The sequence below is a fragment of the Pristiophorus japonicus genome, chromosome 1 (assembly GCF_044704955.1).
Source record: "Pristiophorus japonicus isolate sPriJap1 chromosome 1, sPriJap1.hap1, whole genome shotgun sequence".
Lineage (NCBI taxonomy): Eukaryota > Metazoa > Chordata > Chondrichthyes > Pristiophoridae > Pristiophorus > Pristiophorus japonicus.
In genome coordinates this window covers 456,201,415-456,323,310 of record NC_091977.1, presented here as the reverse complement: position 1 = coordinate 456,323,310, position 121,896 = coordinate 456,201,415, and the positions used below count along the sequence as shown (strand labels likewise).

The following is a 121,896-nucleotide window of genomic DNA, read 5'->3' as shown; positions in this document are numbered from 1 at the left end:
GCTAAATGGGTGATATGCTAATAAGATACGCCTGTTTGAAAGTCTGATTTTAGTGTAATTTTGGTCCTAATTACTGATTAGGATTGTATGAACTTGCCTGGGGGTGCTAAAACAAACACCTGCAAGTTTAGCATTCATTCACTGATTAGATGCAATTTTCATGGAGCAATATATGTGGGCTCTACGCACCCACTTCCACTGAAGATGTGGAGTGTGCTGGCTAACACACAGTGGCAGGTTTTAGGATGGCTTAGGGACCGAGTGAGATGTTCTCAGACGCGGCGCTGGAGGTCCTGGTGGAGGAGGATGTCCTGTACCCACAAGGAGTCCATCGCGCCCTCTTGTCCTCATCCCATTTGTCTTGCAGTTCCCCTCCCCACCACACCCCAAGATGCTGATGACTAAGCACTCATTTTTCTTGGTGTCTAATAAGGTAGTGTAGCACAGCACTCAGTTTTTAGGTAAAGTCCTCAGAAAATTTGTGGAATAAATGTTGAGTATTGGTGAAGTCTTGACAAAGTGTCCCAGAAAGTCTCCCGGTGCATTTCAAAAGTCCTCTTCAAACCTCCAGCAGCAAGTGAACAGTAAAAGGCAAAATACCTTTAAGTAGCCCTCACAATCCTCAGCTTGTTTACTCCCAATCAGCAGGGCACGAGCGCAATAGGTTAAGCTCTAACCACCAAAATGGCGTGCAGCTTCATTAATGAGCGCTAGCAGGCAAATTAAGTGGCAATCAGCCTTAACAATCCTCCGGGTTGCTGTTCCTGGTGCAAGCTGCAACTTCTTTACCAAGATGGCACCTTGCACTAAACGACATTTCAGCATAAGACCCCATCTTGGCCATCATTGCTGCTCTTTAGTGTCCGAAGGAGCCATCGAAAGTCACTGCCTTCTCGTAAGTGTGGTGAATGCAAAGAAGAACTGGAAGTTTTTCCCCCAGTCTTTCCAAAGTTGTTACAAATAGTTACCTTTCTCCCAGCATCCCATCTCTTACACCCCCCTAAAAACTGCATTAGTTGATATTCATTTTTATATGTTTTGTGACATTTCAGTACATAATTAAATGATTACTCTTTGACAGCTTGGAGCACAAAACTGACAATTATAATCAGAATATGTTTTTGCTATGAAACGCAATGTATTTTTGCAAAGTATTAAAAAAAAATCTTGAGAGAGTGTGGCCCAAAGCATCAGTTAAATGTTTGAAAATGAGATGTAAATAAAGATTTTGACACAACAGTAGCAATCATAATGTAATTGGATTATTTTTCCAGCTAATACTAGCCACATACAGACGAATGGAATAAAAGATAACTACTCGACATTTCATCTCAAACAAAGTGTGACACTTTCATAGTTTCTTTATTACAGAAAGTGCTACAGATAGTTCTTAAATTCTCTGACATTTTTTCTGAAACAACTAATAACTTCGCTTTCCCTTGTTAATTTTTAATCTTTGATAATTTTGGCTAAATCTTTAAACCTCTGAATACAATGTACTGCATGGTGCTATATTAAAAGCACACTATATAAATCATTTTAAATTCAATGTGCAACTGATGCTTATACTGAATACATGTATTGGCCAAAATTGGAAAAAAATTTAATTGTAAGGACAACATAGAACACTACAAAGATATGCTAAGCATAATAACTGGAAAAAAAAGTTTAATCAGAAATAATCTTCTACAGATCTTAACAAAAGAAAAAGATCATCGTTGTATGATCCATTTTGAATATTTTCAAAATAACTAAGCATGGTATAAAGTAAACTGAAACATTTAGCAATAAAGTTTAGAGCTGAAGCATATTCCTGGGGGGAGGGAGTGGTGCAGAGTGCCCAGATGAGTAATTCAATAGAAAGCTATTTGCATGTAATGTGGAGTGCCAAGTTTCAAGAGAAAAATGATTTAATTTTCTTTCTCCTCCCTCCTTTGCACAGCAAACCACTTCAGGTCTGAGCACACACTGTGCTCTAGTAGATGTAGATTACTGGTGTACCCTAGATCAACTCCATTCAGTGACCTAGTCAGAGGTATTGGCTCAGTTCCATAGGAACTAACAGCACATCTGTATCTCATCCAATTGGCCACTCTTCATGTACAAGATCTTAAAAATATTAGTGTTGGTGAACTAATCCAACTATCAGAGCTGGGTTACTGTCAGCTTCACAAGAGTATCTACCCATGCTTCTCGCAGTCAAAAGTAGGAACTATAACTGATTGTTTGCTCTCTAACTTGGGAATGCTGAGGCCGAGAGAGAGACCAACTAATTTGGCTGGTCCGCACAACTAGTGCAATAACATGCAGCTGAAAAATATAAAGTTACTCACTCAGCTAGTATTAACATTTCCCAATTCAAAAACTTTGAGATTACTTTTGCGTAAAGCAATGGAATCACATGCCATCAGACACCGATAACTTAGGTCATCAAAGCGGATTAATAGAGCAATTCATTGTGGAAAGAGACCCCATATGGCAAGCCTTTAAATGGAAAAGATTTCTTTACGTTGCACAGAAGGAGAAAGAAGAACTTTGTTCACTTTTTTCTTAAAAAAAAATAGATTAACCATATGCAGCTGTTTGACAAATACATTTACAAGGGCCTAACAAGTGCAATGGCACTTAGACACAAATGCAAGGTTAAAAGACTATTATTGCCCTTTGACTAGAAATCCAGAAAGTCAAGTGTTTCATCGTTTGGAGGTTTTTGCTCATTTAGAGGTTTTTGCTCATTTGGAGGTTTTTGCTCATTTGGAGGTTTTTGCTCATTTGGAGGACATATTTTACGCGTGTTGAAGTAGCACACCACTTGTTGAGGCACTTCAGCCAATACACTTTGTGCAAGAGCTTCTTTGGCGGCCTGTGGAAAAATAATAGCACGACATAAGTGCAAGTTGCTGTTTGAAGATAATGCTATAGTGCTGGTAGCACAGGATAGCTGTGCAGTTACAATTCCTTCGATAGAAGCTGTAATGGTCTTAACTAAAGTTAGATAAGGATGAATGTCAAGACTGTAGAACTACCAGAAGTGGGTGCAGAACACTTTGTGGAGCTAATCCCACTTACCTGCTCGCTATTCAGACCTTTCAGTCCTCTCTTAAGCATCTATCTATTACCTTTTGAAAGTACTAATGGACGTGACTTTAACAACTGTTTGTGACAGAGAATTCCATATTTTAAAGAAAGACTTGCATTTATATCGCACCTTTCACAACCTCAGAACGTCCCAAAGCGCTTTACAGCCAATGAAAGCGCCGTCACTGTTGTAATGTAGGAAACGCAGCAGCCAATTTGCGCTAAAGCAAGCTCCCACAAACAGCATGACCAGATAATCTGTTTTTAGTAATGTAAATTGAGGGATAAATATTGACCAGGACACCGGGGATAACTCCCCTGCTCTTCTTCAAAATAGTGTCACGGGATCTTTTACGTCCACCTGAGAGAGCAGACAGGTTTAACATCGAATCTGAAAAATGGCACCTTAGACAGTGCAGTACTTCCTCAGTACTGCCCTGGAGCGTCAGTCTAAATTTTTGTGCTCAAGTTTCTGGAATGGGACTTGAACCCGCAACCTTCAAACTCAAGGGGAGAGTGCTACCCACTGAGCCACGGCTGCTAAACATTCACTTTGTAAATATTCTTTTTCTTGATATTTCCTTTAATTCTTTTGGTGATTATCTTAAATTTGTACCTTTAAAAAAAAATGGTCTTGTGAACTAGCGGAAATAACAATTTATTTTTAACCCTATCACAACCTTTCATAATCTTGAAGACATCAAGCCACCCCTTAACCTTTACTCTGTATAAGCCAAAAACCTCAACTATGAGGCTCACCACAACTGTAATCCCGTATCCCAGTGAGTCTACACTGTACCTTTAAGACCACAACAGTTTATAATTTATATCAATGACCTAGGTTCAGAAACCCAATGCCACATTTACAGATAATACCAAATTAGGAGACATTGAAATTGGAGGAGACAGCCCAAAAATTACAGAATTAGTTGGAAAATATGTAGGTGTGCAGATGATAGATCAAATTTAATGTGTACGAGTGTAAAGTACTGCACATAGCAAGAAAAAAATGCATAAGATATGCACTCTATGTTCAAATAGTTATGGTTGAAAAAGACCTGGGAGTCTTAGGGCCAATATGCCCAACCAATACAGACAGTAAAAGAAAAGAAAAACATGGGTTTATATAGTGTCTTTCATGACCTTACGACATCCCAAATCGCTTTACAACCAATGAAGTACTTTTGAAGTGTAGTTGCTATTGTGAGTAAGAAACATAGAAAATAGGTGCAGGAGTAGGCCATTCGGCCCTTCGAGCCTACACCACCATTTAATAAGATCATGGCTGATCATTCCCTCAGTACCCCTTTCCTGCTTTCTCTCCATACCACTTGATCCCTTTAGCCGTAAGGGCCATATCGAACTCCCTCTTGAATATATCCAATGAACTGGCATCAACGACTCTCTGCAGCAGGGAATTCCACAGGTTAACAACTCTGAGTGAAGAAGTTTCTCCTTCTCTCAGTCCTAAATGGCCTACCCCTTATCCTAAGACTGTGTCCCCTGGTTCTGGACTTCCCCAACAACGGGAACATTCTTCCCGCATCTAACTTGTCCAGTCCCGTCAGAATCTTATATGTTTCTATGAGATCCCCTCTCATCCTTCTAAATTCCAGTGTATAAAGGTCCAGTTGATCCAGTCTCTCCTCATATGTCAGTCCAGCCATCCCGGGAATCAGTCTGGTGAACCTTCGCTGCACTCCCTCAATAGCAAGAACGTCCTTCCTCAGATTAGGAGATCAAAACTGAACACAATATTCCAGGTGAGGCCTCACCAAGACCCTGTACAACTGCAGTAAGACCTCCCTGCTCCTATACTCAAAATCCCCTAGCTATGAAGGCCAACATACCATTTGCCTTCTTCACCGCCTGCTGTACCTGCACGCCAACTTTCAATGACTGATGAACCATGACACCCAGGTCTCGTTTCACCTCCTCTTTTCCAAATGTGCCGCCATTCAGATAATATTCTGCCTTCGTGTTTTTGCCCCCAAAGTGGATAACCTCACATTTATCCACATTATACTGGATCTGCCATGCATTTGCCCACTCACCAAACCTATCCAAGTCACCCTGCAGCCTCTTAGCATCCTCCTCACAGCTCACACCACCATCCAGTTTAGTGTCAACTGCAAACTTGGAGATATTACACTCAATTCCTTCATCCAAATCATTAATGTATATTGTAAAGAGCTGGGGTCCCAGCACTGAGCCCTGCGGCACGCCATAGTCACTGTCTGCCATTCTGAAAAGGACCCGTTTATCCCGACTCTCTGCTTCCTGCCTGCCAACCAGTTCTCTATCCACGTCAGTACATTACCCCCAATACCATGTGTTTTTGATTTTTCAAACCAATCTCTTGTGTGGGACCTTATCAAAAGCCTTTTGAAAGTCCAAATACACCACATCCACTAGTTCTCCCTTGTCCATTCTACTAGTTACATCCTCAAAAAATTCCAGAAGATTTGTCAAGCAAGATTTCCCTTTCATAAAGCCATGCTGACTTGGACCGATCCGGTCACTGCTTTCCTGATGCACTGCTATTTCATCCTTAATAATTGATTCCAACATTTTCCCCGCTACTGATGTCAGGCTAACTGGTCTATAATTACCCGTTTTCTCTCCCTCCCTTTTTAAAGTGGTGTTGCATTAGCTACCCTCCAGTCCATAGGAACTGATCCAGGGTTGATAGACTGTTGGAAAATGATCACCAATGCATCCACTATTTCTAGGGCCACTTCCTTAATTACTCTGGGATGCAGACTATCAGGCCCTGGGGCTTTATCGGCCTTCAATCCCATCAATTTCCCTAACACAATTTCCCGCCTAATAAGGATATCCTTCAGTTCATCCTTCTTACTAGACCCTCGGTCCTCTGGTACTTCCAGAAGGTTATTTGTGTCTTCCTTCGTGAAGACAGAACCAAAGTATTTGTTCAGTTGGTCTGCCATTTCTTTGTTCCCCATTATAAATTCACCTGAATCCGACTGCAAGGGACCTATGTTTGTCTTTACTAATCTTTTTCTCTTCACATATCTATAAAAGCTTTTGCAGTCAGTTTTTATGTTCCTGGCAAGCTTCTTCTCGTACTCTATTTTCCCCCTCTTAATTAAACCCTTTGTCCTCCTCTGCTGAATTCTGAATTTCTCCCAGTCCTCAGGTTTGCTGCTTTTTCTGGCCAATTTATATGCCTCTTCCTTGAATTTAACACTATCCGTAATTTTCCTTGTTAGCCACGGTTGAGCCACCTTCCCCATTTTACTTTTACACAGACAGGGATGTACAATTGTTGAAGTTCATCCATGTGATCTTTAAATGTTTGCCATTGCCTATCCACCGTCAAACCTTTAAGTATCATTTGCCAGTCAATTCTGGCCAATTCACACCCCATATCATCGAAGTTACCTTTCCTTAAGTTCAGGACCCTAGTTTCTGAATTAACTGTGTCACTCTCCATCTTAATAAAGAACAAGATTGCTAATTAGTCCTTTCTCATTACACATCATCCAGTTTAGGATGGCCCGCTCTCTAGTTGGTTCCTCGACATATTGGTCCAGAAAACCATCCTTAATACACTTCAGGAACTCCTGCTCCACCACACTGCTACCAGTTTGGTTAGCCCAATCAATATGTAGATTAAAGTCACCCATGATAACTGCAGTACCTTTATTGCACGCATCCCTAATTTCTTGTTTGATGCTGCCCCCAACCTTACTATTACCGTTTGATGGTCTGTACACAACTCCCACTAGCGTTTTATGCCCTTTAGTATTCCGCGGCTCCATCCATACTGATTCCACATCATCAAAGCTAATGTCCTTCCTTACTATTGCATTAATTTAACCAGCAATGCCACCCCGCCTCCTTTTCCTTTCTGTCTATCCTTCCTAAATGTTGAATACCCCTGGATGTTGAGTTCCCAGCCTTGATCACCGTGGAGCAATGTCTTCGTAATGCCAATTACATCATAACCGTTAACTGCTATCTGCGCAGTTAATTCGTCCATCTTATTCCGAATACTCGTCGCATTGAGACAGAGCCTTCAGGCTTGTCTTTCTAACACACTTTGCCCCTTCAAAATTTTGCTGTAATGTGGCCCTTTTTGCCTTCGGTTTCTCTGCCCTCCACTTTTACTTTTCTTCTTTCTATCTTTTGCTTCTGCCCCCATTCTACTTCCCTCTGTCTCCCTGCATAGGTTCCCATCCCCCTGCCATATTAGTTTAACTCCTCCCCAACAGCACTAGCAAACACTCCCTCTAGGACATTGGTTCCGGTCCTGCCCAGGTGCAGACCATCCGGTTTGTACTGGTCCCACCTCCCCCAGAACCGGTTCCAATGTCCCAGGAATTTGAATCCCTCCCTTCTACACCACTGCTCAAGCCACGTATTCATCTGAGCTATCCTGCGATTCCTACTCTGACTAACACGTGGCACTGATAGCAATCCTGAGATTACTACTTTGGAGGTCCTACTTTTTAAATTTAGCTCCTAGCTTCCTAAATTCATCTTGTAGGACCTCATCCTGTTTTTTTACCTATATTGTTGGTACCTATCTGCACCACGACAACTGGCTGTTTACCCTCCTTTTTGAAAATGTCCTGCACCCGCTCAGAGACATCCTTGACCCTTGCACCAGGGAGGCAACATACCATCCTGGAGTCTCGGTTGCGGCCGCAGAAATGTCTATCTATTCCCCTTTTACAATAGAATCCCCTACCACTATAGCTCTCCCACTCTTTTTCCTGCCCTCCTGTGCAGCAGAACGACCTACGGTGCCATGAACTTGTCGTCTGCTGCTCTCCCCTGATGAGTCATCCCACTCAACCGTACCCAAAGCGTTGTATCTGTTTTGCAGGAGATGACTGCAGGGCACCCCTGCACTACCTTCCTTGTACTGCTCTTCCTATTGGTTACCCATTCCCTGTCTGGTTGTGTATCCTTTTCCTGCAGTGAGACCAACTCACTAAACATGCTATTCATGTCATTCTCTCAGCTTCTAGGATGCTCCAGAGTAAATCCACCCGCAGCTCCAGTGCAGCAATGCGGTCTGTCAGGAGCTGCAGGCGGATGCACTTCCCGCACATGTAGTAGTCAGGGATACTGGAAGCGTCCCTGACTCCCCACATATTACAGGAGCATAACACGTGTCCGAGCTCTCCTGCCATGGTTTAACCACCAGATTAACTTAATTTAACAACAATGCGTCGAGACACTGTAGATAATTTATATACAGTAAACAAAAGTGATATAAATTACCAGATCATCTGTTTTATATTTTGGTTGAAGGATAAATATTGGCAAGGACAATGGGAGAACTCCTCTGCTCTTTTGCAAAATAGTGCTGTGGGTATTTTATGTCCACCTGAGAAGGCAGATGGCACCTCGGTTGAACGTCTCGTCCAAAAGACGGCACCTCTAATAGTGCCTAATACTCTCAGTACTTAACCGCCAATTGAATGTTCTATTCTACTATTTTGATTATCTTATTCAAGATAGAGGAAATCATGATCAAACTACATAGTGCTCTGGCCAGATTACATCTTAAGTGCCATTTTACAGTGACTAGCATCAAGAAACATTCACGTGTTGGAGGCAGTCCAGAAAAGTGCCAGGAAACTGATCACATGTGAAAAAGATCGGGAAGACTGAAGAAATTTAAAAGGAGGCATCTGAATGGTGATCTTAGAGCTAAATAAGATAGTAACCTTTCTGGAAAAAAGAAAATCTGGAAAAATTACCTCAAGTTATATTTCAAGAGCAGGACAAGGTTCAAACTAGTAAAAAAAAAAAAAATTTAGGACTGATATTAGGAGGCTTCCCATACTGAGTGAGATCAAATGGAATGGATTCCAAAATAGAGTAGGCGGCCATTTTTTGGCTCATCATGCCAGTGGTAGTTATCCAATTATTCCGTGTCCTTTGCTCGTTCAAACTAATACGAGAGAGGTAGGGTGCAGATAAGGGTAAATTTATAAGTATGAAGAGTAAAGTCAAGCCTGTAGCGATTTGGGTAAAATCATCAGGTTGTGTCAGGAAGGTGCAGAGTTTATTAACGGTATTAGTGACGATGGCACTATATCAGAATGAACAAAGCATTTGCAACAAAATGGATGAATGAATGGCACAAATAGAGATAAACGGGTTTGATCTAGTAGCCATTACTCAGAAATGGTTGCAGGGTGACAAGGTTGGGATCTAATTATTCCAGGGTACCTGTACTTAACTTTTAGAAAAGATAGGCAAAATAGAAAAGGAGGTGCGGTAACCCTGGTAATGAAGGATCTTAGCCCAGAAAATCAAGATGTCAAATCAGTATGGATGGATCCAAGAAATAAAGAGCAGAAAACACTGGTGGGAGTGGACAGAGTATAAATAAAAAAATTATTGGAGCATGTAACAAAGGTAATCTGATAATCATGGGGAACTTCAATATTCATATATACTGAGCAAACCAAATTGGCAAAAGTAGCTTGGAGGATGAGGTCTTGGAACACGAGACAGTTTTCTAGAAAAAGTAAAGTCAAGGAACCAACTAGGGAACAGGCTATTTTAGATCTAGTATTGTGTATGGAGACAGGGTTAATTAGAAATCTTATGGTAAAGGGTACTCTGGGGAAGAGAGAGATAGAATTTCATATTAAGTGAGAGAGTGATGTGGTTGAGTCCGAAACTAAGGTCTTAAATTTAAACAAGCCAATTATGGAGATATGAGGGGTGAGTTGGCAGAGGTGAACTGGGTAATTAGAGTAAAAGATATGATGGTAGATATGCAATGGCAAACATTTAAATATATAATTCATAATTCTCAAGGAATATACATTCCCTTAAGGAATTAAAACTCCACTGGAAAAGTGGTACAGCCATGGCTAACTAGAGAAGTTAAGGATAGTATTAGATTAGATAAAAGAAGCTTTATAATGTTGTCAAAAAATAGTAAGCCTGAGGATTAGGAGGGTGTTAAAAATCAGCAAAGGATGACCAAGTGATTGATTAAAAAGAGAAAATAGAAAGAGTAAACTAGCAGGAAATATAAAAACAGATTGTAAGAGGGAAAAGGAAGAGATTAGTTAAAGTAAAAGTGGTTCCCTAAGAGGCAGAGACCGGAAAAATTATAATGGAAATAAGGAAATGGTAGAGACATTAAATAAATAGTGTCTGTCTTCATAGTACGATCGTAAACAACATATTGGAAATTGTTGCGAACTAAGGGTCTAGCAAAAAAGAGGAACTTAAAGCAACTAATATTAGTAACAAACAAAACGATTAAAAGCAGACAAATTCCCTGGACCTGATGGCCTACATTGCAAGGTTTTAAAAGAGGTGGCTACCGAGATAGTGGGTGCATTGGTTTGGATCTTTCAGAATTCCCTAGATTTTAAAACAGTCCCCATGGATTGGAAAGTAGCAAATGTAACTCCACTGTTCAAGAAAGGAGAAAGAAAACTATAGGCCAGACATCAGTAGTAGGGAAAGTGCTAGAATTTATTATTAAGGAAATCATAACTTGGAAAATCACTGTGATTAAGCAGAGTCAACATGGTTTTATGAAAAGGAAAATATTGTTTGCCAAATTTATTCCAGTTTGTTTGGGTGCAACAAGCAGGGTACATAAGGGGGAACCCGTAGATGTAGTAATTTTGGATTTTCAAAAGGCATTCGATAAGGTGCCACAGAGGAGATTGTTACACAAGATTAGGACTCATGGGACTGGGGGTAATATACGAACATACGAAAAATGATTGTCAGGTAAAGACTATCTGGTCCATCAAGCCTGTCCCATAAAATTGTGATACCTCGTGTATCACAACATATACACTCCACCCAAAACCATGTGATTTCCTCGGAGAGGCAAAAAAAAATTAAAAACCCAGGCCAATTTGGGGAAAAAAAATCTGGGAAATTCCTCTCCGACCAATCTAATGTATTAGCATGGATTGAGGATTTATTTAACAGACAGAAACCAGAGTGTTTAAAAACCGCCCACGAGTATCAGTGAAGATGGGCGATAGGTAAGTACGTTTGCAAGAAAAAAGGTAATTGATTGGTCTTTTACTATTTATTTTCAAAATCTGTTGGGGTAATTTAATTTAAAATAGTGTATTAGGAATGTTTTTTGGATTTTGTGTTAGGTTTTTTGAAAAATTATTTTTTTTTGGTGTTAGGCCCAACCTGCAGCCTCGGTGTAAATTTTTATAGATTTTTAAAATTTTTCACCCATTTTCTTTAGGCACCGCCCAATCTAGCCAAAAATGCACTTTCCCACCCAGATTGAGGGTGCAAGGCCCATATTTTTCACTGGGTGGATTTTTTTTTTTCTTTTTTCAGGAAGTTTTCGCCGGCAATAATCTTCCCAGCCTTAATGGTTTTTTGGGCGGCAATTGGGCACTGGCAGGCTTTGAGAAAATTCTAGCCCTCAGGATAAGGTGTTGGTCATTTAGGACCGAGATGAGGAGAACCTTCTTCATTTAGAAGGTTGTGAATCTTTGGAATTCCCTACCTGAGGGCTGTAGAAACTCAGTTGGAGTATATTTCAAGACTGACAGCGATAGGTTTTTGGGCACTGGGGCAAGAAAGTGGAGTCGATATCGAAGTTCAGCATGAAGCGCAAAGGGTCGTATGCCTAATTCTGATGTTCATATCCCTGCTTTGTGTCTCTTAGCCAATTTTGTATCCACACTGCCACTGTATGGGATTTAATTTTGCAAACAAGTCTATGACATGGTACTTTGTCAAAGGCCTTTTGAAAGTCCACAACATCAACTACACTATCCTCATAAATCCTCTCCGTTACTTCAATCAAGCTAGTCGTTCATCGTGATTAGTCTTTAATGAATCCATGCTGACTTTCATTTATTATCCCATACTTTTCCCAAATGCCAATTCATTTTGTCCCAGATTGTCTGAAAGTTTCCCACCACAGACATTAAGCTGACTGGCCTGCAGTTGTCAGGTTTATCCCCCTCTCGTTCAAAAAAACCCATGGTTTAACATTTGCAATCCTCCAGTTTTCTGGCACCACTCCCATATCCAAGGAGGATTGGAAGAATGTGGCCAGAGCCTCTAATTTTAACCCATTTAAGAAATAATTGGAGGGGCTGTAGGGCCTTTTGCAAGTGGATTACATCACCATGGAATATTTTCCATACTTTGTGTTTGTTCTACAATATTGTAAAAAAATACTTTTACACTTATGTCTGGTATTTCTTTTCATAGAGCTAGATAAATAAGGAACAATGCTTGATGACTGGCTTAAATAAGACCCAGTTACTATGGCGCCCCATTAGGTCCAAGTACCCAATTATCTAAATAGTTTGCAGGACTTGTTTTAGGTCATAAAATCCCCTACAATTGTATGAATACTCAAGCACCATAGCGATCAAGATTTGTACAACTTAAAAAGGACAGTTTTGTATCTGCATTAATAATGATGATGAGAAAGAAAGACTTACTAGAAGTAGTTTGCACCACCAAACATTTAATTTAAATTAAAACAGAAAATGCTGGAAATACTCAGTATTCAGGTAGCATCTGTTGAGAGAGAAAGAATTAACATTGCAGGTCGATGACCTTTTGTTCTGTGCTGACAAAAGATCATAGACCTGAAACGTTAACTCTGTTTCTCTTTCTCGACAGATACTGCCTGACTGCTGAGTATTTCCAGTATTTTCTGTTTTTAATTTCAGATTGCCAGCATCTGCAGTATTTTACTTTTGATTTAATTTTATTTAGATCCCACAAGTCATGACATGTTAAGTCAGACCTATGAAATAGTAATACCATTATACACCATAAAATACTTACATTTTGAAATTTCCTAAAAGGCACAAACTGGACAATATCTCGGATAGCTACTTCCCCAGTGGGTGATCTCAGAGCACCATCGTCACCATCCAGAAATTCCATGGCACTAAAATCTGCACCACCAACACCAATTATGATGATAGACATTGGCAACTTAGCAGCATTCACAATGGCCTGTCTTGTATTATCTAAATCTGTTATCACTCCATCCGTGATGATCAGCAGGATGAAATATTGCTGTTAAAAACAAGCAAAATTTTCACAAATCAAAGATGAATTACACAAGACAAGATTACATTAGTGCTGTGTTTAAATATTGTTACCTTGCAATGACCAAACACATGAAATATATCCACAAATTAAATTATAGCTACAGTCTTAACAAAAACCATCACATTGAGGCATCTGATATCACACAAATTCATATGGGATTCTCCTCTTCAGGTAAGCCAAATGAGAAGCGGTTTGGCTGATGACACTTCTGGGATTTTCCACTGGAAGTGGTGTATGATAAACAATACATTGCCCAATTATGGGAAGACACATTAGAAGATGCAGCAAAAGACATGATGATGTCACTTCTGTCTTGTCAATGCTGGTCAGAGGTGCACTGGTATTTCTTACATCCAGTGTTGCCAAGGCGCAAATAATAGGAAATGCATCCTATGACATCAGCCTGTCATTTATATTTCATGATAATTTGCCTTCCTGTATTTGGCCAGATATATACACATACATACACATGCACACAGGAGGCATACATAATATCTTTCAAAAATACCACAATATTATGGAGATAATTTACACAAGTGCAAATGTTTCATACTAAAAACAAATTAGTAGGAATCCTACATATTGATTAAACTCCACCACACCCCCCCCCCTCCCCCCACACTAACAGTTTTGCCCATCCTAAAGAAATTCTAATGATATCCATCAGGATCAGTTAGTTGCAAAAGATAAATCTATATTGCTCGAATCAAGTCTGGATATCAGAACTGCAAAAGAATGCTTTTCTGCTGCAGTGTCAGTGATAAAAACTAAACATCCACAAACAGAGATTCTTACTGCAGCTAGAAAATGCTAGAAGTACAAAGCTGATAAAGGAGCCCACCCTAAACATTAATTTCTTTTCCCCCCCAGACAGTGACTGACCTGTCCAGCATTTTCAGTTTTATTTCATATTTCTAGTATCTGTGTTTTTTCTTTATACTCACTGAAGCTGTTGGTTGCTGTGCTGCTGTAGCTGCATATCTTGCCATGTGGTTTATTATGGGGGCAAAGTTTGTTGGTCCATATAGTTTGACTTGAGGAAGACAATTGCGGTAGGCATCCACAATTCCTTGTACTCCTAACAAACACAAATTGGTAAAAGATATTTATTGAAGACAACCAGGCATAGCTACATTTTTAGCTTTCTTCTAAATATTTCAATTGTATTCAGTGCTAAAAAGACCACTCCTCTAAGTGAGCACTTACTCTCCACAAACCATACAATACTACTATACGCACAATATCTGGCAATGTGGCATTGTGCAGAGGTTGAACAGAAACATTTGTAACTGAAACAGCTTACTAAATTGACATGATTCTGCTTCTGTTATTCTGCTTTTCAAAAGAAAATTTTCAGCAAAAAATAAGAAATGTTTTATATTTGACAATAACAAAAGACCTTTTTAAAGTTTATAGTTCAAAATGAAAGTCGAGGCTCTAACAGGATATTTTTACCTCAGAATAATGGAAGTAAGTTTGAAACACTATCTGTGCATTCTGAGCTTGTGAAAGTGGAACAAATGCATTATGCATCAGTAGGTTTCTGAAAGTTGACAAAGAAGGAATCTCTTCTCGTTGAGGTTTTGAGTATACTTTTGTGTTTTTTTTCCCCACACAGAAGATTTAAGTCAATCTGGAAATTAGATATCAGCCTTGGCTCAGTGGTAGAACTCTTGAGACAGAAGGTTATGGATTGAAGCCCCACTCCAAGAACTTGACAAGGTGGATGCAGAGAGGATGTTTCCACTGATGGGTGAGACTAGAACTAGGGGGGCATAATCTTAGAATAAGGGGCCGCCCATTTAAAACTGAGATGAGGAGGAATTTCTTCTCAGAGGATTGCAAATCTGTGGAATTCGCTGCCTCAGAGCTGTGGAATCTGGGACATTGAATAAATTCAAGTCAGAAATAGACAGTTTCTTAACCGATAAGGGGTTATGGGGGAAGTGAGCAAGGAAGTGGACCCGAGTCCATGATTGGATCAGCCATGATCGTATTAAATGGCGGAGCAGACTCAAGGGGCTGTATGGCCTCCTCCTGCTCCTATTTCTTATGTTCTTATGATCCCAACTGACACTGCAATGCAGTACTGAAGGAGTGCTGGACAGAGAGCAGGAAATAACTGTTTAAAACAAAAAGGTATGAGGCTGTGGAATACACTACTAAAGTTAGTGATTGAAGCAGAGACTATGTCAACATTTAAAAACAGGCTAGATAAATGGTTGAAGGAAAGGGGGAATAAAGAGGGCACATGGCATTAGAGCTACTGTTCATGTGGAGGATAAATACCATCACAGACTGATTGTGCCAAACAGCCCATTTGTGTTGTAATTTCCATATAATTGTAAGTAGTCTTGTACATGTACAACATGGAACGTATTGAGACAACACCATCATTAATAAGCAACTTGGAGCTTAAAATAAAAACTGTGCTATGTGCTCATACTCACATGAGGAAGTGCTTGATGTAAACATGGCAATGCCTTCATAACTACCGTGAAGCAAATAATCAAAAATATCCCCTTTTCAAAATATTCACTTAATCAAACCTATGAAACTACAACTTCAATAAAATAGATTTATTTAGAAGGTGTACAAATTTGAACACCAAGGGCAAATCTTAACCAGCACCACTGCATTCTCCAACTGACAAAAGCTAACGACTTCCTCAAAAACCTGTGGCTCCCAACAAATTCTGAGTCAATACATCCTACTTTACATCACATAAAACAACAAAAATTTGTAACGGAGTTTACAAGCTGAAAAAGAATTGCTCTGAAAGTATTTTCTCTTCTGCAAAAGTACTCAATTGACTTTGACATTTTTCTCTGTGGACTGTGTCTGACCTACACGCCACACCTCCTCGTGGTGTATAGTTAAGAATGGGAACTCAGCCTATGGAGAGGAGGGACATCATGATAAGTTTTTTTTAAATTCTTAAAATGTCAAATATTTGAATGTCTGAGTATGCAGACTTGTTAACTCGTTAGCAATTATAATAGACTCCATTCCACACACTCAGGCAAGCTTCAGTTGGAGGATAATTTACATTAGAACATTGAGGCAGATTGCATTGGTACTTTCTTTTCTCACCTGAAAAATGCACAAGAGTCATACTGTTTATGGTATGACATTTTTCCTGACTACAAGTGCTTCAAGCAGTGATCCTTACCAACGGATCCATCACAGACCCAATTCATGTCCGGACCGGGGTCAAGCAGGGCTGAGTTATTGCCCCAACCCTCTTCTCAATCTTCCTCGCTGCCATGCTCCACCTCACAGTTGATAAGCTCCCCGCTGGAGTGGAGCTAAACTACAGAACCGGCGGGAAGCTGTTCAACCTTCGCCGTCTCCAGGCCAGGTCCAAGACCACTCCAACCTCTGTCATCGAGCTACAGTACGCGGACGACGCTTGCGTCTGTGCACACACATAAGCTGAACTCCAGGACATAGTCGACGTATTTTCCAAGGCGTATGAAAGCATGGGCCTTACGCTAAACATTAGTGAGACAAAGGTCCTCCACCAGCCTGTCCTTGCCGCACAGCACTGCCCCCTAAACATCAAGATCCACGGCTTGGCCCTGGACAACGTGGACCACTTCCCCTATATTGGGAGCAGGCATTGATGAGGAGATCCAACACCGCCTCCAGTGCGCCAGTGCAGCCTTCGGCCGCCTGAGGAAAAGAGTGTTTGAAGATCAATCCCTCAAAACTATCACCAAGCTCATGGACTACAAGGCCATAGTAATACCCACCCTCCTGTATGGCTCAGACATGGACCATGTACAGTAGACACCTCAAGTCACTGGAGAAATACCACCTGCGAGGTCTCCGCAAGATCCTGCAAATCCCCTGGGAGGACAGACGCACAAACATTAGCATCCTCATCCAGGCCAACATCCCCAGCATTGAAGCACTGACCACACTTGATCAGCTCCGCTGGGCAGGCCACATAGTCCGCATGCCAGACACGAGACTCCCAAAGCAAGCGCTCTACTCGGAACTCGTCCACGGCAAACGAGCCAAAGGCAGGCAGAGGAAACGTTACAAGGAAACCTCAAAGCCGCCCTGATAAAGTGCGACATCCCCACTGACACCTGGGAGTCCCTGGCCATAGATCGCCCTAAGTGGAGGAAGTGCATTCGGGAGGGGGCTGAGCTCCGAGTATCGTCGCCAAGAGCATGCAGAAAACAAGTGCAGGCAGTAGAAGGAGCATGCGGCAAACCAGGCTCCCTGCCCACCCTTTCCCTCAACGACTATCTGTTCGACCTGTGACAGAAACTGTGGGTCTCGTATTGGACTGTATAGCCACCAAAGAACTCATGCTAATAGTGGAAGCAAGTCTTCCTCGATTTCGAGGGACTGCCTATGATGTAAGTTAATGCAAGCAATGAAGTCAATGATCAGATATTTGATTAGACACACAGTTTCCCAGCCAAGAGAATATAATGAGCACAAAGCCAGAGCTACCAAAGCCATCACAAGCAATTATATTTTTTAATAATAATTCATCAAGTCTTTTAGTTTAGGTTGAATCATTTTTTGGGGGGAGGTGGGGGGGGGGTGGGGGAGGGGGAGAAGAATTCATTCTTTAAGTAATTTTGCAGTCAAGAAATATTTTGGTACTTTGTTTTCTAATTTATAAATAATTAGAGCATATTATCCTGTCTGATTCAAGGTGCATTTTTTCCTGCCTCCTGCTATTATGGGAGAATTTTAACCCCCAAAAATGGGTGGGTTGGGGGTCAGGTGGGAAGTTAAAGAGTAAAGAAGCTGAATTCAGACCTCAACCCATCCACTATCGGTTTTAACAGAGGCGGGACGGGGGGTGGGGATGCGGACAGCCAACCTGCTGCCAGAAGACGTGTCGTCAGTTTGTGTGTTATAATGAGGCTTAGTGCCACATGGTGATTCACCATTACAAATTTAACTCTGCCGCGCCGTGTTTCCCAAACCTCAGGGAACCAACCAGCTAAAGTAAGTCGAGGATTGCTGGATCCCGGAGGCAAGTGCCTTTACACTTACCTGCTGGATCTAGCGTCCCTGCCTCACCCATCCCCCACAAACACACCACTCCCTACCACGACCACCTTTCTGTTCCTCCCTCCCCCGATGCTACTCCGGCCCAGATTGTCCTGCCCAAACGCCCTCCAGCTGCTGACCACCACCCCCCCCACCCACCCAGATCCCTCCCCTGTGGCCTAGTGCCGCAGGCCTACCCACCTGCAGTCAGCCTCTCCATCTGACTGGCTACGGGTGGGAAACAGAGGTTTGTAATATCAGGCCGTGCTGTTAAATTTGGCAAGGCCTGCGCAAAACCCATTCTCGCAGGTTTAGCGACCGCTTTCTAGCTTCCCCCACTACCCTCACTGGCTTCCAACCCGACTCCAGATTAAAATTCTGGCCTATAAATCTAAACAAGTGGTACATTAGAATATATTTTTCCACTAGGTTACTGAATAGGCTTCCTGTTACTGTTACTGTGCCAATTGTTGCTGCTAAAAGGCTTTTGTAGTCATCCTAGAAGCAGAAACTGAATGCTGCAAGAATATAATTAAATTAAGTCCGGTGTGTGTGTGATCAAATACCAGATCATTGAGCATCAGTGGGCGATGGTGCCTCCGGGGAGTGCAGCCAGAGCCAATTCCAAGGCACCGTGGCTGGCTCAGCTGCACAATGGGAGGGACAAAGAATAAAAGAGCTCTCGTGATAGGGAATTCCATAGTTAGGGGAACAGACAGGCGTTTTTGCGGCCGTAGATGTGACTCCAGAATGGTATGGTGCCTCCCTGGTGCCAGGGTTAAGGATGTCACAGAGCGGACGCAGGGAATTCTGGGGATGGGGAAAAGAAAAGAGAGGGTAAACAGCTAGAGGTCGTGGTCCATATCGGGACGAACGACATAGGTAAAAAGAGGGATGAGATCCTACAGGCAGAATTCAGGAAACTAGGAACAAAATTAAAGGGTAGGATCTCAAAAAGGTAGTAATCTCCGGGTTAATACTGGTGCCACGTGCTAATGAGTACAAGAATAGAAGGATAGCGAGGATGAACACGTGGCAGGAGAATTGGTGCAGGTGGGAGGGCTTTTAATTCCTGAGGCATTGGGACCGCTTCTGGGGGAGATGGGACCTGTACAAACCAGACGGGTTGCACCTCAACAGCGCCGAAACCAATCTCCTCGCGAGGAGTTTTGCTAGTGCTGTTGGGGAGAGTTTAAACTAGCTTGGCAGGGGGATGGGAACTAGAGAACAAATTCAATAGGGAAGGAAGTAAAGCAAAAATTGGATAGCAAGAATTTAGAAAGTGAATCTGTAAGACAGAGGAAACAAGGGTTAGTAAGTAGTAATCAGGGAGGTCTTCCTGTGCTAAATGGTATATACTTTAATGCAAGGAGTATGGCGAATAAGGGGGATGAGTTAAGAGCACAGGTAGATACTTGGGAGTATGACATTATAGTCATTGCAGAAACATGGCTGAAAGAGGGGCAGGTTTGGCAGATAAATATTCCTGGTTACAAGATTTTTAGACAAGACAGAGAGGGGGGTAAAAAAGGGGGGGGGGGCGTGCGGTACTGATTAAAGAACGATTAGTGGTGAGGAGGGATGATATGTTAGAGGGATCATCAAATGAAGCCATACAGGTAGAATTGAAAAATAAAAAAAGGGGCGATCACACTGCTGGGCATGTATTATAGACCCCCAAACAATGGGAGGGAGATAGAGGAGCAAATATGTAGGTAAATTGTTGTGGTCCAAAAACCATAGGGAAGCAACAGTAGGGGATTTTAACTATCCAAATATTGATTGGGACAAATATAGTGTGAAGGGTATAGAGGGTGCGGAATTCTTAAAATGCATTCAAGAGAACCTTTTTAAGTCCGTATGTAACAAGCCCAACACGAGAGGTGGCGATTTTAGATTTAGTTTTGGGGAATGAAGCTGGGCAGGTTGAAGGGGTATTAGTAGGAGAGCTCTTGGGTGCCAGTGACCATAATTCAGTCAGGTTCAAGTTAGTTATGGAGAAGGACAAGGATCGGCCTGGAATAAAAGTCCCAAATTGGGGAAAAGCTAATTTTGCTAAGTTAAGGAGTGATTTGGTCACAGTGGACTGGAAACAGCTACTTGTGAGTAAATCAGTGTCAGAACAGTGGGAGGCATTCAAGGAGGAGATCCGGAAGGCTCAGGCCAAACATGTGCCCTTAAAGACCAAGGGTGGGAATAGTAATTCTAGAGTCTCATGAATGTCTAGAGACTTACAGGGGAGGATAAAGAAATAAAGGGAAGCTATACAAATGACTAAATACTATAGAATCTTTGGAGGAATATAGAAAGTTAAGAGGCAAAATTAAAAAAGATTTATTAGAAATGTTGAGAGAGCATGAAAAATTCTTGGTTAGCAAAATTAAGGAAAACCCAAAGATGTTCTATAAATATATTAAGAGTAAGAGGGTAACTAAAGAAAGGGTAGGGCCTATTAGAGACCATGAGGGTAATCTTTGTGTGGAAGCGGAAGATGTTGGTAAGGTTGTTAATGAATACTTTGCATCTGTTTTTCATAAAGGAAAGGGCATGAATTTGAATTTGGGCATGGTGCCAGAGTGTGAATGTAGGTGGAAGAATCATGAAAGGGTTAATAAAATGGTTCTACGAATCAATAAGAAAATAAGAAAAGACAGAATTGGTTTCTTGTGAGAAAGTAGGGGATAAAGTAGCTTGTGTGACCATCACTGATAAACAAGGGTTTATGGCCATGACTTGATAAGGAACACATTTGCCTCGTGTGATTAAGCTGGGCTATTCCGCTCGTAAAAGTATAAAGTGCTCTAAAGATAAACAGGCTATCAATTCCTTAAGCCCTAGTAACACACTGTGATTGATGAAGCGGGCCATACCTCCTCTAATTTGTAAGAATAAAAAGGATGCGTCTGTAAGGATAGGCAGACCTTTTGTCTACCTGCCTCGGAATCTGTAGACTCTGTGCTGGCAGTTTGGTAACAGGTCCGAAGCTGCTTCAATAAAGACGTAAAGATTAAAGGTATCTGACTCGATTGTTGTCGAATGCAGCTGACCACCCGAACTAGGACTTAACAAGAGGATTGGAGGGCTGCTAATGTAGTATCCTTGTCAGGGCCCAGGAGAGGTGTGAGTTTGGAGCCAGAAGAGGTGAGGGCCCAGGGGCCAGCCCACACTGTGATATGTGTGCGCACTAGGTCCATGCAGCAGAGCTGGTCTCCAGTCGTCTTGGTTAAATCTTGCCACTGGAACAAGACCGAGTTCTGTCAAGCCCGTGTGGTGGCTGGTGTGCAACAGCCACCACACATTAAAAATCCACGCACAGGCATCTTCCACCCTTCAAGATGTAGTTTGGGATCCAAAATATTAGGTCCTTCATTGAAACACCTGTGAACTCATTCCTTTTCGGCATGGAAGCAAGTCATCCTCGTTTCGAGGGACTGCCTATGATAATGACCCTTCTTTAAGGCGGCAGAAAGGGACAGGCCGAGTAATTACAAGGCCTGTCAGTCTCACCTCAGTGGTGGGAAAATTATTGGGAAAAATTCTGAAAGACAGGATAAATCTATATTGGAAAGGCAAGGATTAATTAGGGACAGTCAGCATGGATTTGTTAAGGGAAAGTCGTCTTTGACTAACCTGATTGAATTTTTTGAGGAGGTAACCAAGAGGGTCGATGAGGGTAGTGCACACGATGTAGTATATATGGACTTTAGCAAAGCTTTTGATAAGGTCCCACATGGTAGACTAGTCACGAAGGTTAAAGCCCATGGGATCCAGGGCAAAGTGGCAAGTTGGATCCAAAATTGACTTAGAGGTAGGAAGCAAAGGGTAATGGTTGATGGATGTTTGTGACTGGAAGGATGTTTCCAGTGGGGTTCCGTAATGGCTCAGTAATGGGTCCCTTGCTTTTTGTGGTATCTATCAATGATTTAGATGTGAATATAGGGAGTATGATTAAGAAGTTTGCAGACGACACTAAAATTGGCTGTGTGGTTGATACTGAAGGGGAAAATCATGGGCTACAGGAGGATATCAATCTGCTGGTCAGGTGGGCAGAGCAGTGGCAAATGGAATTTAATTCAGAGAAGTGTCAGGTAATGCACTTAGAGTGGGCTAATAAGGAAAGGGTATACACATTAAACGGTAGGCCACTTAATAGTGTAGATGAACAAAGGGACCTTGGAGTGCTTGTCCACAGATCCCTGAAAGTAGGCCAGGTGGATAAGATGGTTAAGGCGGCATATAGAATGTTTGCGTTTATTGGGCGAGGCATAGAATATAAGAGCAGGGAGGTTATGCTTAAATTGTATAATACTTTGGTTAAGCCAGTGCAGTTCTGGTTGCCGTATTATAGGAAGGACATGATTGCACGAGAGAGGGTGCAGAGGAGATTTACTCGGATGCTGCCTGGAATGGAGAATCTTAGTTATGAGGGCAGATTGGATAGGCTGGGTTTGTTCTCATTGGAACAGAGGAGGTTGAGAGGAGATCTCACTGAAGTGTACAAAATATTGAGGGGCCTGGATATAGTGGATAGCAAGAGCCTATTTCTATTGGTGGAGGGGTCTATTATGAGGGGGCATAGTTTTAAGGTGGTTGGTCGAAGGTTGAGGGGATTTGCGGGGGGGGGGGGGGGGGGCTTCTTTACGCAGAGGGTTGTGGGGATCTGGAACTCATTGCCTGGAAGAATGGTGGATGCAGAAACCCTCACCACATTTAAGAGAGGGTTGGATGGGCACTTAAAGTGCCATAACCTGCAGGGTTACGGATCTAGAGCTGGTAATTGGGATTAGGCTGGATAACCTCTTGTTGGCCGGCGCAGATATGATGGTAAGTACTGCAGGTAATTGAATACGGCCAGGGTGATCGCCTGGACTAGTTTTGATCGCCTGGATGGGTCGGAGAGGAATCTTCCCAGATTTTGTTCCCCCAAATTGGCCTGGGTTTTTAAAATCTGGTTTTTGCCTCTCCCAGGAAATCACATGGCTCCGGTTGAGGTGGCGTGTAGAATGTTTCAGTGTTAGGGGTGTGTGAAGTAGACTGGGTGCTCTTTAGCTTTCTGCCATTGTTCATTGTTTATGAGTTTATATATAATCATCAGGGCTACTGACCGAGGGCCGTGCAGCTCTTTGTCGGCCGGCGCAGACACAATGGATCGAAATGGCCTCCTTCTGCGCTGTAAATTTCTATGTTTCTATTATCCTTGATGTCCTGGCCAATATTTATCCTTAAATCAACATAACAAAAACAGTTTAACTGGTCATGATCACATTGTTGTTTGTGGGGATTGCGGTGAGCAAATTAGCTGTCGCGTTTCCCACATTACAACAGTGTCTACATTCCAAAAGTACTTCATTGGGTTTAAAGCGCTTTGCGCGTCCAGTGGTCATGAAAAGCACTATATAAATGCAAGTCTTTCTTTCCAATTATATATTTTCACTATTCCCAAAAATCCATAACTATTTTCAACCCAGTATTATACATTTTTGCACAATTCCATACCTGCACAAAATGGGTTGTCAGGGTTGAAGTTAATTGAAAATTCATGCGACACCTAAAGGGGAAAAAAATGTTGCATAATATGATTTGAACACAAAGGTAAAAAATGTGCATCTTTCATGTAACTGATCTATATTTACCTTCCAGTTAGGGGGTATCTGTGCACCAAATCCCAACACTGGGAACATTTTGTCTCTGTAAAAGAAGCAAGTGGCATCATGTGAATCAGACATCTGGCAAGAGATCAAACATTAATTTTTCCTTGTTTATTTTGTACACTTTGATTTTTCACTTATATTAGGAAAAATACTAATTATTCATAGAACAGCTCTGGAACTACGTACAAAAGATGTCAGAAGTGGTAAAGTGAGTTGTGGTGCTACGGAATGATGCAACACTTATGTTATAACTTTACAATCCCAGTGATGTGTTTGTAGGTAATCTTGAGTGGAGCTAGAGTGGGAGAAGGGAAGGAGCAAGTGTCATTCCAGCAGACTCTTGTGCATTTCCCAATAGGAAGTTCCGAGGAACAATAGTTTTTTTTTAATATAAAAACACAATATAAAGAACATGCATTTTGTTTTTTCCTGTTTGTATTTTATATAACTAGCAGGTATCCCATGGTGTTATTCACAGCAAGTCAAAGGTTCTGCATTTTCTTTTAAAAAAAAAAGAGACAGAACACGATGTATTATTCTGTTGCTAAGATCCAGCTGTGTATAACCTTAATGCCAAAAGTCTAACTGCTGTGCATCCCCGAGAGCATTTGCCTCCAATTGACTTTAGCCAGATTGTGAGGTTAATGAGACATCAGAACAAACCAGGGTGAAGCGGACTGGATTTTTTTAAAAATGCATAAATTTATAGGTGTTATAAAGTGTGACAGATAAATATTTAAAGGAAGTGCATTTTTACTCTTTTGTTTAAAAATTACAAAACATAGTAAACAAACACTATTGTTCTTTTAAAACTTAAAGCCCAACACCATTGTTGGGTCATAAAAAGCAACGTAAAAAATGTTTGTTTCTGTAAAGACCCAAAAATGGTGTCGATTTACAATAGCCCTTACAAAGCCAGGAGGTACAAGTCTATCTTGAGACAGTCTCACTACATGCCAACATTTGATATGCTGACACATCGGCAACTTCATTCTCTAATTACAACTGTGTTTCTCAGTTGATGGCACACATATTCTATTTCACACGAACAGAGAAATTGTAGTATAGATTGCAAGAAACTAATAAAAGCTGCAGGCTTTGTGGATTTATCATTTTCAAATTGCAATAGTTTTTGCCTGCAATTTAAAAAAAGAGAATAATCTATCCTATATTACAACAGTGACTACACTTCAAAAAGTACTTCATTGGCTGTAAAGCGCTTTGGGATGTCTGGTGGTCGTAAAAGGTGCTATGTAAGTCTTTCTTTTTTTTCCCTTTACAATCAATCATGAAAAATGCTATGCATAGCTCAAAATTGGTATGTGATATTGGTGAGCAGCGTGGATGAGTGCCAAAATCAAAGATTGAGAAGTATAAATGGGTAGCACTGGGGGAAATAAGTTTTATCCCAGTAAAAAACTATTTCATTGGTAACTTTTGGAAATGTTGGACAAGAACTAATAACTATCATAGGTAATGTAAAACATATGTATTTATTGGTTTATTAATGGCTGGATGGATTCCTCAGGCATTTGTAGCATTCTATTTTATAACAGTAATCCAATTAACAAAATGATAAAGAAATAAATTACGTATCATAGTCTTGAACAACCATTCCAACAGACCAGATTGCCATCAGGTATTCATTAAATCCATTAGGATTTATATAATGTAGAGAGTCAGGTGAGCGTGGATCTCCATTGGAGCCTGTGAAATCAATACCAACCTGAGGATGAAGAAACAAGAAACATTTGGTCCAAATGAAATGACCATGTGCACTCCATCTCCTGCAACTGCACAGGAGGGAGAGCAAAAACATCAATCATTATATTTCATAAACTATACTTTGTTTAATAAAATCTTGGACATCACTAAAGTGCTTGGGGGGAATTTTTTTTTTAAAAACTGTTGGACCCGCTGGGAGTGGGGGGTCCAGTAGTGCACGGGAAAGCTGGAAATCTGCGTTTTCTCTGCATGCTGTGGAGTTTTAAATACAAATGAAAAAAAAAGGCTGGTTTCTCTTCTCCAGATTCCACACTACAAATCTTCTACCACTAGACATCGCCAATCAACTTTGCAAATATACAGGTTCTGATGAAACGTCACTGATCTGAAAACGCGGGTGACGTCATTGACAGGTTCCGCACCCAGAAGTCAGCTTGGCATCCATTTGGGCGGGGAACGCTGGAGAAGAGGACGCATCCCCAGGTAGGTTGGAGCCCCAACCCCAGGGTGGGGGCGGGGGAAGCACTCCTGCTCATCACGGCCCACAAGGAGTGCTCCCCGAGCCTGTCCTGCCCTGCTGCAGTTGCGGGGATTCCCAAAGCCCGGCAACCCTGGCCGGCCACAGTTAAACCTGCAAAGCAGATTAAATCCGAGGCTTCCAAACTCAACATATTTAAAGTGCCAACCCGCCTCCTGGGAGCAGGTTGGCTGCCTGCCCACCTGTCCCGCCTCAGTTAAAACCAGAAGTGGGCAGGTTGGAGTCGGGATTCAGGTTTTTTTTTTAAATAACTTTAACTCCCCCACCTTACTCAAACCCATTTGGTTTTTTGGGGTTAAAATTGCACCCCTCCCCCCGATCTCTAAATACAAATTGAAAAACAAAAGGCTGGTTTATCTTCTCCAGATTCCACACTACAAATCTTTTACCACTAGACATTGCCAGTGTACTTTGCAAATATACAGGTTCTGATGAAAGGCCACTAATCTGAAACATTAACTCTTGTTTCTTTCTCCAAGGATTCTGCCTGTCCTGCTGAGTATTTCCAGTATGTTCTGTTTTATTTCATGTTTGTTAAGTCTTATTTAAAAAAAAAGGACCATGACCATATTTTTCCAATTAAACAGAAAAATGCTGCAGAAGTCACATTTTGATCCAATATGGCAATTAATTATCAAAACTGACCAAGTCCCACTGATACTACAGTAGTCCATTTAAATTTGTAAACAAACAATTTACTTACAGTAAAGTTCATCTGACAGCCACCCATGATGTAGTCCAGGAAAGAATATTCTTTCACAATCTGTTAATTAAATATTTAATTGAATTAACTATGTGATAATAATTGACTGTACATTATCACATTTTTATTCAACGATCATCTTATTTGATTATTAAAATGGAAGTAATCAAGCTCCCATGGAGAATATGGTCACTCTCATCTGTCTTTGATGTCTTTATGTTGCTATGTATCTGTCTATCCTTCTGTCTGTTTACTTCTCTCCCTATCCTCATTTTTCCTTTTTGGTCAGAGGTAGTATGTGGTATGGGACAGGGAAAGGCCCAATGGCTGTAAGCTGCACTTAAGGTGGAGTTGAAAGGAAAATATGACTCAGTGGCTCTCTTTGCGCTCCCCTCATTCAATCTTGTTAGTCCCATCCAACCCCATTTTCTCACTCCTAACATATCCCCTTCACTCCTATCACGATCCCTGCTGCTTGGCTTCCAAAAAGGACCCACTCAATCCCTCTTCTCCCCTCACCATGGTTCTGCAGTCACCCAACCCTCTATCCACTCCCCCCACAAGTCGATTGTGAGGCCAAAGACACCCTCACCTTCAGCCTGTTTTGCTTCACCCTTCTCTTGCTATCTAACAACAAACGACAAAGCATTCAAAATTCAACTTCATGGATTAAAAAAAAAAATCAAATTAAAATGAGGAAACAGCAATGGGGTTAAATTCCCGAGAGTTGCAGCAAATTCCTGCTGTAATTCGAGCAGAGCAGTTTGTGAAAAAGGTTGGGACCCGAATACTCCAAATTTTGACCTTTGTTGGGAAATACTGGTAGACTTGGTTTGTGGAAAAATCATAGAACCCTATAGCAGAGAAGTCCATTCATCCCGTCCTGCCTGTGCCAGCTCTTTAGAAGAGCTGTCCCCAATTTAGACACACACCCCAACTTTTTCCATTTAACCCAACAAGTTAGTTCTCTTAAAGTACATGTCCAATTGCCTTTTAAAAGTTCCTATGGAATCTGATTCCACCACCCTCTCAGGTAGGGCATTCCAGATATGAACTACCCTGTGGGGTACTGAAGTTGCATGATCAGCCATGATCATATTGAATGGTGGCGCAGGCTCAAAGGGTCGAATGGCTTGCTCCTGCACCTATTTTCTATGTTTACCCTCTATATGAAACAATCTCTTTTGAGTTCTTTTTCCAATTATTCAAAATCTATGACCTCTAATTACTGACCCACTTGCCAGAGGAAATAGTTTCTTCCTATTTGCTCTATAATTTGCTCTCAATTTTAATTACCTCCATTAGATCTCCCATTAACCTTCTCTACTCTAAAGTAGAGCAATCCCAGCTTCTTCAATCTCTCCACAAACTGAATTTCTTCATCCCTGGTATCATCCTGTACCAAGTGTGGTGCCCAAAATTGTACACAATCTCCAACTGAGACCTAACCAGTGATTTGTAGAGCTTTAGCAGGACTTTCTGGTTTTTGTATTCAATGCCCCCATTTACTAAGCCTGTATCCCATATGCTTTCTTAACTGGATCATTAACTTGGCCTGCCACCTTCAAAGATTTGTGAATATGCACCCAGGTCCCTCGACTCTTGCACCTCGTTAAAAATAGTACTATTTACATTATACTGCCTCTCCATGTCGTTTCTCCCAATGTGCATCACTTCACACTTATTCACATTAAATTGCATCTGCCATATGTCTGCCTATTTCACCAAACTGTTTGTTCGCCTGAGGTCTACTACTATCCTGCTCACTATTTACTACGTTGCCAAGTTATGTATCATCTGCCAACTTCAAAACTGTACTCCCTGTACCTAAATTGTGGTCATTTATATATAACAAGAAAGGCAATGGGCCTAATATCGACCCCTGGGGGACCCAACTGTATACTTCTCTCCCGTCTGAGGGCTCAAGTTTTAGCCCGAGTTGCTCCTATTTTTTTTGGAGCAACTAGTTTAAAGTGGAGCATCTTCGAAATTGCAATTCTTGGCATTTAGTTAGCTCCAGTTCTAGTGAGTTAGAATAGTTCCATTTTAGAACAGATTTTTTTTTCCCCCAAAAGGGAACATGTCCAGCCACTTATGCCTGGTTGCCTGGTTTGCAAGTTTAGGCAGCGAAAACTTACTCCAAACTAACTTAGAACGGAGTAAGTGTAGATTTTTGTACGCTCAGAAAAACCTTGCCTACACTTAGAAATCAGGCATAGGGAACGAGAGATGGGGGGGGAGGGGGGGGAGGGGGGGGGAGGGCGGGGGAGGAGGGAAGTTTACAAATATTAAACACTTCACTTTTACAAATAAAGAGCCATCATCAATAATAAATGACAAAATTTTTTTTGATTTATTGATTTATCATTAAAAAAAAAATTAAGTTTCGACTCACCAACTGCAGCACCGGGAGCCCTCCAACAGCATGCTGGGACGGCCCCAGCACCCGCCCCCCCCCCCCCAGTGTCTCTCCATCAGTGGCTCTCTGTTTCTGACAGCGAGGTGGGGGGTGGGAGGAGAGGAGAGGAGAGGAGAGGAGAGGAGAGGAGAGGAGAGGAGAGGAGAGGAGAGGAGAGGAGAGGAGGAGAGGAGAGGAGAGGAGGGGAGGAGGAGGGTAGGAGCCGGAGCCGGAGCAGGACTTGAACTGGGGGGGGGGGGGGGGGGGGGAAAAGAGAGCCACAGTGGGACCTGAACGGGAAGGATTGAGGTAGGGAGGGAGTCGGGGGGGAAAGAGCGGGAGCTGAAACTTAAGAGGAGGGAGGCCAGAGTCCAATCTTCACCACCCTGGGAGCCCATTCGGCCAGGGCTAGGGGCGGTTAGGTGAGTGGGCAAATGCATGGCATGTTGGCCTTCATAGCGAGAGGATTTGAATGTAGGAGCAGGGAGGTCTTACTGTAGTTGTACATGGCCTTGATGAGGCCACACCTGGAATATTGTGCACAGTTTTGGTCTCCTAATCTGAGGAAGGACATTCTTGCTATTGAGGGAGTGCAGCGAAGGTTCACCAGACTGATTCCCGGGATGGAAGGACTGACATATGAAGAAAGACTGGATCGACTAGGCTTATATTCACTGTTATTTAGAAGAATGAATGAGAGGGGATCTCATAGAAACATAAAATTCTAACGGGATTGGACAGGTTAGATGCAGGAAGAATGTTCTCGATGTTGGGGAAGCCCAGAACCAGAGGTCACAGTCTAAGGGTAAGGGGTAAGCCATTTAGGACAGAGAGGAGGAGAAACTTCTTCACTCAGAATTGTAAACCTGTGGAATTCTCTACCACAGAAAGTTGTTGAGGCCAGTTCGTTAGATATATTCAAAAGGGAGTTAGATGTGGCCCTTACGACTAATGGGATCAAGGGGTATGGAGAGAAAGCAGGAATGGGGTACTGAAGTTGCATGATCAGCCATGATCATATTGAATGGCGGTGCAGGCTCGAAGGGCTGAATGGCCTACTCCTGCACTTATTTTCTATGTTTCTATATCAATGCAAATTCATTTTCTTTACTTAATCTTTTAACAATGGATAAAGGAAGGAAGGGAATTGTATGCCCACGAATTTAACTGCATGGGTAGCTTAGCTAATCCAGTAACCCAAAAATCACAAGGGATATATGCCTATATTATGCTCAATTTAAAAACATGCATATTATTAAAACAAAAAAAATTCTAACAAAACATACCTGACATGATTTGACAATCACAGTCCCTGAATTTTTGTAACTCTTTTTTTTCTGTTTTTTCTTTGGATTAATACATTCAAATTCCGTCTGTGAGAGAAGCACTCATATCAGAATCTGAGTACAGTGTCTCCTAAAGATATTAATGCAAGTGATACTAGATGTACTAGCTGAACAAAACAGTTGAGAACAATCTTTAGAAATCAAAATATTTAACTATACATTTAATATAAAGTAATATTCATGGCCACTGGATTAACACTGGTTTTATCCCTAAGAAAGTGTACAAATTTATCAGTGGCGTGACAAATCTGCACAGGCAAAAATGCCCCTTGAGTAGGTTAATGAGGGACCCAATGCCAGTTGAAGAACTCTTTTACAAAATTAGTTAGCAATGAGCAGGGCAGGTGTCGGACCTGCCTCGCTCAGGATTCATCCTGCCATGACCGCTAACTAAAGGTAAACTAAATTTTAAAAAACGTCCTTGTGTGGCCAGGAGGAGCAGAAGTGCTTCTCTGACTCCACAGGTGGTGTGCAATTGCCTCTCACCACCGGAATTCATTCCAACCTCTACTTGGGACTTGCCCGGGTGCCACGATCTGCATTAACATGTTTTTCCAGTTGGGCGAGCTACCCGTGAAGGCACATCCAGACCAGACAGCTCACCCAGTGTGCAGATAAGGCCAGAGGAACGATTTTGATTGATCCTCGGGCCTAGACTAATTTCTACAAGTGGATCTCATTGCACAACACATCAGCAACGCTACTTCTAGGGAGGGCCATGAATGGTTTTAGTCAGTATTTGCTCCTTTGAAGACAGCACGATACATAATAATCTAATACATACAATTGCTAATCTTCTTTGTGGCTTCACAAAACAATATAGTCACATAACTATCACTGCATAATGACACAACCACATCCATTGTTTTCTTTGAGGTAGGAAGGTCAGTTTATGAAAAAGCACTCTAAGTAATATGTGCTTTGTATTACCCAGTGAAGTCTACAGTAAATGACGATATGGATCTTGATGCAGTGCTCAGTGGGGCCTGCGACCAAGGTTGCCAGCTGTAAATACTTTGCAATTTGAGAGTTGCCAGTTGAAGTCCCAGCCAGAACTGGGATAAGCGTCTGGTCATGGCAACACCTGACAGAAAAAATGCCATCATCATATCAGAAGGATAAACTGCAGATTGAAGCATCATACACATATTGAACGATGAACAACTGGAACTAAAAAAAAAAAATCTTACTGCATTCTGTGATGCATCTTGAAGTTTGGCAACATTGGTCTCAAATGCACCTATTAGGTCATGTGACCCATCCTTATCATAGTCATAGCATTCCACCTGACAAAAGAAGTCGAGTGGTTTGTTAGTTCAAGCATAATGGATCGAACATTCCTTCCCCCTCCCAACCCCGAGGAATCATACCATTTTGGTGTAAAATGCAACCTTTAATTATTTTTGGGTCAAAAATACAAGTCACACAACCTTGCATCTCACCAGACTATGCTATATAAAGCACAGTAAATTTATGCATCTGTCAAAGAGAAATTAAATGCATCATTTACAATTTACGTAATTGAAAAAAAGAGACAACCTTTCAGTGCTCTGAAACAGTTTTGCACCAACACAAAAATTAGAGTCTACTCAATGAATCTATCCTCTAAACTATGATGGGTGGCAACCTTCCAACTGTTCTGAAAAACCAAGAGTTATACTATAATTTATCCCCATATATGTTACTATCATACGGTGATAGTAAATGCATATTTCTTTGCAGAAAGGAAAACTTCCAATTTCACATTTGTATCAATGTTTATTGCAAACTTCTGCAAGTTGAATTTTCAGAGAGGAGGGAGGAAGGAGCTCTTTATACTACAGCAATTATTACACTGAAAGATAATGGGATTGGCTTATTGGCCACAAAAGCAAAAAGGCAATTAAAAAAAATTAAATCTACTTAATATTGTTTTACTTATAATTGTCCTAAACCATAAAAATCGATACTTACTCAGAGGGTCTATCTAGCTTTACATTTATTTTCAACAAAATATGCCACAACTGCAGTTATTTATTCAGTTGAATCAATCCTATACTTTGAAAATTGATGGCAAAACTTTCCCATTAAATTATCTTAACTTCCTATTAAAATAGCACTTTAAAATCACATCTCTACAACAAATATAGCTCAAACTTTATCATATAATTTAAAGTCAAAGGAAAGGAAATTGCAATATGTACTGCAACATATAAATAATTTCTACCTGCCACAATGAAGCACAGTTGAGTTCACAGAATTAATGTTTACTAAGGTAAACTAAAACAAAAATCACCAGGTCAGATTTTGCCAGAGCATCTCGTGGCATTAGACAGACATGTTCGTGCATATTTAGGTTTTTACATTTGTTTAGAATGGCGCAGGTAACAGGGCATCTAGGACCACGGTGAACAATGGGACAAACAATGTATCTACTTAATGAGATTTAAGGATTGAGAAGTAAACAGAGGAACTGAGAAGGGGGAATTAGAGTGGGTGAATTCAATGTCAAATTAGATACAAAAAGAGAGAAATAAAAATAGAGTGGAAAGAAACGTTAGCAGAATAGAAAGATTAGATTGAGAGAGAGAAAACGGGAAAGAAAGAAAAAAATTACAATTACCATATTGTTAAAACGGTATTTACGCTGTTAGTTACTAGACTGAACTTTCTGTGGCAAGTTTAATGGGCAATTAATGCGCAAATGCATCAATTTCATGAAAATCATGGGGACGTTAAGCGCGAGATGTCGTTTTCATAAAGTCAACAGCAAAGCAGTGTAAATCGACCAGCGACTTGTGGGGATTTGTAATTCATGGGGCATTTCTTCTTCACTACAAGTTGCTGGTGATTTGCACATTAATAACCGTGTGCATCATTCAGATGCAGTTATATTTTCAGCAAAATCTGGCCAATTGTCCAATACGTGGTTAAATGTATATTTTATAAATTTCAATATGACACTCTTTGCTCAAATGGCAGCACGTACACTTTTTCATTAAAATTCTAATACTGGCAATAACACTGTCCCACCCACGCATTCACAGAATATGAGTCACAAATGTGGTGCCTGGAATTGCATGCACACAGTTAAGCAATAGCACACCAACCAATGGCTAGTTCGAAAACTAGACGCTGTTGCCTTTCCCTCAGAAAGATCAAATTTCATGCCAAGCTGAAAACTATAAAAACCTGCTCAGTAACGAAACAATCAAATCAGTAAGCATTTCCCCATCTTTTTTAAATAATGAGAACTGATCTTGAACATGTGTCCAATGTAATTGTCTTTATTTAGGAAAACATGAATACCTTGACTGGCCTCTGTAAGTCACCATTAGAGAGAGTATGCAAAGGAATTTTAAATGCTTTCCAACTGGGATTCAAGTTGTTTTTGATGACCTGAAAAGGAAACCAGAGAGGGTGATGAAAGAACAAAGCAAAAAAATAAATTGGGTGTACAACCTATTCCAATCATGCTCCTCTTCCCAGTGGAGCTGGAGTGTAGAATTAAGCTAATTTTTATACCGATGGTTTATCCTATTATATGGAACCACAGACATCTCTGTGATTTTCCTTCAATATGAAGAATGCATCATTTGGGCCTGTAGCTCTGAGTTCTTCCCTTCGGCATACTGCATGTCAGTGGTTTAGTTTCAATTTTGAGAGAAATATTATACAGTGTTTCTGAATATCCACTCCCCTGTTATGTTAGTAGCCACATAATAGAAAAAATAAAATCTGTTCTTTTCAAAATTTTGATTTGGATAGATAACCCCAGACTTCTTTTCTCTAGTACTATTGCCTCCTTAAACCCCCTCCACCTCTAACATTGCGCATTCATGGATTCCTTTGTCACCAGAACAGAGACCATTGGCATTGCTGCCTCTGCGTTTCCTCCCTAGAACCCCATCTCTCTCACCCCAGTTTCTCCCCATCTCCTCCCAAGCTCTTCTCGTCCATGCGATCCATCTCTGGCTCCCTGGACCTCATTCCCACTAAAGCCTAAAACAGCCAATTTCTGCTCAACTACCATTGTAGCCGATTGAGAGTGCAAATGGTTCCCTCTCCTTGGGCACTGTTTCTCCCTATCTTTCAAAACTGCTGTCATCACCCACTTCTCAAAAAACTAATCTTGACCCATTTTTATCCTTGGAAACTACTGCCCAATCTTTAACATCCTTTTCCTTTCCAGAGCCCCTGAATTTGTTGCCACCTCCCACATGTGCCCAACGCTCCCACAACTCCATTTGAAATCCTCAAATCAGATTTTAGATCCTCCCATAGCACCAAAACATTCTCTGTGACCATGACTGCAGTGTATTAACCCTCCTCATTCTCTCTGCAGCCTTCCACCATAGTTGATCAAACAATCCTTATTGAACACCTCTCCTTTACGGTCAAGCTCCGTGAGACTGTCCTCACTTGGTTCCACTCTTAACTCTCCACTTGTAAGCAGAGTATTTCTAATAATGACTTGGCCTTCCTAGCTCTGCACCATCATCTCTGAAGTTCCCCCAACGATTCATCCTTTCCCCCTCCCCCCTCCTCCTTCACCTTTACATGCTGTTCCCGGACGGTATCATCTGAAGCCAGGAGTCAGCATCCACATTTCTGCCAATGACGCCAGCTCCAACTTTCCACGACCGCCATCTCTTCCACCACCTCTCTTAACCCTTCCTTTGCTCTATGATATAACATTTAGTCTTGGATAAGCCACAACTTCCTTCAGCTAAAGAGTGGGAAGTCCAAAGCCATCGTCTTCTGTCCCTGCCACAAATTCCACACCCTTGCCACCAACTCGATTTCCCTCCCCAGGTCACTGTCTCAGGCTGACCACACATCCTTCAACATCTGAACTTCAGCAATCTCAGATTGTGCTGTCTGTATCGTATTCCACACCAAATCACATGCATATCAAACCCGTCCACACTGGCCTACATTGGCTCGCAATCCCCCCCAATTTAAAATTCTATTCCTTGCATTTAAATCCCTTCATGGCCTCTCCCTCCATACCTCTAACCACACCTCAAATCTCCTCCAGCCCTACAATGCACACTGTTTTTGACTGGCCTCTGTCAACTTTCCCTCTGGTATCCCACAATTGGCAGTCATGCCTTCAACTGCAGAGATCCCACTCTCTGGAATTCCCTCCCCAAGCTATTCTGCCTCTCCACCTCATTCTCCTCCTTCAAGACTCTCCTTAAAACCCACCTCTTTTGACCAAGAGTTTAATTTTCTCTTTTGGCTCAGAGTCTGTTTTCCTTTTGCCTCTTTGAAGCACCCTTTTTCTCGATTAAAAGGCACTACATAAATGCAAATTGTTGTTGATGTAAACCTTATAATATAAATAATAAAAGCACCACTGTGTTTGAAAGGCCTAAGTAAGCAGTTAAGATTACACAAGAAGGACCAAAGTAAAATGATCAGTATATTAATATTTGATGAGAGCAAATTGCTAGCATTTCTCTCAGGACAGATATCTCACCTCTGTTCTGTGTGCCATTTGCCACTTTCCATCCTCAGTCTGTTTGTGGAACTCCAAATAAGGATCTGATTTCCCAAAGAGATCCTGACCACCACCATTAGGAGTAATAAAACGTGGAACACAGTTATTGCTTAGATAGAAATGTAATGCATTGTAATCCAGCAACTTTATTTATTATTGATGCATTACACTGAAAATAATGAAGCTTCAAAGTGTAGGATCATGGAATGGTAGGAAGTGAAGCAGTACGGTAACAGTTATGTTACTAGATTAATAATCTAGGAGGTCTGGACTAATAATTCAGAGACTGTAAGTTCAAATCCCACCAGTTTGAGAATTTGAATTCTTTTTAATATCTGGAAATAAAACGATGGTATCGATAAAAGTGACCATGAAGCAGTCAGATCATCATAAAAACCCAACTGGATGTCCTTAAGGGAAGGAAGCCTGCCATCCTTACTGGATCGGGCTTATGTGTGACTCCAGTCCTACATCAATGTGGTTGAACTTCCTCTGAAGCGACCTAGAAAGCCACTCAATTGTATCAAACTGCTACAACTTTACTACATGGAATGCAGTGGTTCAAGAAGGCCCAACATTACCTTCTCAGGGCAACTTGGGATGGGCAATAAATCCCAGCTAGGCCAGTGATGCCCAAATCCCCAAAATAATTTTTTTTAATAAAAATGAGCAAATCTCAGCAAGGCCACCATAAAAAAAATGTTCAACAAAATGCAAATAGATGGTGGAGGATGAGCCATTGCCAGGTTGCTCTCAATCTAGCAGTTTAGGCAGCATCACATAGATGGATGACTCCCCTCTCTCTTACAATTGGCTGCATTGTACAAAGAGTGGGGTGGGGGAGGGAATTAGTTATTAAAAAAAACTAGAATTTTTAGAAAAGTTTAATACCTTATTATCCAGATTCCGTGCTTGAACTTGAAAGTTTACCGTTCGGTTATCTGTTACTTCTTCTGCCAAAATCTAACAGCCAAGAAAAAAAAATTGTTTTTTTTCTTAAAAGTAAGGTGGTCCAGGAAAAATTGTAGATCTTTCCATGCTCAACTGGTTTTGGAAAGATCTACAATGCTTGAAGGATTTATACTTTGTGTACATTAATCTTAATTTCAATAGCCTTACCTCATAGAATTCAAATACCCTTAACAAATAATTTTGAGCATTGTGTCTATTTTCTTCCTTGTTATTAGATCTACTGACATACATCAAATGAAGTCCTACCATTTTACTTGCTGTTAATTCAAGTAAAAACAAGAAGCCACAATGCCATTATTTGAATAACCTTTATAGACGGCTCATCTTAAAAACTACAAAAATAATGTGACTTAACTTATGACATGCAGCATGGTGGGCAAGAACAATTTTTGTCCCCATAACTTAGAACATAATGCTGGAATAAATCAACCTCAGGCACTTTACTGCTTACTCTGTTTCTAATTTTCACAACAGCACTAAGGATTTTACACCCCAATAATGCTGTTGCCGTAATCAATAGTACTGTATGCCAAACAGACTTAACTTATATGCTCACAATGCCATCAATTAAAAGGCAATGTATCTGAGCCTTTTAGGCACACCTACTTAAAATATTGTTTGAACCACAAAATATGTCTAAATCTTTCAAGTAGCTACATATCAAATATTACCTGCAACATTGATACCACAAAACCTTATCCAATTTTATAACATTTCAATGCATCAATCCACATCCCACTCCGATTGTACAGAATTCCTAAAGCAGTTTAGGTCTTTACCGAGATTATTCCTTTTCCTGCCAGCTTCCCATTTTTCAGCAGGAGAGGTCTCATCAGTTTCTTGCTGGAGACAATCTGTTAAAACAATTGAACCACGATCAGTTTGATGATGTGCTGCGATTGCTCCTGATTCAACGATTTATGGTTAGGAAGATTTCACAAAAGAAACTTAAAGTTTAAAATTATGTTAAACCAGCTAACCCACTGTGGTATGAAAGGAAAGACAGGCAGCACAACACTTGTGCTCCACATTAGTTTACATCAATGATCCCCCCTTCATAATCAAGATTGGCCAAGGAAAGATTAAGAACTTCTCTTGAGGAAGGGGTCAAATAAAAACAAGCGAGTCATCAGACAAGACATGACCCTGAAATTGCGGCCGGAGACATACCTCCGGAATACCCCTCCGACTCGCGAAACATTTACGTACTTACCTGTTGTCGTCTAAACTGCGGAGAGTTCCCTTCTCGGGCCGCCATGTGTATGATAGCGGAAAGACCCATGGATCTCAGGGACGAAGGTGGTTCGGAAGCATCTCAGAGATCACGTGGGCCCAGTCCTCCAAATGAGGAAGGAGGATTCCGTTGCAGTCATTTAGGAATGGAATCCCCTAATGGCATGCAATGGAATCCACAAATAATTAAACAATTCTAATAAATATAAGCGAGTTCTGAATTTCAATTTTAGTCATAACACCAAATAAAATGAAAATTTAATTTTTGAAAAATAATTTTAAACATCAATATTTGCATCAATTAATTTTAAGGGTTTGTGCAGCATTTTTATTTTTAAATGTTTAAGATTTAGCATAACCCTTACGCTGATGAATGCAGGCCCTATGTCTGCTTTTACCAGCTGTAAGAGTTTCATGGGAAATTGCCGGGCAAGTAGCCCAACTCTGTGCCAGCAAAACAGATTTTACTTTCGGTTCGTATGATCTGTCAAGGCATACCTCGATAGATCGCAAGTTCCGGGTTTTCGAACATGTGCAAGCGCATGCAGAAACCCAGAAGTTGCAGGGTCTTTCAGAAGGGTTACGACAGCGTAAGATGAGCTGTCAAAGACACCGTGATTTCATGGCCATGGTGAACCACTCGCATACAATATTTCAAATACCGTTTTGTCCCAGTCGAGAATGCTGGCATGCCAATTCAGCACACAGACACAGTTTCTGCCAAAATGCAATAATGTCACATAAACTAGATCTAAAAGGATTAAACAGAGGTGAATATTGGAAAAATAAACTGACACACCAGAAATGTAAAAATAAATTGGAAGGATTTTAAGAAACAAATTTGCCTTACACTGAAAAGGTTACAATGTGTACAAAATTCATTTTACGGTCACTAAATAGATGATACTTGACTTTTTTTTTATATAAAAAGACTTCATGTAAAAAGAAATATATTTCAAAAGGGTGCTCCAAAATATCAAAATACAACAAATTTAATTTTCTGGAGCTAAAAATGACCCAGACATCAGATAATCCAGGACAGACTTGCATGATTCATCTACTCACTGCCATACTAAGCGGCACTTGAAACTTAAAAATGGCCAGCCGAGGAGTCTTGAACTCACTCTCGAGTGAATTATTAACACAGTCAAGTTAATAATTTGATACCAACCCAATGTTACAAAAAGACGTATGGGCAAGTGTAGACTCATGTAGCAGCTCAGATTTTATATGGTTGACTTACTTGGGAGAATAATCATCATCAACATCGGCAGTCCCTCGAAATCGAGGAAGACTTGCTTCCACTCTAAAAGTGAGTTCTTCGGTGACTGAACAATCCAATATTGGAATTACAGTCTGCCACAGGTGGGACAGACAGTCGTTGAAGGAAAGGGTGGGTGGGGAGTCTGGTTTGCCGCACGCTCCTTCCGTTGCCCACGCTTGCTTTCTGCACGCTCTTGGCGACGAGACTCGAGGTGCTCAGCGCCCTCCCGCATGCTCTTCCTCCACTTAGGGCGGTCTTTGGTCAGGGACTCCCAGGTGTCGGTGGGGATGTTGCATTTTATCAAGGAGGCTTTGAGGGTGTCCTTGAAACGTTTCCTCTGCCCACCTGGGCTCGCTTGCCGTGTAGGTGTTCAGAGAAGAGCTTGCTTTGGGAGTCTTGTGTCAGGCATGTGAACTATGTGGCCAGCCCAACGGAGCTGGTCGAGTGTGATCAGTGCTTAGATGCTAGGGATTTTGGCCTGATTGAGGACACCAACATTGGTGCATATGTCCTCAGGGGATTTGTAGGATCTTGCGGAGACATCGTTGGTGGTATTTCTCCAGTGATTTGAGATGTCTACTGTATATGGCCCACATCTCAGCCATACAGGAGGGCGGGTATCACTACAGCCCTCCTACAGTGGGTAAATGCTGACATTTTTGAGTTTCGCTGCCAATCAACAAGGTTTGCTTTTTTCTGCCTGAAAAATGTGTTGTTCTTGAATATTAAAAGTTCAAATCCTCTTGAATAAAATAGATTAGGCCAAGTCAAATAAGTAACAAAAGATGAGGAAACCCAGTGGCATACTGCATTAGAGTCTTGGCACCCTGCACCAGAAAGATATTGTGGAATGTGAGCTGTCCTCTACCATTTCTGATCAGTCAGAGAAAGGAAGGAAGTTTAAAATGGTCACCAAGAATGGAGAGAGAAGTTAGGAAGAATTTTTTTAATCAAAGGGTTGTTGGAGCATGGAATATTTTGTCACAGGCAGTGGAAAATTAGATAAATATTTGAAACAAAGGAAGATAACAGGGTTATTTGGGGGAGGTGGGGGGCAGGAGAGAAAGAAGAGCAGAATTGTGGGAGAATTATTCTCAAAGCCAACATGGACGAAATGGCCTCCTTCTGCACTGTAAACATCCATAGATCAATGGAAAACTAGGAGGCCATCAACCCACACTATAGTCAAGTTCCTGTCAATGATTAGTTTATTAGAAAAACACACAAACACAAGGCCTGGCATCAGGTCACACATCCAACCTCTCAATCAGAATGGTGTAAGAAATCATTAAGTTCAAGAAGAGACATAGAAACATAGAAACATAGAAAATAGGTGCAGGAGCAGGCCATTCAGCCCTTCTAGCCTGCACCGCCATTCAACGAGTTCATGGCTGAACATGAAACTTCAGTACCCACTTCCTGCTTTCACGCCATACCCCTTGATCCCCCGAGTACTAAGGACTTCATCTAACTCCCTTTTGAATATATTTAGTGAATTGGCCTCAACTACTTCCTGTGGTAGAGAATTCCACAGGTTCACCACTCTCTGGGTGAAGAAGTTTCTCCTTATCTCGGTCCTAAATGGCTTACCCCTTATCCTTAGACTGTGACCCCTGGTTCTGGACTTCCCCAACATTGGGAACATTCTTCCTGCATCCAACCTGTCCAAACCCGTCAGAATTTTAAACGTTTCTATGAGGTCCCCTCTCACTCTTCTGAACTCCAGTGAATACAAGCCCAGTTGATTCAGTCTTTCTTGATAGGTCAGTCCCACCATCCCGGGAATCAGTCTGGTGAATCTTCGCTGCACTCCCTCAACAGCAAGTATGTCCTTCCTCAAGTTAGGAGACCAAAACTGTACACAATACTCCAGGTGTGGCCTCACCAAGGCCCTGTACAACTGTAGCAACACCTCCCTGCCCCTGTACTCAAATCCCCTCGCTATGAAGGCCAACATGCCATTTGCTTTCTTAACCGCCTGCTGTACCTGCATGCCAACCTTCAATGACTGATGTACCATGACACCCAGGTCTCGTTGCACCTTCCCTTTTCCTAATCTGTCACCATTCAGATAATAGTCTGTCTCTCTGTTTTTACCACCAAAGTGGATAACCTCACATTTATCCACATTATACTTCATCTGCCACGCATTTGCCCACTCACCTAACCTATCCAAGTCACTCTGTAGCCTCATAGCATCCTCCTCGCAGCTCACACTGCCACCCAACTTAGTGTCATCCGCAAATTTGGAGATACTACATTTAATCCCTTCGTCTAAATCATTAATGTATAATGTAAACAGCTGGGGCCCCAGTACAGAACCCTGCGGTACCCCACTAGTCACTGCCTGCCATTCCGAAAAGTACCCATTTACTCCTACTCTTTGCTTCCTGTCTGACAACCAGTTCTCAATCCACGTCAGCACACTACCCCCAATCCCATGTGCTTTAACTTTGCACATTAATCTCCTGTGTGGGACCTTGTCGAAAGCCTTCTGAAAGTCCAAATATACCACATCAACTGGTACTCCTTTGTCCACTTTATTGGAAACATCCTCAAAAAATTCCAGAAGATTTGTCAAGCATGATCTCCCTTTTACAAATCCATGCTGACTTGGACCTATCATGTCACCATTTTCCAAATGCGCTGCTATGACATCCTTAATAATTGATTCCATCATTTTACCCACTACTGAGGTCAGGCTGACCGGTCTATAATTCCCTGTTTTCTCTCTCCCTCCTTTTTTAAAAAGTGGGGTTACATTGGCTACCCTCCACTCGATAGGAACTGATCCAGAGTCAATGGAATGTTGGAAAATGACTGTCAATGCATCCGCTATTTCCAAGGCCACCTCCTTAAGTACTCTGGGATGCAGTCCATCAGGCCCTGGGGATTTATCGGCCTTCAATCCCATCAATTTCCCCAACACAATTTCCCGACTAATAAAGATTTCCCTCAGTTCCTCCTCTTTAATAGACCCTCTGACCACTTTTATATCCGGAAGGTTGTTTGTGTCCTCCTTAGTGAATACTGAACCAAAGTACTTGTTCAATTGGTCTGCCATTTCTTTGTTCCCCGTTATGACTTCCCCTGATTCTGACTGCAGGGGACCTACGTTTGTTTTTACTAACCTCTTTCTCTTTACATACCTATAGAAACTTTTGCAATCCGCCTTAATGTTCCCTGCAAGCTTCTTCTCGTACTCCATTTTCCCTGCCCTAATCAAACCCTTTGTCCTCCTCTGCTGAGTTCTAAATTTCTCCCAGTCCTCAGGTTCGCTGCTATTTCTGGCCAATTTGTATGCCATTTCCTTGGCTTTAATACTATCCCTGATTTCCCTAGATAGCCACGGTTGAGCCACCTTCCCTTTTTTATTTTTACGCCAGACAGGAATGTACAATTGTTGTAATTCATCCATGCGTTCTCTAAATGTCTGCCATTGCCCATCCACAGTCAACCCCTTAAGTATCATTAGCCAATCTATCTTAGCCAATTCATGCCTCATACCTTCAAAGTTACCCTTCTTTAAGTTCTGGACCATGGTCTCTGAATTAACTGTTTCATTCTCCATCCTAATGCAGAATTCCACCATATTATGGTCACTCTTCCCCAAGGGGCCTCGCACAATGAGATTGCTAATTAATCCTCTCTCATTACACAACACCCAGTCTAAGATGGCCTCCCCCCTAGTTGGTTCCTCGACATATTGGTCTAGAAAACCATCCCTTATGCATTCCAGGAAATCCTCCTCCACCGTATTGCTTCCAGTTTGGCTAGCCCAATCTATGTGCATATTAAAGTCACCCATTATAACTGCTGCACCTTTATTGCATGCACTCCTAATTTCCTGTTTGATGCCCTCCCCAACATCACTACTACTGTTTGGAGGTCTGTACACAACTCCCACTAACGATTTTTGCCCTTTAGTGTTCTGCAGCTCCACCCATATAGATTCCACATCATCCAAGCTAATGTCTTTCCTAACTATTGCATTAATCTCCTCTTTAACCAGTAATGCTACCCCACCTCCTTTTCCTTTTATTCTATCCTTCCTGAATGTTGAATACCCCTGGATGTTGAGTTCCCAGCCCTGATCATCCTGGAGCCACGTCTCCGTAATCCCAATCACATCATATTTGTTAACATCTATTTGCACAATTAATTCATCCACCTTATTGCGGATACTCCTTGCATTAAGACACAAAGCCTTCAGGCTTGTTTTTTTAACACCCTTTGTCCTTTTAGAATTTTGCTGTACAGTGGCCCTTTTTGTTCTTTGCCTTGGGTTTCTCTGCCCTCCACTTTTCCTCATCTCCTTTCTGTCTTTTGCTTTTGCTTCCTTTTTGTCTCCCTCTGTCTCCCTGTATAGGTTCCCATCCCCCTGCAATATTAGTTTAACTCCTCCCCAACAGCACTAGCAAACACTCCCCCTAGGACATTGGTTCCGGACCTGCCCAGGTGCAGACCGTCCGGTTTGTACTGGTCCCACCTCCCCCAGAACCGGTTCCAATAGAAAGGAAGTACATAAAAAGTGACAGTGTTAAGTAACGTTTTGAATAAACAGACATTTAGTGCTTTATATGTATTGGGAGGACAAGACTAAAACATAACTAATATATTAGGGGAATTTTAACCCCCCAAAAATGGGTTGGTTGCGTTCGTGTGGGAGTTAGTGTGTTAAAAAACTGAATCCAACCCCAACCCACCTACTTCCAGTTTTAATGGAGGTTGCAGGCAGCCAACCCAGTCCCTGGACGTGGGTCTGCTATTTAAATATTATAATGAGGCTCCATGCCTCATGGTGATCCACCATTTCAAAATTTAACTCTGGCTGGTCAGGTTTCCCAGAAGTTTACAGAGGGTGCAAGATGGGAGGCCGGCCAGGAGAGTATTGGAGTAATCGAGTCTAGAGATAACAAAGGCATGGATGAGGGTTTCAGCAGCAGATGAGCTCAGGCAAGGCACAATAAATGCATTTAAGAAAATCTGAATAGTTTGTGTTTGGAAATAATGGCTAGAATTTTAATTTAGAGGCAGGTAAGGAGCGGAGGGGCTGGAAAGCGGTCGAGAAACCCGGGAGAAGAAGTTTCCCCACAGGCCTTGCCGAATTTAACGCATCCCCACGCCCCCGCTGTCCGCTTCCAATAAAACCGGATGCGGGTGGGTTGGAGGCGGGATCAGGTCGGGATACAGATTTACACTTTAACTACCCACATGCCCCCAATCCACCCATTTTTTTTTTTTTAAAAAGGTTAAAATTCCCCTCAAAGGTTCAGCCCCTATATACACAGTAAATTAGTTTATTTGAAGTTAAAAGTTCTCCCCTCAGTTTTCTTGTTACATATACCAAGATGAATCTTGAGGTTTCTGTATGTGCAAGTACAGCCAGTGAAAAAAAAAACAAGTAGGAAAAGGCCGTCTCTGTATGTCCCTCACACAGACTGGAGTACTTAGGGCAATACTGTTCATAATTCAGCATAACGTGGCACCAAATCACCAATTTAACTCCACACTAACCATAACAGTAAAAGGAAATGTCAGAGTGGTGCAGTAAGGACTTTCGATTCAATGAGGAAACTTTACTCTGCAAGTATATGTGCTATATCTGGCCCAAGAGTGCAAAAAGCAGAAAGAGTATTATTTTCCCAGCACGTTCACATTTAGGAACACCAAAATTCACCGATTGAACAAACATTACGCTGCCTTGGCATTCCCTTTGTAAATCATTCACTATGATTAGCATTTGCTCAAACAGTGTTACTGCATAAACTGAAGCACTCGGATGATACACTGCAAGGAATGAAAACCGCATAGAACACAGGTTAAAGATCTGTGCATCAATTCTGGTTTAATATATTAGCTTACCATCGTACAAGAGCAGATTGCTTTCATGCAAATGACAAACAGAAACTTTTGTTCACATTGCAATAACAGTGATATTAAAATGTACTCACTACTTACATAAAGCAGAGAGTAAAATAACAAATGCAGTGGAACTGGTACAATGATTTTTGCATTAGCATTTTACAAAAGAAAATGATAAACACAAGACTATTTGTATATTTAAAATGCCAATATTGAAAGCCACACAGACCCAGAACAAATAAGTGGCAGAGAAAGCAATTAAAAACTTAGTTGAATGCAATTGACCATTTTAACTGGGAAATAATTCCTATTTGGCAAGAATTAATTTGGCTCGAGAAGCCATTTTGACTATAGGTCAAAACAACAGCTTTCCCCTCACCAACTGCTGACAGCAAGCAGCAAGGAGATAGTTCCTGTGAAATAGCTTTAGGAGAGCCCCTGATCTAGACCCAACAGCCATATTACAGCAGAAAGGAAGTAATCCAATCTTGAAATGATCGATAGGTCAAACGGGTTGAAGTTTTTTTTGATACAGCCATAGAGGCAGATTGTTTTCAGGACAGAATTAAATCCTAAAGAGAAACCAAGCTCAGATTAGTTTGGCAGTTGTTGTGACAACTTAATTCATCAATTAAGTTTGCAAAGTATGGGTAGAGAGAGAATAAGATAGCTGATAAATCAGAAACAAAAAGATGTTTGTCTCAGTGAATGAATACACCCAACTATTGCAGAGAGACAAAAAAAAAATGTAACTCACTGCATGGGATTTCAACAATGACCCCAAGTGCAACAATTTCCTGAACACAAAAGGATTTTACACAAACCCTTTTATATTGATTTCCAGCAATTAGACTTCTATGCAAAACTACAGCAACTACATGTAGTTAGTCCTTGAAATTATAATCCTAAATGGAGCAAAGTTACATTAAATTGAACCCAGCTAAATGATGATAATGCTGAATCCACCTATCAATGTTCAGTTATGATTATTGAATCAAGTTATTGCACGTTGAGGATTACTTCGATAATTGTGCTATTTTTGCATGTGTACAGTTAAGTACAAATTTGTCTCAATTTATTTTTTGATCTCTGGTAAGCAAAGAGTTAAATGTTCAATCAATGCTGCATTTCACTCAGGCTGTTGGTAGTATATTTTCTTATTTAGGTTGGTTTAACTTAGGTCAAAAAGGGGGATCAGAAATAAGAACAGGAGTAGGCCATACGGCCCCTCAAGCCTGCTCCGCCATTCAATAAGATCATGGCTGATCTGATCAGGGACTCAGCTCCACTTCCCTGCCCGCTCCCCATAACCCTTTATTCCCTTATCGATTAAGAAACCGTCGATTTCTGTCTTAAATTTATTCAATGTCCCAGCTTCCACAGCTCTCGGAGGCAGCGAATTCCACAGATTCACAACCCTCTGAGAAGAAATTTCTCCTAATCAGTTTTAAATGGGCGGCCCCTTATTCTAAGATCATGCCCTCTAGTTCTAGTCTCCCTTATCAGTGGAAACATCCTCTCTGCATCCACCTTGTCAAGCCCCCTCATAATGTTATACGTTTCGATATGATCACCTCTCATTCTTCTGAATCCAGTGAGTAGAGGCCCAACCTACTCAACCTTTCCTCATAAGTCAACCCACTCATCCCCAGAATCAACCGAGTGAACCTTCTCTGAACTGCCTCCAAAGCAAGTACAGGTGCAGCGTCCCAAATCCGGAACCCTCGGGACCGAGGCCGTTCCGGATTTTGGAACGTCTTCCTGACGTCACGAATCCGGAAACACCCAAGCCCAGGTTTGGGTATTTCCAGATTTCAGAACGTCAGAAAGGGGGTGGGGTGCTCGTCAATGAGCTGCTCAGGTCGCCGGGTGGGGGCTCCGCCGCAGAGACGTCGCCCCGCCGCCGAGGAGGAGTTCCTTGTCTGGCCCGAGGTAGGTGGGGTAAAGGGGAGGGAGCGGGGAGGCCGGTGTGAGGTCGGGCAGTGCGAAGTCAGTTCGCCAAGGTGGGGTGGGGGCGCAGGGGAGTCCGGATATCGGAACATTTTCCGGTTTCCGGACAACCCAGCCACAGATCGGCCCGGTATCCAGATTCCAGAACATTCTGGGTTCCGGATTTTAGAGTCTGAACCTGTATATCCTTTCGTAAATATGAAAAGGCAGAAATCTGATTGTAGCAAAGATAAACTAATATTTTTCTTTAAAAAAAACGTTTGAATTTCAGCAAGCGTTCAACATTTCTTCATAATCTATGAATGACCCAGAACTGTAGGAAAGCTCAGAGTATTTAGGACACAGAATTATAACAAACATTTTATTTACCTCTCCGAGGGTACATTCAAAATTTCCTAGGAAGTCGTCATCCTTCAAGTCAATTGTTTTGTTGTCAATATCATAAATTCCAAACTTCAATTTCTGAACCTGCTCAAAGTAGTAATCCACCAGGAACTTCTTTGAGAACTTTGGGGCGAGGCAGTTTTTAACTCTCTCTGTGCGATCAATCTACAAAATAAATATGTCCCAAGTTCATGAAGGCAAAGAAAATGAAGGCAACAAGAATAAAACAAATTTCTCCAGGTACTAACCATCGATCTAAAACCAGTTAGTTTACACAAAGTATGTAACAGCCGGGTTGCTAGTAAATAGGCCAAACCTTCCTGGAAAAATAGAAGGTGTTAACGATGCATGCTGTTATTAATGCACAAATCGGCCAACAAGTTTAGGGGTGAAGACGTACGCTGCAAGTTGCGAATCTCCAGAACTTGCTCGTCAATTTAAACTGCTCCTCCATTTGCCTCGCACAAATGTCATCTCGCCCTTACCCTCAGTTATTGTTTTAATCATTTGCTGGATGTGCCCATTAAACTCGCCACAGAAAGTTAGGGCTCATAATTAATAGTGCAAGTATCCTTTTAACAAATTGATAATTGTTAATGATATGCCAATCAATCTCTCTGGCCCAGAAAGGGAACAATTTAAACTGTTGAGTCTCATCCCTGCATGTAATAAATTGCTGTTAGAGATTTTAAAAAATCAAATATTGAATTTCAATTTCTGTTCTTTCTTTTCCTTTCTCTCCATTGATGCAATACATCTTTCCCCTATTTTTTTTTTTCTGTACCTGATCTGATTAATTCATCCTATGCTCAGTCATTTCCTTCACAAATCTCATTGGTTAAGGAGATACACGGTTGGTCCCGTTGTTCACCAAGGTCCCAGATGCCCCATTGCCTTGGACATGCTATTGGTATCAGCTCACACTTCCAGCAAGTTGTGGCACACAAAGAAATTTGGAGCTAAAGAGTGCAGGAAAGTCTAACTGCACACGATGAGATGGCCCGCTCCAGCAAGATTTGACCCAATATATTTTTGCATCATAAACACAATCCAAACACCAACTTCAATTGCAGTACTCTGTGACCACGTTCAGATATCTATTAACTGGAATTGCTAAATGCTATTCATATTTAATGGGGTTTACCAAATTATTGGCGTCTTTGTCTGCAGTCTACATTCAGTCAGCTGGATATGCTGATAGAGTTAGATGAAGTAGGGTGGGAGGAGGCTTGTGTGGAGCATAAACAACGGCATAGACCAGTTGAGCCGAATGGCCTGTTTCTGTGCAGTAAATTATATGTAATTCTATGTAATTAATTCAAACCAAGTTCTGATGTCCAGACTTTCTGAATAGTTCAGTTCTTCAAAACCAATACTCAGCTATTCAGAAACCAATTGGTTTCAACCAGTAAGCAAAATCTTTCCATATTCACTGTAAGCTGTGGAGCAGTCTATAGTAAATCTAATCTTGTCCCAATGTAAAAAAAAAAGGTACTCATTAATATGAGGAAAAAACATGCTGGGTCAGAGATTTCTTTTATTTTCAATATATATAAATTTTCTTTAAAAAACAGCAGAATTGAATCATCAGAGGAACTGGTTTGAAAGCGGTATTCAGAGTTGTTAAAGAACTGAATTTTCAAGAAATCAAGTTATCAAGCCTGGTTTTAATTATCTTGTTATTTTAATACTTTTATATAATTCAGTTCCATTTGAAAGCACACTAGCTTGTCTTAGCCAGTGTTAGGAGAAAGGACAAAATAAAATGCACTATCCAGTCTGTGTTGCATAGTTTATCTTGTTGGAGAGGCAGAAGGCCACTCCCGATTTCTAACCAGTAACCCCTGCTGGAAAGTAAAGCCAGAACAGGTGACTTGATCAAGCTCATCTGTGTCTCACCCTGCCCCCCACTCCCCCCATCCAATTTTCAAATATCCCGGTAACATTCATGGTCTAGCGATAGAGATTGGCTGCTTGGGCAAGGTACCTAGGCCAGTCAGCATTTTTGGAATAATTATCCAGCATTTGGAATAATTAGCTAGGAAAGATTGGATAGGCTGGGATTGTTTTCTTTGAAGCAGATTAGGCTGAGGGGAGACTTGGTGTATAAAATTATGAGGGGCCTGGATAGAGTGGATAGGAAGGATCTATTTCCCCGAGTAGAGGTCAATAATTAGGGGGCATAGATTTAAAGTAATTGGTAGAAGGATTAGTGGGGAGTTGAGGTGGAAGAAATTGTCCCCTTCTTCAAAGCCTGTTACCACCGGTGACCCCTTTTCCACCTGCAGGGGAAATTGCCCCATGGGAGCATGGCTGCCGCCGTTCGTGTGCTCCCAGCAGCTTCTTGGGTGCCAGACTGCTGGCCCGGTCGAAACCTTCCCTGGTGCCCCAGTGGGCTCCACATAGGCCTTGCAGCATCCCGCCCCTTTAAATGAAGAGGTGGGACATAGCGATGTGTTGCGCTGACGTCATTACCACCGTGCTGATGGACACTGCCCTGCTCCAGACACTGCCTGAAACAGTGCCTCAAAGCGCTGGGAGGCGGTGTTAGAATTAAAGAGATGAATTTTCCGGCTCTTCCCTCTGACCCCTGCCAGACGGTAAATCTTCAGATAAATCAAAATGCCCTCCCCAATTTCCCACAGGGTAATTTCAGCCCCAGGAACTTTTTTCACCCAGAGGGTGGTGGGAATCTGGAACTCACTGCCTGAAAGGGTGATAGAGGCAGAAACCCTCATCCATTTAAAAATTACTTGCATATGCATTTGAAGTGCTGTAACCTGCAAGGCTACGGACAAAGAGCTGAAAAGTGGGATTAAACTGGATAGTTCTTTCTCGGTCGGCACAGAAACGATGGGCTGAATGGCCTCCTTCTGTGCTGAAAATTTCTATGATTCTATGAGTCAACCGTTTCAAGTGACTAGGACAGGATACTGGATGAAGGAGAGGGTGGGGAAAGAAGAACGTTAAAGTTCATTATTCTTTTTATCCAACCTTCCGAAAGCGAGCAGTCACGGGAGCCAATGAAAACAAGGTACATAGCAGGAATTCTTCTCATCTCTTTTAGAACACATTTACTGTTTTACAACAAAAAGCAAACATTGGAAATCTTCCTACATACAGAAGGAGAAAACGGAATATGGGTTGGGGGGGGGGGGGGGGAAAGATGAAAAGACACCTAGAAGCTAATAGTAGTGAGTATTGATTAAACCAGATGATAACATCTTGAACTGGATTTGTAATATTGAAAATAAACAGTTGTTTCACTAAAAAAAAAAGAAATTCTATCTACTGATCGAGCTCCTATTAATAACCATTATCATGACAAACTCTCGGAAATATACATTGGGGAGAACTCCTTACCTCAGCCCATTGTTTTTCACCAGTACTTATGAAGAACACACACAGCGGATCAGACTTGGAACCAACATCTTTATCTAATAGATTCTCACAGGAAATGCTCAGTTCAACTTTAGTCACACACTGTGCCATCTGGTTAGCTGCAAAATGCAGAAGAAAAAGCTGTAGAATAATTATTAATTTAAGTAAACTCAACTTTTAGATCAAGTGATTATATGCATAAAATTAAATATTTATACAAAGTAGCATTTGCTTTTACAGCTCCCTCCCCCACACTTCTTTTTGATCTCCGTACACCAACATTATTACCAAGACAGGAACGTGAGCAGCTCATCTGCTCCGAACCTTCCATAGGTGTGCAAGAGTCACCGATGTCCCTCTCTACAGGAAGCCAGTTGGTATCAGCTTGGCACGTTCCGAATAACCTGGCCAAAGTTGAAAACCAGTCACACGAGGAAAACAGTCACAAGAATAAGCTCTAATGCTCAAAGTCTGTGGAACAATGTTTGGTACATCTCTCTGTGGAGGCTGGGTCATTGAATATATTTAAATGCAGAAAGAGACAGATCTTCTGTACTTGTGCCACAAGAAGGCATGATGTACAACTCTTAACATACTGCTGGGCATGACTTACAGGTCTTGTACCTTATCTACAATTAGTTACAGCACGAAAACAAGGCAAACCTATACTACATCATCAATTATTTAATGCTATCAGAAGCTCTTTGTTAACAGTTTAACAGTGAACAAAAGAATTCCAATAGATAGGGATACAAGTATAAATTAAATATATGTCAAAAGCACGAATTCCAATGGAATTGGTTTTTGATGCATGTAAACAAACTAATGAAGCTACGTAACCTTTTTATATATCAGTTTGTCAGCAGCTCATTTTAAACTGTAATCAGTTGGAAGATAACAGTTCTCCATACAAAGGTTTGCTTGTAGAAACATAGAAAATAGGTGCAGGAGCAGGCCATTCGGCCCCTCGAGCCTGCACCGCCATTCAATAAGATCATGGCTGATCATTCCCTCAGTACCCCTTTCCTGCTTTCTCTCCCTACCACTTGATTTCTTTAGCCATAAGGGCCATATCTAATTGCCTCTGAATATATCCAATGAACTGGCATCAACAACTCTCTGCGGCAGGGAATTCCACAGGTCAACAACTCTCCGAGTGAAGAAGTTTCTCCTCATCTCAGTCCTAAATGGCCTACCCCTTATCCTAAGACTATGTCCCCTGATCTGGACTTCCCCAACATCGGGAACATTCATCCCGCATCTAACCTGTCCAGTCCTGTCAGAATCCTATACGTTTCTATGAGATCCCCTCTCATCCTTCAAAACTCCAGTGAATAAAGGTCCAGTTGATCCAGTCTCTCCTCATATGTCAGTCCAGACATCCCTGGAATCAGTCTGGTAAACCTTCGCTGCACTCCCTTAATAGCAAAAACGTCCTTCCTCAGATTAGGAGACCAAAACTGAACACAATATTCCAGGTGAGGCCTCACTAAGACCCTGTACAACTGCAGTAAGATATCCCTGCCCCTATACTCAAATCCCCTAGCTATGAAGGCCAACATACCATTTGCCTTCTTTACCGCCTGCTGTACCTGCGTGCCCACTTTCAGTGACTGATGAACCATGACACCCAAGTCTTTTTGCACCTCCCCTTTTCCTAATCTGCCACCATTCAGATAATATTCTGCCTTCGTGTTTTTGCCCCCAAAATGGATAACCTCACATTTATCCACATTATACTGCATCTGCCATGCATTTGCCCACTCACCTAATCTGTCCAAGTCACCCTGCAGCCTCTTAGCGTCCACCTCACAGCTCACACCGCCACCCAGTTTAGTGTCATCTGCAAACTTGGAGATATTACCCTCAATTCCTTCATCTAAATCATTAATGTATATTGTAAAGAGCTGGGGTCCCAGCACGGAGCCCTGCGGCACCCCACTAGTCTCTGCCTGCCATTCTGAACAGGACCTGTTTATCCCGACTTTCTGCTTCCTGTCTGCCAACCAGTTCTCTATCCACGTCAGTACATTACCCCCAATACCATGTGCTTTGAATCTCTTGTGCGGGACCTTGTCAAAAGCCTTTTGAAAGTCCAAATACACCACATCCACTGGTTCTCCCTTGTCCACTCTGCTAGTTACATCCTCAAAAAATTCCAGAAGATTCGTCAAGCACGATTTCCCTTTCATAAATCCATGCTGAGTTGGATCGATCCGGTCACTGCTTTCCAAATGCGCTATTTCATAATGTTTGATTAAACCTCCCCCAGTTGCTTTAAATCTATTCCCCTGGTTGTTGACCCCTCTGCCGAGGGAAACGGGTCCCTCCTATCCACTCTATCCAGACCCTCATCATTTTATCAGTGACTATTTGTGCTTTTGCTGTGGAGTGCCCGCCCCAGATGCCTCCCGCCTGAAGCGGAAGAGCGCCCCCCGGACCCCAATCATTCCCATCCACCACGTTGCCCGCTGAGCCACTGACCGAGCAGCCCTGAGCGGCCCCGACCCTGCGGACGGTCGAGAGGGGGAAGAGGGAAAGAGCGAGAGCGCGTCTGGGGGTGGGGGGGTAAAAAGAGAGCCTGGTGAGAGGAGAGGGAGCCTGGAGGGTAGGAAAGAGCGAGAGCCTGGGGAGCGGGGGTGGGGGGAGGAGAGAGTCTGGGGAGGGAGGGGGGGGGGGGGGGGGAGGAGAGAGAGCCTGGGGAAGGGGGGTTGGGGGAGGAGAGGGAGCCTGGGGGTCGGGAAAGAGAGAGCGCCTGGGGAGGGGGTGTTGGGGTTGTATTTTGGAGTCCTGGCCAATTCACAAATGCAAATACGGACTATAGTTGTAATTTTATCATATTACTTTCCTAAACTTGTATTACATAGAACAAGGCATCTCTGGTCATCCATAAAACATGTCCTTGGTTTATTTATAATTACCAGGAAGTCTAACCAAGTGTTTAATACCATGAAAACATTAATCATTCACTTCAGGTCAGATTAGGATAAGCCAAACTAAAAGCACTCCCATCCTTCCCTTTCAAGGTCTTTGGGAAAATCTGTCCCAGGCCCATAATTTAGTTAATGTATCAGGGAGATATTAACTGCACAGCATATTAACACTTTTTTAGTTAAACCAAGATGGAGAATTGCAAAAGTTCATTTATAGCAGCCCAGCATAAAAATATAGTGGAGTCTCCATACATCAAAATGAAGGTTTTGGACAAACACTTTAACATATTTAGATTCAATGCAAAACTTAAGAAGTTACCTCTGGGAATCAGGACTATACTAAATCAAGACATCTGATGTATCAAAATATCAAGATGCCAGTGTATCTGACTTTACAGCCCAAATAAAGGTCAAGAAATTTTGATGTGTCATCAGACTAAATAATTTCATGCTGTTTGTAGTTTGTGCAGTGAAAGACATCAAGCAAAAACAAAAAACACAACAGATGTAACTACAGCCTCTCACAATTGTGGTCATTGTTCATGTTCATCTGTAGTAAGCCACAGAACATGGGTAGAGTTGGGTTCTTGAACATCAATAACAACATGCATTTATATAGTGCCTTTAATGTTGTAAAATGTCCCAAGGTGCTTCACAGGAGCATAAATCAAAAAATTTGACACCAAGCCACATGAGATATTACAATGAGAGAGTAGGTTTTAATGTATCGTAAAAGGAGGAGAGAGGGATAGAGGTGGAGAGATTTAGGGAGTGAATTCCAGAGCTTAGGGCTTGGACAGCTGAGGCACAATCACCAATGCTGAGACAGGAAATTAGGACAAGAGGGCAGAGCGCTTGGAGGATTGTGGGATGTTACAGGGGTAGGGAGGGATGAGGACACAAAGGGATTTGAACACAAGGATCAGAATTTTAAATTCAACGCATTGCTGGATCGGGTGCCAATTAGCACAGGGTTGATGGGTGAATGGGACTTGGTGTGAGTTAGAATACAAGCAGTAGAGTTTTGGATGAGCTCAAGTTTATGGAGGGTGGAAGATGAGAGGCTGGTGAAGTGGGGCTTTCGAGCTCTGCTATTATTAAAGGGTTAAGAATGGGTCTCAGAACTAAAAAGAGATAAAAATAGGCCTTTGTAGTGGTCAACTTTCTAAAGTTGTTTAAAGGGCAGAATAGATAGCACTAAAAATAACATGTCAAAATGATTTATTGTTGCAAGCTGTGTAACCTGAGGACAATTACAAATAACCAAACTGTTGAACGACAAGAGGCCCAGGGAGGCAGTTAAACAGAGCAAGGGATCAAAAGTAACACATTGGAGAAACTCCATCTAGTATGAGACATAGATGAATGTTGACTAGTTCCCTTTCGCGTCACACAATCAGCAATAGTGCACGCAGGCTTTGGGCCAATTAAGCGGCATGGGGGTGGGGGGGTGGCGTGCACGAAGCTGACATGAATCATTAAGTGTATAAAAGATTGCTTGAAACTTTGTATCATTGGAGGAGCCTGGCTACAGACAAACCAGAAGGCAGGCGGCCCACCAGTGCAAAATAAAGACTAGTTGAATCTTTGAACCCAGACCTGGTGTGGAGTGTTTATTTTAAATACTCCACTACTATTGGCGTAGTCGGCAGGATCTCAAGCAGACGCTGAACACTGGCAGATGGAAGCCATGTCAAAGGCATGAGTACGTTTTAATTACCACGCAGTTAGGACAAGGGCAGAAATCTGTCTGGTGTCAGCTGCCTGAAAGATCCGAATCTGCAGATCTGGCCGAGACTTCAAGTCGTCAACGGAAGATCTCTGGTGAAACAATTACAATTGGTTATATAGAAGTCTGTCTGTGTAACGTTGCGATTGATAATTGGTATAGGTTGCAAGTAACAATCTCATTTGTGAGGAGTAAGTAAGAGGCGTACCGCTGACAACCACTGGGGTGCAAGTATTGGTCTCACTCAGGGTGTATAAGGGACATACCACCGACAACCAATAAGGTTGCAAGTATTGGTCTCACTCAGGGCGTATAAGGGACATACCACCGACAACCAATAAGGTTGCAAGTAATGGTCTCACTCATGAGGAGTAAGTAGGGGACGTACCGCTGACAATCAATAGTTTGCAAGTATTAGTCTCGCTCAGAACGAATAAGTAAGGGATATATCGCTGACAACCAATAGCTATGGGAAGTGAGAAACTCTAGTGGGGACCAGAGTGGTCTCTGACATGGTACCTAGCAGACAAAAATCAAAAACTAATTGAAATAATGAGTAAACAAAATTGGAAACCAGACGACCCACCTGAACAAAGAAAATGGTGGGAGTTGCAAAAGAAACAAAAAGGAGGATAAAACCCTCGTTTTAGTCACTTGCGTGTATTATGAATTAAGTAGACGGACCAGACTATTGACTGAGAAAACGACAAAATAAACTGACAGTAGGTATGATGGCGACAGCACCCATCAGGACACACAAAAGGACGACGGTATAGAAGGGGGGGGGGGGGGAAAACTTAGGCAGAAAGGCAGCTGAGTACAACCAAGACCATGGGTGGGATATGCCACTCCCCCCTATGAGAAACAACTGCCAGTAGCCCCCATTAATTAGAAAACCCAAAGTCTGTTATAACTGCAACAAACTCGGACAAAAGTGATGTGTAGAATGTGGGGGGGTGGGGGGGAGCCTTTTGTACTGCAAGAGATAAGGGTCAAAGTTAGTTGCTATGGTGACTGTTTAAAAAAAAGGCAGGACGGAATCTTTAAAAAAAAATGATGTTTAGTGGGAATTCAAACCATGAAATTGGAGGCATTTAGCAGAGAAAAGTGCTTAAACCTATGTCCCCTGTAGGTTTTAAGTAATTGGGGGGAGGTTTTAGAGAATATCTCTTCACCCTCAGGGTGGTGGAGGTCTGGAACTCACTGCCTGAAAAGGTGGTAGAAGCAGAAACCCTCACCACATTTAAAAGGTAATTGGAGATGCACTTAGTGTATGGGGATCAGAAATTGAAACTGGTTTAAGGAATAATGGATAGTTATGACTCAATAAAAAAGGAGTAAAGGGAAGATCATGTTTTTCTTACTGTTCTGGTGTTTTTCTTTGGTGTTAAGTTTTTGGGAAGGCATATTCCTTTGTGTGGCTGTGGCTCCTCTCCCTTTTCTAAGTGGCATTGGGAAGTTTAAGTTTGCAAATACTGAGGTTAATTAACCTAATAAAAGTCAGACTTTTATTATGGCCATAATAAAATAATGAGGGGTTGGTGTAAATTGTGTGGAGAGGTTTTAGTTCCGGACACAAGGCGTTTCACATTGATAATTGGTATTGTTTTTTTTTTAAAATTCTGACCAATGTGTAACTGGGGAGAAAAGGATGAAATGCTATTGTGTGAGAAGTTGTTTTTCTGAATGTTTATTTTAAGGTTAAAGCACAGAGACTTTACAAAAGTAAAAGATTTTTTAACTAGAGAGTTTAAACTGAAAAGGCTGCAGGCTGTGAGACTGAAGTTGACATTGATTAATGGTGTCTGTGTTTGTCGGCTTTCGAAACAAAAGGATGTTAACTCTTTCACAGGCAGCTGTGAACTCTGTTTTAATTCAGTGGGAGATACCTTTTGAATCTTGGAAATCTTCTTAATTTGAAGAGAATCACAAAAGATTCTCTGTATCTTTTGTTTTAAGTCGGTGACCATCAGGAAGAGGTGATGTTGTTTAAAGGGGTTGGTGGATTGTGCCAGAAGGATCAGGAGGGCACACCACCATAACCGACTACATCTGGTCCCGAGTAAATCTCAGGAGTGGGAGGTGGGGGGCCAGGTAATGGAACAAAACTATGCCAGGGTGGAAGTTTTGAATTCTGGTACAAGGGACCATATAATATCGTTGATAAAGCTAGTCCCATGGTATATGCAGCCCGGTTACCTAGGAGAGTTAAATGGTTTTATATTAACCAGATTAAGTTTTTTCAGTTCACCAGCTGGTACTGAGACCAGAGGAAACGATTATGAACATGGGGAGCTGGATTCATCCTCTCCAGGGGGATGAGGAAGAAGGGGTGCCTAATGGGATACCCACACCTAATCAGGTACAGTATGATCCAAAAGGGAAGTGGACAGGACACAGGAGCTGGAAGAGTTTCCTCGGGTCCCAGATCTGGAACCACCTCTTGTTCACGAACATGCCTCACAAACCCTGTCAATCTCACGAAGTAGTAAGAGACATATTGTGAATGGTAGAAGTAGGGATGGCCGAGGATATAGGATAGGGGTACATTTACAGTGGCATGGTAATCATACCACTATAACCGTCCATTATATCAAGGGGTGCAAGGACAGGAGCGCAGCTGTATAAACAGTAGAGTTAAAAAAAAAACTCATCCAAAGGTTCCTTAACCAATGAATAAACAGATTTGTGGGAAAAACAAATTGTTTGTCATAAACACATCCCAGGGCCAACAAATGGGCTAATGGTAATCTCAACTCACATTGTATTGTACCATGATGTGCATCAAAAAGTGGTACCTGTAATATTGAATCTGACCAAAGTGGGTGGTGCAAGCCTAAAACAGCACGGCTACGTGGGAGAATGATCAAAAGATTTTGGAAGAGGGCCAGTACAAGTGCACTGAATTCAGGGAGAGTGATGGGCTTGATCGTACCTTGACAAGAATGCTGCCCAGACTATTGGGGAGAATCATAACAGATGGCGGTGAGGCCTGATTAATATGTTGCAACTGGTTTAATGCTAAAAAGGGGGTAGACCAGATTATGGAAGGGGAGCAAATCACCTTCAACGAAACGGCTCGAAGTAATGTATGGATCTTGGTTTGTGGAACAAGCCCAAGGAAACTTGCAGCATATTACATAGAAACATAGAAAATAGGTGCAGGAGTAGGCCATTCGACCTTTCGAGCCTGCACCACCATTCAATAAAGATAATGGCTGATCATTCACCTCAGTACCCCTTTCCTGCTTTCTCTCCATACCCCTTGATTCCTTTAGCCGTAAGGGCCATATCTAACTCCCTCTTGAATATATCCAATGAACTGGCATCAACGACTCTCTGCGGAAGGGAATTCCACAGGTTAACAACTCTGACTGAAGAAGTTTCTCCTCATCTCAGTTCTAAATGGCTTACCCCTTATCCTTAGACTGTGTCCCCTGGTTCTGGACTTCCAACATCGGGAACATTCTTCCTGCATCTAACCTGTCCAGTCCCATCAGAATCTTATACGTTTCTATGAGATCCCCTCTCATCCTTCTAAACATAGAAACATAGAAAATAGATGCAGGAGTAGGCCATTCGGCCCTTCGAGCCTGCACCACCATTCAATAAGATCATGGCTGATCATTCCCTCAGTACCCCTTTCCTGCTTTCTCTCCATACCCCTTGATCCCTTTGGACGCAAGGGCCATATCTAACTCCCTTTTGAATATATCCAATGAACTGGTATCAATAACGTTCTGCGGTAGAGAATTCAACAGGTTAACAACTTTCTGATTGAATAAGTTTCTCGGTCCTATATGGCTTACCCCTTATTCTTAGACTATGACTCCTGGTTCTAGAACTCCCCAACATCGGAAACATTCCTCCTGCATCTAACCTGCCCAATCCCGTCAGAATTTTATATGTTTCTATGAGATCCCTTCTCATTCTTCTAAACTTCAGTGAATACAGATCCAGTTTCTCCTCATATGTCAGTCCTGCCATCCCGGGAATCAATGTGGTGAACCTTCGCTGTACTCCCTCAATAGCAAGAATGTCCTTCCTCAGATTAGGAGACCAAAACTGAACACAATATTCCAGGTGAGGCCTCACCAAGGCCCTGTACAACTGCAGTAAGACCTCCCTGCTCCGATACTCAAATCCCCTAGCTATGAAGGCCAACATGCAATTTGCCGCCTTCACCGCCTGCTGTACCTGCATGCCAAACTTCAATGACTGATGTACCATGACAACCAGGTCTCGTTGCATTAATTTGGGGGTAAATAGAGTACGAGAGTAAGCTTGCAAGGAACATAAAAACTGATTGCAAAAGCTTCTATAGATATGTGAAGAGAAAAAGATTAGTGAAGACAAACGTAGGTTCCTTGCAGCCAGAATCAGGTGAATTTATAATGGGAACAAAGAAATGGCAGACGAGTTGAACAAATACTTTGGTTCTGTCTTCACGAGGGAAGATACAAATACTAGGGGACCAAGGGGCAGTGAGAAGGAGGAACTGAAGGAAATCCTTATTAGGCGGGAAATTGTGTTAAGGAAATTGATGGGATTGAAGGCCAATAAATCCCCGGGGCCTGATAGGCTGCATCCCGGAGTACTCAAGGAAGTGCTCTAGAAATAGTGGATGCATTGGTCATCATTTTCCAACATTCTCTTGACTCTGGATCAGTTCCTATGGACTGGAGGGTAGCTAATGTAACATCACTTTTTAAAAAAGGAGGGGGAGAGAAAACGGGTAATTATAGACCGGTTAGCCTGACATCAGTAGTGGGGAAAATGTTGGAATCAATTATTAAAGATGAAATAGCAGCGCATTTGGAAAGCAGTGACAGGATCGGCCCAAGTTAGCATGGATTTATGAAAGGGAAATCATGCTTGGCAAATCTCCTAGAATTATTTGAGGATGTAACTAGTAGAGTGGATAAGGGAGAACCAGTGGATGTGGTGTATTTGGACTTTCAAAAGGCTTTTGACAAGGTCCCGCACAAGAGATTGGTGTGCAAAATCAAAGCACATGGTATTGGGGATAATGTACTGACGTGGATAGAGAACTGGTTGGCAGACAGGAAGCAGAGAGTCGGGATAAATGGATCCTTTTCAGAATGGCAGGCAGTGACTAGTGGGGTACTGCAGGGCTCAGTGCTGGGACCCCAGCTATTTACAATATACATTAATGATTTAGATGAAGGAGTTGAGTGTAATATCTCCAAGTTTGCAGATGACACTAAGCTGGGTGGCGGTGTGAGCAGTGAGGAGGATGCTAAGAGGCTGCAGGGTAAATGGACAGGTTAGGTGAGTGGGCAAATGCATGGCAGATGAAGTATAATGTGGATAAACTCCAGGGAATAAAGGCCCAGTTGATCCAGTCTCTCCTCATATGTCAGTCCTGCCATCCCGGGAATCAATCTGGTGAACCTTCGCTGCACTCCCTCAATAGTAAGAACGTCCTTCCTCAGATTAGGAGACCAAAACTGAACACAATATTCCAGGTGAGGCCTCAACAAGGCCCTGTACAACTGCAGTAAGACCTCCCTGCTCCTATACTCAAATCTCCTAGCTATGAAGGCCAACATACCATTTGCCTTCTTCACTACCTGCTGTACCTGCATGCCAACTTTCAATGACTGATGTACCATGACACCCAGGTCTCGTTGCACCTCCCCTTTTCCTAATCTGCCACCATTCAGATAATATTCTGCCTTCGTGTTTTTGCCCCCAAAGTGGATAACCTCACATTTATCCACATCATACTGCATCTGCCCACTCACCCAGCTGTCCAAGTCACCCTGCAGCCTTTTAGCGTCCTCCTCACAGCTCACACCGCCACCCAGCTGAGTGTCATCTGCAAACTTGGAGATATTACACTCAACTCCTTCATCTAAATCATTAATGTATATTGTAAATAGCTGGGGTCCCAACACTGAGCCCTGCAGTACCCCACTGCCTGCCATTCTGAAAAGGACCCGATTATCCCAACTCTCTGCTTCCTGTCTGCCAACCAGTTCTCTATCCACGTCAGTACATTACCCCCAATTCCATGTGCTTTAATTTTGCACATCAATCTCTTGTGTGGGACCTTGTCAAAAGCCTTTTGAAAGTCCAAATACACCACATCCACCAGTTCTCCCTTGGCCACTCTACCAGTTACATCCTCAAAAAATTCCAGAAGATTTGTCAAGCAAGATTTCCCTTTCATAAAGCCATGCTGACTTGGACATCTCTCTTTCTGGGTAACTGATCAAGACCTAGGGCAATGTCCACTTATCAACTTACTAAGACTCTGTGCCAAGTCAGAAAGTTGGTACAGGTGTACCCGGTGACACGAATGTCATTTACAGGAACAGAATTACATCACCCTGTTAGAGATAGTATGTTATTACCCAATCATGCCCGAGAAAATTTAGTAGGATACAATGAACAACGGAAATGTAACCCGGGTGGATGGGAAAAACATGTGTAGCCCCAGGCCGAATTGGGTGTGCTCAAGCTCAGGACATGTTCATTACCTCTACAACATGATAGAACATGCAGCCTCTGCATGCGGGTTTAATTGGGATGGGATAACATGGAGCTGCACCATGAAGGTAATTGCGGGACAGCATTTTCCCCATACGATCTGTATAAGGAGGGAAGGGTGAATTTTGTGTCAGCACCATGTACCGGGAATACCAGTACGGTACCAACCTGACTTGTCCCATCGCGATGAGAATTTGTGTTTTACCCCAGTCCAAACTGTGAGACTTGGGGCACAGGTTTCATTAAGTATTTATTTGCATAGGCAAGTAAATACCACGTAAGAAAGGATGTTTCCACTGATAGGGAGGACTAGAACTAGAGGGCATAATCTGAGAATAAAGGGGCCGCCCATTTAAAACTGAGATGAGAAGACATTTCTTCTCTGAGGATTGTAATCTGTGGAATTCACTGCCTCAGAGAGCTGTGGAACCTGGAACATTGAATAAATTTAAGACCAAAATAGACAGTTTCTTAAACGATAAGGGAATAAGGGGTTATGGGGAGCGGGCAGGGAAGTGGACCCGAGTCAGAGATCGGATCAGCCATGATCATATTAAATGGTGGAGCAGGCTCGAGAGGCGAAATGGCCTACTCCTGCTCCTATTTATGTTCTTATGTTAAAAGTGTAACTGCCAAAGTGAAGATATAATGAATTTAAATAGTTAATTGGGCCAATTGAGGACGAAATACAATGGGCATTAAGCAAAATGGAGAACAGAGGGTCACAACAGCTCGATGCTGAACGTGATACTTACAGTATATGATCGAGATAGTCCGACAATGAACCACGAGATGATGCGTGGTTTTCATGTTATCTATTGTCTAACAACAACCGACATACACTATTGGTATGTGGCGGGGGTAGCAACTGTTAACACATTTGACATAGCCAGTATAGACCAAGAAGTTCGAGACTTAGACCAATGTTTGAGAACCCTTTTACTAGAGGGAAATGATCGGACTCCGCAGTTGTCAGAAACAGGGAACGAGGTCGCCAGACAAATGCTGCAAGTCGAGAAATCTGAGAGCCTCATGCGCAAACTATAAATAAGTGTGTGACTAAATGATCTAACCCAAGAAACACAAGGAACTTGTGTGTGCAATGTACAGCACATGGTTATTAGGGAACATCTGATACAATGTAAACCAGATGAAACAGGGAAAAATACCTGATTGGATAAGTAATGAGCAGTTGTCCAAATGGACTAAGGACAGTATTACCCTCTGTGATGTTTGTAAGACAACACAAGTGTTCTTGTCCCTAAGTAATTGTATTACCAGATAATTGAAATTGATAGGTATGGTTCTAGCTATCCCACAGATAGAGGGTATGGATGCCAAACCTCTGGACAGGCAGTACAGAACATAGGCGAAATACAAAGCTAATCCCGGGTTCAGTTCCACGATATGCCTCCTTATGCGGTAAAACTCAGTGGTACATTTCAAGGGGTGCATACCGATGGTTGCACTCAATATTTGGATGTGGTAGTGTGCGCACACCCCATGGAAAGAGGGCAATGCACAACGTGCAGGTTCACTAAGACGGTTAATTACACTTTGGAGATTAGTCCCCTTAGTCATGGAGGGATTGAGGTGGCAGCCCGGGATGACAGGACGTACTGCATATCCACCAAAGAAACTAAGTACGAACATGGTAGTGCTGAATGTACGATCCCGTAACCTAATTTCTGTTTTACGCCTAAAGCTATGGTCAAAATAGGCCATCGATACCAATTCTCAGAGAGGAGAATGTTGAGATCACTTTAAACAACCAGAGATGGGATGATGAAATGGAACAATATGAGATACCAAGTTGGCAAGACATTCCCCATCTCAAAGAACATTTGACGCAATTGAAAACGGACACTGAGAAAAGCATACTGGAAGATTTCATACAGCATTCAAAAGGACATTGAAGAAACTCTTTTGAAGAAACCCTGAAGGACACTCAATGGTGGGAACATGTATGGAATTGGGGAATGAATGTGAATATCCATCCATGGATTCGTATAGCCTCACATATTGGTGGTCATGCAGCTAGGGCTAGCTGTCGGATGGGGAATTGGGTTATGCATGGCATGCAGAAAGAGGCAACGGAGAAGGAAAGCAAAAGCTTTAATTATGGAACAGCGAACGTTGTTAGCCGAGTACCTTGAAATGCTTTGAGACGTAGGTCATGTCCCGAGTCACCCAAACCGCATGGCTGATCACCACGAAAGGAGCAGGGGCCACAGGATGAAGTAGAATTAAGTTGGTAATCGTGAGCTGGGTAGCCAAGTACCAAAAGGGGGGACTGAAGTGGGGATTTCGAGCTCGGCTATAATTAAAGGATTAAGAATGGGTCGCGGAACTAAAAAAAAAGAGCTAAAATAGGATTTTAACAGAAATTTACAGGAGAAGGCCATTTCGGCGCATCGTGTCCACGCCGGCCGACAAAGAGCCGCACGGCTCTTGGTCAGCAGCCCTAAAGATTACATATAAACCTATGAACAATGACAGAAAGGCAAAGAGCACCCAGCCCAACCAGTCCGCCTCACACAACTGTGACACCCCTTATACTGAAACATTCTATACTCCACCCCAACCGGAGCCATGTGATCTCCTGGGAGAGGCAAAAACCAGATAAAAATCCAGGCCAATTTTGGGAGAAAAAATCTGGGAAAATTCCTCTCCGACACATCCAGGCGATTGAAACTAGTCCAGGAGATCATCCTGGCCGTATTCATTTCCCTGCAGTACTTACCATTATATCTGCGCCGTCCAACAAAAGGTCATCCAGTCCAATCCCAATTATCAGCTCTGGGTCCGTAACCCTGCAGGTTATGGCACTTCAAGTTCCCATCCAACCATCTCTTAAAAGTGGTGAGGGTTTCTGCATCCACCATTCTTCCAGGCAGCGAGTTCCAGATCCCAACAACCTTCTGCATAAAGAAGCCCCCCTCAAACTTCCACCAACCACCTTAAAACTATGCCCCCTCATAATAGACTCTAGTAATGGAAATAGGCCCTTACTATCCACTATGTCCAGGTCCCTCAATATTTTGTACACCTCAATGAGGTTTTCACTCAACCTCCTCTGTTCCAATGAGAACAAACCCAACCGTCCTCATAACGAAGATTCTCCATTCCAGGCAGCATCTGAGTAAACCTCCTCTGCACCCTCTCTCGTGCAATCACATCCTTCCTATAATACGGCAACCAGAACTGCGCGCAGTACTCCAGCTCTGGCCTAACCAAAGTATTATACAATTTAAGCATAACTTCCCTGCTCTTATATTCTATGCCTAGCCCAATAAAGGCAAGCATTCCGTATGCCTTCTTAACCATCTTATCCACCTGGTCTGCTACTTTCAGGGATCTGTGGACAAGCACTTCAAGGTCCCTTTGTTCATCTACACGATTAAGTGGCCTACCGCTTAATGTGTATACCCTTTCCTTAGCCCTTCCAAAGTGCATCACCTCACACTTCTCTGAAATAAATTCCGTTTGCCATTGGTCTGCCCACCTGACGAGTAGATTGATATTCTCCTGTAGTGGTCAACTTTCTAAAGTTGTTTAAAGGGCAGAATAGATAACACTAAAAATAACATGTCCGAATGATTTATTGTTGCAAGCTGTGTAACCGGAAGACAATTACAAATAACTAAACTGTTGAACGACAAGAGGCCCAGGGAGGCAGTTAAACAGAGCAAAGGGTCAAAAGTAACACATTGGGGAAACTCCATCTGTTAGGAGACATAAACGAATGATGACTAATTCCCTTTCACGTTACAGTCAGCAATTGTGCACGCAGGCTTTGAGCCAATTAAACGGCATGGGGGGTGCACGAGGTCGACATGCATCATTAAGTATATAAAAGATTGCTTGGAACGTTGTATCATCGGATAAGCCTGGCTACAGACAAACCAGCAGGCAGGTTCCCCACCTGTGCAAAATAAACATAGAAAATAGGAGCAGGAGTAGGCCATTCGGCCCTTCGAGCCTGCACCGCCATTCAATAAGATCATGCCTGATCATTCCCTCAGTACCCCTTTCCTGCTTTCTCTCCATACCCCTTGATCCCCTTAGCCGTAAGGGTCATATCTAACTCCCTCTTGAATATATCCAATGAACTGGCATCAACAACTCTCTGCGGCAGGGAATTCCATACGTAAACAATTCTGAGTGAAGAAGTTTCTCCTCATCTCAGTCTTAAATGGCCTACCCCTTATCCTAAGACTATGTCCCCTGGTTCTGGACTTCCCCAACATCGGGAACATTCTTCCCGCATCTAACTTGCCCAGTCCCGTCAGAATCTTATAAGTTTCTATGAAATCCCCTCTCATCCTTCTAAACTCCAGGGAATAAAGGCCCAGTTGATCCAGTCTTTCCTCATATGACAGTCCAGCCATCCCTGGAATCAGTCTGGTGAACCTTTGCTGCACTCCCTCAATAGCAAGAATGTCCTTCCTCAGATTAAGAGACCAAAACTGAACACAATATTCCAGGTGAGGCCTCACTAAGGCCCTGTACAAGTGCAATAAGACCTCCCTGCTCCTGTATTCAAATCCTCTAGCTATGAAGGCCAACATACTATTTGGCTTCTTCACCACCTGCTGTACCTGCATGCCCCCAGGTCTTGTTGCACCTCCCCTTTTCCTAATCTGCCACCATTCAGATAATATTCTGCCTTCGTGTTTTTGCCCCCAAAGTGGATAACCTCACATTTATCCACATTATACTGCATCTGCCATGTATTTGCCCACTCGCCTAACCTGTCCAAGTCACCCTGCAGCCTCTTAGCGTCCTCCTCACAGCTCACACCACCACCAAGTTTAGTGTTATCTGCAAACTTGGAGATATTACACTCAATTCCTTCATCTAAATCATTAATGTATATTGTAAAGAGCTGGGGTCCCAGCACTGAGCTCTGCGGCACTCCACTAGTCACTGCCTGCCATTCTGAAAAAGGACCCGTTTATCCCGACTCTCTGCTTCCTGTCTGCCAACCAGTTCTCTATCCACATCAGTACATTACCCCCAATTTTGCACACCAATCTCTTGTGTGGGACCTTGTCAAAAGCCTTTTGAAAGTCCAAATACACCACATCCACTGGTTCTCCCTTGTCCACTCTACTAGTTACATCCTCAAAAAATTCCAGAAGATTTATCAAGCATGATTTCCCTTTCATAAATCCATGCTGACTTGGACCGATCCAATCACTGCTTTCCAAATGTGCTGCTATTTCATCCTTAATGATGGATTCCAACATTTTCCCCACTACTGATGTCAGGCTAACCGGTCTATAATTACCCGTTTTCTCTCTCCCTCCTTTTTTAAAAAGTGGTGTTACATTAGCAACCCTCCAGTCCATAGGAACGGATCCAGAGTCGATAGACTGCTGGAAAATTACCAATGCATCCACTATTTCTAGGGCCACTTCCTTAAGTACTCTGGGATGTAGACTATCAGGCCCTGGGGATTTATCGGCCTTCAATCCCGTCAATTTCCCAAACACAATTTCCCACCTAATAAGGATATCCTTCAGTTCCTCCTTCTCACTAGGCCCTCAGTCCCCTAGTACATCCAGAAGGTTATTTGTGTCTTCCTTTGTGAAGACAGAACTGAAGTACTTGTTCAATTGGTCTGCCATTTCTTTGTTCCCCATTATAAATTCACCCGAGTCCAACTGCAAGAGACCTATGTTTGTCTTCACTAATCTTTTTCTCTTCACATATCTACAGCAGCTTTTGTTGTTTCCGGCAAGCTTCCTCTCGTACTCCATTTTCCCCCTCTTAATTAAACCCTTTGTCCTCCTCTGCTGAATTCTAAATTTCTCCCAGTCCTCCGGTTTGCTGCTTTTTCTGGCCAATTTGTATGCATCTTCCTTGGATTTAACACTATCCTTAATTTCCCTTGTTAGCTACGGTTGAGCCACCTTCCCAGTTTTATTTTTACTCCAGACAGGGACGTACAATTGTTGAAGTTCATCCATGTGATCTTTAAAGGTTTGCCATTGCCTATCCACCGTCAACCCTTTAAGTATCATTTGCCAATCTAATCTAGCCAATTTGTGCCTCATACCATCAAAGTTACCTTTCCTCAAGTTCAGGACCCTAGTTTCTGAATTAACTGTGTCACTCTCTATCTTAATAAAGAATTCTACCATATTATGGTCACTCTTCCCCATGGGGCCTCGAACAACAAGATTGCTAATTAGTCCCTTCTCATTACACATCACCCAGTCTAGGATGGCCAGCTCTCTGGTTGGTTCCTCGACAATTGGTCGAGAAAACCATACCTAATACACTCCAGGAAATCCTTCTCCACTGCATTGCTACCAGTTAGGTTAGCCCAATCAATAAGTAAATTAAAGTTGCCCGTGATAACTGCTGTACATGTATTGCACACAACCCTTATTTCTTGTTTGATGCTGAAGACTTGAATCTTTGAACCCAGACCTAGTATTGAGTGTTTATTTTCAATACTCCACTATACTGACCTGGAGAACATTGGAATAGTCGATTTGCAGTTAACAAAAGCATAGATGAGGGTTTCAGCAGCAGATGTGATAAGGCAGTGTGGAGACGGGCGATGTTACACAGGTGAAAGTAGGCAGTCGTGGTGATGGGAAAGGATATGGGATTGGAAACTCTGCTCAGGGTCAAATAGGACACTGAGGTTGCGATCAGTCTGGTTCAGCCTCAGACAGTTGCCAAGGAGAGGAATGGTTTTGGTGGCTAGGGAATGGAGTTTGTGATGGGGAATGAAGACAATATTTTGTTGGAGGAAATTTCTGCTCATCCAGTACTGGATATCAAGACAAGCAGCCTGACAAATCATAGGCAGTGGAGGGGTCGAGCGAGGTGGTGATGAGGTAGAACTGGGTGCATGTGGAATCTGGGTGTGTTTTTGGATGATGTCGCTGAAGGGCAGCATGCCAATGAGAAATAGGAAGTGGCCAAGGATAGATTTTGGGGGGAAATCAGAGGCAACGGTGCAGGAACGGAAGAGAAGCCAATGCAGGAGATTCTCTGGCTACAGCTGGATCGATAAGAATGGAATCAGTTGAGGGCAGTCTCACTCAGCTGGACAATGGAGGGGAGACATTGGAGTCTATGCTGTGATCAACCGGCTCAAAGGCTGCAGATAGATCAAGAATGAAGAGGGATACTTTACCATGGTCAGTCACAAAGGATTTCACTTGTGACTTTTATAAGAGCTGTTTCCGTACCGTGGCAGGGCTGAAAATCACGATTGGTTGGGAGAGGTTCAAACTAGGAGCTACAGGAAAAATGGGCATTAATTTGGGCGGCGATAACCCGTTCAAGGACTTGAGAGGAATGCGAGTTTGGAGATGGGGCGGTAGTTTGCAAGGCCAGAGGAGACAAGTATAAACAAACTGGTACATTAACTGGGTGTTGAAACCAAATCATTTTTGAAGTTGCATGAAATATACATAATTATAGAACACCGTGAGACAGTCCGCCTTAAATATACACCCTCTCTGATTACATCAAGTATGATTCATATTTTGACAACAGAACAAGGCCACTATCTCTCTTCGCAGACTGAAACATGCCATTTTTTTCTCACTCCTGTTAATTACATTGTTAGAGTTTTAAAAAGTGTTACACCTATTCTTAGTTGTTGACTCTTAATGCTCTTTGAAATAGCAGCTCAGTTGCAAAAACAACCACCACCTTCTCAGAGCAAGTAGGGATGGGCAATGAATACAGTGTTGCCAAGGTCACCCACATTCCAAGAGCAACTAAAGTCAGTGATGCCAACAACATTAAAATGATGAATGAATTAATAGAACACCCATTGCTTACTATCCACAAACTGGTGAGTGGCAGAACAGGATAATGATATTTTGCCAGTAGTTTGCACAATACAATGAGTTATGACTAAAATAAGGCAATCTCAAGATTCAATACATTTAAAAATAAGTATCTATTTGCAAACTTGATTACTCTTACTGCATAAAGTTTATGAAGTTTGGTAGTAATGATTTTTTCTGATTGGGGGCCACAGTATATTTTTGTCTGCTTATAGCATATATTGATAAAATATATGAATGGGAACTCATTGGTACCAGACTTGGTCACAAGGTCCAAGTACTTCTCAAACTTTACTGGTTTGGAAGTGGAGTTGGAATCAAGAATTGTTTTTTGACTAAGAGCGGAGTGCAGCATGCAGCTGATTAGTTTGATCACTTTCTGCAGCATCAGCACATTGAGGAAGGTTAACTGAATCAGCAAACATTTTTAGCCAATTTTATTTGCATTCTGCTGAACTGGCTGCTGGCAGGGCCAATATGTCATTATGTCCATAGAAATTGTGCCGAGCAATGATTTTATTTTTCCCCCCACTTATAACATCTCAAACCCTGCTATGAACAGAGTATTCAATTTTCTCAGCTCTATAAATCACAAAACTAGAATAATTGAACCAACAGGAGGATGCACATTCTGTGCACTTAAATCAGCACAAATCCTCTTAACATTAGTGATTGGGAGATCTGGCGATACAATTGCATAATTTACTAATGCTGTTATCAATCTTTAAAAAAAAATTCTCCTCCACATATTGCAGCTAAAAGACAGATAACAGCAAGACCACCAGGTAAAGGAAAAACATATTTGCTGCTCAGAGGTCCAGTTTCAATCAAAAGAAAGTCACGAAACTACTAAACTGGATTTGACAATCAAAAATATAGATAGCCAAAAACCAGGTTCTCAATATATTAAAAATTACTATATAAATTCCAGATGGTATGCTTACAATAAATCTACCATAGATTTTTCCACTCTTTCCCACTCTGCAGCATTCCTCACTCTTTTTTAAAAAAAACAGTCGATCTATTCCAAAGCTTCTATCATGCCAGTCTTGAATAGTGTTATGTCTGTAAGCACTCTAGTAATGACTCCATGAGGTAAGGTATTGCACTTGAACTGTTGTGACCTTAGTCCAGTTATTGCAGCTCCTAAATAAGGTTACAGTAAAGGTGAGCTCCCTTTTATACTTGGTTACCTGCGGTGTGTAGGTGACCTCTATGTCTCCACCAGTTGCACCCTCTGGTGGTACAGGCATATTGTATACAGTGTAAAGATACATTCATTGGTCTTATGTAACTGTACATTGAGTGTACAGGGTCGATACATACACAACAAATAGCTAACCCATTGTGGCCTAATTTTTGTTAATTGACCTTTGCTTCTTCCTCCCTAGCACCAAGCTTGCTAGTATTTAGTATCAAAGACTGCAGATGGATATAGCTCAAATCCAGTCGCACTTGGCTCTTGATCCGAACCATTCTGAATGGGGAGACACTGAGCAGAGGTTATGTTTCTTTAGTGGAGAGAAAGGAATAAAAAGAAAATAGAACAGCACTCACTAGTAACCAGGTAAATAAGACTTTGTGTTTCGTATGGACCATAAATATGAGAATGTAAGAATTAGGAGCAAGAGTAGGCCATAAGGCCCCTTGAGCCTGCTCCACCATTGAAGATGATCATGGCTGATCTTTGACCTCAACTCTACTTTCCCACCTGATCCCCATTTCCCTCGATCCCCTAGAGTGCAAAAATCTATTATCTTCGCCTTGAATAAAAACGACTGAGCATCCACAGCCCTTTGGAGCAGAGAATTCCAAAGATTCACAACCTTCTGAGTGAAGAAATTCCTCATCTCAGTCTTAAAATGCTGACCCCTTATCTTGAGACTATGCCCCCTAGTTGTAGACTCTCCAGCCAGGGGAAACAATCTCAGCACCTATCCTGTCAATCCCCCTCAGAATCTTATATGATTCAATGAGATCACCTCTCATTCTTCTAAACTCCAGAGTGTATAGGCCCAATCTACTTGATCTCTCCTCATAAGATCAATCTAGGGATCAATATAGCACCGCTTCTAATTATATCCTTCCTAAGATAAGGAGACCAAAACTGTGCACAGTGCTCCACGTGTGGTCTCACCAAAGCCCTGTACAACTGTAGCAAGACATACTTATTATTGTACTCCAACCCCCTTGCAATAAAGGCCAACATGCTATTTGCCTTCCTAATTGCTTTTTGTACCTGCATGTTAACTCGGTTTCTTGTACCAGGGCACCCAAGTCTCTCTGAACACCAACATTTAATAATTTTGCATCATTTCAAAAATAAATTCTGTTTTCCTATTCTTTCTACCAAAGTGAATAACCTCTCATTTCCCCACATTATACTCCATCTGCCACCTTATTGCTCACTCATTTAACCTGTCTATATTATTTATCAGGCCGTGTCCTCCTCACAGCTTACATTCCCACCTAGCTTTGTATTGTCAGCAAACTTGGATACATTGGTCCCTTCATCCAAGATATTAATTTATATTATACATAGTTGAAGCCCTATCACTGATACATGCGGCAACCCATTAGTTTCAGCCTGCCAACCTGACAGTGACCCGTTTATCCATACTCTGTTGTCGATCCAAGCCAATATATTACCTCCAAACCCATGAACCCTTACCTTGCATAACAACCTTTTATGTGGTACCTTATCGAATGCCTTTTGGAAATCCAAATATACTCCATCCACTGGTTCCCCTTTATCTACATCCTCAAAAACAAATAACTTTCATAGAACCATGTCAACTCTGCCTAAATCACATGATGATTTTCTACGTGTCCGGTTACCACTTCCTTAATAATAGATTCCAGCATTTTCCCGACAACTGATGTCAGACTGACTGGCCTACATAAGAACATAAGAATTAGGAACAGGAGTAGGCCATCTAGCCCCTCGAGCCTGCTCCGCCATTCAACAAGATCATGGCTGATCTGGCCATGGATTCAGCTCCACTTATCCGCCCGCTCCCCATAACCCTTAATGGTTAAAAATCTATCTATCTGTGATTTGAATACATTCAATGAGCTAGCCTCAACTGCTTCCTTGGGCAGAGAATTCCACAGGTTCACAACCCTCTAGGAAAAGAAATTCCTTCTCAACTCGGTTTTAAATTGGCTCCCCCGTATTTTGAGGCTGTGCCCCCCTAGTTCTAGTCTCTTCAACCAGTGGGAACAACCTCTCTGTCTCTATCTTGTCTCTCCCTTTCATTATTTTAAATGTTTCTATAAGATCACCCCTCATCCTTCTGAACTCCGAGTAAAGACCCAGTCTACTCAATCTATCATCATAAGGTAACCCCCTCATCTCCGGAATCAGCCTAGTGAATAGTCTCTCTACCCCCTCCAAAGCTAGTATATCCTTCCTTAAGTAAGGTGACCAAAACTGCACGCAGTACTCCAGGTGTGGCCTCACCAATACCCTGTACAGTTGCAGCAGGACCTCCTTGCTTTTGTACTCCATCCCTCTCGCAATGAAGGCCAACATTCCATTTGCCTTCCTGATTACCTGCTGCACCTGCAAACTAACTTTTTGGGATTCATGCACAAGGACCCCCAGGTCCCTCTGCACCGCAGCATGTTGTAATTTCTCCCCATTCAAATAATATTCCCTTTTACTGTTTCTCTCTCCTCCTCCCCCCCCCCCCCCCCCAAGGTGGATGACCTCACACTTTCCGACATTGTATTCCATCTGCCAAACCTTAGCCCATTTCGCTTAACCTATCTAAATCTCTTTGCAGCCTCTCTGTGTCCTCTACACAACCCACTTTCCCACTAATCTTTGTGTCATCTGCAAATTTTGTTACACTATACTCTGTCCCCTCTTCCAGGTCATCTATGTATATTGTAAACAGTTGTGGTCCCAGCACCGATCCCTGTGGCACACCACTAACCACCGATTTCCAACCCGAAAAGGACCCATTTATCCCGACTCTCTGCTTTCTGTTAGCCAACCAATTCTCTATCCATGCTAATACATTTCCACTGACTCCGCGTACCTTTATCTTCTGCAGTAACCTTTTATGTGGCACCTTATCGAATGCCTTTTGGAAATCTAAATACACCACATCCATCGGTACACCTCTATCCACCATGCTCGTTATATCCTCAAAGAATTCCAGTAAATTAGTTAAACATGATTTCCCCTTCATGAATACATGTTGCGTCTGCTTGATTGCACTATTCCTATCTAGATGTCCCGCTATTTCTTCCTTAATGATAGTTTCAAGCATTTTCCCCACTACAGATGTTAAACTAACCGGCCTATTGTTACCTGCCTTTTGTCTGCCCCCTTTTTTTTAAAAAACAGAGGCATTACATTAGCTGTTTTCCAATCCGATGGTACCTCCCAGAGTCCAGAGAATTTTGGTAGATTTTCACGAATGCATCTGCTATAACTTCTGCCATCTCTTTTTAATACCCTGGGATGCATTTCATCAGGACCAGGGGACTTGTCTACCTTGAGTCCCATTAGCCTGTCCAGCACTACCCCTAGTGATAGTGATTGTCTCAAGGTCCTCCCTTCCCACATTCCTGTGACCAGCAATTTCTGGCATGGTTTCTGTGTCTTCCACTGTGAAGACTGAAGCAAAATAATTGTTTCAGGTCTCAGCCATTTCCACATTTCCCGTTATTAAATCTCCCTTCTCATCTTCTAAGGGACCAACATTTACTTTAGTCACTCTTTTCCGTTTTATATATCTGTAAAAGCTTTTACTATCCGTTTTTATGTTTTGCGCAAGTTTACCTTCGTAATCTATCTTTCCTTTCTTTATTGCTTTCTTACTCATTCTTTGCTGTCGTTTAAAATTTTCCCAATCTTCTATTTTCCTACTAACCTTGGCCACCTTATACGCTTGTAGTTCCCGGTTTTCCCTCTCCCTTCTTTCTTGAATAATGGGGTTACATTTGCTACCTTCCGGTCTGCTGGGACCATTCCAGAATCTAGGGAATTTTGGAAGATAAAACCAATGCTTCCACTACCTCGGCAGCCACCTCTTTTAGAACCCTAGGATGTAGGCCATCAGGTCCAGGGGATTTGTCGGCTTTTAGTCCAGACATGAACCCATCCTCATAGCTTTAGAGACAGCACAATGGTCAAGGTACATAGTTCTTTCTTTTGTAAAACCAAAATAAAGTTCCAAGCCTAGTGAAGGGCAATATCAAAGTTGAAAAGAGCAAAGCGCAACAGAAAATAATCTATATTCAATACATGGGCAGGGGCGGGGTGGAGAGAAAAAGAGAGAGAGAGAGAGATTATATTTGACATTTCAGAGGAGCACCGACCATTATCATACAAATAAAATTGCTCCTTACCCAACAGCATTGTGGGAGTATCTTCACGAATGCATTAAGACATCCCAACATCACCTTCTCAAGGGAAACTAGGGATGGGCAATAAATGCTGGCCTTTCCAGTGATATCCGTATCCCGAGAATGAATAAAAAATAATAAAGACTAGAAATGTTGTAACAGAGAGGGAGAGTGGTAGAGAGCCTATCCTGTCCAGAAGTGCAAGGCAGCTAAAAAGTGTTAAATGTCTCGCCAGATATGGTAGAAATATTCAAATCTTGGACAGACATCCGAATGATAGAAATTTAACAGCTTTTCGTGAGTCATATGCACTCCTCACCTTGATGACAAGAAGATTTCAAACAATAGAAATTCAAAATCATCACTCATGGAATAAACTGAATGATCAAATTTTAGCCATCAAACACCAGTATCCATCAGCCATGGCTGAACAACAATGAGAAGAATCTCAAGACTGAAAATATTTATCATAAAGATAGGCTGATAATGGCAAAAAGATAATTTAGGGGTCTTTAAAATAACCAGTCAAATGTAGATGTAACCAGATTGTTTAAAGCCATAAAAATAGCAATACATAAGAAATAAGAGCAGGAGTAGGTCATTCGGCCCCTCGAGCCAGCTCTGCCATTTAATAAGATCATGGCTGATCTGATCTTGGGCTCAGCTCCACTTTCCTGCCTGCTCCCTATAATCCGTCATTTCCTTATCATTCAAAAATCTGTCCATCTCCACCTTAAATATATTCAATGACCCAGCCTCCACAGCTCTCTGGGGCAGAATTCCAGAGATTTATGACCCTCAGAGAAGAAATTCCTCCTCATCTCAGTTCTAAATGGGCAACCACTTATTCTTAAACTATGCCCCCTAGTACAAGATTCCCCCCCACGAGTGGAAACATCCTCTCTGCATCTACCTTGTCGAGGCCCCTCAGAATCTTATATGTTTCAATAAGATCATCTCTCATTCTTCTAAACTCAAATGTGTATAGGCCCAACCTGCTCAACCTTTCTTCATAAGTCAAACGCTTCATCTCAGGAATCAACCTGGTGAACCTTCTCTGAACTGCCTCCAATGCAAGTATATCACTCCTTAAATGAGACCAAAAATGTATGCAATACTTTAGGTGTGACCTCACCAATACCCTGTATAGTTGAAGCAGGACTTCCCTATTTTTATACTCCACCCCCCCTTGCAATAAAGACCAACATTGCATTTGTCGATCTGATTACTTACTGTACCTGCATACTAACTTTGTGTTTCATGCACAAGGACCCTCAGATGTCAATACAAAGCAGTCCTGATCACATTAATTCGGGTGTTGAGAGATTACTTATGTGGTCTCACACCACTTCGGCTTTGCACAAAGTGGAATATAATTCCAGTCTAATGCAAGCCTACATTTTAAAGTGCCCAGGACTAATGCGCCATCTATCTGTAAACTTTCTATAGAATCTTTTTAAGGCTGGAAATGTGTGGACAGAAGCATCTGCTTTCCTGACATTATAAAATGAGTTTCCCAGGGTGGTGTGGCAAAGCTCTGCACAATGCATCCAAGCATGTATTCAGTCCTCTTTGCGACTAAGTGTTTGGCAGCCAGCAACATAACTTGGATCTACTGGTTGTGCAATGTACTAAAGAAACCATTATCTGTATTAAAATAATAACCAAACAAAATAAATGATGATTAAAGGGCAAGCTCCCAAGTGAGACGAGAGATTGAAAGAGGTCTTTCCCCCCATAGAATAATAGATATATGGAATATCCCAAAAAGTTAGTTTGCAGGTGCAGCAGGTAATCAGGAAGGCAAATGGAATGTTGGCCTTCATTGCGAGAGGGATGGAGTACAAAAGCAGGGAGGTCCTGCTGCAACTGTACAGGGTATTGGTGAGGCCGCACCTGGAGTACTGCGTGCAGTTTTGTTCACCTTACTTAAGGAAGGATATACTAGCTTTGGAGGGGGTACAGAGACGATTCACTAGGCTGATTCCAGAGATGAGGGGGTTACCTTATGATGAGAGATTGAGTAGACTGGGTCTTTACTTGTTGGAGTTCAGAAGGATGAGGGGTGATCTTATCGAAACATTTAAAATAATAAAAGGGATAGACAAGATAGAGGCAGAGAGGTTGTTTCCACTGGTCGGGGAGACTAGAACTAGGGGGCACAGCCTCAAAATATGGGGGAGCCAATTTAAAACCGAGTTAAGAAGGAATTTCTTCTCCCAGAGGGTTGTGAATCTGTGGAATTCTCTGCCCAGGGAAGCAGTTGAGGCTAGCACATTGAATGTATTCAAATCACAGATAGATAGATTTTTTAACCAATAAGGGAATTAAGGGTTATGGGGAGCGGGTGGGTAAGTGGAGCTGAGTCCACGGCCAGATCAGCCATGATCTTGTTAAGTGGCGGAGCAGGCTCGAGGGGCTAGATCGCCTACTCCTGTTCCTAATTCTCATGTTCTTATGTATGTATAGGCCCATCAAAAAACAAATTTAAAGAGAGAACGAGACAAACATCTGGTCATTATGGAGACTGAATTTTCTCCAGATGGGTATAGACAATCAGTTATTCAACTGAAGATTAACCTTCCAGTTCAGTTGAGTTGCAGGAATGGATCAGATGTAAATTATAAAACTTAATAACTCCTCTATAAACCCAATTTCAAAGCAATTGCACATGCACGGTTCTCGCGTCACTGCAGGTCACTGAATCTGCCCCAAGTTATAAATGGGGTGAATTTCACTTGGACTGCAGCAGTCCAAGACAGCTACCCACCACTACCTTTATAAAGATCGGAAATAGGAGCAGGAGTAGGCCATTTGGCCCCTCGAGCCTGCTCCGCCATTCAATAAAATCATGGCTGATCTGATCATGGACTCAGCTCCACTTCTCTGCCCGCTCCCCATAACCCTTTACTCCCTTATCACTCAAAAATCTGTCTATCTCCACCTTAAATATATTCAATGACCCAGCCTCCACAACTCTTTGGGGCAGAGAATTCCACAGATTTACAACCCTCAGAGGAAATTTCTCCTCATCTCAGTTTTAAATAGGCAGCCCCTTATTCTAAGACTATGTCCTCAAGGTTTAGTTTTCCCTATGTGGAAATATCCTCTCTGCATCCACCTTCTCGAGCCCCCTCATTAACAATAAGATCATCTCTCATTCTTCTGAACTCCAATGTGTATAGGCCCAACCTACTCAACATATCTTCAAAGTCAATCCACTCATCTCCAGAATCAACCTAGTGAACCTTCTCTGAATAGCCTCCAATGCAAGTATATCCTTCCTTAAATACGGAGACCAAAACTGTATGCAATACTCCAGGTGTGGCCACACCAATACCCTGTACAATTGTAGCAGGACTTCTCTGCTTTTATACTCTTATCACCCTTGCAATAAAGGCCAACATTCCATTTGCCTTCCTGATTACTTGCTGTACCTGAATATTAACATTTTGTGTTTCATGCACAAGGACCCCCAGGTCTCTCTGTACTGCAGCACTTTACAATTTTTCTCCATTTAAATTATAATTTGCTTTTCTATTATTTCTGCCAAAGTGGATAACCTCACACTTTCCCACATAATACTCCATCTGCCAGATTTTTGCCCACTCACTTAGCCTGGCTATATCCCTTGGCAGATTTTTTGTGTCCGCCTCACAATTTGCTTTCCTACTCATCTTTGTATCATCAGCAAACTTGGCTAGATTATACTCGGTCCCTTCATCCAAGTCATTAATAATGATTGTAAATAGTTGAGGCCCCAGCACCAATCCCAGCGGCACCCCACTAGTCACTGTTTGCCAACCAGAAAATGACCCATTTAATCCTAACTCTCTATTTTCTGTTAGTTAACCAATCCTCTATCCATGCTAATATATTATCCCCAATCTAGTTAACTTTTATCTTGTGCAGCAACCTTTTATGTGGCACCTTATTGAATACCTTCTGGAAATCCAAATACACCACATTCACTCCCCCTTATCCATCCTGCTCATTACATCCTCAAAGAACTCCAGCAAATTTGTCAAACATGATTTCCCTTTCATAAAACCATGCTGACTCTGCTTGATTGAATCATGCTTTTCCAAATGTCCTGCTACTGCTTTCTTAATAATGGACTCCAGCATTTTCCCAACAGATGTTAGGCTAACTGGTCTATGGCTTCCTACTTTTTGTCTGCCTCCTTTTTTTTTAAAATAGGGGCGTTACATTTGCAGTTTTCCAATCTGCTGGGACCCCTCCAGAATCCAGGGGTATCCAAAGATGTGCAATAAATGCAGACTGCGACAGCGCCACCCACATCTCGAGAACTGAATTATTTTTCATGCAAACACAGGCATTCGAATATTTAACCGCTTCTATGATTCAAATGGAATACTGTACCTGTATTTATACAGAGAAAGATGCAATATTTGTGATCCACAAAACACAGCCTCCTTACATCAGAGATCACATCTACCACTATATTATTAACAAAAAAGTCGAAGAGCGTACTGCGCCAAACATTTACGGGTCTGCAGTAGTTTTCTTTAGACTGTTCCTGGAATTAAAGCCGATGTTGAAATCCCCCTGTACAACAACAACAACAACAACAACAGCACAACCTGCGCGACACTCTATAGTTTACTATTTTTATGCAACAATCATTTCTAGAACTTCCTTTATGTAGGATTAAATAGTAAATAAAGAATTAATCGTGCAATCTCAGAAAATCGTGCACCCTTTCTTCATACGTGTTGGTGTAATTCACATAGCATTCTTCCAGCATTGACTACACCCTGAAAAGACGCACACAGAACATTACATTAAACGAGACAGTATGATAACGTTTTTTTAAAAGTAAATTAGCAACAAAGTAAAAGCTTAACTGCACTTGCCCGGAGTAAGGCAACAGGAAATCGTACTTACTGAGCTGACAAGTAAAGAGCTGAACAGGATTGCAAATGGTCTGCACTCCGATCACTACCGCTTCATGCAGCACTTCCTGTGACAAGAACCATCAGCGCAGAGGCGGCTCCCCGCTGCAGGCGCACAGAGCAGAGGCTCCAGGGTGGAGGCGGCTCCCCGCTGCAGGCGCACAGAGCAGAGGCGGCTCCAGGGTGGAGGCGGCTCCCCGCTGCAGGCGCACAGAGCAGAGGCGGCTCCAGGGTGGAGGCGGTCCCAGGGTGGAGACGATTTTTGGATCCACACTTTGCCCAGACCCATAGAAACGCTATTTCTTCAACAGCATATTTCATAAATTTAGTTTAGAAGTTGAGGTAAAAAAAGTTTCCGACAAGATGTAATACACATGTAAACATACTTGAGTTTTCAAGATGAATTATTCAAACCGAGTTGTTTTCTGATTTTCCCCTCCCTCTAACAGTTCCAGGGGTGGTGTCTCTTCCCAGGAGCCATTCTTCGCCCGTGAGCCCAATTTACATTTTAAACCCAAATCAACGGTTATCCAATTGAAACTTGACGCGACCGGTTGGTGGGTGAAGAAACGTAGCGAGCCGTTAAACTCCAGAAAACGGACGGCGTTTATGTTCAAGAATGACACTGATTGAGTGAAAGGATATTTAAATGTGACATTATGTTCATTGTTATAGTGACACGCACCAACACAGACTGCATTTCAAACAGAAATGAGCAAATGTCGTACATAACACTAGCTTTTTAAAAGAAAATATTTTTTGGCAGCCGGTGGACACTCATTGCATAATTGTCGGGTTCTCTATTTGATTAGATCCGGTTAGAGCAGTTTTATTAGTGTCCTCTTTTTAAAAAAAGATATTTGCGGAACTGACTCGTTGTCCCGCCACACTGTAGCATCGTTACCGGTTCACTTAAAAATGGCAAAAGTAAGAGATAAAGACTTTGATTCCATGGCCCCAGTCCAGCTAAAGGAAGCCTGGAATCGACGAACAAATGGGAGGGTCCCAGCATGTCACTGCCCATCTGAACAGCTGCTTATCGCCACAGACTGCCCGAGCCTTGCCTATGCCCAATGTTCAGCATCCTACCTTCTCTGCTTAACTTAAGCCTCCTCCTACCGAAGAACGATAACCACGTTGATAAGTAATGTTGCCCAAATGCGTAAAACTGTATATAATTTATAGTAAGTGTGTCTGCAACTAAGGTTGTAAACTTCCCACAATTTAATACAATTTATTTTGTATTTGAAAATTGTGATTGTTGTTTGCTGTGTAGCTGGTGCTACTTTTGCAGCAGTGCATACAGTTTCAAAAGTGATTCCATATTTTATCTTGACCTTAACTGTGAGATACAGTCAATTCAACAGTGGCCTTGAATTTGTGGTCAGGATGACGGCGAACTGGCAGCATTCGCCGTCAATCCGCTTTTGAAACTGACCGCAACTTTGGGATTTGACGCAGACGTGTGCGGGAATCCTGAAGTTGCAGCCTGTCAATGAAAGCTCCAACAGAGGCTGCGCTGAGCACCACCCCCTCCCCTACCCAAGCCAGCAATCTGTGTAATCACCCAAATCAGAGAAACTGATCAAAACTTCGGCTCTTTCGCAGTAAGTACGCTGTTAAATTTCCCACTAAAGATTAGACCCAAAGGGATGAGGTGTAACTGGGGTTTTGACAGCGTTATTACTGCTAAACAAATATTAAGGGTCTGAAAAACTAATTTTAATTTTGTGCAGTGTGACATTGGACAATTTTAATAAAAATTAAAATTTTTAATAAAAATTTAAAAAAAATTAAATTACAATTTGTCCATCTTTATTTCAGGTTTGCTTTTCCCCCATATGAAAACAAAGAAAGTCTTGCATTTATATAATCTTCCGGAAATACTAGGGGACTGAGGATCTAGCGAGAAGGAGGAACTGAAGGAAATCCTTATTAGTCAGGAAATTGTGTTAGGGAAATTGATGGGATTGAAGGCTGATAAATCCCCAGGGCCTGATAGTCTGCATCCCAGATTACTTAAGGAAGTGGCCCTAGAAATAGTGGACGCATTGCTGGTCATTTTCCAACATTCTATAGACTCTGGATCAGTTCCTATGGATTGGAGGGTAGCTAATGTAACCCCACTTTTTAAAAAAGGAGGGAGAGAGTAAACAAGGAATTATAGATTGGCTAGCCTGACATCGGTAGTGGGGAAAATGTTGGAATCAATTGTTAAAGAAGTAATAACAGCGCATTTGGAAAGCAGTGACAGGATCGGTCCAAGTCAGCATGGATTTATGAAAGGGAAATCATGCTTGACAAATCTTCTAGAATTTTTTGAAGATGTAACTAGTAGAGCAAACAAGGGAGAACCAGTGGTGTATTTGGACTTTCAAAAGGCTTTTGACAAGGTCCCACACAAGAGATTCGTGTGCAAAATTAAAGCACATGGTATTGGGGGTAATGTATTAATGTGGATAGAGAACTGGTTGGCAGACAGGAAGCAAAGAGTAGGAATAAACGGGTCCTTTTCAGAATGGCAGGCAGTGACTAGTGGGGTACCACAAGGTTCAGTGCTGGGCCCCCAGCTATTTACAATATATATTAATGATTTGGATGAAGGAATTGGATGTAATATCTCCAAGTTTGCAGATGACACTAAGCTGGGTGGCAGTGTGAGCTGTGAGGAGGATGCTAAGAGGCTGCAGGGTGACTTGGACGGGTTAGGTGAGTGGGCAGATGCAGTATAATGTGGATAAATGTGAGGTTATCCACTTTGTTGGCAAAAACAGGAAGGCAGAATATTATCTGAATGGTGACAGATTAGGAAAAGGGGAGGTGCAACGAGACCTGGGTGTCATGATTCATTAGTCATTGAAAGTTGGCATGCAGGTACAGCAGTCGGTGAAGAAGGCAAATGACATGTTGGCCTTCATAGCGAGAGAATTTGAGTATAGAAACATAGAATATAGGTGCAGGGGTAGGCCTTCGAGCCTGCACAACCATTCCATAAGATCATAGGAGCAGGGAGGTCTTGCTGCAGTTGTACAGGGCCTTGGTGAGGCCACACCTTGAATATTGTGTACAATTTTGGTCTCCTAATCTGAGGAAGGACATTCTTGCTATTGAGGGAGTGCACGAAGGTTCATCAGACTGATTCCTGGGATGGCAGGACTGACATATAAAGAAAGACTGGATCGACTAGGGCTTTGACAGGTTAGATGCAGGAAAAATGTTCCCAATGTTGGGGAAGTCCAGAACCAGGGGTCACATAGAAAATAGGTGCAGGAGCAAGCCATTCAGCCCTTCTAGCCTGCACCGCCATTCAATGAGTTCATGGCTGAACATGAAACTTCAGTAACCCCTTCCTGCTTTCTCGCCATACCCCTTGATCCCCCTAGTAGTAAGGACTTCATCTAACTCCCTTTTGAATATATTTAGTGAATTGGCCTCAACTACTTTCTGTGGTAGAGAATTCCACAGGTTCACCACTCTCTGGGTGAAGAAGTTTCTCCTCATCTCGGTCCTAAATGGCTTACCCCTTATCCTTAGACTGTGACCCCTGGTTCTGGACTTCCCCAACATTGGGAACATTCTTCCTGCATCCAACCTGTCCAAACCCGTCAGAATTTTAAACGTTTCTATGAGGTCCCCTCTCACTCTTCTGAACTCCAGTGAATACAAGCCCAGTTGATCCAGTCTTTCTTGATAGGTCAGTCCCACCATCCCGGGAATCAGTCTGGTGAATCTTCGCTGCACTCCCTCAATAGCAAGAACGTCCTTCCTCAAGTTAGGAGACCAAAACTGTACACAATACTCCAGGTGTGGCCTCACCAAGGCCCTATACAACTGTAGCAACACCTCCCTGCCCCTGTACTCAAATCCCCTCGCTATGAAGGCCAACATGCCATTTGCTTTCTTAACTGCCTGCTGTACCTGCATGCCAACCTTCAATGACTGATGTACCATGACACCCAGGTCTCGCTGCACCTTCCCCCTTCCTAATCTGTCACCATTCAGATAATAGTCTGTCTCTCTGTTTTTACCACCGAAGTGGATAACCTCACATTTATCCACATTATACTTCATCTGCCACGCATTTGCCCACTCACCTAACCTATCCAAGTCACTCTGCAGCCTCATAGCATCCTCCTCGCAGCTCACACTGCCACCCAACTTAGTGTCATCCGCAAATTTGGAGATACTACATTTAATCCCCTCGTCTAAATCATTAATGTACAATGTAAACAGCTGGGGCCCCAGCACAGAACCTTGCGGTACCCCACTAGTCACTGCCTGCCATTCTGAAAAGTACCCATTTACTCCTACTCTTTGCTTCCTGTCTGACAACCAGTTCTCAATCCACGTCAGCACACTACCCCCAATCCCATGTGCTTTAACTTTGCACATTAATCTCCTGTGTGGGACCTTGTCGAAAGCCTTCTGAAAGTCCAAATATACCACATCAACTGGTTCTCCTTTGTCCACTTTACTGGAAACATCCTCAAAAAATTCCAGAAGATTTGTCAAGCATGATCTCCCTTTCACAAATCCATGCTGACTTGGACCTATCATGTCACCATTTTCCAAATGCGCTGCTATGACATCCTTAATAATTGATTCCATCATTTTACCCACTACTGAGGTCAGGCTGACCAGTCTATAATTCCCTGCTTTCTCTCTCCCTCCTTTTTTAAAAAGTGGGGTTACATTGGCTACCCTCCACTCCATAGGAACTGATCCAGAGTCAATGGAATGTTGGAAAATGACTATCAATGCATCCGCTATTTCCAAGGCCACCTCCTTAAGTACTCTGGGATGCAGTCCATCAGGCCCTGGGGATTTATCGGCCTTCAATCCCATCAATTTCCCCAACACAATTTCCCGACGAATAAAGATTTCCCTCAGTTCCTCCTCCTTACTAGACCCTCTGACCCCTTTTATATCCGGAAGGTTGTTTGTGTCCTCCTTGGTGAATACTGAACCAAAGTACTTGTTCAATTGGTCTGCCATTTCTTTGTTCCCCGTTATGACTTCCCCTGATTCTGACTGCAGGGGACCTACGTTTGTCTTTACTAACCTTTTTCTCTTTACATACCTATAGAAACTTTTGCAATCCGCCTTAATGTTCCCTGCAAGCTTCTTCTCGTACTCCATTTTCCCTGCCCTAATCAAACCCTTTGTCCTCCTCTGCTGAGTTCTAAATTTCTCCCAGTCCCCAGGTTCGCTGCTATTTCTGGCCAATTTGTATGCCACTTCCTTGGCTTTAATACTATCCCTGATTTCCCTAGATAGCCACGGATGAGCCACCTTCCCTTTTTTATTTTTACGCCAGACAGGAATGTACAATTGTTGTAATTCACCCATGCGATCTCTAAATGTCTGCCATTGCCCATCCACAGTCAACCCCTTAAGTATCATTCGCCAATCTATCTTAGCCAATTCACGCCTCATACCTTCAAAGTTACCCTTCTTTAAGTTCTGGACCATGGTCTCTGAATTAACTGTTTCATTCTCCATCCTAATGCAGAATTCAGTCACAGTCTAAGGATAAGGGGTAAGCCATTTAGGACCGAGATGAGGAGAAACTTCTTCACCCAGAGAGTGGTGAATCTGTGGAATTCTCTAACACAGAAAATTGTTGAGGTCAATTCACTAAATATATTCAAAAAGGAGTTAGATGTAGTCCTTACTACTAGGGGGATCATGGCGAGAAAGCAGGAATGGGGTACTGAAGTTGCATGATCGGCCATGATCATATTGAATGGTGGTGCAGGCTCGAGGGGCCGAATGGCCTACTCCTGCAGCTATTTTCTATGATTCTATGTTTCTATAGCACCTTTCACGACCATCGAATATCCCACAATGCTTTATAGCCAATGAAAATACTTTTGAAGTGTAGTCACTGTTGTAATGTAGGAGAGCCCCAATCTTTGTTTTGCCTCTGTAACATTTTTTAAAAGTTAGAATTTTAAGACCTTACTCACTTCCTTGTTCGCTGTCTATGAGAATTCTGCATTTTGATTGGCTGCTTAAACAGTTTGTTACCATCACAGCAGTTCACACAAGGGGATATCCCCACTATACTTCATTGATTTAATTTGAATGTCGGAAAATCCAAAGTTCTTGACCCAGGGATTGTGGGATCCTTGCACGAAATGTACTTCAGGGCCAGTGGCGAACGCCTTCAGTTCACCACTGGCTGCAAATTCCGGGTCAATAGCAACTGTGTCATTGTTGGGGCTTTGCAATTAAATTATAAGGAGGCACTGGATTCTTCCATAAAAACGTATAAAATTAAATAATATTGTCATCTGTGTTCACCACGCCCACCAGATCCTGCAGTGCCCACTGGTCATGGAAGGCCTCAGGCATACCAGAGGACGCCATGTGCTTCTTCTCCAGTGCCACCCGAGCACTGAAAAGAACGCAGAAAAGAGGCAGGCAGCCAGGTGCATTTGGTGTGTATTTCATACATACACAGCATCTGTGATGTTGTGCTAAATTTACAGCCATTGCGCCCTCCTCTGTGTATAAATGTAATACATTGACTTCTAAGATATTACCCATTTTGATTAACTGTGTATGATATCTATAATGTGAGCATCTGTAAGAAACAGAAGCAGGTATATGGAAGCTATGGGAGTTAGTGCTATGCATCGCTAAAAAATGTGAGTGTGTATTATGTATCTGTAGATTATAGGACTCAGCAATGAGTACTCTCAGACTGACTTGGTTATTAGACTGACCACTAGGTGTCTGTTGATTATAGTCATCATAAGCAGTTCCTCAGAATCGAGGAACACTTGCTTCCACTCTTAAAATGAGTTCTTAGGTGGCTGGACAGTCCAATACGAGAGCCACAGACTCTGTCACAGGTGGGACAGATAGTCGTTAAGGGAAGGGGTTGGAGGGACCGGTTTGCTGCACGCTCTTTCCGCTGCCTGCGCTTGATTTCTGCATGCTCTCGGTGATACAACTCGAGGTGCTCAGCGCCCTCCCGGATGCATTTCCTCCACTTAGTGGGGTCTTTGGCCAGGGTCCCAGGTGTCAGTGGGGATGTCGCACTTTATCAGGGAGGCTTTGAGAGTGTCCTTGTAACGTTTCCTCTGCCTACCTTTGGCTCGTTTGCTGTGAAGGAGTTCCGAGTAGAGCACTTGCTTTGGGAGTCTCGTCTCTGGCTTGCGAACAATGTGGCCTGCCCAGCGGAGCTGATCAAGTGTGGTTAGTGCTTCAATGCTGGAGATGTTGGCCTGGTCAAGGACTCTAATGTTGGTGCATCTGTCCTCCCAGAGGATTTGTAGGATCTTACGGAGACATCGTTGGTGGTATTTCTCCAGCGACTTGAGGTGTCTACTGTACATGGTCCATGTCTCTGAGCCATACAGGAGGGCGGGTATTACTACAGCCCTGTAGACCATGAACTTGGTGGCAGTTTTGAGGGCCTGGTCTTTAAACACTCTTTTCCTCAGGCAGCCGAAGGCTGCACTGGCGCACTGGAGGTGGTGTTGGGTCTCGTCGTCAATGCTTGCTCTTGTTGATAAGAGGCTCCCGAGATATGGGAAATGGTCCACGTTGTCCATGGCCGCGTTGTGGATCTTGGTGACTGGGGGGCAGTACTGTACGGTGAGGACAGACTGGTGGAGGACCATTGTCTTACGGATGATTAGCGTAAGGCCCATGCTTTTATATGCCTCAGTAAATATGTCGACTATGTCCTGGAGTTCAGCCTCTATATGTGCGTAGACACCGGCGTCGTCCACATACTGTAGCTTGACGACAGAGTTTGGGGTGGACTTGGACCTGGCCTGGAGACAGCGAAGGTCGAATAGGTTCCCACTGATTCTGTAGTTTAGTTCTACTCCAGCGGGGAGCTTGTTGACTGTGAGATGGAGCATGGCAGCGAGGAAGATTGAGAAGCGGGTTGGGGTGATGACGCAGCCCTGTTTGACACGGTCCGGACGTGGATTGGGTCTGTGATGGATCCGTTGGTAAGGATCACGGCCTGCATGTCGTCGTGAAGCAGGCGGAGGATGGTGACGAACTTTTGGGGGCATCCGAAATGGAGGAGGACGCTACATAGACCCTCACGGTTGACAATGTCAAAGGCCTTTGTAAGGGCGAAGAAGACCATGTATTATGTGTGTAGGCACCTTGTTAATGACTCCACGAGGCAGGGTTATGGTACTCAAACTGTGTAGACTGTAGTCCTTTATTTGCAGCTCCTCGAGTGAGGATACCTAGAGATGAGCTTCCTTTCATACTGGGTTACCTGCAGTGTGCAGGTAACCCTTAAGTCTCCAGCAGCAGCACCATCTGGTGTACAGGTAAAGTGTGTACAGTTTAAAAGTACGTTCAGTGTTACCGACATCATATAACAATACAAGGATGCATACATAACAACACTCCCCCCTAAGCATTTTTCAAGTCCTTATTGTCATGACCTGGGGAGGTGATCAGTAGTGGTCTATGGGAGGTTGTGGTGAGGGTTGTGTGGTTGCCAGGTGTGATCCCTGTACTTGAGGCTGGCCTCATACATTTCCCCCGCCTCACACACAGACAATGTGGGTGTCACTGTTGTGGGATCCCTCAGTGGGGTAGCCATTGCAGCAGTGGGTAGGATACATACTCTGTGATGTGGGTAAGTGTGTGGTGGTGGGCAGGGCCACAGGACTGTGTGGGCTCCTGGTCCTCCATTTGGGATGAGAGTCTGGTCATCCCAGGGTTCGGCAGGAAAGCTGGAGGGTACTGGCCTCTTGCTCCTGGTGTTGGCCTTGGTTGCCAGGGGGTGTAGGGTCAGTCTGGGGCAGTTGCCAGTGGTGGTGGCTGTGCTGCCCATTGACTGCTGTCCCTGTAGTGGGTCTGCTCCCACTGAGTGTGTGTGAGTCCTTCCTGGGGCATCTCATTTGTTCCACAGGTCCAGGCTACATAGTCTGGTAGCCCGCTGGACCTGGGAGTCTCCCACGGGGGATTCCTCTCGCATTTACATTGTCCCTGTAGAACCCAATGTCCTTTAACAGTGTCCTACCTGTATACACGACACAGTGGCTCTGATCATACATAGTCGAGTCTACATTATTGACTACCTTTACATTGTTAATTACAGCATTTGCATCACTTTTTTGTATCATGGTCTCACCATACATGGTTACATTAGTCATTTTGGCCTTTCTATCATATTCATCAGACATTACAAACTTGTTCTTAACCTTACTTACACAAGCATTCATTTCATTTTTCTCATCAGTTACTCCGGCATCACAATTCCTCATTACATTATCATACCTGCAACCGTTAACTGCAGTTTTAACTTTAAAGTCCTTGTCATCTTTCAGTTGAAACTGTCCCTGTACATTTTTTTGGTTACCAGTCTCCTTTAAGGGAGCATTCCAATCCGATTCGCCGCTGGGTGCCACGTGTCACTCCTCCAACGCTGCCACTCGTGGTCTGGTGGCGGCCATTTTGATTTTAGGTTCTTCTCCTCGTGGTGCAGCCACCGTCTTCTGGCTCTCCTCCAGGTAGGCTGTGATGATCTTTTCTTCCTCAGGTTCGGCCCTGGACATCGAGAATCCACTTTTATCAAAGATATTCATCTCTTGGAGTCCTGCTCTGGCCCGGAAGATGAAGTTTGGATTTTCGGTTCCTGAGATCTCGCCACGGTGCTGTGGAGTCGTCACCGCGCAGTCGAGCTGAACGGTGGGATCTCTAGATGCAGCGATGGATCCATGTTCGGGGCTGCGTGGGATGTCGATTGCTGGAGCCCGGAAGCCGTCGCCACTTCGACCGACTTGGACCTGTTTCATCCAATTTCTTCCCAGCAGCTTGGGACCATCGCCGGCAACAATCCACAGGGGGAGTTTGTTCATCACGCTGCCCTGGGAGACCTGGACCTCCACGCTGCCAAGGACTGGGATTTTACCTTTGGTGTAGGTGAGCAGCTTCGCTTGGACAGGAGACAGTTTTGGTTGATTGGCGGGATTTATCCAAATTTTTTCAACGGTCGTTTGGCTTATCACAGACTGGCTCGCCCCTGTGTCGATCTCCATTGAAACTGGGACTCCGTCGATGTCTACTTCCATCTGCCACGGAGAACTTTTGGTGGAGCAGGTATAAATTCCATACTCTTCTTCCAGGGGTTGAGCAGCTTCATCTTCATCTGTGCCGGAGCCCCGGTGATCAGCCAACTCTTCGGTGACGTGGTGAGTGAAGCTTTTTCTGCACATTCTCTGAAGGTGCCCTTTCTCTTTGCAGCCTTTGCATGTATAGTCTTTGTAGCGGCACTGGTGGGCCTTGTGGTTTCCTCCACAGCATCAGCAAGGGGCCAGCCAGTTTGCCCATGTGGCGGACTCAGGGCAGATTTCTGCCTTTAGAAGTAGCCATTCGGTGCACTGCGTTCATTGGTTTAGAGTCCTGGGTCTGTATTCGCCTGGAGTCGCCGACCGAAATCATGTAGGCCTGGCTCACTTTAATTGCTTTCTGCAGAGTGACTGTGATGTCTGCAGAGAGCAATTTGTGGAGAAGGCCCCCGTGGCCGATTCCGATGACAAATATGTCCCTTAGTGCTTCGTTAAGGTGGTCGCCAAAATCACACGGTGCAGCCAATCTTCTTAAATGTGCAGCATACTTAGCAATTTCTTGGCCTTCGGGAAGTGTAGAACCGGTGCCTGGCTGTGTGGATGCATTCTTTTGGTTTTAGTTGCTCCTGTATTAGTGTTACAAGTTCCTCATAGCTCTTGGTTGTTGTCTTCTCCGGGGCTAGCAAGTCCCTGACGAGACAATGGATGGTGGGCCCACAACTGCTAAGCAGGATGGCCCTGCGCTTGTTCGGTCGTGTAGCCGGTGTGTCCCCATCCAGGTCATTGGCTATGAAGAAATGTTCCAATCTTTCTACAAAAGCATCCCAATCTGCCCCATCGATGAATTGTTGAAAGTTGCTGAGATTCGACATGCTGTGCGTGTCGTTCGTGACCTCGTCGCCAGTCATTATGTACGTAGGCACCTTGTTAATGACTCCACTAGGCAGGGGTATGGTACTCAAACTGTTTAGACTGTGATCCTTTATTTGCATTCCTCGAGTGAGGATACCGAAAGGTGAGCTCCCTTTTATACTGGGTTCCCTGCAGTGTGCAGGTAACCCTTAGGTCTCCAGCAGCAGCACCCCTGGTGTACAGGTAAGGTGTGTACAGTGTAAAGGCACATTCAGTGTTACAGACATCGTATAACAATACAAGCATGCATACATAACACCGTGTATAAGGGCTAGCACTGTTCCCTGCATTTTTCCTGTAGCTGTCGCACTGCGAAAATCATGTCCGTTGTACCCCGTAGGGGACGAATCCACACTGTGACTCTGGGAGGAGCTCCTCAGCCACAGGAAGAAGATGGTTGAGGAGGACTCTAGCGATGACTTTCCCAGTGGCTGATAGCAGGAAAATTCCTCTACAGTTGCCGCAGTCGGACGTCAGTAGTGGATGCTGTCAGGCAGATTTTAGATGTCTCTAGAGTATAGGAATCAGCATTGGATGCTCTCACACATATGACTGGATGTCTGTTGGTTTGAGTCAGACCACTAATGTTTGTAGATTGTAGATGTTGGTGCTGTGTGTTCTCAGGCTGTCTAAAATATAACTTAAAATATAGTTTAAGTTTTGATAGAGTAAATATGGAATAACTGTTTCCAGTGGTAGACGGGTCAGTAACCAGAGGACACCTATTTAAGGTAATTGGCAAAAGAACCAAGAAAAAGAGACTAGATGAGAGAATGTTTTTTATGTAGCATGTAGTTATGATCTGGAATGCATTGCCTGAAAGGGTGGTGGAAGCAAATTCAATAATAATGTTCAACAGGGAATTGGATAAATACTTGAAAGGGAAAATAATTGCATGGCTATGGAGAAAGAGCAGGAGAGTGGGATTAATTGGATAGCACTTTCAAAGAGCCGACCCAGGCACAATGGGCCAAAGGATCTCATTCTGTGCTGTATCATTCTATGATTGTATGATTCTATAACTATCAGGAGGATTTCAGATCATCTATACCAGGATTGACTCCTTACACTGAGAGCAGTGCATTCGGCAGATTTGCCTGCAACATTGCATGTGAATTTCCTGGAGTGCATAAGGGATGGTTTTCGAGACCAATATGTTGAGGAACCAACTAGGGGGGAGGCCATCTTAGACTGGATGTTGTGTAATGAGAGAGGATTAATTAGCAATCTCATTGTGCGAGGCCCCTTGGGGAAGAGTGACCATAATATGGTGGAATTCTACATTAGGATGGAGAATGAAACAGTTAATTCAGAGACCATGGTCCAGAACTTAAAGAAAGGTAACTTTGAAGGTATGAGGCGTGAATTGGCTAGGATAGATTGGCGAATGATACTTAAGGGGTTGACTGTGGATGGGCAATGGCAGACATTTAGAGACCGCATGGATGAACTACAACAATTGTACATTCCTGTCTGGCATAAAAATAAAAAGGGGAAGGTAGCTCAACGGTGGCTATCAAGGGAAATCAGGGATAGTATTAAAGCCAAGGAAGTGGCATACAAATTGGCCAGAAATAGCAGCGAACCTGGGGACTGGGAGAAATTTAGAACTCAGCAGAGGAGGACAAAGGGTTTGATTAGGGCAGGGAAAATAGAGTACGAGAGGAAGCTTGCAGGGAACATTAAGACGGACTGCAAAAGCTTTTATAGATATGTAAAGAGAAAAAGGTTAGTAAAGACAAACGTAGGTCCCCTGCAGTCAGAATCAGGGGAAGTCATAACGGGGAACAAAGAAATGGCAGACCAATTGAACAAGTACTTTGGTTCGGTATTCATTAAGGAGGACACAAACAACCTTCCGGATATAAAAGGGGTCAGAAGTGTAGAATTTACCAATATCTCGCAAAGATTCCAGGTACCTTTCCCCTGCAGAGGGGAGGAATTCCTTTCTGGGCTTTTAAAATGAGTCTAAAGGGGTAGATGAAGCCTGCGGGGGATAAAAGGGGATGCATTCATGGAGACCCCCCCCCCAGTGTTTGGACTCATAGGAAAGGGAATTCAAAATGGACCTAAATTACAGAAGCTTGAGATCCCCTAAAAATCTATGGGAAGGAACATATCAATTTTAAGATTCTACAACATTTTGGCTGCGAAAAAGAGTTACCAAATACAGGAGGTGGGGCCAACGTCTGAAGCAAATTCGTGTATTAAAGACCCAGGCTATTCACCCACTAAGAGATAATCGAATTACCCAATCAAGCACAATGGAAATCATGGTCAGAAAAACTGGACAATCCTAAAACAATGCAAAACCAGTGATAGCACATTCTCACACCCTAATCGAGTTACTGCTGACAAAGGAGACATTTGAAAATCAATGGACAGAACAGTTTAAACAGAGCCCAAGAGATTTGATGGGAGATAACGGAGCCTTTTTTTGGGATATATCTATCCCCCAGTTTTACAAGGAAAGGGAGCAGAACACAGAGTAGCAGAACACAGACTCGAACACAGACAGACACAAGCAGCTGGAGCTGGGGAGTGAAGAAATGGAGTCGTGAAGGAACCTACAAGAAATCGTCAAGGACCGACTGAGCACGAGGCCCACGAAATGGAAGGTTGTCAGCAACCAAAATGACAACCCGGGCTACCACAACCAGCGAAACGACCAACCGAAACCAACTCAGCAAGAACCGAAGAATCGACATTTATTTCCACTCTACAATCTACTTCTGAACGGCCAACGGGTGAGAAATTACCTAAAGGGACTAACTAAAACCAAAGAAAGTGGGTACTTATCCCATACATCCAAAACGCAACTTACCGCATCAACGGACGCACCCCAACTGAAGACTACGCAGTCCGAAGTCCTCTCCACCGTCCAGGGTACGGCTCGCTTAGAAGGCCAAGTGCAGAAAACTCCAAAACCACGATTCACCGGCAACTGTCTAAAGGGAATGGTGAGCATAGCCCCTGAACCCTCAGAGTTAAAACTTAGTTAGTTAGGGGAATTGGGAGGTGGGGGGGAGGCTGAGATAACTTGTGTAAATGCATCTGCATGCTCCCTTTTTACCCCATTTAGAGTTTAAGCTGTATTCTTTTCCCCACAGGCTGTAATTTGACATTTTATTTAATGTGTTGTACCCTTCAGTGTGTATTGGTCTGTGTGTGTTATTAAAGGTGTGCCTTTTACTTCTTTTTAAACACAATAAAGCCATACCTGTTTCCTACCTTGAAACCGATTGTCTGTCCAAGTCTGTCACAGTCCCTTCATAATTCCAGTGTCTAGAACCAAGGGTGTGGGAGCGATTCGGAACCGTTCATATAAGGTCAGAAGGGAAAGCTGACCCCCTGCAAACCACCCCTTACAGAAGGTCTAGTAAGAAGGAGGAACTGAGAGAAATTCTTATTAGTTGGGGAAATTGATGGGATTGAAGGCCGATAAATCCCCAGGGCCTGATGGACTGCATCCCAGAGTACTTAGGGAGGTGGCCTTGGAAATAGCGGATGCATTGACAGTCATTTTCCAACATTCCATAGACTCTGGATCAGTTCCTATGGAGTGGAGGGAAGCCAATGTAACCCCACTTTTAAAAAAAGGAGGGAGAGAGAAAGCAGGGAATTATAGACCGGTCAGCCTGACATCGGGAGTGGGGAAAATGATGGAATCAATTATTAAGGATGTCATAGCAGCGCATTTGGAAAGAGGTGACATGATAGGTCCAAATCAGCTTGGATTTGTGAAAGGGAAATCATGCTCGACAAATCTTCTGAAATTTTTTGAGGATGGTTCCAGTAGAGTGGACAATGGAGAACCAGTTGATGTGGTGTATTTGGACTTTCAGAAGGCTTTCGACAAGGTCCCACACAAGAGATTAATGTGCAAAGTTAAAGCACATGGGATTGGGGGTAGTGTGCTGACGTGGATTGAGAACTGGTTGGCAGCCAGGAAGCAAAGAGTAGGAGTAAATGGGTACTTCTCAGAATGGCAGGCAGTGTCTAGTGGGGTACCGCAAGGTTCTGTGCTGGGGCCCCAGCTGTTTGAATTGTACATTAATGATTTAGATGAGGGGATTAAATGTAGTATCTCCAAATTTGCAGATGACACTAAGTTGGATGGCAGTGTGAGCTGCGAGGAGGATGCTATGAGGCTGCAGAGTGACTTGGATAGGTTAGGTGAGTGGGCAAATGCATGGCAGATGAAGTATAATGTGGATGAATGTGAGGTTATCCACTTTGGTGGTAAAAACAGAGAGACAGACTATTATCTGAATGGTGACAGATTAGGAAAAGGGGAGGTGCAACGAGACCTGGGTGTCATGGTACATCAGTCATTGAAGGTTGGCATGCAGGTACAGCAGGCGGTTAAGAAAGCAAATGGCATGTTGGCCTTCATAGTGAGGGGATTTGAGTACAGGGGCAGGGAGGTGTTACTACAGTTGTACAGAGCCTTGGTGAGGCCACACCTAGAGTATTGTGTATAGTTTTGGTCTTCTAACTTGAGGAAGGACATTCTTGCTATTGAGGGAGTGCAGCAAAGATTCACCAGACTGATTCCCGGGATGGCGGGACTGACATATCAAGAAAGACTGGATCAACTGGGCTTGTATTCACTGGAGTTCAGAAGAATGAGAGGGGATCTCGTAGAAACGTTTAAAATTCTGACGGATTTAGACAGGTTAGATGCAGGAAGAATGTTTCCAATGTTGGAGAAGTCCAGAACCAGGGGTCACAGTCTAAAGATAAGGGGTAAGCCATTTAAGACCGAGATGAGGAGAAACTTCTTCACCCAGAGAGTGGTGAACCTGTGGAATTCTCTACCACAGAAAGTTGTTGAGACCAATTCACTAAATATATTCAAAAAGGAGTTAGATGTAGTCCTTACTACTCGGGGGATCAAGGGGTATGGTGAGAAAGCAGGAAGGGGGTACTGAAGTTGCATGTTCAGCCATGAACTCATTGAATGGCGGTACAGGCTCGAAGGGCCGAATGGCCTACTCCTGCACCTATTTTCTATGTTTCTATATAAAATTTAACTCAATGAATACCATTGCATATACCAATATGGTTGACTGTCAACTGCTCTTTGAAATGACCTAGTAAACCATTCAGTTGTATGAAGCAGGGCAACTAGGAATGGGGAATAAATGCTGACCTTGTCATAATAGCACACACAATACATTAAAAAAAAATATTAACAGACTTTTAGAAAAGACCTTTGACAGCTCTTTGCAAACCTCCAAATTTCTAACACGACAATCACGTAAGAAATGTAGAAGTAATTTTCTGATGTGCACTCCTGACAGGTGATGTTCTCCACTAGGTTTGCAAAGTCAGAAAATTAATCTTATAAATGCAATTAGAACTCAATTGCCTTGACTTTGTAAGCTGGATTACCAGGGTTTGTGGGCTACATATACCTAACGGGCCATAGTTTGGAGACGCTTGCTGTAGTTTATAAGCCTCAACATTAAATGATAAGCAACTAATTATTGATCATAAGATAAGTTTTTATGAAGAAAGCCCATAACTTCATTTGCTTTCTGTTTCAGAATATAAAGCCTATTGTTTCCCGTAAATCTATTGCCTTGGGCTCAACCACATTTCCAGGCAGGCTGTTGCAGGTATTGATCAGTCTATGTGTAAAGAATATCTAGGTGTCAGTCTTGGCTCACTGCTCGCACTCTCACTTCTGAGTCAAAAGGTCATGGATTCAAGTCCTACTTCAAGGGATTTGAGTACATAATCTAAGCTATTATTTCAGTGAGTACAGAGGGAGTGCTGCACTGTCAGAGGCGCTATCTTTCAAATGAGTCGCAAAAGTGAAGTCCTGTTTGCTCTCTCATAATCCTATACTTTTCAAAGAAGAGCAGTGGAGTTCTCTTTATTTTGGTGAACATTTATCCATCAACCAACATCGAGATAAACAGGTTATCTGGTCATTTATCTCACTGCTGTTTGTGGCACCTTGCAGTGTGTAAATTAACTGCTTTGTTTCCCAACATCACAACCTGTTATGTATTTAACCCCTTGTAACCTGCATCATGAGATGAGATCCTACAAGACGAATTTAGGGAGCTAGGAGCTAAATTAAAAAGTAGGACCTCAAAGGTAGTAATCTCAGGATTGCTACCAGTGCCACGTGCTAGTCAGAGTAGGAATTGCAGGATAGCTCAGATGAATACGTGGATTGAGGAGTGGTGCAGAAGGGAGGGATTCAAATTCCTGGGACATTGGAACCAGTTCTGGTGGAGGTGGGACCAGTACAAACTGGACAGTCTGCACCTGGGCAGGACCGGAACCAATGTCCAAGGGGGAGTGTTTGCTAGTGCTGTTGGGGAGGGGTTAAACTAATATGACAGGGGGATGGGAACCTATGCAGGGAGACAGAGGGAAGTAGGTTGGGGGCAGAAGCAAAAGATAGAAAGAAGAAAAGTAAAAGTGAAGGGCAGAGAACCCCAAAGCAAAAGGCAAAAAGGGCCACATTACAGCAAAATTCTAAAGGGCCAAAATGTGTTAAAAAGACAAGCCCGAAGGCTCTGTGCCTCAATGCGAGGAGTATTCATAATGAGGTGGAGGAATTAACTGCACAGATAGCTGTTAATGGATATGATGTAATTGGCATCACGGAGACATGGCTCCAGGGTGACCAAGGCTGGGAACTCAACATCCAGGGGTATTCAACATTCAGGAAGGATAGACAGAAAGGAAAAAGAGGTTGGGGGGGGGGGGGCATTGCTGGTTAAGGAGGAAACTAACGCAATAGTAAGGAAGGACATTCGCTTAGATGATGTGGAATCAGTATGGGTGGAGCTACGGAATACCAAAGAGAAGAAAACGCTAGTGGAAATTGTGTACAGACCACCAAACAGTAGTAGTGAGGTTGGGGACAGCATCAAACAAGAAATTAGGGATGCGTGCGATAAAGATACAGCAGTTATCATGGGCGACTTTAATCTACATATTGATTGGGCTAACCAAACTTGTAGCAATGCGGTGGAGGAGGATTCCTGGAGTGTATTAGGGATGGTTTTCTTGACCAATATGTCGAGGAACCAACTAGAGGGCTGGCCATCCTAGACTGGGTGATGTATAATGAGAAAGGACTAATTAGCAATCTTGTTGTGCGAGGCCTCTTGGGGAAGAGTGACCATAATATGGTAGAATTCTTTATTAAGATGGAGAGTGACACAGTTAATTCAGAGACTAGGGTCCTGAACTTAAGGAAAGGTAACTTCGATAGTATGAGATGTGAATTGGCTAGAATAGACTGGTAAATGATATTTAAAGGGTTGACGGTGGATAGGCAATGGCAAACATTTAAAGATCACATGGATGAACTTCAACAATTGCACATCCCTGTCTGGAGTAAAAATAAAACAGGGAAGATGGCTCAACTGTGGGTAACAAGAGAAATTAGGGATAGTGTTAAATCCAAGGAAGGGGCATATAAATTGGCCAGAAAACGCAGCAAAGCTGAGGACTGGGAGAATTTTATAATTTAGCAGAGGAGGACAAAGTGTTTAATTAGGAGGGGGAAAATAGAATATGAGAGGAAGCTTGCTGGAAACATAAAAACTGACTGTAAAAGCTTCTATAGATATGTGAAGAGAAAAAGATCTAGTGAAGACAAACAAAGGTCCCTTGCAGTCAGATTCAGGTGAATTTATAATGGGGAACAAAGAAATGGGGGACCAGTTGAACAAACACTTTGGTTCTGTCTTCACGAAGGAAGACACAAATAACCTTCCGGAAATACTAGGGGACCGAGGGTCCAGTGAGAAAGAGGAACTGAAGGAAATCTTTATTAGGCATTGTGTTAGGGAAATTGATGGGATTGAAGGCTGATAAATCCCTGGGGCCTGATAGGAACACAACACTCTGGGATGCAGACTAACACAGATGAGACTGCACACAGGGTGGTTAAAGTAATAGTGACCTCAGTCTTTATTGAGACACTCCAGAGTGAGGAACAGGCCTTAGTGGCCGGCTTATATACAGTGCTCCCAAGGGATGCTGGGATCCTTTGGGACTTCAGGGGCGGAACATGGGAGTGCATGCTTTACAGATACACAACATCACCCCCCCCCCCCCCAAAGTCAAAGTGAAAACTATTTACAAGGTGAGGAGGTCGGGAGCCTTTCTTTCCCTGGTGGACTGCCTCGGTACAAATGTCTGTTCTGGTGTGTTGGCTGTGCCTTCGTTCGGCTGGCATTTTGTTGGCCCTGCAGGGCTGCTGGGTGAGCCTGGCCTTACTGGGCTGTTGGGCATGATGGTTTGATTTCCTGGTCCGGGGTGGTGCCATTGATCCTTTGGGTGTGTGTTTTGGGCTCGAAAAAGGTGGTGTGTGCTGTGGGTTGTTCAGGGCAGTGTGTGAACCGCAGCCTCGTTTGGTCCAGGTGCTTTCTGCAAATTTGTTCATTGTCTAGTTTGACTACAAACACCCTACTCCCTTCTGTAGCTATCACCGTGCCTGCGATCCACTTGGGACCATGTCCATAGTTTAGCACATACACAGGGTCATTCAGATCCATTTCCCATGACACAGTGGCGCGACCATCGTTTACATTTTGTTGCTGCTGCCTGCTCTCTACCTGATCATGGAGGTTGGGGTGAACCAGCGAGAGTCTGGTTTGAAGTGTCCTTTTCATGAGTAGCTCAGCTGGGGGCACCGCTGTGAGCGAGTGGGGTCTCGTGCGGTAGCTGAGCAGTACTCGGGACAGGCAGGTTTGGAGTGAGCCTTCTGTGCCTCGTTTAAGGCTATGTTTGATTGTTTGTATTCCCCGCTCTGCCTGCCCATTGGAGGCTGGTTTAAATGGGGCCAAGGTGACATGTTTGATCCCATTGCGGGTTATAAATTCTTTAAATTCGGCACTGGTGAAACATGGCCTGTTGTCACTGACCAGTATGTCAGGCAGGCCATGGGTGGCAAACATGGCCCTCAGGCTTTCAATGGTGGCGGTGGCAGTGCTTCCCGACATTATTTCACATTCAGTCCATTTTGAAAAAGCATCCATCACCACCAGGAACATTTTACCGAGAAACGGGCCCGCATAGTCAACATGGATCCTTGACCATGGTCTGGAGGGCCAGGACCACAAACTTAGTGGTGCCTCTCTGGGCGTGTTGCTTAACTGAGCACACACGCTGCATTGCCGTACACAGGACTCTAAGTCAGAGTCGATACCGGACCACCACACGTGGGATCTGGCTATCGCTTTCATCATTACTATACCCGGGTGTGTGCTGTGGAGATCCGAGATGAACGTCTCCCTGCCCTTTTTGGGTAGCACTACATGGTTACCCCACAATAGGCAGTCTACCTGAATGGACAGCTCATTCTTTCGCCGCTGGAACGGCTTGATTCGCTCTTGCATTTCAATGGGGATGCTGGCCCAGCTCCCATGCAGTACATAGTTTTTTTACTAGGGACAGCAGAGGATCTTGGCTGGTCCAAGTCCTAATCTGGCGGGCCGTGACAGGTGATTTATCATTTTAAAACGCTTCCATGACCATCAACAAGTCTGCGGGCTGCGCCACCATCAATAAGTTTGCAAGTTGCGCCATTTCCACCCCCGTGGGGGGCAATAGTAGCCAACTGAGAGCATCCGCACAGTTCTCGGTGCCTGGCCTATGGCGGATGGTGTAGTTATATGCTGATAGCGCAAGTGCCCACCTTTGTATGCGGGCTGAGGCATTAGTATTTATCCCCTTGTTTTTAGCGAACAGGGATGTGAGGGGCATGTGATCGGTTTCCAGATCAAATTTGAGGCCAAACAGGTGCTGATGCATTTTCTTTACCCCGAACACACACGCTAATGCCTCTTTCTCAATCATGCTGTAGGCCCTCTCGGCCTTAGACAAGCTCCTGTTGGCATAGGGGACAGGTCGCAACTTCCCAGCAATGTTAGCTTGTTGTAATACACACCCGACTCCGTACGACGACGCATCACATGCTAGCACAAGTCTTTTACACAGGTTATACAATTCAAACAGCTAGTTGGAGCATAAAATGTTTCTGGCTTTCTCAAAAGCAATGACTTGTTTTTTTCCCCATACCCAGTTCTCACCTTTGCGCAATAACACATGTAGGGGCTCTAAAAGGGTGCTTAACCCCGTTAGGAAGTTACCAAAATAGTTGAGGAGTCCCAGGAACGACCGCAGCTCTGTGATGTTCTGTGGCATGGGCGCGTTCCTGATAGCCACAGTCTTGGCGTCTGTGGGCCGAATGCCATCCGCCGTGATCTATCTCCCCAAAAACTCCACTTCTGTTGCCATGAAGACGCATTTCGACCTCTTCAGCCGCAGCACTACGCGATCTAGTCACTGGAGGACCTCCTCCAGGTTTTGTAGGTGCTCGACGGTGTCCCGACCCGTGACCAACATGTCATCCTGAAAAACCACCGTGCGTGGTACCGACTTGAGTAGGCTCTCCATGTTTCTCTGGAAGATCGCTGCAGCCAACCGAATTTCAAATGGGCATCTGTTGTAGATGAACAGTCCCTTGTGCGTGTTGATGCAGGTGAGGCCCTTCGAAGACTCCTCCAGCTCTTGCGTCATGTAGGCCGAAGTCAGGTCGAGCTTGATGAACGTCTTGCCTCCTGCCAGCGTCGCAAATAAGTCGTCTGCCTTAGGTAGCGGGTATTGGTCCTCTAGCGAGAAATGATTAATAGTTACTTTATAATCGCCACAAATCCTGACCATGCCATCACTTTTGAGTACTGGAACAATCGGGCTGGCCCACTCACTGAATTCCACTGGGGAGATGATGCCCTCACGTTGCAGCCTGTCCAGCTCGATTTCCACTCTCTCCCTCATCATGTGAGGTACCGCTCGCGCCTTGTAGTGAATGGGTCGTGCCTCTGGGACCAAGTGGATCCACACCTTCGCCCCGGAAAAGATTCCAATGCCTGGATCAAAAATGGAAGGAAATTTGTTAAGAACCTGGGTACATGAGGCCTCATCGACATGTGATAGCGCTCGGATGTCATCCCAGTTCCAGCGGATTTTGCCCAGCCAGCTCCTTTCAAGCAGTGTGGAGCCATCGCCCGGGACAATCCAGAGTGGCAGTTCATGCACCGTGCCCTCGTAGGTGACCTTGACCATGGCGCTGCCCAGGACAGTGATAAGCTTTTTGGTGTACGTTCTCAGTTTCATGTGGATGGGGCTCAGGGCTGGTCTGAGTGCCTTGTTGCACCACAGTCTCTCAAACATCTTTTTACTCATGATGGATTGGCTAGCGCCAGTGTCCAGTTCCATGGCTACGGGTAAGCCATTCAATTTTACATTTCGCATTATACGTGGACATTTCGTCGAAAATGTGTGCACCCCGTGTACTTCAGCATCTGCCTCCTCTCTCTGAGGCTTGAAATTGCTTTGATCCACCATGGACCGATCTTCCTCTGCCACGTGTTGGTTAGCAGGTTTTATAGAGCTTGCAGCTCGTCTGCAAGCTCGTTGGAGGTGCCCCATTGTTGCACAGCTCTTGCAAGCATACCCTTTGAAGCGGCATGAGTAGGCTGAATGGAAGCCTCCACAATGCCAACAAGGTGTGAATTGTCTTGCATTCATCCTTTGTTGCGGACTCAGTCATCTGGGTCTCCTGAGGCCTGCTGACTCGTGGTTTCTGCCCTGTACATTTCTGTCGCGAACACAGTTCCAGTTAATTTATGAACATTACTAGCACTCGTGTGCTGAGAGATTTGTTTGGTGTTATCACTCGTGGACATAAATGCCTGTGCTGTCGCAATGGCCTTACTGAGGGTCGGTGTCTCTACAGTCGGTGTCTCTACGTCTCTGAGCATTTGCTCCAGGTAGCCATGAAACTCACATTGTCCTGCAAGTCGCCTTAGCTCGGCGATGTACTCGCCACTTCCTGACCTTCAGATCGCCTGCACGTGTAAAACCGATACCTCGCCATCAGCACGTTCTCCCTCGGGTTAAGATGCTCCCGAACCAGTGTACACAGCTCCTCATATGACTTATCTGTGGGTTTCACCAGAGCCAGAAGATTCTTCATGAGGCTGTAGGTCGGTGCCCCGCAGACCGTGAGGAGGACCGCTCTCCTTTTTGCAGCGCTTCCTTCTCCATCCAGCTCGTTGGCTACAAAGTACTGGTCTAGCCGTTCGACAAAAGCTTCCCAGTCCTCATCCTCCGAGAACTTCTCCAGGATGCCCACAGCTTGCTGCATCTTTGCGTTGGATTCGTATACTCGTCGCCAGTTCTTGTGTTCCTAACACAGATGAGACTGCACACAGGGAGGTTAAAGTAACAGTGACCTCAGTCTTTATTAAGACACTCCAGAGTGAGGAACAGGCCTTAGGGGCCGGCTTATATACAGTGTTCCCAAGGGATGCTGGGATCCCTTTGGACTTCAGGAGATGCACTCCCTGGTGGCGGAACATGGGAGTGCATGCCTTACAGATACACAACACAGAGTACTTAAGGAACTGGCCCTAGACATATTGGATGCATTGGTGATCATTTTCCAACAGTGTATCAACTCTGGATCAGTTCCTATGGACTGGAGGTAGCTAATGTAACACCACTTTTTAATAAAGGAGGGAGAGAGAAAATGAGTAATTATAGACCGGTTAGCCTGACATCAGTAGTGGGGAAAATGTTGGAATCAATTATTAAAGATGAAATAGCAGCGCATTTGGAAATCAGTGACAGGATCGGTCCAAGTCAGCATGGATTTGTGAAAGAGAAATCATGCTTGACAAATCTTCTAGAATTTTTTGAGGATGTAATTAGTAGAGTGGACAAGGGAGAACCAGTGGATGTGGTGTATTTGCACTTTCAAAAGGCTTTTGACAAGGTCCCACACAAGAGATTGGTGTGCACAATTAAGGCACATGTTATTGGGGGTAATGTACTGGTGGATAGAGAACTGGTTAGCAGACAGGAAACAGAGAGTTGGGATAAACGGGTCCATTTCAGAATGGCAGGCAGTGACTAGCGGGGTGCGGCTGGGCTCAGTGCTGGGACCCCAGCTATTTACAATATACATTAATGATTTGGATGAAGGAATTGAGTGTAATATCTCCAAGTTTGCAGATTACACTAAACTGGGTGGTGGTGTGAGCTGTGAGGAGGACACTAAGAGGCTGCAGGGTGACTTGGACAGGTTAGGCGAGTGGGCAAACGCATGTGAGGTTATCCACTTTGGGGGCAAAAACGCGAAGGCAGAATATTATCTGAATGGTGGCAGATTAGGAAAAGGGGAGGTGCAACGAGACATGGGTATCATGGTACATCAATCATTGAAAGTTGGTATGCAGGTACAGCAGGTGGTGAAGAAAGCAACTGGTATGTTGGCCTTCATAGCTAGGGGATTTGAGTATAGGAGCAGGGAGGTCTTACTGCAGTTGCACAGGGCCTTAGTGAGGCCTCACCTGGAATATTGTGTTCAGTTTTGGTCTCCTAATCTGAAGAAGAACGTTCTTGCTATTGAGGGAGTGCAGCGAAGGTTCACCAGACTGATTCCTGGGATGGCAGGACTGACATATGAAGAGAGACTGGAACGACTGGGCCTGTATTCACTGGAGTTTAGAAGGATGAGAGGGGAGCTCATAGAAACATATAAAATTCCGACGGGACTGGACAGGTTAGATGCAGGAATAATATTCCTGATGTTGGGGAAGTCCAGAACCAGGGGACATAGTCTAAGGATAAGGGGTAAGCCATTTAGGACTGAGATGCGGAGAAACTTCTTCACTCAGAGAGTTGTTAACCTCTTGAATTCTCTACCGCAGATAGTTGTTGATGCCAGTTCGTTGGATGTATTCAAGAGGGAGTTAGATATGCTCCTTACCGCTAAAGGGATCAAGAGGTATGGAGAGAAAGCAGGAAAGGAGTACTGAGGTGAATGATCAGCCATGATCTTATTGAATGGTGGTGCAAGCTCGAAGGGCCGAAAGGCCTACTCCTGTACCTATTTTCTATGTTTCTATGTTTCTATCACACCTGTCCACCAGAGGGCCTATCTGTTGGAGTCCCAAGGGATCCCAGCATCACTTGGGAGCACAGTATATAAGCAGGCCACCCACGAGGTACCTGCACTCTGGAACCTTAATAAAGGAGATAAGGTCAGACTTGCTCATTACACACAGTATTCAGTCTGACCGTGTAACAATTGTCGATGAGGTAATGAACAACCGCGCAAAAATGCAAAGAACAGTCGGCATCCTGGAGAAGTTCTCCGAGGGGGATGTTTGGGAAGCCTTCGTGGAGAGACTCGACCAATACTTCGTGGTCAACGAGTTGGAAGGGGACGAGAACGCGACCAAATGAAGGATGATCCTCCTCTGTCTGTGGGGCAACAACCTATGGCCTCATGACGAATTTCCTGGCCCCGGCAAAACCAACAGAGAAATCCTATGAAGAACTGTGTGCACTGGTCCGGGAGTACCTAAATCCTAAGGAAAGGGTTTTGATGGCGAGATATCGGTTCTGTCATGTATTTCACCATCTTGCAATGACAATAGTTATGTAACTGTAACTCATGCACACTGTACCTGTACCCTTGAAATGCACACCCTGACCACAGGGGGTGAACTTGCGGGAGCCACTCCTCATCTGGGTTTCCAGATATAAAAGGGGAGGTCCCACCCATGGTCAGCACTCTTTGGTCCTGGGAATAAAGTGAAGGTCACAGAGTGACCGTGTCTGATATATACATGCCTCGTGTGAGTTTGTAACAAGGTGTAGGGACACTACCATCTGGCGACGAGAAACGGGAATCATCGAACCACGAGGATGGCCACCGGTGGCACAGAGGAACGCTACTTTGTGGGTGAGGACTGGGACGACTTTGTGGAAAGACTCCAGCAGAGCTTTGTCACAAAGGACTTGCTGAAAGAGACAGCGGCTGACAAGCGGAGGGCACATCTACTGACCAGCTGTGGTCCACAGACATATGCGCTGATGAAAGACCTGCTCGCACCCCAAAAGCTAGCGGACAAGTCCTTCGAAGAGCTCAGCCAGCTGATCAGTGAGCATCTCAAGCCGGCAAGTAGCGTACACATGGCCCGGCACCGGTTCTACTCTCACCGGAGTTGGGAGGGTCAAAACGTCTCGGACTTCGTGGCAGAACTGCGGCGTTTGGCAGTCTCTGTAAGTTCTCCGATGCCTGCAGGGGGGAGATGTTAAGGGACTTTTTCATCAAGGGCATTAATCATGCTGGCATTTTCAGGAAGCTCATAAAGACCAAGGACCTGACTTTAGAAGGGGCGGCATTGATAGCTCAGACCTTTATGGCAGCGGAAAAGAAGACCAAGCTAATTTATGGTCGCAGCCCTGGTTTTAACGTTGCGATGAACCAGGGAGTTAATGTTGTAAAAGTGATACAGAACCCCGCAGGCAGGCAAGGGCAATTCGACACCGCCCAGGCAGGCAGGCAAGGGCAATTCGAAACCGCCCAGGCAGCAACAAGCTCCAGGGTGGGCCCACAACAGGGACAATGGAAAGGGGATCGGCAATTCATGCCATCACGAGGAACAATGCATCCCGTGATGTGACCATTAACACCCTCCATCAGAGTGCTTAGAAACAGCCAAACGGGCCATCAGAGAGGAATGCCTGGGAATAGTCCTTTTATTAACAGCACTCTCAGCTCATGTTGGAGATGTGGGGGTAGACACACTGCCAAAAGCTGCAGGTTCCAGCTTTATACCTGTAGGATTTGTAATGTCAGTGGACACTTGGCCAGGATGTGCAAAAAGGCAGTAGCGAGGCTAGTCTGCGAGACAGAGGAACCAGACGAGGGGTCTGTAATGCAGGATGAGGCCTGGGGAACAACCATGGATGCTGAAGTTCAGAGAGTTCATGTGGCTGACGTCCACAGCTCATGCACTAAAATGCCACCCATGATGATGAAAGTCTTACTGAATGGCATCCCGGTGCACAGGGAGCTGGATACGGGAGCTAGCCAGTCACTCATGAGCGCCCAACAATTTCAGAGACTATGGCCACACAGAGCTAGCAGGCCCAAACTGGAACGCATTGAGATGCAGCTACGTACGTACACCAAAGAGATCATCTCAGTGCTGGGCAATGCAAACTTGGTGGTAACAATAATGGATTACAGAACCGGCTGCCACTCTGGATTGTTCCGGGAAATGGCCCCGCGCTTTTGGGGAGGAGTTGGCTAGCTGAGATGAATTGGAAATGGGGGGATGTGCACGCCATTTCATCCGTGGAGCGAAGTTCATGCTCGCAGGTATTGCAAAAATTCGAGTCACTCTTTCAACCCGGTATCGGAACTTTCAAGGGCACTAAAGTAGTGATACGCATCACTCCGGACGCCAGACCAGTGCATCACAAAGCCAGAGCGGTGCCATACGTGATGCGTGAGAAAATTGAAAGTGAACTGGAAGGCTGCTCAGAGAGGGCATAATTTCAGCCGTTGAATTCAGCGACTGGGCAAGTCCCATCGTTCCTGTCCTCAAAGCAGATGACTCAGTTAGGATTTGTGGCGACTACAAAGCCACCATCAACTGAGTGTCGCTGCAAGACCAATACCCGCTTCCGAGAGCGGAGGACTTCTTTGCCACGCTGGCAGGTGGAAAACTGTTCACGAAGCTGGACCTCACTTCGGCCTACATGACTCAGGAACTGGCGGAAGATTCGAAGCTTCTGACCACCATCACGACGCACAAGGGATTATTTGTCTACAACAGGTGTCCGTTTGCCATTCGTTCGGCAGCGGCTATCTTTCAGCGAAACATGGAAAGCTTGCTCAGGTCCATCCCTGGAACGGTCATATTCCAAGACGACATCCTTATAATGGGTCGAGACACCGAGGAACACCTCCGCAACCTGGAGGAGGTTCTATGCCGATTGGATCGGGTAGGCTTGCGGCTGAAAAAGGCCAAGTGCGTGTTTTTGGCCCCAGAGGTCAAGTTCCTGGGCAGGAGGGTCGCCGCAGACCGGATCCGGCCCACTGAATCAAAAACTGAGGCGATTCGCTGGGCGCCCAGGCCCGGCAACACGTCGGAGTTGCAATCATTCCTGGGACTTTTGAACTATTTTGGGAACTTTCTGCCGAACTTAAGCACGTTGTTGGAGCCGTTACACATGCTCCTCTGTAAAGGTTGTGAATGGTTTTGGGGAGATTGTCAAGAACGGGCTTTCAATAAGGCGAGGAATCTGCTGTGTTCCAACAAACTGTTGACTTTGTATGACCCCTGTAAAAAACTGGTTTTAACATGCGATGCGTCATCCTACGGGGTTGGATGTGTGTTGCAGCAGGGTAACGATGACAGCCGACTCCAACCGGTGGCTTACGCCTCCAGGTCGCTCTCCCAGGCAGAGCGTGGATACGGCATGGTCGAGAAGGAGGCACTCGCATGTGTGTACGGTGTGAAAAAGATGCACCAGTACCTTTTTGGTAGACAGTTTGAGCTAGAGATGGACCACAAGCCGTTAACCTCCCTGTTGTCCGACAGCAAGGCTGTCAACGCTAACGTGTCAGCTCGCATACAGCGATGGGCCCACACACTGGCTGCGTATGATTATACCATACGGCACCGGCCAGGCACCGAAAATTGCACTGACGCACTCAGCAGGCTCCCACTGGCCACCACCGAGAGGGCATCGGAGCAGAGCGCTGAGATGGTCATGGCCGTTGAGGCTTTTGACACTGCGGGCTCCCCCATCACAGCCCGCCAGATCAAACTCTGGACCAACAGGGACCCCCTCCTATCCACGATAAAGAAATGTGTCCTGACTGGGACTTGGACGCCCTCACACAGGGCGTGCCCCGAGGAAGTCAGGCCATTTCAGAGACGGATGGATGAACTCTCCATCCAAGCCGACTGCCTGTTATGGGGCAGCCGGGTAGTCATGCCCCAGAAAGGAAGGGAAGCGTTCATCAGGGAACTCCACAGCGAGCACCCTGGCATCATGTTAATGAAGGCCATTGCCCGGTCACCTGTATGGTGGCCGGGGATTGACTCAGACCTGGAACACTGGGTTCGCAGGTGCACGACGTGTGCTCAGCTGGGCAATGGCCCCAGGAAGGCTCCACTCAGCCCGTGGCCCTGGCCCACGTATTCATGTAGACTATGCGGGCCCGTTCATGGGGAAAATGTCCCTGATCATAGTCGATGCATACTCGAAGTGGATCGAGTGCATCATATCGAACTCGTGCACGACATCCATCACAGTGGAGAATCTGCATATGGTTTTCGCGACCCACGGCTTGCCGGACATCCTGGTCAGCGACAACGGCCCGTGTTTTACCAGTCATGAATTCCAGGAGTTTATTTTGGGCAATAGGATCAAGCACGTCCGGACAGCGCCGTTCAAGCCGGCTTCCAATGGCCTGGCGGAACGGGTGGTCCAAGTCATAAAGCAGGGCATGCTACGCATCCAAGGACCCTCCATTCAGTACCGCCTATCGCGCCTCCTGCTGGCCTACAGGTCCTGGCCGCACTCGCTCACGGGAGTCCCGCCAGTGGAACTCCTCATGAAACGCACGCTCAAGATGCGGCTGTCCCTCATTCACCCAGACCTGTTGAGGGCAAGCGCCAGTCCCAAACCGAGCTCCATGATCGAGGCTCAAGGGGGAGGTGTATTGAAATAGATATCCCGGTATTTTCTTAAGCATGCTTTAGGACCCAAATGGCTTGAGGGCACCGTAATTGGCAAAGAAGGAAACAGGGTCATGGTGGTCAGACTAAACAATGGGCAGATATTCCGCAAACACTTGGACCAAGTAAAGACAAGGTTCAGCATAGACACGGAGGAACCGGAAGAAGAGCATAATGAGATAGCACCCACACCACTGCCAGCGTACGAGCAACAAAGACAGCCCCCAGCATGCACAGTCCCTGCGGCCAGCACGGACAGGCCAGAATCACCTCAAGTGACAGAGACGCGTGCTGAGGCTCAGCCACCAGAGCCACAACTGCGGCGCTCCACGAGAGAGCATCGACCACCCGATAGACTTAACATCTGAAACTAAAAGACTCAAGGGGGGAGGTGATGTCATGTATTTCACCATCTTGCAATGGCAATAGTTATGTAACTGTAACTCATGCACACTCTACCTGTACCCTTGAAATGCACACCCTGACCACAGGGGGTGAGCTTGCAGGAGACACTCCTCACCTGGGTTTCTAGGTATAAAAGGGGAGGCCCCATCCAGGGTCAGCACTCCTTGGTCCTGGGAATAAAGTGAAGGTCACAGAGTGACCGTGTCTGATATATACATGTCTCGTGTGAGTTTGTAACAAGGTGCAGAGACACTACAGGTTCTACACGTGTCAACGATCAGAGGGCCAGGAAGTGGCGAGCTACGTCGCCGAACTAAGGCGCCTTGCAGGACTTTGTGAATTTGAGGGATTCCGAGAACAAATGCTCAGAGACTTTTTTGTACTGGGCATCGGACATGAGACAATCCTTCGCAAACTGTTGACTGTAGAAACTCCGAATCTGAGTAAAGCCATAATGATAGCCCAGGTATTTATGTCCACCAGCGACAACACCTAGCAGATTTCGCAGAGTAAAGAAGTTTCGGCCAGTACTGTGCATAAAGTAACGTCGGTTTTGAAGAGAAATATACAGGGCAGAATGTACACACCGGCTGCTGTGGCCTGACCTCAATTGACCCAGGGTCCGCCATCATCTGTTAATACGAGGCAGTTAACACCCTGTTGGCACTGCAGGAGTGATCATCGGCCCCATCAATGCTGCTTTAAGCACTATGTGCAATGGCTGCAGAACAATGGGACACCTCCAACGAATGTGCAGGCGAGCTGCAAACTCTGCAAACCACCACGTTGCGGAGGACAATCGATCCACAGTGGATCAGACTGAGTTGGAAACTCGTACGGAGGAGGCAGAAGTGTACGGGGTACACACGTTCACGACGAAATGCCCACCAATAATGTTGAAAGTTGAACTGAACGGTATTCCAGCGTCTATGGAGCTGGACACGGGAGCAAGTCAGTCCATAATGAGTAAAAAAGCCTTCGACAGGCTGTGGGGGAAGAAGGCACACAGGCCCAAACTCAGCCCCATTCACACCAAACTAAGGACTTACACCAAGGAACTAATCCCTGTAATTGTCAGTGCTGAAGTCAAAGTCTCCTATGATGGAGCAGTACATGAACTCCCGCTGTGGATTGTGCCAAGGGATGGCCCCACGTTGTTTGGCAGAAGCTGGCTGGGGAAAATCCGCTGGAACTGGGACGACATCCGAGCGCTTTCGTCCATCGACAACACCGCATGTACCCAGGTTCTAAGTAAGTTCCCTTTGTTATTCGAGCCAGGCATTGGAAGCTTTTCGGGGGCGAAAGTGTAGATCCATTTGGTTCCCGGTACGCGACCCATCCACCACAAGGCTTAGGTGGTATCAGACATGATGCGTGAAAAATTGGAAATCGAGCTGGACAGGCTGCAACGTGAAGGCATCATCGCACCGATGGAATTCAACGACTGGGCCAGTCCGATTGTTCTGATACTCAAGGAGGACGGTAAGGTTAGAATTTACGGGAACTATAAAGTAACGATTAACCGTTTTTCACTGCAGGACCAGTACCCGCTACCCAAGGCAGACGACCAATTCGCGACCCTGGCTGGACGGACGATGTTCACTAAGCTGGACCTGACCGCGGCCTACATGACGCAGGAGCTGGAGGAGTCTTCGAAAGGCTTCACTTGCATCAACACGTACAAAGGTCTGTTTATCTACAACCGGTGCCCGTTCGGGATTTGGTCGGCCGCAGCGATCTTCCAGCGGAACATGGAGAGCCTGCTAAAGTCGGTTCCTTGCACAGTGGTCTTCCAGGACGACATATTGCTTATAGGTCGGGACACCTTGGAGAACTTGAAGAATCTGGAAGAGGTTCTTAGTCGGTTGGATCGCGTGGGGCTCAAGTTGAAACGCTCGAAGTGTGTTTTTCTGGGACAGGACGTCGAATTCTTAGGAAGGAGAATCGCAGCAGACGGCATCAGACCCACCGACGCCAAGATGGAGGTCATCAAGAAGGCGCCGCGACCGCAGAATGTGACGGAGCTGCGGTCGTTCCTGGGACTCCTTAACTACTTCGGTAATTTCCTACCTGGGTTAAGCACCCTGCTAGAACCCCTATATGCGCTACTGCGCAAGGGAGACGACTGGGTATGGGGGAATTCACAAGCAGCTGGCTTTAAGAAAGCCAGAAACTTATTGTGTTCTAATAAACTGCTTGTCCTGTGTAACTCATGTGAATGATTGGTGTTAGCTTGCGATGCGTCGTCATAGGGGGTCGGGTGTGTGTTACAAACAGGCTAATGAATCGGGAATTTTGCAACCAGTTGCGTATGCATCCAAGAGTTTATCCAAGACCGAAAGGGCCTACAGCATGGTTGAAAAAGAGGCTCTGGTGTGCGTATACGGGGTAAAAAAAAAAATGCACCAGTACTTATTTGGCCTCAAATTCGAGCTTGAAACTGACCACAAGCCGCTCTTATCGCTATTCTCGGAGAGCAAAGGGATTAATAACAATGCCTATGCCCGCGTCCAAAGATGGGTGCTTACGCTGTCGGCATACAACTATGTAATCTTCCACAGACCGGGCACAAAGAACTGCGCAGATGCTCTCAGTCGGTTACCATTGCCCACCACCGGGGTGGAAATGGCACAGCCAGTGGACTTGCTCATGGTCATGGAGGCATTTGAGAACGAGAAGTCCCCCGTTACGGCCCGCCAGACCAAGACCTGGACCAGCCAGGATCCTTTACTGCCCTTGGTAGAAACCTGTGTCCTCCATGGGAGCTGATCCAGTGTCCCAGTGGAGATGCAGGAAGCGATTAAGCCGTTCCACAGACGCAAAGATGAGCTGTCCCTGCAGGCGGACTTTCTTTTGTGGGGCAATTGCGTGGTCTTGCCCAAGAAAGTCAGAGACACATTTATTCGCGAACTGCACAGCACACACCCAAGCATCGTAATGATGAAAGCCATAGCCAGATCCCATGTGTGGTGGCCTGGCATCGACTCAGATTTAGAGTCATGTGTGCGCCAGTGCAACACTTGCTCTCAGTTGAGCAATGCACCCAGAGAGGCCCCGCTAAGTTTGTGGTCATGGCCATCCAAACCATGGTCGAGGATCCATGTAGACTATGCGGGCCCATTCCTAGGCAAAATATTTTTGGTTGTTGTGGATTCTTACTCAAAATGGATTGAATGTGCAATAATGTCTGTAAGCACATCCACGGCCACCGTTGAAAGCCTACGAGTCATGTTTGCATCGCACGGCTTGCCTGCTGTCCTACTCAGCGACAATGGGCCGTGCTTCACCAGTGCTGAATTCAAAGAATTCATGACCCGCAATGGGATCAAACATGTCACATCTGCCCCGTTCAAGCCCACATCCAATGGCCAGGCAGAACAGGCAGTTCAGACCATCAAGCAAAGCTTGAAATGTGTGTCGGAAGGCTCCCTGCAGACCGGTTGTCCCGAGTACTGCTCAGCTACCGCACCACACCCCACTCACTCACCGGGATTCCCCCAGCTGAGCTGCTCATGAAAAGGGCACTTAAAACAAGGCTCTCTCTTGTCCACCCTGATCTACATGATCACGTGGAAAACAAGCGGCATCAACAAATTGTGTATCATGACCGCACAAATTTGTCACGTGATACTGAGATGAATTTGTGCTCAATTATGGACATGGTCCCAAATGGCTCGCTGGCACGGTCACAGCCAAAGAGGGGAGTAGGGTATTTCATGTCAAACTGACCAATGGACAAACGCACAGAAAACACTTGGACCAAATCAAATTGCGGTTCACCAGCAGCTACGAACAACCTGAAGAGGATACCACCAACTTTGACCCTCCAACACACACACACAAGTGGCAACTGACATCACAGTTGACCACGAAACTGAACTCAACATTTCCAGCAGCCCAGCAAGGCCGGCTGCCCAAAGGCCCAATGAAGAACTGACCAACCCACCCACACCAGCATTTGTACTGAGACGATCGACAAGGGAGCGCAAAGCCCCAGATCGTCTCACCTTGTAAATAAGTATACCGTTGACTTCACCGGGGAGCAATGTTATGTATTTAACCCCTTGTAACCTGCATCACACCTGTACACCAGAGGGCCTACATCCCAGCATCCCTTGGGAGCACAGTGTATAAGCAGGCCACCCACGAGGTACCTGTGCTCTGGAACCTTAATAAAGGAGCTAAGGTCACACTTGCTCATTACACACAGTACTCAGTATCACCATTTATTATGAGTGTAACACAACCCACACTACACTTCATGAAACATTTTGGGATGTATTAGGGTCATGAAAAGTGCTATATAAATGCAAATTCATTATTTCCTTTTCTTTCCTGTTCTAAACATTCTCTTCACAACCTGTTGTCCTGCTGCTTAGTCATATCTAGCGGTATTGTGCTTGGCTTACTTTTTAATTAAATATTTTGTATAGCCTTTTACAGTCCCTTCTGAGATATGTCTTTTCAGGCTGATCTCTAGGTGCCTAGTGGTTAATGCAGATTGAAACCTCGGTGTCTGTGGGTTAACTCAGTCAGTGCTGGGTGCTCTCAGTTTGAGCCCCGGGTTAAGTAAGCACTGGGTGCTCTGAGACTGATCCCTGGGTTGCTGTGGGTTAACTCAGACTGATCTCTGAGTGACTGTGGGTTAACTCAGTCGGCACTGGTGCTCTCAGTCTGATAGAATCATAGAATCATACAAATTTACAGCACAGAACGAGGCCATTTCAGCCCATCGTTTCCGTGCCGGCCGACAAAGAGCTATCCAGCTTAATCCCACTTTCCAGCTCTTGGTCCGTAGCACTTTAGGTTACGGCACTTCAAGTGCATATCCAAGTACTTTTTAAATGTAGTGAGGGTTTCTGCCTCAAACACCCTTTCAGGCAGTGAGTTCCAGACCCCCACCACTCTCTGGGTGAAGAAATTTCCCCTCAAATCCCCTCTGAACCTACCAATTACTTTAAATCTATGCCCCCTGGTTGTTGACCCCTCTACTAAGGGAAATAGGTCCGTCCTATCCACTCTATCTAGGCTCCTCATAATTTATATACCTCAATAAGGTCTCCCCTTAGCCTCCTCTGTTCCAAAGAAAACAAAGTCAGCCTATCTAATCTTTCCTCATAGCTAAAATTCCCCAGTCCAGTTAACATCCTCATAAATCTCCTCTGTACCCTCTCTAGTGCAATCACATCTTTCCTGTAATGTGGTGACCAGAACTGCACGCAATACATTAGCTGTGGCCTAAATAGTGTTTTATACAGTTCAAGCATAACCTCCCTGCTTTTGTATGCTATGCCTCGGCTAATAAAGTCAAGTATTCCGAATGCCTTCTTAACCATCTTATCTACCTGGCCTGCTACCTTCAGGGATCTGCGGACATGCACTCCAAGGTCTCTTTGTTCCTCAACACTTCTCAGTGTCCTACTATTTAATGTGTATTTCCTTGCCTTGTTAGCCCTCTCCAAATGCATTACCTCACACTTCTCCGGATTCCATTGGCCACTGTTCTGCCCACCTGACCAGCTCATTGATATCTTCCTGCAGTCTACAGTTTTTTTCTTTATTATCAACCACACAGCCGATTTTAGTATCATCTGCAAACTTCTTAATCATATCCCCTACATTCAAATCCAAATCATTGGTATATATCACAAAAAGCAAGAGCCCTGCGGAACCCCACTGGAAACATTCTTCCAGTCACAAAAGCAGCCATCTACCATTACCCTTTGCTTCCTGCCTCTGAGCCAATCCCATGGGCTTTTACTTTTGTGACCAGTCTGCCGTTTGGGACCGAATCAAAAACCTTGCTATAATCCATATACACTACATCAAATGCACTACCCTCATCGACACTCCTTGTTATCTCCTCAAAAAATGCAATCAAGTTAGTCAGACATGACCTTCCCTTAACAAATCCATGCTGACTGTCCTTGATTAATCCATGTCTTTCTAAATGAAGATTTATCTTGTCCCTCAGAATTTTTTCCAATAATTTTCCCATCACCGAGATTAAGCTGACTGGCCTGTAGTTACTCGGTCTATCCCTTTCTCCCTTTTTAAACAAAGGGACCATGTTAGCAGTCCTCCTGCACCACACCTGTAGCCAGAGAGGATTGGAAAATGATGGTCAGAGCCTCTGCTATTTCCAGCTTTCTTGCCATACCCCTTGATCCCCCTAGTAGTAAGGACTTCATCTAACTCCTTTTTGAATATATTTAGTGAATTGGCCTCAACAACTTTCTGGGGTAGAGAATTCCACAGGTTCACCACTCTATGGGTGAAGAAGTTTCTCCTCATCTCGGTCCTAAATGGCTTACCCCTTATCCTTAGACTGTGACCCCTGGTTCTGGACTTCCCCAACATTGGGAACATTCTTTCTGCATCTAACCTGTCTAAACCCATCAGAATTTTAAAAGTTTCTATGAGGTCCTCTCTCATTCTTCTGAACTCCAGTGAATACAAGCCCAGTTGATCCAGTCTTTCTTGATAGGTCAGTTCCGCCATCCCGGGAATCAGTCTGGTGAACCTTCGCTGCACTCCCTCAATAGCAAGAATGTCCTTCCTCAGGTTAGGAGACCAAAACTGTACACAATACTCCAGGTGTGGCCTCACCAAGGCCCTGTACAACTGTAGCAACACCTCCCTGCCCCGTACTCAAATCCCCTCGCTATGAAGGCCAACATGCCATTTGCTTTCTTAACCGCCTGCTGTACCTGCATGCCAACCTTCAATGACTGATGTACCATGACACCCAGGTCTCGTTGCACCTCCCCTTTTCCTAATCTGTCACCATTCAGATAATAGTTTGTCTCTCTGTTTTTACCACCAAAGTGGATAACCTCACATTTATCCACATTATACTTCATCTGCCATGCATTTGCCCACTCACCTAACCTATCCAAGTCGCTCTGCAGCCTCATAGCATCCTCCTCGCAGCTCACACTGCCACCCCAACTTAGTGTCATCTGCAAATTTGGAGATACTACATTTAATCCCCTCGTCTAAATCATTAATGTACAATGTAAACAGCTGGGGCCCCAGCACAGAACCTTGCGGTACCCCACTAGTCACTGTCTGCCATTCTGAAAAGTCCCCATTTACTACTACTCTTTGCTTCCTGTCTGACAACCAGTTCTCAATCTGTCACTCTCCATCTTAGTAAAGAATTCTACCATATTATGATCACTCCTCCCCAAGGGGCCTCGCACAACAAGATGTATTTATAAAACATCTTTTGAGTTTTCCTTGATTTTACTTGCCAAAATGTTTTCATGCTCTCTCTTTGCTTTCCTAATTTATTTTTTAATTTCACCCCTGCACTTTCTAGACCCCTCTAGGATTTCTGCACTATTGAGCCCTTGGTATCTACCATCAGCCTCCCTTTTTTTCTTTATCGTAGCTGTTAGTGCCATCCTTTTTCTTGAAGAGAACATACTTGCTCTGTACCCTACAGATCTCCTCTTTGAATGCCTCCTACTGCTCTGACACTGATTTACCGTCAATTAGCTGCTTCCAGTCCACGTTTGCTAAATCACCTCTCAACTTATCAAAATTGGCTTTTCCTCAATTGAGAACTTCCATTCCTGGTGCATCTTTGTCATTTTCCCTAACTACCCTAAATCTAACTGAATTATGATCGCTCACATCAAAATGCTCTCTCACTGATACCCTTTCCACCTGCCCAGCTTCATTCCCGAAAGCGAAAACCCTGATCGCTGGGTTCAGTCAGCACTGGGTATTATTGGATTGAGCGCTGGGCTGACTGCTCAGCTGGGGTTTAAAGCGCCCTCTGCGGGCGGACAGCGGCGCTGCAGAGCGCGGACGGTGAGCATGGCGGCGGCTGTCAGAGCTGCTTGTTCTTGGTTGGTGTTAAAAGGTGCAGTGATCGGGCGAGGTTGGAGCTGCAGAGCGAGGCCCTTCAGTTGTTCTGGGCCACGGGTAACAGCGCAGGTAGGTGCTGGCCTGAGGAGGGGAGGGGGTGTTGGTCCGGTCCGGTCCGGGGGCCCGGGGTAGGGGGGGGAAGTTTGTTGTTCTGGGCCGGGGATGGAGGGATGTGTTGGTCAGGCCCGAGGCCCGAGGCCCGGGGGAGTTGTGTGTTGAGCCGCGGGTTTAACCGTCTCAAGCGGGAGTGACTGCGCAGGCGCGGTCCAGGTTGCCTTGGCTCCAACCTCTGAGTTCCCAGACTATGGGACATTACAGGCTCAGGTGTAACCTGTGGTTTGTTGTTGGTGATAAGTCGAGGGTTGCCATGCTCCTGGAGGTTTCATCACATGACTTTCCGCCTCTAACATTAAAGGGTTTTCCCCCTCCGCTCCAATATTGTTATAACTAATAAACTAACGTGTTCAAAGCAAATGGGAAAACAATGCACAATTGTTTATAATACTTTTATGACTTTTCTCCCAGATTGCTCACAACAGTGACCAGGAAATTAATCTTTCATTCTGGGACACTCTGGGTTGGCAACGCTAGATTTGTCCCCATCTCAAAAAAACCACCCTCATCTTCTTTGTCCTTGCAAATTACTATCCTATCTCCAGCCTCCCTTTCTTCAAAGTCCTAGAATGTGTTGTCAGTCCCAAGTTTAAGTCCCACCAATTAGATTTCTACTCTTGCCACACCATAGCCCTAATTAGTCACATAACATCTTGTGTGACTGGTGCATTTTTGCTTCTATTCCTTCTTGACCTTTCTGCAGCCTTTGACAGTGTTGACCACACCATCCTCCTCCATAGCCTCTCATTGTCTCTCTCTTGGTAGGACTGCCCTTGCTTCGTTCCACTCTTACCTGTTGTATGAAATGTGGCAGTTGGTGGAAAAACTGCTTGGAACAATTTGGATGTTCATAATGCAAAAGGTGTTCTGTGATCAAAGTGACATTTGGAAATCTCCAGTAAGAAAAATAAGTTGCATTTTTACAGTGTATTTTAATGTAACATATCTCAATGGGTTTCACGTAGATGCTGGATGCTGAGCAGTGATAGTGTTAGGAGGGATGACTAAAGGGACAGTTGAAAAGATGGAGAGGAGATTTAAAACCCGGGAGAGAAGGTGCAAGACAAAGAAGTTTAACGGATTAACTGTAATGATGGTAGTGGAACAGTAAAGCTGGAAGTCATCACCACATATATGGATATTGATCCTTTACCTGTGGATAATGCCTAATGTTTAAACTACTATAAAATTGTTACGTATGCAATAAAGGTACAAACTAAGTACTGTTTAACTGAACAAGGTACAACCTTGTTCCTGCTTTATTATGGCCCAAAGTGTCTGACTCACGAAATGGCTGGCCTTTTATACCTGAGCAGCACCATGTGCGTGCTGCTCAGTGGCCTCCAACAATGACACCATCTGGTGGCTACAAACAGCATGTACATACATGACAATATCCTCCTCTGAGATCTTATCACAGTCTTTCACATGTTGAGACGGTCCGGTGCTTTACGCTCCTGGGTTGACCGTCTCAATTCGATTTCTGCCTTGGGTGAATGTGCAGAGTCTGTTGCGGCTGGTGGCTGGATGGCTGACTTGCTGGGGGTGGCAGTGGCCATGTCGGGAATTGCAAGTCCATTTTTATTGAACAAGTCCATGATGGAAATTCCGGGTTCACTGATGACCCTTGAGTCCACTGAAGGCTGCTGGTAGGTTGGTTGGTTGTTGACGGATTCTTTGTCCGACTGCTGTGGCTCGTCCATATGCCTCAGCTTTGTTTGATCCATGTGTTTCCTGCACGTTTGCCCATTCTTGAGCTTAATAACAAATACTCTGTTACCCTCCTTGGCCATGACCGTACCAGCTGACCATAATTCAACGCATACAGGATCATTAACAGAAATCTCGCGTGACACAGTTGCGTGATCGTGGTATCCTTGTTGACTCTCTCTTCTGTATTCAACATGATTACTTAAATCCGGGTGTGCAAGAGATAACTTGGTCTTGAGATCTCTTTTCATCATGAGTTCAGCAGGCTAGACCCCTGTGAGTGTGTGGGGTCTTGTCCTGTAACTCAGCAGTATGCAAGACAAGCGGGTCTGCAGTGACCCTTGGGTTACTCTCATGCTTTGCTTGATAATTTGTACTGCAAGTTCTGCTTGCCCATTAGACGCAGGCTTGAACGGTGCTGACCTTACATGTTTTATGCCGTTAAGCTTTACAAACTCCTGAAACTCCTGATTGGTGAAGCACGACCCCTTGTCGCTCACCACTATATCAGGCAGACCATGTGTTGCGAACATGATATTGAGATTCTCTATGGTTGACGTGGACGTACTGGATGACATGATTATGCATTCTATCCACTTCGACTAAGCATCCACCACCACTACATGGATTCTGGACCAAGGTTTGGATGGCCATGACCACAGACTCAGCTGCGATTCCGCTGGTGCTTTGCTGAGCTGCATGCAGATGTTGCACCGATGTACGGATGCTTCCAGCTCAAAATCAATTCTTGACCACCAGATGTGGGACCTGGCGATCATCACTATACCCGGACGTGTGCTGTGTAACTCATGCACAAACTTCTCTCTCCCTTTCTTAGGCATTACAGTTCGATTGCCCCACAATATGCAATCTTCTTGAATAGACAGTTCGTCCTTGCGACGAATGTACGGTTTGGCCTCCTCGCACATTTGCTTAGGTATGGCAGACAAATCCCCTTTGAGGATGCAACCCTTTACCACCGATAATATCGGGTCCTGGCTGGTCCAGGTCTTCACTCTCAAAAACATCCATGATTAACATTAAATCTGCTGGTTGTGGCATTTCCATCTCCGGTGTGGGCAACGGCAACCGGCTCAAAGCATCGGCATAATTCTCTGTGCCAGATCTGTGGTGAATGACATAATCATAGGCAGATAATGTCAGCGCCCACCTTTTGGATGCGGGATGAAGCATTGGTATTCATACCTTTGCTCTCGGAAAACAACAAAATGAGCGGCTTGTGATCGGTCTCTAATTCAAACCTCAGACCGAACAGATATTGATGCATCTTTTTAACACCATACACACACGCTAAAGCTGCTTTTTCTACCATATTGTAAGCTCTTTCTGCTTTAGACAAACTTTTGGATGCATATGTGACAGCTTGAAGCTTCCCTGACTCATTGGCTTGTTGTAACATGCAACCAATTCCATATGACGATGTGTAACAGGCCAAAACTAAACATTTACATGGGTCATAATGTACCAGCAGCTTGTTCGAGCTCGAAAGCTCTGTCTTGCAATGCGCCCCACACCCAGTTGTTGCCTTTTCTCAATAGCATGTGCAGTGGTTCAAGAAAGGTGCTCAATTTAGGTAGGAAGTTACCAAAGTAGTTGAGTAGACCCAGGAACGAACGCAGCTCCGTCACGTTCTGCAGTTTGGGTGCATTCTTGATGGCTTTGGTTTTCATGTCAGTAGGTCTGATGCCATCAGCGACGATTTTCCTCCCGAGGAATTTGACCTCTGGTGCCATGAAGACGCACTTCGAGCGTTTAAATCTGAGTCCCAATCTGTCCAAACGCAGTAGAACCTCTTCCAGGTTGTTCAAATATTCCTTGGAGTCATGACAGGTGATCAGGATGTCATCTTGGAACA

General features: G+C 43.9%; 2 protein-coding genes across 6 annotated transcripts in view; one reads left to right on the top strand and one right to left on the bottom strand.

Annotated features, from left to right (window-relative positions):
* Window positions 1-1,240: 1,240 nt before the first annotated feature.
* On the bottom strand, window positions 1,241-80,423 carry LOC139276139 (copine-3-like). Of its 3 annotated transcripts, none has more exons than XM_070893667.1 (16): window positions 80,340-80,423; window positions 51,052-51,188; window positions 47,674-47,853; window positions 37,772-37,846; window positions 36,912-36,983; window positions 36,000-36,083; window positions 33,824-33,913; window positions 31,726-31,821; window positions 30,476-30,562; window positions 26,792-26,851; window positions 25,418-25,551; window positions 23,808-23,862; window positions 23,671-23,722; window positions 14,097-14,230; window positions 12,880-13,116; window positions 1,241-2,863 (listed from the first exon to the last, which is right to left on the bottom strand). In XM_070893667.1, exons 2-16 carry the CDS (start codon window positions 51,178-51,180, stop codon window positions 2,669-2,671), a joined length of 1,680 nt encoding a protein of 559 aa, XP_070749768.1. In that variant the 5' UTR covers window positions 51,181-51,188; window positions 80,340-80,423; the 3' UTR covers window positions 1,241-2,668. The 3 variants fall into 3 exon arrangements, with proteins under 3 accessions (XP_070749768.1, XP_070749786.1, XP_070749778.1); XM_070893685.1 differs by lacking the exon at window positions 80,340-80,423 and adding an exon at window positions 79,815-79,929; XM_070893677.1 differs by lacking the exon at window positions 80,340-80,423 and adding an exon at window positions 55,723-55,805.
* Window positions 80,424-118,133: 37,710 nt separating this feature from the next.
* The window catches only part of rmdn1 (regulator of microtubule dynamics 1), a 98,938-nt gene continuing 95,175 nt past the window's right edge, over window positions 118,134-121,896 (top strand). For 2 of the 3 annotated variants that reach the window (XM_070893649.1, XM_070893632.1), the window contains exon 1: window positions 118,134-118,265. In XM_070893649.1, the coding sequence (XP_070749750.1) occupies window positions 118,146-118,265 (120 nt within the window). In that variant the 5' untranslated portion in view covers window positions 118,134-118,145. Of the gene's footprint in view, window positions 118,266-119,079; window positions 119,209-121,896 lie in introns of those variants that run through there. The other variant, XM_070893641.1, reaches the window with a different exon arrangement.

Coding starts and splice junctions, on each gene's coding strand:
- LOC139276139 (XM_070893667.1), bottom strand. CDS start 51,180: ATGGCACAGTGTGTGACTAAAGTTGAACTGAGCATTTCCTGTGAGAAT. Junction 36,984..37,771: donor CAGGAAAAGGAATAATCTCG/GTAAAGACCTAA, acceptor CTTGGCTGTTAG/ATTTTGGCAGAAGAAGTAAC. Junction 23,863..25,417: donor GTTGTTCAAGACTATGATAC/GTAATTTATTTC, acceptor CTTCTTTTACAG/AGACAAAATGTTCCCAGTGT.